Below are 144,179 nucleotides of genomic sequence, written 5' to 3'. Positions count from 1 at the left end.
TGTTACAGATGGCCCATCCTATGGGCCAACCATAAAAGCGGGATCGAAATCGGATTGGATCGCATCGCATCGTTCCATATCGTGTATGTGCATTTGTGGTATCCGATGCGATGCGATCCGATTTTGATACGGAGAATAGCATGGTGCGCAATTAACTTAGCGGGCGCCCAGATAGGAAACAAGTACCTAACCCACATTTATATATGAAACATGCACCATTGGTGTGATGTGAGGTTATGGGCACAGTTCTGCTCATGTGAAGTATGTGATGGGACAAGAGAAAGTGTGTTTTTGAAAAAGAGTTGTTGTAACATGTTCCATATGATGCTACTGAAACAAGAATGACCAAACTGTGCACATGTAGCTGGTGAGAAACTACACATCCCAGTATGCCTTCCCATAGTTAAATTACTCCATAATAACCACACTGTCAAGCTATGGTGGAATGTGTAGTTTCACAACAGGTGGAGGTGCATAATTTGGCCATGGATGATGTCATTTCTGCATAGTGATCTATGTATGTGCATTTAGTGGCCTAATGAATAAGATGAGACACTGAAATGCCTCATAATGGAGACATTAATGTGTGTGTGGGACACATATGGCTAAAAAACATAAGATCACCCACACTAGGAAATGTAACGTAGTCATGATGTTCACTAGCACAGTGGGGCACATATCTCATGGTGATATTTGTATTTTTAAACTTGTAGGTGGACAGACTTCAAAACGACACTGAAGAGGAAGATGACTGACCGGTACAACCACAGCATGTCCACCGGGAGGGGGCCTATGCCAGAGAGCTTGGAATATACCCCCCTGGAGCAGGAGGCCTTGGATGTAATTGATGTGGCCGAGGTCAGGGGGATATCCAATATGGATAGTGAGCTCCCGGTGGAGGTCTTTGCTGCTGCTTTTGATGGTAAGTCACAGTAATGCATTGTATTTTGAAAGATATTTTTTAGTGCGTATGTGATGGTGACATTGTTTTCAATTATTATCCTAGAAGAAGCAGAAACACAGGATGAACCGGCAGCATCTTCCTCTGTAGAGCCACAGGTGAAGCAAGTGGTCCAGCCTCCACCAACACGACACCCCCAGCCACAGGACACATGGGATGCCAGGTGGATGGTGATACTGGAGAGGATGGACCAGCGAGCGGAGGAGTCTGCGGTCTGTCAGCAGAAGGTGTTGGAATTTCTCGGAGATTGGAAGTCCACAAAGAGCCAGCAGTATGAGGCCTTAAACCGCATCAATGACACTCTGGCGGCTGGCATGCAAAGCATTGACCAGCAACTCAGCCGCCAGAATGTCATTCTTGCGGAGCTGCTGACCACCGCCAGGTCCATAAGGGACAATCCCCCATCTGCTTGCCCACCCCAAGCTGCTCCCCAACCTTCCACCTCTGCTGACCCTCCTGTGTCCACTAGGGAAAGACGCCGCAAGCCATCTGAGCCAAAGGCCCCTGTCCCCAAGGCCCCATCTAAAAAGGGGAAAAAAGGGCCCAAATAATGAGACCTGGTTCACTTCCTCTGTGGTTGGACCCCAAATGTTTAAATTGCACTGGACATCCACTTCCTGAGTTGGCCATCGATCCATTTTCGTGCCATGGGCATTAAAGTTCTTATTTTGACCTCTACAAATGCAGGATAAATTTTTGGTGGTGTGTATCTTGCTTAGTATTCACCCTGGTTGTTGCAGTACGTATTCTGGTGTCCCCATTTCTTTCACCATTGCATTTGCAGGGTAACACATGTTTGGAGATATGCAACCTCTTGTTCTGGCTGATTTTTTATTTTTGTGTATATTTTATTTGTTTATTTGATTTATGACATTAAAGTGTCAAATAAGCTGTGATGCTGAACAGCAAATAAATTTATTTTACCAATTAAAACACAATTGTTGTATGTGTAATTTCTTGTGTGAAACAAATACTACATTTATGTGTACTTACTGACCAGGGTATTTTTGAGCATTTCTTGAAGTGTGGTAGAAGTTTCCCATGTGTAACCCTCTCCATGGCCATTCACATGTTCCTATCCAACTTTTCCCTGCTAATTAGTTTGTGTCAGCACATGTGCAGAGCAACTTAATAGGTGAGAAAGCAGTTTGTGTGCAGGTGAGGTAGCTCCTACATTAGTAGGTAAAAGCAGGTCCAGAACAATGCTTTCCTCATGGAGTGGGTGAGGTAGACAAACAAGGGTCAAAAGGGACATTTGTGTAGGAATGCATATGTGTCCTCCCTAAAAAAAGATGTGTGAATCGGCCAAACATGATAAAATTGCTTGTGGACAAACATGTTTAACTTTGTACATATATATGATTTTACAGTGTCATAAGCAGATGTAGGAATCCTTTGTTAGAGAGATGTGAGTGCAATAATGTGATTGGTGGCATCTTACATCCAGAGTGTAGTAAAATCCAATTCATAGCAGATCAGATAGTGGTACAGGTCTGTATTTTGGGTACTATACAAAGATTGTGTGCAAAATAGTGGGCATGGGCTTAAAACATTGCTGAAACATCCTTTGTAGGTGTTAGATGTGGTTTATGTTATTGTATCATAAATACAAAACCTATGTTTGTATTAGAGTGAACACGTTGACACATGTCGACTTGTGTAGATTGAGTGTGCTACTGTGTAAAGTCTATGAAAGCACGTAGTGAATGTGTATAACTGTTTAACAAATACCTACCTTAGCATATGTAAGCAGGTCTTAAAAAGATTCTTACCTTAAATTAAACAAACCTTTAAATGTAGAGAAGTATAGAAAGATAAGCTTCCAATGTGTTTGAGTGCTGTGTGTAGGCTTGCAGGTAGTGAAATCATGGTTTGGACTTAATAGACTGCAGCATTGCTTATTACATTCAGGTGTATGTGTTTGAGTAGTAATCAGTGTAAATTAGCAAACCCAGGCGCTGTTTTGTGTCTGAAATGAACGGTGCTTTAGCCGATCGTGCGGTAGTAGCACCGTTCATTTTTGGTGCACACCCCCGTGTACGCCCATATTTACGCCCATTTTCCCTCATTATTTCGGTCGCTCCCCTCATCACGCCCCTATGCCGCCCCCAATGCCCGTACTCTCGCGTACAGGTTTTTTCGCACGGAGAGACCCGTCCGTAAGCGTTGTGGAGTGTTCGCGCCTGCGCATTGGAGATGGTACGCATGCGCAGATCATTAAAAACCCCGGAACGTACTCGTACGGGCCGCCCGCACCAACCAGAATAAGGCCCTAGGACACATAAGCCATAGCTGACAAATTCCTGGCTGTCCTCTCTTGGAGGGGTCGTGGCTATGATTATGCGATTCAGCACAAATGGCATCAATCAGCCTCCCTGGTCTGCCCACTTTACTTGCTAAGTGGGCAAATGGGTCGAAGGGTGCAGCTGATATTGGGAGCCTGGCTGGTTGGTATAAGAGCAGAAATGGAACAATTATTGGTGAAGCAGGTGAAGTGCATCGGGGCCCCTGCGGATATACGGACCCACTGCTGCCAATGTCACCCTCTTCCTTTCACCCACAGTTTTTCCCCTTTCACACTTTGTCTCCCCCAGCCTTTCCTTGTCACCCCCTGCTGTCTTGCATATTGTGACCCTGGGTTGGGGTTGGGGTGGAGGAGCCCATCCCAGCCCAAATTATAGTTTTGCACCTGGGCTCACTACCCCACTGCATAAGAGGTTATATATATTGACCAAGTTTATACTGCCTTTACCCTGTGTTTTAACAGTGTAATGTTCTCCTGTGCAGTTTGCGGCCAATAATGAAAAGTGCAAGGGGCCCCCCTAAAGTGACCAGGGCCCCCCTAAAGTGACCAGGGCCCCCCGAAGGCTTAACCCAGCACTGGCCATCTGTAGACTATTTGGCTCCCAGTGCGCCCCCCCACACACACACACAAATACATACACACACATACGCACATTTTTTTGCACATCACACACACTCAGGTTTTTTTGAGCAGGCCCCGATGATAGTAAAGCCCTACAGCAGGAGCTCAATGGCTCTGCGTCTTCTTCCTCTGGCAAGCCGTGCAGCGCCTATTCTATTCTCCCTCTATGGGGGTCATGGACCCCCACGAGGGAAATTAGCCTACAGCCATCGGGAGCCCAGCCGTCTGTGTTTTAACAGTCGGGATCCCGACGTCGGGTTAATGACTGTCGGAATCCCGACTGTCGGGACCCCATCCAGCACCCCCTTACCTGCGGTTAGATGATAAAGTGTTGGATTAGGGAAACCGCATCTTCAGCATAATTAAACCTTTTAGTAGTTACAATTGTCTTGTAACAGTATAATGACACAATGATATAATAAATATGAAAGTAAATATATTGTTCAGGAACTGTGTAGTCAGTAGGTATCATATAATAAAACATTAGTCACAGATACTCTTCAATAATAACCTACTCAATAGGTCTTAACAAAGAAATACCCTGACGTTCCCCCTCCTAGCGGCCGAGGAACGCGGAACACCCCCAAACCTCGGCAGGTTGTCAAGCACCCTGTGAGCAGCAAGAAAAGGCTAGCCTTCACTCGCTGCCTTCGGGCGGACGGCTCGGGCATGGGCACTGCGAACCATGCACATGTGTGGTCGTTCAATAATCACTCCGGCGAATGGGTCTGAATGACCTCCAATATCTCTCTAAAGGGTAATTTGATCTTATTTAACATATGCATAAATATTCCGTCCAAGATATTTCTGACTTCACCCTTTGTACAGCAGCTGTACATCTATACTGAATAACCATGTAAGTTAATGAAACCAGTACAGTTATTTTGACTTGATTTCTACCCCCATCCCGCTACTTAATCCCAAACCCACACAACCCTCTTCTGTATGAGCTTCACTTAACTTTTTGCAGCTGCAGATCCTGCTTCCAGGTGCGGACTTCTCTCGTTCTCCATCCTGCTGGCCTGGCTCCTGACTGCTGCTGCCTGCCTTGACTTGTCACTTACACAAAAGAACGCAGAGCACTGTGAGCAGGCAGGGCAGGCCGTCACAGAGCGCAGAATAGAGGACTCGCGCATGAGTATTAAAAATACAGAAGCCGGAGACTGAGGCCACAGCACCAGCGGTGGGTACGGCCGTGCGCCTATCCGCAGTACAGAATCTGGTCGCCGAGCGGATGTGGCCCTAGGCTGTGCACACACACAGAGTAGACTGCTCCGAGTGCCAACTGGACGCAGGTGACGGGGCGCACACACAGTAGACAGCCAGGCGTGGGGTCACTGTCAATACAGGCGGCGGCTGGGCTGGACACAGAAGCTCTGGGGCCCTTTACATTGCCAGGGCCCGACACACTTGTCCCCCTTGACCCCTCCCCTGTCGTCGGCCCTGATAGTAAGTAGATAGCCATTTTTATTGGTGGAAATATAATGTATGATCCAGTATACCTGAGTTTCTGAAATAGGTAATTAGGGAGTGGAATCCTTGTTCTTTGAGTTCTAGTCTGCACAACAGTGGTTGACAAAGTACTCCTAACTTTTACCGGTAATTATATGTTAGTTGGGCGCCCACTATAGTTAGTACGCTCATACCCCCACTATCCATGTCGGCATGAAGTTGATTTTATATAGTGTGGCGAGCGCAGCAAGCCACCGAGCCCGAAGCGTGGCAAGGGGACACAGAAAACTAAGCAAATAGATTAGTGGGTGCCCAACTAACATATAAGTACCCTTTTTCCTTTGGCAAGGTGTTTAATCCTGCTGGAAAAGGCAGTTGTTCATCAACAAACTGTTCTTGGATGGTTGGAAGAGGTTGCTCTTGGAGGATGTTTTGGTTAAATTTATTCATGGCTGTACTCTTAGGCCACTGCCTTGGCTTAGAAGCAACCCACATATATATATGGTTTCAGAATGCCTTACTGTTGACATGACACAGGACTCCTGGTAGTGCTTACATTTACTTCTCTGGACAAATACTTTTCCAGATCCCCAACAATCTGAAAGGGGATTCATCAGAGAAAATGACTTTACCCCAGTGGTCAGCAGTTAAATCCCTGTACCATTTGCAGACTATCAGGCTGTCTCTGATGTTTTACCTTGAGAGATGTGGCTTCTCTGCTGCCCTTCTTGACATCAAGCCAGCTTCCAGTCTGTTATTCTAACTCAATCAGCATGACAAAGTGATCTCCAGCTTTGTCCTTGTCAAAACTCTTACCTGTGTTAATGAGGGAATCACATGATGTCAGATGATCCTTTTGTGCAGGGCTGAAATATAGAAGAAATAGTGTTTTGGCCTTTAAGTTCATTGTCATGGCAAAGACGAACTTTGCAATTAATTGCAATGAATCTGATCTTTCTTCATGACATTCTGCAATATATGTAATAAGCCATTATAATAACCGAGGCAGCAGGCTTTTAATATATATTAAATAAATTAACCCTTTATGAGTCATGGATTGCTCCTCTTCTCTAGTTGAGGAGACATTATGACATTGCGATGCTATGATGCCTCACACCACCACCAGGGCTGGCCACATCCAGCATTCACAGTCACTGTGATAGTCAAAGTGAAAGCCTGGTTAAAGAGAAGGCAAATCAGTGCAGGGGAACCTGAGACAGAACAGTCGGGCACACTACTTGCCAATTATGCATTATGGCAGTGTATCTGTGGTGTAGAGCCAGAGAGCACCAGGGGCCGGGGGGCAGATTTAACAATTTACTCCAGAGATGGGTAGTGCTAGTGTAGCATCCCTTTCTGTAACATGCAGTGTGAAGGTGTATGTATATAGTACTGCAGGTACTTTCTCACCTCTGTAATATTCTATCCTGAATCATGGCTTGGATCTTATGAGTACTGTGCGTACTGTATCTTGGAAATGAACATCAACAGAAATTCAGGTAACCCCCTGCCCTTCATTAATACACTATGCCCAGTTCATCCCACTTCAGATACAAATGCAATACCAATGTTGATATAGAAGTGAATTTTATCTACTGAGCATGGGTGACTAAATTGCACCAACAAAAAGGTTTAAAAAAAGATTACTTTAGAGGCACGGTATCAGATGTCTTGGAAAAGTGTTGGGCGTTCGTGTGAGCTGACTGGGAAAGGGCTACACAGTAGGATATTGCAGCGCCATCTGCATAAGTCTTTGTCTTTTGGTGGAGGTTATCCCACTAGATATTTTATCCAAGGGTGTACTGAAAATGTATAAAATGGTACCTAGTGGGTATCGAACAAAAAATGCAGGCAATGGACATTTTTATGCCAACATCCACTGGTGGTTGCACTTAGGGAAGTAATTATCTATTAGGCAGTTTAGGCTAAGACTAGAGGCTTATCTTATTTCTTTTTTTCTGTTACCTGTGCTGTAGGGCACCAATGGTTAAGGGCACTTTGCACCAAAGTAAGGCACACTTAACTAAGGCTTGGACCAGTAGCGCACCAGCGCCATTTCAAAGGAGAAAAAAAAAAAAGGAAGAACAACTGCATTGTGGTAAATTGGGTCAGTAGACTTTATTTCAACTAGGTGCCTGTGTCCATGAATACAGTAAATGAGTGCAAATGATGGTATAAGCTTTGCTTCACAAATATCAGCAGTAGTGGTTTGAAAGATTGAAGTATCGGAGGGGGCACAAAAAATCTGAAAGCCTAAGAGACTGGCCATGGTTTAATATAGCTCTGGTTGCACCTCAACAAAAGGCTTCTCTGCATTTTGGATAAAATCAAGTATAGATACCCATGTAGGCTCGTGGGATTAAAGGTCCCCCCAGTAGACAATGGGTTATCACTTAAACTGCTGGACTACAGTCTGGCAGCTTGAAGCCGAAGTGCTATGTGACCTTGGTGTCTCCTGAGCCAGGAGTGGCTGAACATGCATTGGAAAGCAAACTTTGCACTAGTATGGCACTTTGCACTTGATTTCTCAGTCTCCACTATTTTCGTTTGCCCTGGCCTAACAGGAGCAAGGAATGTTTTTATTTTATTTCCCCTGGCCCATTTATTGATTTATTTATTTTGCACTTCTTTCACATTTGTCTTTCACATTATAATGGCATGCGATGCGACCGACCTGATTTTTACATTGGACCCAATGTAAAAATGGTCCCTGAGACCCGATTTTACATTGGACTCAATGTTAAATGCCCCCAGACCCGATTTTTAATTGTAAACCCACCCTGATGGTTAATTATGTGAAATGCCCCCCCATTGTTAACGCAACGTCACGATCAATGTGTACCCGAAGCGTGACGAGCACAGCGAGCCCGCGAGGGGCGGCGGTACGCATCCTTTGACCTTTTCATACCCCCACTATCCACGTCGGCGTGGAGTTGATTTTATATAGTGTGGCGAGAGCAGCGAGCCACTGAGCCCGAAGCGTGGCGAGCCCCGCGAGGGGACGCTTAATACGTCTGAAGTAATGCGCGTCCCCTCGTGGGGCTCGGTGGCTCGCTATGCTCGCCACACTATATGAAATCAACTCCACGCCGACGTGGATAGTGGGGGTATGAAAAGGTCGGAGGACGCGTACCGCCGCCCCTCGCAGGCTCGCTGCACTCGCCACGCTTCGGGTTGACGTTGATCGTGGCGTGGCGTTAACAATTGGGGGGGCATACAATTAAAGATGGGGTCTGTGGGGCATTTAACATTGGGGCCAATGTAAAATCGGGTCTCAGGGACCATTTAACACCTGATTTCATACAATTAAAATCGGTGGCGCCGTGCTAGGAAACAAGTACCATTTAATTTAACAGAACTTCATTGCAAACAAGATAGAGTGGTCTGACGGTGCTATGTAGTGGTCTGACGGTGCTATGTATTGGTCTGATTGTGCTATGTAGTGGTCTGACGGTGCTATGTAGTGGTCTGACGGTGCTATGTAGTGGTCTGACGGTGCTATGTAGTGGTCTGATGGTGCTATGTAGTGGTCTGACGGTGCTATGTAGTGGTCTGACGGTGCTATGTAGTGGTCTGATGGTGCTATGTAGTGGTCTGACGGTGCTATGTAGTGGTCTGATTGTGCTATTTAGTGGTCTGATAGTGCTATTTAGTGGTTTAACGGTGCTATGTAGTAGTCTAATGGTGCTATGTAGTGGTATGATGGTGCTATGCTATGTAGTGGTCTGATGGTGCTATGTAGTGGTCTGACGGTGCTATGTAGTAGTCTGACGGTGCGATGTAGTGGTCTGATGGTGCTATGTAGTGGTCTGACGGTGCTACATAGTGGTCTGACGGTGCTATGCAGTGGTCTGAGGGTGCTATGCGGTGGTCTGACGGTGCTATGTAGTGGTCTGATGGTGCTATGTAGTGGTCTGACGGTGCTATGTAGTGGTCTGACGGTGCTATGTAGTGGTCTGACGGTGCTATGTAGTGGTCTGACTGTGCTATGTAGTGGTCTGAATGTGCTATGTAGTGGTCTGATGGTGCTATGTAGTGGTCTTTTGGTGCTATGTAGTGGTCTGACGGTGCTATGTAGTGGTCTTTTGGTGCTATGTAGTGGTCTGACGGTGCTATGTAGTGGTCTGACGGTGCTATGTAGTGGTCTGACGGTGCTATGTAGTGGTCTGAATGTGCTATGTAGTGGTCTGACGGTGCTATGTAGTGGTCTGACGGTGCTATGTAGTGGTCTGACGGTGCTATGTAGTGGTCTGAATGTGCTATGTAGTGGTCTGATGGTGCTATGTAGAGGTATGATGGTGCTATGCTATGTAGTGGTCTGACGGTGCTATGTAGTGGTCTGACGGTGCTATGTAGTGGTCTGAATGTGCTATGTAGTGGTCTGACTGTGCTATGTAGTGGTCTGACGGTGCTATGTAGTGGTCTGACGGTGCTATGTAGTGGTCTGACGGTGCTATGTAGTGGTCTGAATGTGCTATGTAGTGGTCTGAATGTGCTATGTAGTGGTCTGACTGTGCTATGTAGTGGTCTGACTGTGCTATGTAGTGGTCTGACTGTGCTATGTAGTGGTCTGATGGTGCTATGTAGAGGTATGATGGTGCTATGCTATGTAGTGGTCTGACGGTGCAATGTAGTGGTCTGATGGTGCTATGTAGTGGTCTGACGGTGCTATGTAGTGGTCTGACGGTGCTATATAGTGGTCTGACGGTGCTATGTAGTGGTCTGACTGTGCTATGTAGTGGTCTGATGGTGCTATGTAGAGATCTGATTGTGCTATGTAGAGGTATGATGGTGCTATGCCATGAAGTGGTCTGACGGTGCTATGTAGAACTAATGAGTTTCCTGCAGCAGAACCATCCCCACAAAACATGGAATACATTTACAAATGATTCCTCACTTTAGTCAGGCAATTAATTGTTATGTGGGCTGAACACTAAAGAAAACAATGATTACCTTCTTGCACCAGGCTGTTTGGTGAATATTCCACAGAGTGAATGTTAGTAATGTATGAGTATTTATTGTATTTCTATAAAGACCTAATGAGCTCCATGGGAGAGAGTAAAGTCTTTTGCTTCTTCACACTGTGCCTAAGACCCCTAGTCTTCATTGGGTCAAATCTAAAGAAAGGGTAATGGACCATGAGGTCTCGCTTAATAGACCCGGCATTAACAAACTAGCTTGAATGTCACACAATGCTTTGTTTAGGCCAACAATGAATGCATCTTTTGTTATTCTTAAATAGTTTACAAAGACTCTAATAGTCTAGCAGTGCTCTGTCAATGTCACCATTGCAAAACACAGGAAATGTTATGAGTATGCAATACCTTTGTCATTTTATGTGAGCAATTTCAGTTGCCTATCTAGCTACTGACTTATAGTAATCTAAATAACTATGAAACTAACACTTTTCTTCTTCAGTCCATTGGCATGAATTGGCATATTGGCATTTATAGCCTGTTCTCCATTCCAGGAGATAACTGATCACTACACAAAGGGCCTTATTTTGGTTCATTCTTTCTGACAAAATCCTTCTTAGATGGACAAAACCATGTGCACTGCAGGGGGGGCAGATGTAACATGTGCAGAGAGAATTAGATTTGGGTGAGTAATTTTGTTTCTGTGCAGGGAAAATACTGACTGCTTTATTTTTACACTGCAATATAGATCTCACTTTGAAGTAAAACCCCACCCAAATCTAATTCTCTCTGCACATGTTACATCTGCCCCACCTGCAGTGCACATGGTTTTGCCCATCTAAGAAGGATTTTGTCAGAAAGAATGAACCAAAATAAGGCCCAAAGTGATTACTACACAAGAAATTAGCCAATCCCTGCACATGTACATTATATGAATGAGATTGCATGGAAAAGAAACTCATCCTTTGATCATCATTAGTTTTCTCTAAAGCACAGGTTCTCCTCAGGACCCCACGCAGTCCATGTTTTGCAGGTCTCCTCACAGAATCGCAAGTGAAATAATTAGTGCCACCTGTGGATCTTTTAAAATGTCAATGAGTAATGAATGCACCTGTGCAACCTCCGGGTGACCTGGAAAACATGAACTGTGAGGGGTCCTGAGGACCGAGTTTGAGAATCCCTGCTCTAAAGTAATTGCTGGCTATCATTGTTTGTTTCAGTACACTTATTGATCATTATATGGCTCAGTTAGCACTCTGCTAGATAGCTGAGCAGTTTACAGGCCTAATTCAGCCTTGACCGCTTATGGGCGGGATGTATTAACATAAATCGCCGCCCTTCGCACGGCGGCAGCCGCCGCGATGCTGCCGCATATGTACTAACATATGCGGCCAGCATCGGGTTGCGGTGACGGAGACCCCCGCGATACCTGTGATGTTGGCTGCGGGGGTCTCCGTCACCTCCCGGCGGCTGCCAGCGTCCCCCTGTGTCTCCTCCTCCCCCCTGAAGCCGGATGTCCTGCCGGCTGTCACACCAGGGGGAGGAGATGATCACAGGAGGACGGGAGGGGGTGGGCGCGCGTACGGCGGGTGGCGAAAGAAGCCCATAGGCTTCTATAGGGTATCGCCACCCAGAGGGTGGCGATACCCTGCCTAGCGGAAGCGCTGCAGACATTTATTGATACATAGGAAAATGCCGTAAAACGGGGGTTTTACGGCATTTTCCCTTTAGTAAATCTCGCCCATGTGAGAAATTACGGTGGACTGCGAGAAGAAAGATGCCGCCCAGGCTAAATTGCGAGAGTATTGCAAATGGATTGCTAATCAACATCCATTTGCAAATCCATACGCAATTTCCAAACCAGCGAAAAGTTTTTGGCGTCTGTGCAATTGTGAGTGAGCGGAAGTGGTCATCGCTGATGTCATACACCCGCCTCAAAAATAAATGGGCACGCCTGTGGTTTTTTTACACACCCCCAGAAAATGGCAAGTTTCCACCACTAAATGCCAGCTTCCTGTCAGTGAAACTGCGAGGGGATTATATTTGCAAACAAAACGCATTTTCTGTTGCTAATTCCCCTTGCACGTGCAAGATGCAAATGGTATGCATGCGCTGTCATTCAATAATTGCTTGATTGTAAATTCTCTAATTATCAGTCAAGTCTGAATTAGACCTTATGTACATAGCGAAGCTTAGTCAAGACTATACATTTGTGCACAATAACCTAAGATGACAGGAAAATACTAAAGAGTGTGCAATAAACATGTAAATGTGCACTAATATATCCACTTCAGCACTGGGTGGATTTTCCCTTCATGATTTAACCAATATTCTCCATTACTGGTTTCAGGTTAAGCACAGATCTGTAGAGCAAATAAAAGCTAAAAGACAGTGGGCCTATTTCAACATGTATTGCTGTAATAGAGAAAAAGCAATTGCCTGCTATAAGAATATTGGGGATACGGCCACTGGGTCACCAGCAAGTTGTTAGACAGTCATTAGGTCGACACCATTAGGTCGACATGAATTTAGGTCAACATGCAAGAAGGTCGACAGGGTCATTAGGTCAACATGGATTAGGTCGACAGTCAAAAGGTCGACATGGGGTTTTTCACTGTTTTTTGAGCCGACATGTGCCAACAGGTGGTATTTCATGCCCTACCATCCACAAGGGCTCGGTGGGAAAATAAAATAGTGTGCGAGGGGATGCGGTGCACTTGAAACTGTGTCCATATCGTCTGTGTTGACCTTCAGGTAAAAAAAAAACAGTGAAAAACCCAAGTCGACCTTTTGACTGTGCCAACAGGTGGTATTTCATGCCCTACCATCCACTAGGGCTCGGTGGGAGAATAAAATAATGTGCCGAGCTCAGCGAGGCACAGAGCCTGAAGCATGGTGAGCGCAGCGAGCCATGTGAGGGGATGTAGTGCACTTTAAACTGTGTCCATGTCGACATTCGGGTAAAAAAAAGAGTGAAAAAAACGATGTTTGACGAGCACTTTTCAAGTTTACAAAAATTGTTTCATAAGGTCAATATGTTCTTGTTTAGGGGGCGGGGGTGGGAGGGATGTTCGATGTGTGTAAGGGGGTGGGGGGATGTTTGATGCTTGTGGGGGGCGGGGGTGGTGGGTTGTTTGATTTGTGTAATAATGTGCCTTTATATTTAAGGTTGTATTTATCTTGTACTTTTGTGCATAGAACTAGGCAAAGTTTTATACTTTAATATGCCTTTTCATTTGTTTTCTTGAAGTAAACAAAAGGTTAAAACACTACAAATGTTTTGTGTCTAATTTTTAATAATCAATAATGTAATGTGGGCCTAAAAAAGGCCATTTCCAATGATAAATTGCAGGGTTAACCCGGGTTTGGTATGAAAGGTACCGACCCGGGTTGTCCCTGCTTCAAAAGCATGTGTGAATGGGTCCCAACCCGGGAATGTCCCTGCTTTTCCCGGGAATGTAATTCCCGGGTTTGACCCTGCATTTCTGGTGTGAATGGGGTATAAGTTACTGTGATACGCAGTGATTCCTACATTGCTAGGATTGCACTCCACAAATCTGTTTATTCATCATAATGTTCTGTAATGTTTACCTTATATAAGAAATATAAACTTTCTTTTTTACACAAAATTTTTTATTTGAATTTACCACAAATATGAGCGGCACTTTTTTAGCCGATTTTTTGCGCATTTCACAGAGATGTTGGCACTCAAAGGGTTAGAAATGACACAATTTAATCATTGAAAAACAAAGAAGTGCAACTTAAATCACATCTAATGAATCTGCCCCTTCTTCAACTCAGGATGCCGGCGCCCAATTAAAATGCAGCACCGGCTGGTGAGCCAATCAGAGCTCACATACCAGCAGCCGCTCTGATTGGCTGCCGGGACGCGAGCTCTGATTGGCTCAAAAGCCGTTGCAGTATTTTAGTTGGCTGCCGGCATCCTTGGTTGAATAAGCCTGCGCTCCGGATCTGCTTTGTTCAGCGCACTGAGCGCAGCAGAGTAGGCAGTCGGGAGGGTTGCAGTGGGCAAAATTAGCTGCCCACAGCACCCCCTATTGGTGGCCCTGATGAGGTGCTACTTCTTGTCAGGCATAAGTGCTGTGACTGTGAATTTGGGGAGAGTTCTAGCAATTCAGCAGGAGATAGGAGTCTGTTACTGGACAGTGTGCAGCCTCCTACCTTCTTTCTCCCTCCCCCGCTCCCCTTCCTCTGGCAAGGCAGTGGGAGATAGGAGTTGGTCACAGGAGAGGGCACCCAGCGGCACAACCAGCCTCCCACCTCCCCCGCTCACCTGCCTCTGGCTCCCTGGTTATCCTGATACCAGTTCCTGCCTATCCAGGGAACTATGGTTCACAACCTATTACCAGCAGTATCTCTTGTTATCAGCTTCTCCCTATCCTGTGAACTACTGGTCTCAGCCAGTTATACACAATATCTATGCAAAGCTTAGCAGGTCCCAGCTAGCCATATGTGCCTATTAGGCGGTCCCAGCCTAGAATCTGTGCCTATTAGCCGGTCCGAGCCCCGCATCAGTCTCAGCACTAAGTATGTTTTAAATAGCCATCTCAGTTTGCCATCTGAAGCTCAGCCAGTCTGAGACCAGCATATGTGCCTGTTAGTCAGTCCCAGCCCTGCTTCTAGTCTGGCCCCAGTCCAGTCATCTCCCAGTCTGGTTCCAGTCCAGTCATCTCCCAGTTCCAGTCTGGCTCTAGTATCTGATTCAGTCTGTTTCCAGTAGCTATTCTTTCCAGAAATTTTGTGATTCCATTTCAGCTTTCTGTAAGCACCACCACAATGTCTGCTTGTTCCATGTCACTGAATGCAGTGCAGAGATTCCAGTGCAGTTTTTTCCAGTGGGACTATTATATCGGAAGTATAGTGAGAATCAGGGACACCTCAATGCAGTTTAGCAATTATTTATTTACAAAATGATTAACAAACAAGAAATTATACTTATACCATGTTCATGAAAGGCAGTTACAAGAGCTAGCCAAAACAGTTACAAGAGCGAGTCCAAACATAGGGGGGCATTTCCAAGGAGCCTCCTCTCACTGTGTAGTCCTGGATTTGTGGTCAGTCACAAGCACCCTGTCCTCAATCTTAAGGGGCCCATACACGGTCCGTTAAACGGATCCGTTTGGGTCTTATTTAGCATGCATCGTATTGGATCGCATGCCTAGTGCATGCAATGCGATCCGATACGATGTTTAGCTAGTACAAAAAGTATGTGCAGCACATACTTTTTGTACCGTACTATGTGATGCGCGGGAGCGTGCATCGCATAGTACAAAACGGACGGTCCGGGAACGGACCGTCTATGGGTACCTTAAGGTCCAATGAAAGCTGAAATCAGTCTGCAGTGACCCTGTATTTAAACTAGAATTCTGAGCGGTGGTCAAGGGATCATGGGTTTATTCTGGTTCACTCGCAAAGGCAAATTCCTTCTCAAATGGACAAAACCATGTGCACTGCAGGTGGGGCAGATATAACTTGTGCAGAGAGAGTTAGATTTGGGTGAGTTATTTTTTTTTTTCTCTGAGGGAAAATACTGACTGCTTTACTTTTACACTGCAATATAGATCTCTCTTTAAAGTAAAACCCCAACCAAATCTAAAGGCCCTTACACACTGGGTGACTTTGAGCTGAAAGTCACTCAAAACACCCAGTTTGAGCAGCTTTCAGCTCAAAGCCGCACAGTGTGTATGCCCCGGCGATGAGCTGCTGCACGCTCCCGCATCATCGCTGGGAAAGCCATTCATCTGCTGGTTATATCCCATCATCTGCTGGTTATACCCCATGGCACAGTGGCGTTACTATGAATTGGGCGCCCCCCCCCCGCCGTTAATGGGGGGGCGCCCCCCCCCCGCCGCACCCCCCTCCCCCGTCCGCAGCCTTACCTGTCTTGCTGGTCCCGGCTCCCTTGCTGGCTTTATTATTCTGCTATGGAGACGGACCAACACAAAATGTCCGCCCCCATACAGCAGACAGTTTCAGAGAACAGTCTGTTATATGGGGCGGACATTTTATTGTGGTCCTTCTCACTAGCAGAAGAATGACCGTCCACCACTGAAGACAGGTAAGGCTGCGGGCAGTGGATGGGCGGGCGAAGGACGGGCAAGCGGCGGATGGGAGGGGGCTAACTATAGCACCGCAGCCCCCCAGCGCCCCCACATGCACCGCCCCCCCCCCGAAAGACCGCGGGGGCTGCGGTGATATAGTTACGTCACTGCCATGGCATCATCGCTGTCCATACACGCTGGGCATAGTCGCCCAGTGTGTATGGACCTTAACTTTCTCTACACAAGTTACATCTGCCCCCCCTGTAGTGCACATGGTTTTGCCCATTTGAGAAGGAATTTGCCTTTGCGAGTGAACCAGAATAAGAGTCACGATTCCTTGATCACCGCCCAGAGTTCTAGTTTAAATACAGGGTCACTGCAGACCGATTTCAGCTTCCATTGGACCTAAGATTGAGGACAGGGTGCTTGTGACTGACCACATATCCAGGACTACACAGTGAGAGGAGTGAACCAGAATAAGGGCCCATATCCACATATACATTAATTTGGAGACCTTGGTTACAGAATGCATATTGAGAAACCCATTGTTGCATAGAATTCTAATTTAGGTCAAATATTTGTACATCTCTTCTGTACTTTGAATTTTAGTAAAATGCTTTAGCATATTTGGATTTTGACAAGATTGTACAGTACTTGATCTCAGTAAACTTGCATTTGTATACAACAAATAGTTCTATTGTCTGGCTTCTACTGTAACACAATGGGAGTCTAAATTCTGATTAGCACACTATACAGCTATATGACACAAATATGCATAGAAGACAACCATTTTACCTAGGCTAAAAGTCAACCCTGGGGGTCAAGGGGAGGTTTGGAGGCTTGTCAAAAGAACCTTCCTGGCTGTTAGGTATCTGCATTCATATGGAACATCTAGGCAGCGTGATAGTCACCCCTTCCCTCTCCTTAGTCCTTTCCTCCTACCCATGGAGGCACAACCAAGTAATCACATAGAAAGTCCACCCCTCCAGACAGGAGCTGCATCCCTCTTCTTGGTGAGACTTGATGCACTCACAGGTGACTTTAAAATAAAACTTATCTTAAGGAAAATACATTTTGGCCCAGAACAGGTTTAGGAACTTGGTTCCTGATGATGTCATATTGAATTAAAGGTTAAGGAACTGAGTTCCTGCTCAAAAATAGCACTGCTGTAGGTGTGTGTGTATGAGTGTTTGTTTATGTGTATATGCCTGTGTCCATGTGTGAGTGAGTGTGTGTGTGTGTGTATGTGGAGATGTTTGTATCTGTCTCTGTATGTACATACCTCCGAACATTGTGACTTTTTAGATTGGCCAAAAAAGGGTGTGACCTCAGTAGAAGGGGGCATGGCCTCACGGGTATGCCGCGGCTGCAAGGCCACACTCCATTATTGTCACTATAGGGGCAAGGCCAGCAGCTCATACAGCGCTGCTGAGCAGAGCAGCATCAGGAATGGGGAACTTCCTACCGCCCCTCCCCCCCCCCCCTCCCCCACACACACACACACACACACAAGGTCTACTTTTACCATAAGCCTGTTACTGGTTTACTGCTCTTTGTTTCAGCGCAGTACATTTAGTGCCTTCATTTTTAGTCAAATTTCCTGGGAACCTTTCTCACTATTTACAGTCACTTTACCAAACTTCATTGTAGCTGCAATATATGTAAGCACCAGTCAATGTATTCAGATTATCTATACACTCATTTGGTTTAAATAAGTCCTTTAAGTTTGTAAGTCCTTGTCACAAGCATGCACACAATATTCAGTATTGTCTCCACACCTATTTTTATTAATTCAACCTCTGAAGATACGGCTCCAGCAATATTATGGCAAATCCTATACCTGTGTTACTTTGCTCAGCTCCATCAGTTTCTGTTTAAACCATTGATGATTATTGTTAACCTGTCAACAAGATTCTTTCATCTAAAATACAAGCAAATATAAAACTGCATATCCAATAATACCCACAAGGGGGCAGAAATACTCATTTTTACGTTAAAGCATAAGCTTTGTATTCGTTATATTAATGAGATATAAGTTGAAACAAAACATTTAATACATAATTTACTATTTTATCAAATTTCAAAAACAGATAAACCAAAATTAATATAAAATATTATATTATATATATCAGTATGTTTTATATCACTGAACCATTACAAATGAAGCCATATGCAAAACATGATAGCCTGCGTTTGCATGAATATTTGGCTTTGGTCCACTGTAAAGCTATTAAAGGAACATAGGCCCTTATTCTGATCGGTGCGGCCCGATCAGAATATGCGGCCGCAACCGTGCAGGCGAATCCCCGCCTTCCATACGGATCGCCACCTGCCGTCCGTACGCGGATATGTGGCGATCCGCATGAAATTGGACGGGGATACGCCTCCTCCATGGTGGGAGCAGCCCCTGCATTCGATGGTCGCCGAACATCGAATGCAGGGCCGCACGCTCCACCAGGTCCCGCAACACAAGACCACACGGACACTTGTCCGTGTGAAATCATGTATGGGGGCGGGCAGCTGACATCCGGCGATGTCAGATGCCCGCCCCGTACCCACGCGTCACGGCCTCATTACCATGCATACGCCCCGCGTTTGCATGGGAACGCCCATGAAACGGGGGGCGTATGCATAGGGTAATGAGGCTAAGTAGCCCCTCACGCCCCTCTACGCCCCCTGTGCGGCGTATAAAGAATCCATGCGGCGAAATCTCCTGCACATGCGCAGAGTGACCTCTGCACATGCGCAGACGATAAACATCGGCGGGCCGTACGCAAGCGGGAATATCCGCACCGATCAGAATAAGGGCCATAGTTATTATTAGCTACTGACTACAGTACTAAACCAGCAGCTCGGTTTTGGGCTTTAGTCTCATCTGTAACGTAGAAAAAAACATTAGACGTGAGATTTAATAGGATGAGAGATTCAGAAAGTGAGAGATTTGGTGAGAAATCGCCAGTTTTTTTAAAGCGGCAATCATTTACAAAGCAAAATCAAACTGATTTTGCCGTGCAAACGATTGCCGCTTTAAAAAACCTGGAGATTTCACACAAAATCTCTCACTTTCTGAATCTCTCATCCTATTAAATCTCACCCCAGGTTTTAGAACAAGTAAAACTTTATATAGTGGAGTTGGCATACAAAACCAGAGATGCAACTTCATTATACTGTACGCTTGCTTGGTTTCAATTAATTCATTAAACCCTAAGCCACAGCACAAAATGATTTGTCGCATGTAACTTTGCTTTAGGCCTTTAGTTATGTTTCTAAAACTTCATAATTAAATACATTTCACTTGTTTATGTGAAAAAAGAACATTACTTGTTCAATTGTATTAAAAACAATCGTATTAAAATAGATTTATAAATTACATTTCATATAGGGGTGCAGTTGGAATACAGTTTTTCTTGTACACTTATGGAGATAACTAAAGTGATGGGTTTTGTAGTTTTGTTAATATTATTAATAAAGGATCTTTTAGAGCAACAAAACAGAATACGGGAGCCTGACATTTGGGAAAAAGTGTGTTGCTGCAATGTAAAGCCTGCACACATGGGGCGAGTCAGCCTCTGTGCTTAGCGACGCAGTTAATCACTCAGCACAGATTGCGCAGCACACAGTGATGCACCAGCATTGAGAAACGTGTGACCACAAAGTTGGGAGGTATGAGCTGGTGTCTGTATGGCCTATTTTTATGTGGAAGACTAGAGCTGAAGCTTCAATCTGCCCCATTGTTAAGGTCCATACACACTGGGCGACTATGCCCAGCGTGTATGGACAGCGATGATGTCAATCATCGCTGCGGGGAAAGCCGCTCAGTGCATACACACTGGCAAGTATTCAATGCTGTTTGCGAGTGGTGACAGTGAGCAGGGCTTCCTGCTCACTGTCACCCCTCACCCTGACAGTATTGAATATTGGCGGGTGCGGCTCCAGAAGCAGCGAGACTCGCGGCTAAAAACTGCGAGTATTCTGCAGTAGCCGCGGGTCTCGCTGTTTTGGGAAATTCTCGCCGTCCTGTGACGGCGAGGATTTCCCCAGAACGTTGAATAGAGCGAGCGGCCAGCGCGGGGGTTAAACAGCGAGGATTGCTGGTTTTCTGCAATCCTCGCTGGTTAACCCCCTCGCCGGCCGCTCGCTGCAGCATTGAATACCCCTTACTGAGCGTCTTTCCCCCTGCCTGACGCAGACAGAGGGGGGAGGACGGCGTTGCATAGCGCAGCGCTATGCAAAGCAGTCCTGAAAGCCGCTCATCTGCTGGTATAACCAATGATGCGGGAGCGCGCAGCAGTGCTCACCGCCAGGGGATAGACACTGGGCGGCTTTGAGCTGAAAGCCGCTCAAACTGGGTGTTTTGCTCAAAGTCGCCCAGTGTGTATGGGCCTTTAATCTGGCCCTGACCACAGATGACCTGACCAAAGAAATTCATAATAACATCAACTCCATGATGGACTCAAATCAGAGCATGCTTTATCCAATTTGATGCCCTAGGCAAGATTTTTGTTGGTGCCCCTTAGCAGGTGATACCACCACCAAACAGTGTTCATTCATGAATAATGTCACTAGTGAACTGATGAACTAATGAACTGATAGGCTGCGTTGTCACAAACACTGGCTCAGTCCACATAAAGACTGCATTCTCCATAGGTAGGAGAGGGTAATGTTTTAAGACACCTATAGAGGGGTCAACAGCAAGGCCAATTTGTCACTCACCAGAGGCAGTGATCCTCGGGAGAAAGGACACTGCCTGGCTCGGAAGTGGGACCATTTGTCTACAGCAAAAATATAGACAACCATTAGGTCGACACCATTGGTTAGACAAGCAAAAAAGGTCGACATGGCAAAAGGTCGACATGGCAAAAGGTTGACATGCAAAAAGGTCGACATGCAAAAAGGTCGACATGGGTTTTTTCACTGTTTTTTACCCAAATGTCGACACATTAGACATGGACACAGTTTGAAGTGAACCGCAGCCATAAGTGCAGTGTATATATACATACATACAGCACTTACCTAGCCTGGGAACCAGGGTAAGACACAGGCCAACACTCAAGTAGTTTGAAAGGTGTATTGAGCAATTCAAAGCATTCCGGGACCAGCCACCAATGTGCTGTTTTCTTGGCTTCCCTTGCTCCTTCCTTCTTTCCCAAGGCTCCGCCCCTCTTCTCTGAGGCTTCACCTCTTTTTCTATGCTCTTGCATGCCTGCCACGGCCGTCCTGAAGCTGCATGGGCTGACAACACAGAACCTGTGGGTATTTCATGTGTAAGCTAGAAGGTGTATAATTATATCACCTGGTGCACATATATGCCTGTTATCTGGGGAAGTGGGTTGTGCAGTACTATTGTGTTGGGGGCAGTATTACCAATATAAATTTGTACAGTATATGGGGGTATGTTGCTTTTATTTGATGCTACTGCCCATCGGATGATTTTGCCCCAGCATGCAAGGCTGCGAATGGATGTTTATGCATGTGTGCTGGGAAAACGGCGGGGGAGGGGGGGCGCCAACAAAAATATTGCCATGGGCATCAAGTTGGATAAGGCTGGCTCTGCCTAACATTACCCTTATTTGGCCTAACCCTACAGACAAACCCTAGCCCTTCCCATAGTGCCTAATTCTAACCACAACCACAGTACAGTACTTCTCTGGGAGGCATCAATATTCTGACTGTCAGGATCCCACTGTAAATCTTGACTTTTGTCATCCTGACTCCCAGGATTTGGACAGCATCTCTTGCAAACTATGCTTTTGAGATTTTGCAGAGAACAATAAAAAGTGAAATCGATCCATTGGATCCATCAAAGTAATACAGTTTATTGAATGAATGGCAGCAGAGAACAAACTAAGTGGCAGCAAAGCTTCAGTAACTATTCTTTGCAAAAGCCACTCCCTGTAATTTGGGACTAAAAGGATAACCCCTATTTCAAGATTTCTATGCTAAATCATATCCCTGCCCTTCATAGAAATGCCATGCTTGTTCTATTAGTCACTCAATCATTTCATTTTTGCTTTAGGGAGTCCTTGGAAGTTATGTGTTACCCTCTGGATTTCCTAAAAATATTCTAGTACAATGAGAAACGTATTGAGAGCTGATCCTTGCTGTGTGAAATTGCACAGCCCTGCAATCAGATGGGATTGATATGGCATCCCGGCGGTCAAAAAAACGGTGCCGGAATTCGGACCGCCGAAATCCCGACAAGGGGGGACGTAGATGGCTCCCCCTTGCGGGCTTGCTGCGCTTGCCACGCAGTGGGCCCGGTGCCTCGCTATACTCTGCACACTAATTTATTCTCCCTCTAGGGGTGTCGTGGACACCCACAGAGGGACAAAGTGCAGGGATTTCGGCGGTTGGGATGGACTATCAGGAGCATTTTGGTCAACATTTTAATTTGTCAACATTTAATTTTTTCAACATGATGAATGTCAACATTGTCAATGCTGACATGACAAGCATATTGAAATTATGACCTTCACTATACTTATCCCTAATGATAAAGATTACCTCACTCACATGTGTTGTATGTCACGCTAGGCTTGGTTTGGGGAACTGGCAGGTGATGTGTAGCTGAGAAAGCAGTGGTTAGACTAGGATGGAACTAGGTGGACGTATATAATGTAGTGTTCATTCTAGCACCCGCCATCTTTGAAAACCCATGCAGACAGCGACACCCCAGGCAGGGAAGAGGAACTGCATGGGTTTTCAAAGATGGCAGGTGCTAGAGTGAACACTATAAAGCTTTCTCATGAAATGGTTGAATGAGTTAATCTGAAGGAAGTATCGCTATAAGATTAGATGATGAAGATATAAGAAGATGGAGGACACTGAAAAAACAGTTTAGCAGAACATTCAAGAAAGGCAATACAAGATGAAGCATATATACGGTACACAGGAATAAATAAAGGCACTTGGAAACTGTGAAGACTTGTAATTTATAAAAGAAGCCCAAACTGAAAAATATTCGAAATAGTTTGCTGACTCGTGATGAGAATGAACCTGAAGAATACTGGGAAGAGGTTGTAGGGTGTAATTGAAAATGAAGCTGAAGAATAATGGAGATGGAAGGTTATAACTGAAGACGAATACTGAAGAATACTGTGAAGAGATTGAAGACTGTGGCTGAAGACTGTAGCTTCAATACTGCATTACTGGGAGTTGACTAAGTCCCATGATGCTTTGCACAAGAGGTCAGAGGCTGAGAGGCTTGTGCTGAGCTCTGCTTGGTGGAGCTCATCATATTCTTCTTGGGCCCATGGAGGACAGCAGCAGCAGCCTTGTCATGGGAGGGTTTTTAATCAGAGGCAGAACTGAGCGCCTGTCAGGGCTCCTACAGAGTAAGGTACAGAGGGACAAACACAGGCTTTTCATGTAGTATATTATATATATATTTATTTATGTGTATATTAATTCCCCCCCTGCAGTTACTCATTGACCAAGTTTATACTGCCTTTACTTTGAGATTTGACAGTGTAATATTCTCCCGTGCAGTCTGCGGCCAGTAATGACAAGTGGGAGGGAGCCCCCCTGTCTAAAGTGCCCCGTTCCCCACGAATGCTTAATCCGGCCCTGAGTGGTGTTACTACTGTGGACATTGGAGGTTATTCTAATTCAATTGGTCCCCTGTGCGTATGCACAGGGGACCGATTGTCCTCGACTGAGCATGCTACTAGGTTTATATGCGCATCTGCAGCCACTCGCACACAGAAGTCTGGGTGTGGGGCTTGGAAGAGTGGGCCTGGGAATTTGCCTATGGGAACGCCTCGTTTCATGGGCGTTCCCATGGTAATTCCTCAATGATGTGGGTACGGGTGCGGGCAGCTGACGTCTTCTGCCCGTCTGCTTCCTCCCGCACAGGGTGCTCGCAGGTCTGAGACACCTTAGTGGTGTCTCACGACCGGCACGCGATGGACGGACGGTCGGCCTGATATTGCGGATCCTACCTGCAGCAAGTAGGACCCACGTCTCGACCAAACGAGCGGCGGGTACGTGCATCGGATCGGAGTCAGATCAACGAAATGACAAAAACCCGAACATACAATCGGTCGGTCGGTATTGTATCAGGATTGACGGCATTGAGGGAAAGTCATCCTGGTGTGTACCCGGTAGCTCTCGAGGACTGGAGTTGGCTACCCCAGGCATAGAGCATAAAGAACTCTGGGGCAGATGTATTAAGCCTTAACAAGAGATAAATCTAAGGGTGATAAGGAGAGATAAACGTCCAGCCAATCAGCTCCTTACTGACTTTTTTCAAACACAGGCTGTAACATGGCAGTTAGCAGGTGATTGGCTGGACGTTTATTTCTCCTTATCACCCTTAGATTTATCTCTTGTTAAAGCTTAATACATCTGCCCCTCTATGTGGAACAATGTGTACAAGTGGCACTGTGTGATGAACTGTAACATACCCTCCATGACACTCTCCTCCATTAGGTACAAAATGCTCTGTTCCTGGACTTCCCTCTTAATTTATGATTGCCATCACCTGTGTTGAACTAGTTCATTTATAAGAAAGGTGTGTCAACACAGATGACAGCAATCATATAAGAGGAAAGTCCTGGAACAGAGCATATTGTACCTAATGGAATGGATCATGTTGGAGGGTATGCTGTAACATGAATAACGGATACTACTGCATACCCTCCAACATGACCCATTGCATTCGGTACACAATGCTCTGCTCCTGGACTTCCCTGGTAATGTAGGATTGCCAGCACCTGTGTGGAACTAGGTAATTGATGAGAAGGGTGTTTAAATTCAGGTGATGACAATCATACATTACCAGGGACGTCCAGGAACAGAGCATTGTTTACCGAATGCAATGGGTCATGTTGGAGGATATGCTACTGTGGGGTGTAATTTGAGTTAGTACTTACATGTGGCGATAACCCTTCCCCATGAAGCCACGCCCCTAAATTGTTGGCACCTTCAAAGCGCACTGTCCTATTTTAAGTATGGGGGGCACCAATTCCCTTTCTGGCACAGGGCACCAAAATGTCTAGTTACGCCACTGCTATGGGCAGCTCTACTTCTTGTGGCACCCTGCAAGCCAAATGCAGGTAACATGGGACACTGACGTTGTGGCCCCCAGGAACCTGCTCCCATACCTCACAACATGACCCTCTCCAGGAGGGACAACATGTTTTGGTACTTCTGTAGTTTCACGGCGCCAGCATGGCGCCGTGCTACTTCCGGGTTCTACGCTCGCCACGAAATATGTCAAAAAAAGTAACTTAACTCCATGCCAACATGGATAGTTCATACCCCCACTATCCATGTTGGCATGGAGTTGATTTTAAATAGCGTGGCGAGCGTAGCGAGCCACCGAGCCCGCAGCGTGGGCGAGCGAAGCCGTGAAACTACAGAAGTACCCATGTTTTATTATCTCTAAATAAATGATTGCTATCACCTGTGGTGATATACCTTTCTTACCAATTAACCTGTGTAAAACAGGATATGGGTATACATATTAATTACACAGGTTCTGTGGCTTGCTTTCACCTGGTTTTAAACTGCCACACCTCAAGACTCCATTTCACCTGGTTTTAAACTGCCACAGAACCTGTGTAATTAATATGTGTCCCGGATTAAAGGGATGAGTTGGTCACCCTACCCATACCGCCCAACATGACCCTCTCCAGGAAGGACAGAATGCATTGCTCCTGGACTTTCGTCATACCTCCCAACATGACCCTCTCCAGGAAGGACAGAATGCTCTATTCCTGGACTTTCCTCCTAATTTAGGCTCACCATCACCTGTGTTGAAACGCCTTTCTTATCAATGAACCTATTAAAACAAGTGATGGCAATCCTAAATCAAGAGGGAATTCCAACAACAGAGTATTTTGTCCCTCCTGGAATGAGTCATGTTGGGAGGTATACTTTCATCTTAATGCAGTGGTCAGGGAACTCGGTCCTCGTTACCCCATGCAGTGCATGTTTTGCAGGTCTCCTCACAGAATCACAAGTGAAATAATTAACTCCACCTGCGGACCTTATAATATGTGTCTGTGAGTAATTAGTACACCTGCTGGGTTACCAGGAAAACATGCACTGTGTGGGGGTAATGAGGACCGAGTTCCCTGACCACTGTCTTAATGTATGATTACCTCCATCTGTGTTGAACAGGTTAATGGATGAGAAACGTGCTTCAACACAGGTGATGGCAATCATACATTCAGAGGAAAGTGCAGGAGCAGAGCATTGTGTCCCTCCTGGAGAGGATCATGTTGGGAGGTATGCGGACCGTACATCAAACTCTGCATTCCGGAGCTTCTAGTGTCTGGTCCGGGGGCTGTCCTATCTGGGAGTGTCTTGTGAGGGGAGCTGCCTGTGACAGCTGTCACCTGGGAGAGGAGGAGGGAGAGAATAAAGCCTGCCTGCCTGCATGGTCAGGGCATGTAGCAAAAACCAAAATGGTCCAGACCACACGGGGAGGCTGTAATCTCCCCTTCCTTATGTCCCTGGTGAAAGCTATCACAGACATCCCCCCGGACAAGACACCCCCAGGATTTTACTTTACCAACTTTCTAGTTTTGCCTGGGTATGGGTGAAAACCGGACCAGGACAAAACCCCTGGACCGCCGGACCGGACATCAAACTCTGCATTTTGGAGCTTGTAGCCTCCGTTCCGGGGGGTGTCCTGTCTGGGGAGGGGGAGAATAAAGCCTCCCTGTATGGTCCGGGCATGTAGCAAAAACCGGACGGTCCGGACCACACGGGGAGGCTGTAATCTCCCCTCCCCATGTCCCTGATGATAGCTATCACAGGGACCCGGGACCCCCCCCCCCGGACAAGACACCCCCCTGACAGGACCCTACAAGCTCCGGACTGCAGATTTTGATGTCCTGTCCAGCGGTCCGGAGTCTAGTCCGGGTCCGGTTTTTACATAGTCCCGTTTTGCCTCTCACACCACTAGTGACAGCCCTAGCTACAGATCTGTATAATTACCTGTAAATTATATATCACTTATTTATTTTAAATAAGTAAATTCAAATCGACTTGTTTGTGGGAGTCAGGTTAATGGACACTGTAGTGTAACAATATAAAGAGAGAGAGAGGAGGTTTCCTGACAGGTTTAGTTGAGTTATTAGGATATAAAGGCTAATTTGTTATTGGCTGTTGTGTGTTCACCACCCATCTTTGTATTAGTTATTAAATAACCATAATTGCGGCTTTCAAAATTATCCATTTCACGTTCAATTAAATACTAGGGACCTGTAATAATAATTATTATTGCACGGTAAAAGTTACTCTAGAAGAAGCACACCTGGAGAATACTAAAACAATTAGAAACAGCAGCGCCTACTCCCCTTCCATTCCTGTAACACTCCCGTCCCCGCTAGACCGGACATACAGGGCCACGTACTTGGATTTGCCTGTTTAACCTGGAGGAGACTTGTAATACCGATCATGTCTTCAGGAAGGGGGGAGCTGCAGCCTGAGGAATGCAGCAGCAAAGTTATTGTGTGCCTCTATGTGTGTGTAGTACAAGCTGTGTGTGTATCATCATCCTCTCCCACAGCACACACAGCCCCTCCCTCCTCCATACCACATCAGTCCCCCCTTGGCGCTGCACTGCTCTGCTACTTAGCCCATGACAATGCACTAGGGCTAGGCTCTGTACGGACCGACCGGGCTGCTGCTACTCTGCCTACTCAAGTGGATTACTAGGTCCGGGGAAAAGCTGCGCCTGCCATGCCCGGCGGCAACTAGAGGGACAACACCCTACAACTTGTCAGCCAGGTCCTGCTCCGCCGCTACACAGAGCCTGTAACTTACTGCCAACGCCATGGCCTTTGTCAGCGATGAAACAGCGCTGGAGCTGGATGAGATGTCAGAGGATGGGGAGATGATAGGTGTGTACCTTCCTTTCTCAGTTTTGTAGCTGATGTAGTGGTTGGGGGTCGTAGTACAGTAGTGATATTAGGGGGTAGTAGTAGTACCGTAGTGGTGGTGGTGGTAGATTACATCCTTCAAGTGTACAGTAACTACTGAAGTGTAGTAATGGAACTAAAACTGTTAGTAGTAGTTACTATATAGCAGTTTTGCTCCTTCTTTCTTTTTCTTTTTTACTTCTTCATATGCAATGATGCCAGCATAGTGAGGGTGATACAGGTCAGTGTTGTTGTTAGGAAAACATTTTTAGTAGCTGTTAAAACTTTTTTATTTGAGTCAGAAACTACTTCTCCATTATTAAGTTATGGGGTTCTTTTGGTATTCTGACTTTTTTTTACTTAGTAAACCCTCTGACGTGCAGCCTGTCACTGACTTCCAGAGACAGTCTCAGATTTGAAAGGGAATGGCCACATTTGTAACTCCGGTCAATTTCCCAGTAGAAAATGTAGTGGGCTATGTATCAAACCCATCCTTCCTCTAAGTCATTAAGTAAGGTATGTTCAATGCTATTTAGCAAGTATATGATATCCGCTAGCCATTATCTTCTGCCTTAATGGCAGAATCAAAGCACACCGGTGTGCCCGTACGGTATATTGGGACATTGTGGTTGTGTTCTGAAAACCCTGACAACTAATGGTGATTATTGGAAGAGCTATAGATTTAATAAAGAGGCACTTGATGTGCCCTAACACTTCTGGTAATAAGCCCAATATTGTATTTTCTATTTTGGTACTTGTTTCCTAGCACGGCGCCCGTCGTAGGTGATCGCATACCTTAACTTAAGGTATGCAATGGACGCGACCGACGCGATTTTAGGGCTATTTTTCGCCTTTTCCCCGACAATTAAAAAATCGCGTCCATCGCATGATGGACGCGATTTTACATAGGGAACAATGTTAAATGGGCCAATGGACCCGATTTTTCATTGTATACCTACCCTTATGGGTATTTTACATGACAAATCCACCCCCATTGTTAACGCCACCCCACAATGAACGGCAACCCAAAGTGTGGCGAGCACAGCGGTACGCGTCCTCCGACCTTTTCATACCCCCCCCTATCCACTTCGGCGTGGAGTTGATTTTATATAGTGTGGCGAGCCCGAAGCGTGGCGAACGCAGCGTAATACCTGTGAAGTAAAACACCTATGAAGTAAAACAGCGAAAACACCCCATGTCGACATTTTGACTGTCGACCTTATGCTTGTGTCAACCTAATGGCTTGTTGACCTAGACCCATTTCGACCTTTCTGCATGTTGACCCAATGCTTGTCGGCCTAATGACCGTATCCTGTTAAATTGGCAGGATTTTTTTTTGTTTAAAACATTGATGAACAGGCCCCTTAATATATTGATTATATTATAAAATGTTGACTTCTATACTTATTCTTTACTAGTAAGTATTGGACCTGCTGTACTGCTAGACTGCGTTTACTTATCCGGTGTAATCATATGCCATAGAGAGAGTAGGAGCTCCCACTGCATATAAAGTAAAGGTGCTCATACACTAGGCACTTGCAATTTGGACACTTTTCATGTAATTGTGACAATTTAAATCACATGAAAAACATCCAAATTGCATGTGATTGACATCAGGTCCGATGCGATAATCGGTTCCGTGTGCATGGTATCGGAGCCTAAAGATCGCATGCAGGTAAGAGAAGTCACATCGCCAGGCAGGCTTCGCTGGGATTGCATATGATATGTTGTATGCAAATTGACTGTACGTGGTGTAATCTATGTGACCCTGCCACCCATTAGGTTCCTGGGCGGGGGATTTAGGGTGACTTCTCCCATCGGGCTGCATGTGCACACTTCTACAGGAAGCATGGAGTTGCAAATTTGCTGGAAATAGATTTTAAAAAATGTCTTAAAATTTGGAATGGTGCAGGTGAACATTATTGCTTGCAATAGCCTTCACAATGATGGGGTATTGATTAATAGGCAAATGACCTAAAATCTGTAAATCATGTAATTTTCACTGTAGTTAAGAATGTACTGTATAATCTAGACTGAATCACAGGGCCTAGTGCAAAGTTGGTAAAAAAAAAAAAATAGAAAATGCTGTAATATGGCATATTACCCCCACAAACATAGCTATACCTGTCTTGGAATGTTGAATTATGCATTTGCAGGATTTTCATTTGCTTTATGCCAGATCCAGGACATGTATTTGTACCTGTGCTGTACAGCAGGTGCAAAATATACATTTCTTATTAACAGGTGTATGTGTTGTCTGTTCCATTCCCACAATGGCCATAACTGTGTGGAGTTTGTATATTCTCCTCAAGTTACTGAAGGTTTCCTCCCGCAATCCAAAAATATACTGGTAGGTAAATTGGCTCCCAACAAAAAATGACCCATGGTGTGTGCATGTATATGTATTAACCGCACACTATATGGGCCAAGTGGTTCTTATCTGCCATTCTATGTTTCTAAAGCTCGGTACACACCAGACAATATTTTAATTTGAATTTGCTAATAATTACCATTTGTTACAAAAAAATCTTATAATCCTAGTGTGTACTCACTACCTGGCTAGCGATGCACACTCCCTGTGTTCACTAGCCACATTCCTTGTCATCTGCAACACAGTCTGCGCTATCAATGTCATGCTGCATTTGGTCCCCCAACAGTGCTCCCTTGCTGCCAGCATCGGCAAGAGAGTATGCATTTACCGATGCCAGATCCCATTGCTAAAGTTCCTGCAGGGTACACACATCGAGCATAATGCAGGTTGGCTCGCTGAGCACAGTGGCGTAGCTACGTTTTGGGCGCCCCCCCCCTGCCATTAGGGGGGGCACCTGCACCCCCCCCGCCGCCCATGCAAACCCCCCCCAATCCCCCGCAGCCTTACCTATCTCGCTGGTCCCAGCGGCTCCGTTCTTCTGCTGAGGACCACCACAAAATACTAAAATCTACCCCTCATTTCCTGATCGCTCTCCTTCCATCCTAACTCATATCTCCAACTGTCTCTCTGCTATCTACTCTTGGATGACTTGGATTTTAGACTTAAAATATCAAACACTAAGCTGACCTCTTCCGACCCTCCTGCATAAAACCTGACCATCTCTCATCCTAACCTGTTTATGCTCACCTCTCCCCCTTCTGTGTTACCCCTGTCTGTCTAACCCTCCCCTTTAGAATGTAAGCTCTCATGGGCAGGGCCCTCTCTCCTCATGTGCCTTTCTTAGAATATATAAACCACTGCCACCCTGATAATTGCTTCAGTGTCCTGTCCCCTGATGCAACTATCCGTATTAACCATGTACTTGTCCTAAACTGTCTTGTAATGTAATGTAATTTGTTTTGTGTTTGCTCATAACTATGCTCTGTAAAGCGCTGCGGAATTTGTATGCGCTATATAAGAAACTGTTAATAAATAAATAAATAAAAAATAATAAAATGGCCGCCCCCATTCAGCAGACAGTTTCAGAGAACTGTGTGCTCTATGGGGGCGGCCATTTTGTGGTGGTCCTCAGCAGAAGAATGGAGCCGCCGGGACCGGCGAGATAGGTAAGTCTGTGGGGGATTGGGGGGGGGTGTAACTATAGCACCGCAGCCCCCGGCGCCCCCACATGCACAGCGCGCCCCCCCGCGGTGGCTGGGGCTGCGGTGCTATAGTTACGCCGCTGGCTGAGCAGCAGACATTTGCTGCTTAGCAAGCACATAAACCCCCCCCCCCCCCTGCCGAACGTAGTAACAAAATTAGCAGCCCGCACCCGAGCAGGCATTGGCCTGCCTGCATTTCCAGGGGAGCGCCCAGCATTTTGATGGGGGCGTCCATAAAGTTGTGGGCCCCCCTCCCCCCGCTCTGGTCCTGTGTCCGCCCCTCCCTCTACGCAGCGAATGGCCCGATGAGTATTGCTGTACGCTGCCAGATTTGCACATGCTCTGAAATGCACAACCCGACCATCAGGGCTGGGACCGAATTCAGATTGCAATTAGCGATCCTGAATCTGCCCAATCCTGTCCAATCATGTAGTGTGTACCCAGCATAATTCTTTGTACTTATCTTCATGTAGATGATATGCATGTTTGTTTATCAATAGGACATATTGCAAGATCTTTGCAACCCGAAAATAACCTTTTAATGCTTTTTATGACACTTATTATACGTCTGTGATTTTGTTGTAATACACTCTCTAAAGATCGCGTTTTTTGTTGAAAAATATTGGTACATTTTAATTTGGGGGTTTGTTTATAGTTAGAGTAATAAATGAATAGCTCATGGCAGCGGTAATCTGATTTAAATCCATGTTTGCCAGAAGCTATCTTTAACTGAATCTTATTCAACAGTGTGGAATGCCAGTAGGGCTCCGCCTTAATAAAAGCAGAGCTGGGATCTTTGTCATGGTTCCGTTATACTGCAACCTAGGACTGTGCTCTAGAAGTTATTTTTGTTAAGGGCTGAAGAACAATATATGTGATTCAGTGCGCCATTTGTTCAGGCATGTCTATGATTAGTGGTGTAGCGCTCAGATCATGGAGCTTCATGCACTTCCTGTAACAAGATCAAATCAGTACGGCGGAGCTTGCAAAATAGCATCATAAAGGTCAGACCCTGCCTTGCTGAGAGATGTTGGCTGAATGCTTTCAGTTCTACTTCCATCTAACATCTGGGTTTCATTATTATGTAAACAAGAGTCTTTCGTTTAATTGCACAGAAAATATAACAAAACAGGTGAATTTCAATCTCCGATTAAAGTTTGGGATTCATTCTTGAGAAAACACAATGTGATTTTATGTTGTAATATATTAACGGTCTATTTTAAAAGCATTTACTGCCCTCTATCGCATTAAACCTCCTGAGTATTAGTGCCTTGTCCTAATGAACTCTGTAGAGGAGAATAATCATTTGAGTGATTAAATTGTGCATGGTGCAACTGACTATCCTAAAAAGCTATTTAAAAAAAAAACAACTTGTGTGGCAGGCAGGAAAAATGAATTGTGAAATGAATGAGACAGTATGAGTGACCTCGCCCAGAATTTAACCCTTGGGAGACCTGTTGCTTTATGCTGTGTGTTACAGAACAAGATACTGCTATAACAATTATAGTGATGTGGGATAATACACTACATTACAGAGTTGCTTTCTATGTCTACTATAAGCATGGTTTATAAATGCATACTGTACATTACTGGAATAATTGTGCATTTTCATAAACTTCATGTGTAATCAAGGCAATTGTGTTTTGATTATTGTTGTGTGGAAAATCCACCTAATGGACTTTAATTTAAACAATTATTAAAAGCTTTAATTTCTTTTGAAATCACTTATTTGTTGATGTTTACAAAAGTTTGTTCTCTTTTTGATGCTACTACCAATTCATATATTATTAACCCCTTCCTGACAGAGCCAGTTTTTGCGTTCCTGACAGAGCCCTTTTTTTCAAATCTGACATGTCTCACTTAAGTGGGGATAACTTTTTTTTGCTTTTACTTATCCCAGTGATTTTGAGATTGTTTTCTCGTGACACATTGTACTTCAAGTTAGTGGTAAATTTTGGTCGATACAGTCTGTGTTTTTTTTGTGAAAAATACCAAAATGTCGTAAAAAAATGGAAAATTTTGTGATTTGCAAAATGTTAAATTTTCTGCTTGTGAGACAAATAATCTTACCACTCAAAATAGTTAATAACTAACATAGACCATATGTATACTTTATGTTGCCATCATTATTTCAACCTCATTTTCATTTTTTTGGACACTAGGAGGCTTACAATATGAATAGCAAATTCTCAAATTTTCAAGAAAATTTCAAACACTGATTTTTTTTAGGGACCAGTTCAGTTCTGATGTGACTTTGAGGGACTTGTATGTGAGACACCCCCATAAATGATGCCATTTCAAAAACTGCACCCCTCACAGTATTCAAAACAGCATTTTGGAAGTTTGTTAACCCTTTAGGTGTTTCACAGGAATTAAAACAAAGTGTAGGTGAAATTTCAAAATTTCTTTTTTTTTGCAGATTTTCAATTTTAATACATTTTTCTAAGGAACACAGCAGATTTTACTAGAGAAATGTGACTAAAAATTGATTCCCCCAATTCTTTGGTTTTCATAAATATCCTATATGTGGCCCTAGTGTGCACGGTGACCAAACCACAGGCTTCATAATAGAAGGAGCACCTACTTGATTTTGGAGCCTCCTTTTTATGAGATTATTTTTTAGGCACCATGTAGGTTTCTAGGCACCATAAGATGCTAAAAGTTAGGAACCCCCCCCACAAGTGACCCCATTTTGCAAACTACACCCCTCAGGGAATTCATCTAGGGGTATAGTGTACATTTCAAACCCCCAGGGGTTTCACCAATTGTGGTACAACTGGGCAGTGAAAATGGAAAAAAAAAAAAATTTTCATTTTCACAGCTCAGTTGTATCAAAATTGGTGAAACCCCTGGGGGTTTGAAATGTACACTATACCCCTTGATGTATTCCCTGAAGGGTGTAGTTTGCAAAATGGGGTCACTTGTGGGGGGGTTCCACTGTATGGGTGTTTCGGGGGTCATTCAACCAGAATCTGTGCTGCAAAATCCAAATATCACTCCTTCCCTTCTGAGTCCTGCCATGCACCCAACTGGTATTTTTTGGTCACATGTGAGGCATTGCCGTACTCGGGAGAAATTGGGGCACAGATTTTGGGGTGCTTTGTCTCCTTCATTCCTTGTGAAAATGAAACATTTTGAGCCAGAACTGCATTTTTGTGTAAAAAAATGTAATTTTTTACAGAAAAATGCAGTTCTGGCTCAAAATTTTTCATTTTCACAAGGAATGAAGGAGACAAAGCACCACAAAATCTGTGCCCCAATTTCTCCCGAGTACGGCAATGCCTCACATGTGACCAAAAAATACCATTTGGGTGCATGGCAGGACTCAGAAGGGAAGGAGTGATATTTGGTGGTGGAATGAATGGTGGGTGCTATGTCGCATTAGCAAGACCCCCCGAAGCACCAATACAGTGGAACCCCCCCCCCACAAGTGACCCCATTTTGGTCATCAGCTTTGGGAGGGGGGCTGGCGCTGCGGCTGGCGGGGGGTGGGAGGGGTGCTGGCGCTGCGGCAGCCGGGTGGGTGGGAGGGAGGGGGGCTGCCGGGTGGGAGGGGGGGGGGCTGGCGATCGGTGGTGATCGGTGCTGTACTTAACAGCACCGATCACCACCGATCACTGTGTTACCGAGCGGCTTAGCCGCCGGTAACACAGAAAACGCTGCAATTGACAGCCAATCGCAGCGATCGCCGCGAGGGGGGATGTCTGCTGTCAGGGACAGCAGACATCTCCAAACTGTCACCGCGTCTATAGACGCGGTGACAGTTTAAAACCATGACGTATATATACGTCTTCGGTCGGGAAGTACCTCCCAACCATGACGTGTATATATACGTCATATGTCGGGAATATCTTTCTATATATATATATATATGTGTGTGTGTGTGTGTGTGTGTGTGTGTGTGTGTATGTATGTATGTATGTATGTGTATATATATATATATATATATATATATATATATATATATATATATATATATATATATATATACATATATGTGTGTATATATATATATATATATATATATATATATATATATATATATATATATATATATACACACACATATATATATATATATATATATATATATATATATTTCAGTACTTTTTTTTTTTTTTTTAACCCATTTCATGCTGCTGCTGCTGCGGCTTGCGGGGGGGGTGGGAGGGGGGAAGCGCTGCGTGCGCTGAGGCTGCCTACTGCTGCTGCTGCCGGGGGAGCTGGGGGAGCTGCCGGGTGGGTGGGAGGGGGGTGCTGCTCATCGGTGGTGATCGGTGCTGTACTTAACAGCACCGATCACCACCGATCCCTGTGTTACCGAGCGGCTTAGCCGCCGGTAACACAGGAAACGCTGTGAATGGCTGTTCAGATTTGAACAGCCAATCACAGCGATCGCCGACCGGGGGGGGCACCCCCCCTGGGCGGCGAGGGGGGATGTCTGCTGTCAGGGACAGCAGACATCTCCTAACTGTCACCGCGTCTATAGACGCAGTGACAGTTAGAAGCCATGACGTACATGTACGTCAAATGTCGGGAAGTACTTCCCGACCATGACATACATGTACGTCAAATGTCGGGAAGGGGTTAATCATCCAAAAATAAGTGCTAAAGACACAACAAGGGAAATTTACTAAGGCGAATATGACTGAAATAGGCATATTCGTAGGCAGCTGTATGGAAATATGACTGCCTACAGGCTACACGTATTTTTGGCATTTACTATGCCCGAAATACACCCATTTGAATTCTTTTGACAGATGTATTCGTATTTCTAATCAGGAGTAGGAATCATGTATGGTGCTTCATAATTTGCTAACCAGCCTTATTTATTTATTTATAAACTGTTTCTTCTATAGCGCATACATATTCCGCAGCGCTTTACAGAGAATATTTAAACATTCACATCAGTCCCTGCCCCAGTGGCGCTATACAATCTATATTCCGTACCACATGTACACGCACACACAGACCTTCTAGGGTTAATGTGTTGGGAGCCAATTAGCCTACCAGTATATTTTTGGATTGTGGGAGGAAACCCACTCAAGTACGGGTAGAATATATAAACTCCGCACAGTTAGGGTCATGGTGGGAATCAAACCTGTGACCTCAGTGCTGTGAGGCAGTAATGCTAACCATTACAACATCCGTACTGCCCAGGCTCAAAAGCCGGTCCTGGTTCCAAAAATATGGGGGTCAACCAGCCAGCAGGGTAATGCCACAGCCGGGGAAAACTATTTATATTGCTTCCCCTGGCTAAAGCTTTTACCCCCCTGACTGGTCAGCGCAGGCAGTGAACCTGGGAGAGTGGGGACCCCCCCCCCTCCAGGATTGACCCTGCCTGGGGCTGTCCCCGGTGCCCCAGGCGGTAGGCACCAGGCTGATGGCAATTGTGTAAAAAAAAAAAAAAAAAAAAAACAGATGGAACTATGAGACTCAGCAAGCCATTCCCGCATACTGGGACTTGGAGAACCACAAAACCCAGCATGCGGGGCATTAATGGTCATGCTGGGACTCTGGGATTTCAGAGATCTGTATAGAAATTTGACCTTTTTAGTCCACTATTCCAGGAAAACTGGTCCCCCTCCCAGAAAGGGGGGCAACCCTCCCGGCGAGCTGTCTGACTCCCACGACCCGCCCCCTCAGTGGGGGCCTGTGGGTGAAATTATGCGAATCGTGTCATTTCAGTGCTGCCCACCACAGTGTAATGCCTGAAATACTGGCATTACATGGCGGGGGCCTGGCTAAATGATGCAGCCGCTTTGGACACGCCCACAAGGCACTCTCCCTTCTGTTGCTCTGCCCCCGCCACACCCCCTTTCTGCACCCAGCAGTGGCCCTGCCTCACTGAGCTGGCTGCCTTCTCCCGGAGAGGGTAGCCAGCAAGTATGCAGTATTCCAGTGTGTGACATGTTGTGCAGTGTGGTACGGTGGCTGTATAAGAGGACATTCTTACTGTCTGATTTAACTGCTAATTTCTCTACTAATACTTACTGCATAGCTTACAGTGCTTCAATCAACTATATTTGAACTCCACCTGCTTATTTGTTAGACATTTCATCACCAATACAAGGTTTGCATTAGTAATATCAAAGTAACTGTTAACACCTAGAAGTCAAATAAAGGGCTGATCTTCTTTGCTAAACCTGGTTACATTGAATAAATGTACTGTGTAATCTACAGTCTGGTCCAAACTGTTAACACTGGTGGTGCCATTAGTACACTGTCAGCCATGTATATCCCTCCAGGTACTCAGAGCCAAGGCATCAGTCACACAAGTTCACTCTCAGGCCTACTGCTGCTGGTGCTGAATATGGTGATCGGTTATTCTAAAGCCCCCTACACACTAGACCACTAGAGGAACTGCTGATATAGTTAACTGTGTCAGAGCTGCTGCTGGTCAACTAGATGGTGCGTACACAATGAACAATCTGTTACCAATATCTTTCAGTGACATCACTCACAGACGTTAAACATGCAGGTCATTGGCCACAGATAATGTTGACCTGCAATGACAATGACGGGGGTCGTTTACTATGCATGGGAATGCTCAACGATATTGAGTGATAGCTTTTAAATTCTCCTCTACATTGCATAGGTGCCCAGAAACTAGTGCGATTTTTTTGCCGATTCCGACAGATCGGGCTGAGAAATCAGGCCAAATCGGATGTTTGACATCCCCTCTGACTCGATGCACGGTCCCGTGCAATTGGATTGGAGTGGGGTGGTCAGACGGGCTGCTTATTCAATTTATCGGATCGGACCCATCACTGGCACATCGCGGTGCTTTTTAGCACCCGCAATGTATTGGATCCGATCCCAGGTGTGTGCAGCAGCGGGGTTCGTGGGGCGGGCAGTGGGTTGGTGCGGCTGGGAAGGCAGTGCTGGGCAGTCAGCGGGGTCCCTGCGGCTGATGGGCAGTCAGCGGTGGGGTCCCTGCAGTGGATGGGAACTAGTAGCGCTATAGGCGGGAAGCGGCTGCTGAACGTGCAACTATATTTTGAAAAGTCTGGCCGACTGTTTATTGGCTGAGAAAATTCTCTCAATCAATGGCCTCCCATCTGATTGGCTGAGAGAATTCTCTCAGCCAATAAACAGCGGGCCAGTCTTTTCAAAATATGGTTTTACATTCAGCAGCCACTTCCCACGCCACCAATACTGCCGCTGACTGCCCATCTGCTGCAGGGACCTCCTGCCCGCCCCGCACAGACCACGCTGCCTGCCCCTGCCAGCTCCCCGGGGATTTACATGCAATAAATCACATGCGATTTATTGCATGTAAGTTTGTCACATCAAGTGCTAAATCATAAGTGAACCTGCCGGGGGCTCTCAAGGGCAAATTGGTCCGACTTGTCCCTGAGACCCGATTTTTACATTGGGTCCAATGTTAAATGCCCCCCAGACCCCATTTTTCATTGTATAAGCACCCTGATAGTTAATTATGTGAAATGGCCCCCCCATTGTTAACGCCACGCCGCGATCAATGCCAACCCGAAGCATTATAAGCCCATACACTCTCTAGGCGATTTTGGTGTTTTAAGTTATACCCTTTCACACCAGAAAATTCAGGGACCCACCTGGGAATATGGCCCAGGGATCATGCCTGGGCCATCATTCCTGAGTTGACCCCTTTCACACCAGAAAGTCCCTGCTTCAGACTCTGGGCAGGATGTTCTAACATCCGCACCCCAGCTCCGTCCCCCTTTGCCGCCCATTGCATACATAATTATCACATATGCTCTAACATATGCGATAATTATGGCAAAGGACAGCTCTTCCATTAAGAGCTGTCCTTTGCGGTGAGTCGGCGGGTACCATGGGGTCCCAGCGGCTCCTTCCCTTACCCGGCGCTGCTGCTGCGCCAGGCTCTCCTCCTGCCTGCACCTGGAAGAGGATCATAGTGCAGGGAGGAGGAGGTCACAGGTCCAGGCAGCACAGCTCTGTGCTGCCAAAACACAGATGAGGGCGGCGGGTGATGCGGGGCGGTGGTGGGTCGCGGTAGAAGCCCATAGGCTTCTATGGGGCATCGCCAGATTTTTCTGGTAATGCCCCCCGTCGCGGTAACCCGGCGGGGGATGTTTAGAGCATCCCAAAATGCTGTAAAAACCCAGATAACAGGGTTTTATACCGCATTTTTAGTTTAGAGAATCTCCCCCTCTGAGAGAACAGGATATAGTTTATGAGGTTAATTTGAAAGGCCTTTTTTCATATATTTTTTTTTTTTACTCTCATTACCTCTATGAACTTTGCCTGCCCATATGGGAAAAGGGATTACATTTATTTGACATTTCCCTACAATATGGTTAAATACGGCATCTTACAATAAAGCTAACATCAAATCTGATACCCCGATGCAGTCCTTTAAAGGACAAAATGCGTTGGGTACCTCTTCTTGATCGTGAAAAACTGTTGAAGAATCTGTTGGCTTGTGCCAGTTAATATTTAAGACTTTTTTTTTTTTTTTTTTAAACACCAGATAAGACCTCTGCTTTGTACTCTGAATATTGGAAAAACTACATTATTCACATTGACAACCATTATGGACATTTATTACTAGCGTCAATACACTACTGCAGGGGTGGCCAACCGGTCAGAGGTAAAGAGTTGAAAAATATCTGTAGTGAAGCTAAAGAGCCAACAACATGCGCGTGCCAAAAAAGGGGCGTGGTCTATTTGGACCCCTTGGGTGGTATGCCTGGAAATTTGTATACTGTAGGTCCTATATTGTATATTTCTGAGCTTCCAAATCGCATCCCATTTGGGTGTAGTGTTCCATCACTATAATGCAAAGGTAACATTAAAGGAGTCATACAATTGACAGATGCAGAATGTATACTATACAATAAGGGCACACTAATTACTACTGTTTACAGGTACATAACCAAATAAAAAGCCAAAATATATGTTGATTCTCATCAGGGAATAGGTACAGGTAAGTGTACATTCGCAATCCCCAAACTTTATTGTGTTGAGCAGTAGTTTTGAAGCCATAGTTGCCTTCCCTCTAGAGCCCCCCCCCCCCCCTCCGTCACTCACACACACACACACACCCCTGGTCTCCCCCCCCCCCCCCCCCCCAATCACCTTTGCTCCCCTGACCCGGCCACCAGCTGCCACTCATTTTACAACAGCAGTGACGTCGGCGGCAGGCTCGAGTATGTTCGGGGGGACTTGGGAGCGCTCAGGCACCCGAGTCCTCCCAAGCCGCCGCGAACATCCCCCAGCCTGCCACCGACGTCACTGCTTAATGTGACAGGCGGATAAGGCAGAGGGGCAGCAGCAGCAGGGAAGCTAGCGGAGATATGGGGGGGGGGGCCTTCCAGGAGCTGCACTTTAACAGGGGGAGAGCCGGGGTTGGCAGGTAACAGGAACTGCATGGGTTTTAACATTTTCTAGCTAAAAACCTACTGGGGACAAACATTTTGCTTAATTTATGTATATTGTCATTTCATGAAATGGGCATGTTACAATGTAATACATCTTGTTAGTAACCCACAAAAATAAATTGTACAGGCAGAAAGTAATGTTTCCTAAATGCAGCTTTTAGATTTGTTTTTTTGCAACTTTCCCATGTATTTTCATGATATAATAATTATACGTAAACAATATGACTCTGGCTTGTGACATGCCATTTGGTCTGGGGACTATAACGCTACATACCTCGTGTGCTGCTTAGATGTCTAGTTTGCGCTTAGCATTTCCACTGGGACTATACAATTGAAATGTATTATTTATTTATTGACCGTTTCTTATAGAGCGCACACATATTCCGCAGCGCTTTACAGAATATAGTTGAACATCACATCAGTCCCTGCTCCATTGCAGCTTACATTCTATGTTCCCTACCACATGTACACGCACACACAGACATTCTAGGGTTAATTTTTGTTGGAAGCCAATTGACCTACCAGTATATTTTTGGATTGTGGGAGGAAACCGGAGTACCCAAAGTAAACCCACGCAAACATGGGGAGAATATACAATCTCCGCACAGTTAGGACCATGATGGGAATGGAACCCATGACCTCAGCGCTGTGAGGCAGTAATGCTAACCATTACACCATCCGTGCTGCCCGTATGCATCTGGAAAGAACTATTTAGTTTAGGTGCAAGAAACCAGAGTACTTGATATATGCTTCCCTTGCTATAACACAGAACGGGGAGCTGAAGCTGAAATAACCATTATGTATGTATCTTTCTATTTTTATTTCACTTTCATAATGCAAATTTATTGAGAGGCATCCCCCCCCCCCAAAAAAAAAAACAGCAATGTGTAAGAGACAGAAAGGCTTTAGTGGCTAATAGTCAACATGACAAGTTGCTTCAAGGCCCCACAGAATGTGTGTAGAGTTTGTAGTTCTACAACTTTCTTTTTTTTACAAAAGCTGAGGTACTTGTTTCCTAGCACGGCCACAATCGCGGGCATCGGGTGTCATTTTTAGTGGTATACGACGCGACCGACGCGATGCCCCCGATTTTCCCATTGAAATGCATTGAAAATAGTCAAAATCGCGTCGGTCGCGTCGTATGCGGCTAAAAAAGGCTTAAATGGTCCAGACGCGATGCCCACGATTTCCCCATAGGAAACAATGTTAAATGGCTCAATGTACCCACGATGCCCCCGATTTGTCATAGGGAACATTGTTAAATACCTCAATTTCACCAAATCATCATAGGGAACAATGGTAAATGGGCCATAAAGCCCCAAAAACACCCCAGAACAGTGAAATGTCCCCCCAAAAGTACTTTACGCCACCCCACGATCAACGCGAACCCGAAGCGTGGCGAGCGCAGCGGTACGCGTCCTCTGACCTTTTCATACCCCCACTATCCACGTCGGCGTGGAGTTGAGAATAGAATAGTGTGGCGAGCGCAGCGAGCCACCGAGCCCGAAGCGTGGCGAGCGGACGCGGATACCTTCACAGGTAAACGCGTCCCTTTGCGGCCTTCACAGGTATCCGCGTCCGTTTGCCACGCTTCGGGCTCGGTGGCTCGCTGCGCTCGACACACTATTCTATTCTCACTCCACGCCGACGTGGATAGTAGGGGTATGAAAAGGTCGGAGGACGCGTACCGCCGCCCCTCGCCGGCTCGCTGCGCTCGCCACGCTTCGGGTTCGCGTTGATCGTGGGGTGGCGTAAAATACTTTTGGGGGGAAATTTCACTGTTCAGTGGTGTTTTGGGGGGGTTTATGGGCCATTTAACATTGTTCCCTATGATGATTTGGGTAAATTGACCCATTTAACATTGTTTCCTATGGGAAATCGGGGGCATCGCGGCTAAATTGAGGCATTTAACATTGTTCCCTATGGAGAAATCGCGGCCATCGCGTCGCGGCCATCGCACCCGATTTTTTTAGTGCTTGCGATGGCCGCGATGCCCCCGATTTTTTCCTCACGATGCCCACGATCATGATCGTTGTGGCCGTGCTAGGAAACAAGTACCAAAGCTGATTTTAAAGGCTAAAAATTTAGTTTTGAGTGGAATTCGGTGATTTGAAATAATATAAGGCCTGATTCAGGTTGACTTGCTAAGTAATGTAAATTAGCTGCTTAGCGAGCCATCTAACACCGCCCGCTCACCAGATGAGCGAATTCCCACCCCACTAGCCCCTTGCGAACATTCCCACCACATTGTGAATGGATGTTTAGCATAAACATCCATTCCCACTGGATCGTATGAGACCTGTTGGAGCACAGACTACTGTTAGTGGTATATTAAGTATGATAAATGTAACCACTCTCCTCCCCCCCCCCCCCCCCCAAAAAAAAAGGAACACTTACAGTGTATCCAGATAATATACCCAGCGCTTCACTTTTTCCACATTTTGTTATGTTACAGCCTTATTCCAAAATGGAATAGATTGTGATTTCTTATTTTTTAATAAATTAGCAAAAATCTCCCAGAACATTGTTTTCATGTTGTCATTATGGAGTATTGTCTGTAGGGGGGGGGGGTTGGAATTACTCAATCTTTACTTTCAGGATGCACTGTATGGGCGGTATTCAATTCCGCCTGTGAGGGAGTTTATGGGGCGAGGATGGCTTGTTTTCAGGGTGGATCGACAAAAACAATCTATACTCCTGCAGAAACCCCTCACTCGCGTTAGTCAATGTTCCGGGAAAATCCTCGCCGTCAGAGGACGGTTTCCTTTAAACGGGGAGGTTCACCGCAAATGCAGCGAGGCCACTGAATTTTGTGGCGAGCCTCGCTGTTTTAACCAGCGAGGTGGAAACGGCGAGTGAAGGGGGATGGGGGGTGTAGTTGAATACTGCCGATGAGCTATCAGCACTGCTTTAAGTCAGGGCATTGAATATGCCATTTTATATGTGTACATATGCAAGTAAGCGCACTTTTTACTCAGCTCAGACTCTCATAAGGACTGCATACAAAATTGTGCCAATGTGGGGGGGTTTCATCAATCGTATACTTTTTCCTCTTCGATGTCGCCCTTCCAGGGCCAGCTCTACCACTAGGCAGCTTTATGCAGCTGCCTAGGGCGCCAGGTTCTAGGGGGCGCCACCAAGTCTGCCTATCAAAAAATCAATGATGTCTGTAACGATCCTTGTTGTAATTAATGCAGGTGACGGCTGTGGAACTTCTAAGACCTCACCTCCATACTTTCTCCTGAGGCATACTTCCTTACGTTGCTGCCCTCCCTTCCTGTACTATGTCATGAGTGGCAAAGGGGAGGGTTCTGGTGGCCTCCAGGGAAATCAGGGGGTCTTGCCCACCTTCCTGGGGGGCCGGGTGGACCACTCAGTTTTTGGGAGGCTCCCTGCCATTCTAGAATGTTAGGCAACATTGCATTAAAGGGTTGGAAAATGGTTATTGGTGGCAGTATTGGGGGGGGGGGGCGGGGGCGGCAGTGGGTTGAAGTTTTGCCTAGGGTGCTGAGAAGCCTTACACCGGCCCTGCGCCCCTCATACATTTACCGGTAGTATGGCTCATTATTCTCTAACTTGACAGAGGAGTGAAACTCTGCATCATAGGGGCCATTTCCCACAAGTAAAATTGTTTATCTTTAATTTGTAGAACATGTTGTATTAGTGTATGTATAACTTGCAGTGCCTCTCTTTCCAGTGTTATGAATATTAAGGGAGTAAATGTTCTTCATTCATACTACTTTCCTTTTCTAAAATAAGTGTAATGGAAACATTTTAGACTGATTTGAGTGGTAATTATATCATAGGAGGTATCCAGAACAGTGTTGGGTTCAATTTTTACGGCTTATAAATGTCAGCTAGAAGACTGCTGCAGAGCAACAGATGCTGCACATGTTTCTTACTAATCACTGCAGCATATTACACTTTTAAAATACAAATATTTGTCCTTGTAACTATACGATTCACTTTACTCAAAATCCCAGCACTTTGTCCCTCTATAGGTGTCCACGATCCATGTTCCCTACCCCCCCCCCCCCCTTGTCGGGATTTTGGCGGTCGGGATTTTGACCGCCGGGTTTTCATACCAATCCCTCCTTATGGTGTGTACACATGGTACAATGCAAGGCTTTTTACCTTGCGCTCCCGGAACAGCTCTAATCGAAACCCAGATAGACAGGCATGCTATCTGGTCTAAAGCTCATAACAGACTGTGCTTTTTAAGGTGAGCAGTTACCAACACACCTGTCACGAATCATCTAGGGAAGTGGTTAACATAAGCTATGAAATATATGTTAAAACAGGCTGCATGAGAGCATGTGACCACAATAAGACTAATTAAAAAAAATGTATCTAATAAACAATATACACTAAACATCGGCACTCACCTTTCCTAGTTTTGGGCTGCCCTATGGCTTGTGACCACATTGTTTAAACAGACATTCTAGGGGCTCTACACACACACTAAATTAACTGATATTAATGAATAGTGGAGATTTAGTTCATAATTTGATCAATGCATTTAAGCCTGCAGCCCCCTTCACGGGACCCCACTTTTCTGCAGGTCCTAACACTATCACTCAAAATGGCTACAATATACATAGCTATGACCTGAATGATAGATAGATAGATATATATATTATATTCTACTTTATATCATATACGTGTGTGTGTGTGTTTGTTATCCTGAAGAAAAGACATATATATGTCTTGAAATGTCGATATGACTAAATAAACCTCACCATCTGTTTCACTACAAGCCCACCGAGTGCTGCCTGCAGTCATTCTCAGTGAATGGAAAAAAAAAGAAAATGAAAATATAAATATATATATATATATATAATGTACCAGTCTCTCCCTCTCTCCCTCTCAATATCCCTATCTCCCCCCCCCCCCCCCCTGAAAAAGACATATCTTATGTATGATGTAAAAAAAATACCATTTATTAGCTGTTCGCTTCCTCAGAGGGAAAAAGCTGAATAAGTGCTGCATAATAATTAATAAAGTACTAAACACACAAGGCCCGCCCGCACGGGCAGTTTTAAAACACGCACTAATTCCACTTGTTTGTCAATTTATGTTTCTCTTATTAGTATATTTAAAGCAAGCAAAATATTAAAAAAGTTATATTTTATGTTTGATTATTTACTTGGTGCACCACACCACGAAAAATCTTTTTTTCTTCTTCGTTGTGTAATATGACTTGCAATTTGTCTGTGGTAGTACACCCCCGAATCTACTCTCGCCTGTTTGGTCTCGATAAAGAACTAATAGGGGGCCTCTACATTATTTGTAACTAATAATCCTACACAGGGGGAGATTCTCTAAGCAAAAAAATGTAGTAAAAACCCCGTCATCTGGGTTTTTTATCGCTTTTTGGGATGCTCTAAGCATCCCCCGCCGGGTTAACGCTATATGCCTTTCGGCTTCTACCCCCCCTCACCTGTGTTTTGGCAGAACAGAGCTGTGCTGCCCGTACCTGTGACCTCCTCCTTCCTGCACTATGATCCTCTTCCGGGTGCAGGGAGGAGGAGAGCCTAGCGCAGCAGCAGCGCCGGGTAAGGGAGGGAGCCGCTGGGACCCCATGGGACCCGCTGACTCACCGCAAAGGACAGCTCTTAACGCAAGAGCTGTCCTTTGCCATAATTATCGCATATGTTAGAAAATATGCGATAATTATGTATGCGATGGACGGCGAAGGGGGGACGGAGCTGAGCCGCGATTTTTAGAGAATCTCCCCCACAGTCTTGTGCGATTGTACCAAACACAATCTCTCATACTGCTGAGAGTCAGCTGCTGATATGGAGGTGTAGCAGCTTCTTACCCGGCAGAATGGGGGAGTCCTCCCCCATTCTGTCATATATCCAATGTCGGCACACCCTCTAGACAATATTATATTTGAAAGACATATAAAATATTGAGGGGCCTTGCTGTTGATTTAAAAAAAATTCCAGTGAGATTGGTCCTTGTCTCTTTTTGCAGCTTCTTACCTATTTAGCGATCTACTGCTAATATTCCATGTTTGCAATGGGGTGGAGGTGTAGTACTGGACAATGACACGGCCATGAGCCATTCTCCCAAATGAAGAGTATACTGGCTATACAAACCTCAATCTATCTTGAAAAGAAAGTCCTTAAATGATTCTTCTTTTACATTGTAGTTTCTGATGAAATGGAGCAAACCATATATCCAACATATGGAACTGTGCAAGAAAATGCACCAAGACTACACACTGCAGAAATGGTAAGTAAATCTACAGTATGCATTTTATTGAGAGCTGCAGACCTATCAGATGATACTAAATTAATAGTAAATCAAACTACCATAAGAGTGAGAGTAACTGGTGTTAAGGTGTGTACACACGCTTCGATTTGCTTTAGATTCGGTGTTCAATTCAATTTTTCCATTAGACATGGCATTAGATCTGTACTTTTGCATTCGATTCAATTTCGATTTCACAGTGTAGGCACAGTGTACACATTCTATTTACTACTAGATTGTATTTGATATAGTCTTGTCTGCACAGTCTATTTTTCTATTCGATATAGACAAAACAGGAGCACACATCATCGATTGTGGATCGAAAGCATCTAAAAACCTTTTGATTCGATTTTACTTCTAGAAGCAAAATCAAATTGGAAATGTCAAAATGGAAGCATGTGTACACCCCATTAGAGTTATATCCATGACCAAATCCTCCTCTCTCCAAGCATATGGTAAAATCAATATCTGCTTAGTATTGATGTAAATTTTAAACCCAATGCCAAGACCTCAAATTTAATTACAAAATAAGCAACTTTCTCCGTCTCTGTTAGTGTAGTCAGAGCTCTTCAGTTTGTTTTGCATCTTATGTGTTTTCGTGCGAAAACAGGTTATTTTTCTCATGGAAAAAAATATATTTCCATGTGTATTTGTTAAACAAATGGCTATCCGTGTTCAATAAGTCAGACTTTATCAATCATTTCAGAATTTCCAATGTTATATGTATTGCTTTACTATGGTTGACTTTTTACTGTACTGAAAACTTGCTTTTAGCCTGCAAATGTCAGGGAGTGATCACTTTGGCAGCCCTTCATACGTTTCCTGTTTTTGGTCACTTTTCTGGCTGTTTTATACAATCAGGATGTAACTCCTGTGGAAATTAGTGCGGATTTACAGCCCTACTTACTCAATGGAAACTTTTAGTTTAAATATGTTACTTGTGTACCCTTCATTCTATCACAATTAGTTTTTCTCTCTTTTAACTATCCCAGGTAGAATTTAATCAAAACTCTGAATCTTTATACTTTAATGATGATCAGAGGCGAATAGATTACATATTAGTCTATGAAGATGAGACCCTGAAGGAGCAAAGCAAGAATACAAAGAAATTCTTCTATCTTAAGCAACAGGTATGATAAGTATAGTTTATTTTTACTTTATAGCAACCTATGCAATCTGTTTGACAATTCAAAGAATAGTTTTTTTTTTTTTTTTAAACAGATTTAAGCCCTAAGTTTTAAAGGGAAGTTGGATCCTTTTAGACCTCTGCAGATAACTCCACTTTGTTGATGTGTGTGCTTTGTGGTATCAACACTTACAGAAAACCACAAAGTTTTGAAATAATGCTTGCTATAGATTAAGATGGTTTTTCCTAATAATATTTGGCATATTTCATATGCTGTGCAGTGTATACTGATCTTGGAGATTTAGTAGTAAAAACAAATATTATACATTAATCACTTCTCAGGATAATGTAAAATATTCGGTACTCTTTACCTAGAAGGGCGCCAGCGATTGGAATCACGGGGGTAAAATCGCGGGCATCGCGGGTAAATCGCGGGTACATAAAAATCTGCTGCCCGCGATGACCGCGATTTTCCCATAGGGAACAATGTTAAAAAGGCTGATTGACCGCGATTTTCATGTAAAATGCCTCAATGCCCGCGATTTGGCCATAGGAATCAATGTTAAATGGGCTACAGAGCCCAAATAGGCACAATTAACCCTTAAATGTCCCCCCAAATTTTTAACGCCACCCCACGATCCACGCCAACCCGAAGCGTGGCGAGCGCAGCGGTACGCGTCCTCCGACCTTTTCATGCCCTACTATCCACGTCGGCGTGGAGTTGAGAATAGAATAGTGTGGCGAGCGGACGCGGATACCTTCACAGGTAAACGCGTCCCTTCGCGGGCTTCACAGGTGTCCGCGTGGCCACGGACACCTGTGAAGCCCGCGAGGGGACGCGTTTACCTGTGAAGGTATCCGCATCCCCTCGCGGGGCTCGCTGCGCTCGCCACGCTTCGGGCTCGGTGGCTCGCTGCGCTCGCCACACTATTCTATTCTCAACTCCACGCCGACGTGGATAGTAGGGCATGAAAAGGTCGGAGGACGCGTACCGCCGCCCCTCGCGGGCTCGCTGCGCTCGCCACGCTTCGGGTTGGCGTGGATCGTGGGGTGGCGTTAAAAATTTGGGGGGACATTTAAGGGTTAATTGTGCCTATTTGGGCTCTGTAGCCCATTTAACATTGATTCCTATGGCCACATCCGGTCCATTGAGGCATTTAACAGTAAAATCGAGTCGGTCGGGCCATTTAACATTGATTCCTATGGGAAATCGGGTGCATCGCATCGCGGGTACATTTATGGCCGGCCGCGACGCGACCGACGCGATTTCCATGTTTAACATGGGTTTCAATGGGAAATCGCGGGCATCGCGTCGGTCGCGTCGCGGCCAGACATAAATGTACCCGCGATCACCACGACGGGCGCCCTTCTAGGTAAAGAGTACCAAATATTCATTCCATATTGGATTTGTTCTATTTAATGGGTATTTATTGTCCCTGTGGATCATTGCTGTTTCCAGAGTTTTTCTTTATTGTGTATCCTTTTGCACTGGCAAACGCAAAGTTTCTTGCCTCCTTCCCAGCTAGCAGCTCAAATCATAACCGCAATAATAGTAGTATATACTGCAATACATACTTGCCTACTTCTTTTTTTTTTTTCTTCTAATCTCTGGGAGAATCTTGGAGAGGAGACAAGATAGTACATGTAAGGGGGGGCGGGACAAGGCTGATGTCACTAAGCCCCACCCCCTCGGTAGTCAACACACAGCAATTTGCAGGTAGACAGATAAAATGACACGATTTGCATCATTTTAACCCAGCCTCCCTCGCCGCAGAACTGCAAAACCAGATGTTTGATGCAGTGGGAAGGGGGTGCGGGGGGCTCTGGAGCGATGTGGGAGGATTGCCCACCCCCCAGGGGGCCAGGAGGGGGACCCAATTTTCGAGAGCCTCCCAAGCATTCTGGGAGGGTCAGAAAGTATGACGCAGTGTGATCAGGTGCTTCACATAAAGGGAAAATTTATTTCAAAGGATTTAAAAAGTGTATTGTTATTTTCTATAAAGTTGATCTGTATAGACAGCAGCAGGTAGAGCAATGTGATTGAGATATGATTAATTGATGTGATTCCACAAAGAGAATGATTGATTACAAGACCATAGTCTAACTGCGCTTCATAATTGTTTGGCTGGTTGACATGGAAGAATTTGACACTACACCATGGTAAATGTAAAAAATATATATTTACATGAAGGGGAAAATTCACTACGAATACGATGCGGAGTAAGCTATGCCATGGTAGGGAATTACCAGTGAGCCTGTGAATTCGCCAGCTGAGGATCACGTTAATATCTCATGGACAGCTTAGCAGGCTCACCTCTGATCTTTTCACTGCTTCATACATACTTCCCACTAGACCTCTCCTGCCTCTCAACGACTCCCTGTCCACCTCCTCTATTTTGGCATACCCTGATTGACTTTCACAAGCTTCCCATGAGCTACTTCTGGTGTGCCCTGTGCATCTGCCGCTCTCCTTCCCCAGTGATTTATGGGACTTGCAGTCGTTGTCAAACATGACTCCCTGCCCCATCAGGTGTGGTCGTCCAGCACACACTGAAGCCACACCTCGCAGTTGTGGGGTGTCACACTGACCTATTATATTTTTGAGGGATACTGCAAGTTTACATATTACGCCTTTGCAATTAATATGCACAAGTTTTTAGTTTGATTGTACTGTGTTATAGTCAGACTGGGTTCTTCTCTGAGTATATTAAAGGCCATTTTTGTAGTTGTAATGACAGGGGTATTTTGTTTTCCACAAGAAGAAGTGCAGTCTACTGTACACAGACCATTGTAAAAATAATGAACTTGTTGAGATCTCTGATTTTGCATATAGGGACATATTTAACAATCATCCATTTCTGATACGATAAACTTAATGTGACCTATGGCACATACAGTAAGACAGGTTAAACCAGCTTCTCTAATATCGTAATTACTTCTAGTTAACTAATACAAGAGGATACAATAACCTCTAGGTATTACATTGCTAGATGCATACTGTATATCAGGCATTCCCAACCATGGTCCTCAAGGCACACCAACAGTGCAGGTATTGTAGATATCCAGGCTTCAGCACAGGTGACTTAATTAGTATCCGAGGGATTCTGATTAAACCATCTGTGCTGAAGCCTGGATATCCCTAAAACCTGCATTGTTGGTGTACCTTGAGGACCGTTGTTGGGAATGCCTGCTGTGTATATTATGGTGTGCTCTATAATATAACTCATGTGTGTAAAATATTCTCACTATACCTCTCCTGTGTCTAATATAGGGTTACCACCTAGGACCTTTTATTCCGGACACATGTTAATTACACAGGTTCTGTAGCAGTTTAAAATCAGGTGAAGTGGAGTCTTGAAGTCAGCCAGCCACAGAACCTGTGTAATTAATATGTGTCCGGAATTAAAGGGACTAGGTGGTAACCCTAGTCTAATATATATATATATATATATATATATATATATATGTGTGTGTGTGTGTTAGGGTTACCACCTAGTCCTTTTAATTCCGGACACATATTAATTACACAGGTTCTGTGGCTGGCTGACTTCAAGACTCCACTTCACCTGATTTTAAACTGCCACAGAACCTGTGTAATTAACATGTGTCCGGAATTAAAGGGACTAGGTGGTAACCCTAGTGTGCGTGTGTGTGTGTGTCTAGCGTCCATTTGTTTGTCTCCAAAACACTGCCATCTGTAAATAGCAAGTGGAACTACATCTCTTCCTCTCTCACACATGCACATACCGAAGGTGGCAGACTAGCTTTCAAAGCATTTGTTTCTAGCAGGATTACTAGTGATATCGTATCTAAGTGATTTGGCTCAAACGTAACTTTTTTTTATATAAATGCACATCTTGGATGAGACTGTTCTAAGTTAATTGCAAATATCTGTAACCTGCCAGAACTACAGATTTGCATTATTCATTGTAGTTCCTTAGCTTAGCATTATAAAGAGTTTAACAATGTTGTTTTTATACTCTGCACTAAAGCCTGCATTGAACAGACAAAGTGAACAAAGTTTAGCCGGGGAATTAAGGAATGGTAAAAGACAAAGCTATTTGTTTTCCTTCATTTTAAGCTTGAAACACTGTTTGTGTTGTGCAGTGTGTTCTACCAGGTTAAGGGGCCCATTTATCAAACTATATTTGCGGCTAAATCCCCGAAAACGCACGTTTTCGGGGTTTAGCCGCAAATATAAACTATTTCCTAAATGTATCAAAGGGGGAACGCATCTCCGATCCCTGCAGCACCGCCGGCCTCATCCCCCATAGGTTTCTATGGGGGATGCTAAGCTGCCCGATGTATTAACATCGGGCAGCCCGGCATTGTAGCCCTGGGCTATCGCCATTCTGATATGGCGATAGCCCATTGTAGCCTATGGCTACACTTCGCACTGCCCGAGCAGGGCACTGCGATCAGAGGGGTCGGCTGGGGTCAGCGCATAACCGCGCATGCGCTGAACTCCCGGCTTCCGGGTTAGGGCTTCGCAGGGACGGGCTCCTATCGGAGCCCTGTCCCTGCGCCATTAAAAATGATACATTCCCCCGATATGATCGCATTTTATAATGCGATCCTGGGCGGTAATCGCTTTCTAAAATGCGATCTTGATAAATGCGCCCCTAAGTGCACAGAGCTATTCCATTAGAGTCCAAAAATCAACCTATAGGCAGCCCGAGCACACAGAAATTACTGGTAAGTTGACAAATGTTGTTGATTTTGTTCCACCAACTGTAGGAAAACCACTGTCAGTCAGTGGCAGCAAGATGTGCATTTTAAAAATTTTAATTTTAAAGGTGTAGTGTGGAGCCATGGCACCCAGAGTAAGCTCATGTCCTCGTGCTCCGCAGAAGGAAAGGGTGTGGCCAAACAGTAGTACCCCTATTTCATATTAACCACACAGTAGCACACTTTTTCACATTACACAGCACATAGTGCCCCTTTTTCACATTCTTCTACACAGTGTTGCCCCGTACATGCAATGCCAACATTGGTAGCGCTGCTTATACATGTAATGCCCACAGAAGTAGCACTGCTTGCACACAATGCCCACAGTATTCGTGTCCCTTACACTCATAGACGGTGATTCTGTTTTTCTGCTTAGTGAGCCTTCTAATGCTGCACACCAGGCATGACCTGTATGCCCCCCGCCACGGTCTGCACATCTGTCGATTTTGCAAATGGCTGTTTTGCATAAACATCCATTCACAGGGTAGCAAATGGGGCAAAACCATCCAATGGTCGCCGATCATCAAATGATTTTTCCACTGCTGGCTAATCTACCTCAGTCTGGGCTAACTTAGACTTGCAGCGTCCGGGTCTGAGAGCTGGGCGACTAACTTCCTGTGATGTCAGCCACCCGGCAAGCAGCTGCCTGTGTTTGCATGGTGATGCCCAGCATTTTCCTGGGTAAACCCAGCATTTTTGTGTGCACGCTCAGGAAATACTGGGCATTCCCTTGCAAGTGCCCCCTGGAAGCCAACATGTGCCAAAAGGCAGTATTTCATGCTCTACCATCCACTAGGAGGGAGAATAGAATAGTGTGCGCAGTGAGTCATGTGAAGGGGGTGCGTTGCACCGATGAGGTGACATGTCGACATTCAGGGCAAGAAATGTGAAAAACCCAGGTTGACTTATTTCAGGTGTCAACCTAGGCCAGATCGACCTTGGTTTGGTCAACCCAATGACCCATACCCATAATGCCCATCATAGTAGCACCCCATATCCATAGTAGTAGTAGTAGTAGAGCTGCTTCTACACATAATACCGGCAGTAGTAGGAAACAAGTACCTGTTTTTTTTTTTTTTTCAAAAATATTTTTATTAATTTCTCATAGCAAAAAGAAATATATGAAATACAGACATATAGGGAAATCCCGACCGATATGTTAAGCAAAGAAGCATATATGAGAATATATTTAAATCCAAGAAAAGAGATTGCAAAATCGCTAACATGTAGAATAAAAGATATGGAGAAAATGTATACATTTTTCAAAACATCAATAACATATAGTCAAACTGTGTAACACCAAAAAAAAAAAAAGATGGAGGGTCAGCTGGACATTTCACAAAGGCTGATTTGAAAATGAATTGGCAATTGGCATCATTTCCAGCCATTACCCATAACCAAAATGTATGTGAAACAAAACTGGGAACGCGCACAATAGTCTTCCCCAACCTATACACAAAACAATAAATAGTAACAAATAAATAACATTTGTAATGCCTACCAAGAGCCATAGGTCTCTGATCCATGAAATCATCTATCCAACCATCTCAAGCGGGGAAAAAAAGAAGAAAATTGGAAATAAAAGGAAAATAGAGCAAAATATAGGGAGGGCAAGAATAAGAGAAGGTGGAGAATGAAGAGGTAGATAAATGGGTTAGGGCCAGATGTATCAAGCTTAAAAAAAAACACTTAAAAAATGCCCAAGAGACATTACATCTAAAAAGAATGCCCAGTATTCTCCCCGTACTTGCTTGGGTTTCCTCCTGGTACTCTGGTTTCCTCCCACAATCCAAAAATATACTGGTAGGTTAATTGGCTCCCAACAAAATTAACCGTGGCAAGCAGCTGCCTGACTGTGTTTGCATGGTGATGCCCAGCATTTTCCTGGGTAAACCCAGCATTTTTGTGTGCACGCTCAGGAAATACTGGGCATTCCCTTGCAAGTGCCCCCTGGAAGCCAACATGTGCCAAAAGGCAGTATTTCATGCTCTACCATCCACTAGGAGGGAGAATAGAATAGTGTGCGCAGTGAGTCATGCGAAGGGGGTGCGTTGCACCGATGAGGTGACATGTCGACATTCAGGGCAAGGAAAGTGAAAAACCCAGGTTGACCTATTTCAGGTGTCAACCTAGGCCATATCGACCTTGGTTTGGTCAACCCATTGACCCATACCCATAATGCCCATCATAGTAGCACCCCATATCCATAGTAGTAGTAGTAGTAGTAGTAGTAGAGCCGCTTCTACACATAATACCGGCAGTAGTAGCATCGCTTGCACACAGTGCCCTTAGCTACCCACAGCAAAAGTGCTGCTTAATGCCCACAGTTGCAATAGTAGTAGCATTGCTTGTACATCATGCCTATGGTTGCTGACAGTAGAAGCACTGTATTATGCTCCCACACTTACCAACAGCAGTAGCGCTGCTTACACGTAAAACCCACAGCTGCCGGCAGTAGTGCGCGCTCTCTCACTTTATTTACCTCCAATCTCCTTAATTTTATCAGCCCTGCTCCTTTGTAGCCCCACCCCCTCTTTCCTGTATAGCTCCACCCCTTCACAGGCCTTGCTGCTGATGTGCTCACAGGGGGTTGGGAGCTGGCTCCACAGCCTGTCATGCAGTGAGATAGGTGCTGCCGCAGAAGACAGCAGCGGGATGCACTGCATCCTCTGCTGAGCTGCTAGCGCTGACCCTGCCATTTCTGCAGTGCGCTCCTGGTTCTGTCACTCCAGTGGAGCCGCCATAATGCACATGAGTTGTGCATACAACTAACTAATGAACGACACTGAGTTGAGCATAAGCAAAGATCTTTCTGATGTCAGATAGATCTCTGGAACCAGGTAAGGTTGGGCTTGTATAAATGTGCACTTACAGTGATGACTACTATTTCAACAAGCCCAAGTATAAGGGAAGTGCAGCAGCTTAGAGGTATGCAACTCTGGAAGAAGGCGAGTTTTGAGTTCCGCACAGAGTTCTTTCCTCTCACAAGGAGTTACGCTCCAGAGTGAGCGGATACTTCCTGTGAGGGGTGTGGCCTGAGTAGCCTAAACCAACGATAAACTAATTTCTGCCCCTTTCTGGGGCAATGTTTAAGTTGGTGGTGCTCCCCAGAGTCCAGACATAGGTGGGATCGGAGAAAAGAAGACTCTCTTTTGCTGGTGCACTCTTTAGATTTGTAACGAGTTACAAATTCATTACAAATCTAACGAGTGCCCCAGCAAAAGAATCTTCTTTTCTCTGATCCCACCTAGGTATGCAACTCTGTCTATGGGTAAACATCCTCATTTCTTACAGCAATGTCACCTCACTATTTGCTTGTGTGCAAATCTGAATCCGCTCAAATCTGTTCTGACCCAGTGTGATTTAGGTCACTTGGACACCCGTTGTGAAATTGGGTGTTGTAACTATTTTTATTTTTTTAATCTGATATTTCTTTTGCACATGGGGGTTTGGGACATTTAACAAACATTGTAGTTTTCAACTGCACTGTATAAGACGCCTAATGTCATAAATTGACTAGTGATATTTTAAGCATATGTAGAAATCTTTGCCAGTAACACAGCTATTCCTGCTGCATTTGCAATTGCCTTTTTTTCCCAAGTGTACTGTGTGGTCTAAGCTAATAGATGTCATGGGAACATGGAGAATTGAGCATTCTTTTTGTTTTGGGAATGGGAAAAAAACACTAGGAGCTTTTTTTAGTTCTGACCATTTTTGAAATCACCGAAAACCTTTTTTTTTTTTTTTTTTTTAATTAATGCTATGTATTGAGATTACTTCATATTTTAAGACTGTACTCTTACAATTATTCCTGATTTAGATTAGAATATGTTTATATTTAGCAATAAAAGGCTGATTTGCATTTTTTGTTTATTTAAACTGCATTTCAGGTTGAAAGTAAATGTTTGTTGGTACTTGTTTCCTAGCACGGCACCACGGATTTTGATTGTATTGATCGGGTCGGAAAAATCGCGTCCATCGCATGCCAACCAAATCGCATGCGATGCGATCGACCCGATTTTTACATTGGAATCAATGTAAAATGGTCCCTGAGACCCGATTTTACATTGATTTCAATGTAAAAAGCCCCCAAACCCCCCATTTTAATATCAAACCCCCCCTGATGGTTGAAATGGCCCCCCCATTGTTAAAGCCACCCCACTATTGACGCCAACCCGAAGCGTGGCGAGCGCAGAGAGCCCGCAAGGGGCGGCGGTACGCGTCCTCAGACCTTTTCATACTCCCACTATCCACGTCGGCGTGGAGTTGATTTTATATAGTGTGGCGAGCGCCCAAAGCGTGACGAGCGCACGCGCATAACTTCACAGGTATACACGTCCCCTCACGGGGCTCGGTGGCTCGCTGCGCTCGCCACACTGTATAGGATCAACTCCACGCCGACGTGGATAGTGGGGGTATTGTAAAGGTAGGAGGACGCATACCGCCGCCACTCACCACGCTTCGGGCTGGCGTCAATAGTGGGGTGGCGTTAAAATTGGGGGGACATTAACCATACTTTCTAACCCTATACAATGAGAAATTGGCCATATTGGCCCATTTTCCATTGTTCCCTATGTAAAATCGGGTTCATCAACCCGATTTTTAACTTTAAAATTTAATTTAACATTATTCTCTATGGGAAAATCGAGTTGGTCGCGTCGCAGCCCATTATAATGGCCCGCGATGGACCCGATCAACGCGATTTTCTAATTTAACATTATTCTCTATGGTAAAATCGCGTTGGTCGAGTCGCAGCCCATTATAATGGCCCGCGATGGACCCGATCAACGCGATTTTGGCTTTCACCGGCAAATACACTGGTGATTGACATAAAATCGGGTTGATCGCATGCCTTAAGTACCTTAAACTTAACTGCGATCAACCCGACGGGCGCCGTGCTAGGAAACAAGTACCTGTTTGTTTTTTTCAAAAATATTTTTATTAATTTCTTATAGCAAAAAGAAAGATATAAAATACAGACATATAGGGAAATCCCGACCGATATGTTAAGCAAAGAAGCATATATGAGAATATATTTAAGTCCAAGAAAAGAGAATGCAAAATCGCTAACATGAAGAATAAAAGATATGGAGAAAATGTATCAATTTTTCAAAACATCAATAACATATAGTCAAACTGTGTAACACCAAAAAAAAAAAGATGGCGGGTCAGCTGAACATTTCACAAAGGCTGATTTGAAAATGAATTGGCAATTGGCATCATTTCCAGCCATTACCCATAACCAAAATGTATGTGAAACAAAACTGGGAACGCGCACAATAGTCCTCCCCAACCTATACACAAAACAATAAATAGTAACAAATAAATAACATTTGTAATGCCTACCAAGAGCCATAGGTCTCTGATCCATGAAATCATCTGTCCAACCATCTCAAGCGGGGAAAAAAGAAGAAAATTGGAAATAAAAGGAAAATAGAGCAAAATATAGGGAGAACAAGAGAAGGTGGAGAATGAAGAGGTAGATAAATGGGTTAGGGCCAGATGTATCAAGCTTAAAAAAACACTTAAAAAATGCCCAAGAGACATTACATCTAAAAAGAATGCCCAGTATTCTCCCCGTACTTGCGTGGGTTTCCTCCTGGTACTCTGGTTTCCTCCCACAATCCAAAAATATACTGGTAGGTTAATTGGCTCCCAACAAAATTAACCCTATAATGTCTGTGTGTGCATGTGGTAGGGAATATAGATTGTAAGCTCCACTGGGGCAGGGACTGATGTGAATGTTCAACTATACTCTGTAAAGAGCTGCGGAATGTGTATGCGCTATATAAGAAACTGTTAATAAATAAATAAAAAGACGTTTGCCCATACAGCCGTTTTGAGCAATTTTTCAGCAGAAAATCACCTAGTGTGTATGCCCCCCAGATTGCTGACTAGCGATGATGCGCGCTCCCGCATCATCGCTATCAAGGTGGTTCATCTGCTGGTTTTACCAGCAGATGTAGCGATGATGGGTGGTTTACCATCCATCATCGCTGTGTGTGTACACTGCCGGGCTGAAAGATTAATCACTTTCAGCCCCGCTGCCAAACACCACCCCGCCCCCACCTGTCATAATACTCACCCTGTCCGAGTGCTGCTGTGCCGGCTCCACACGTCCTGCTCCCGAGTCCCCAGCAACACTTCCTGCTTGCTTGCCCCGCCCCCTTGCCCTGCTCACCACTGAGCACTTCTCCCTCCAGCCACCCGGCAACACACTCTGCTGGCACCACTGGGCACCAATGTTACATTTTTAAAGCAGTAATGTATACATTGCTGGCATATGCCAGCAATGTATATATTTCTGGCACCACTGGCCACCAATATAATGTAACTTATAAGCCAGTAATATATACATTGCTGGCACAGGCCAGCAATGTTTATATTATTGGCACCTCTGGGAACCAATGATTATTAATTTGCTTGCTGCCCACAAATAATTATGAATTAGCCATTTATCACTGCCCACCAATGTTAATTATCACTGCCCACCAATGTTACTTACAAGTCAGTAATATATACATTGTTGACACATGCCAGCAATGTATATACTGTATTACTGGCGCCACTGGCCACCAATGTTACATTGAAGCCAGTATTCCTAGTTGTGCACATGGGCGGGATTTTGACCAGTCGGAGAAGAGTGAGGTGTTGTTTACCTGTTCGCTGGGCTCCAAATATACACAGCCCAGTGATCAGTTCTGAATCAGGCCCCTAGAACAGAAATGCACTGAATAAAATGGCCACTGCTTCCACCCTTGGAATTCAAACTCAGCCCATTATGTAAATAGCCTTTTATATGAAAGATTTGAAGTCTTTCACCTCCTGACAATCTCTCGCTCTTTGGGGAAAATAGCTCAGTGTGTACGCACTACTTTGGTGACAGATAAATCTATCAGAGATTTTGGCAAAGACTTTTGAAATGAAAATCTTCTAGTGTGTATGGGCCATTAGAAGCTTGAACAGAGATGAGTTTGCAATGTTTGTTTACCATTTTCCAGGGAACTATGGGGGTTATTCTAGTTCATTATTTCTGACAAAATCCTTCTTAGATGGACAAAACCATGTGCACTGCGGGTGGGGCAGATGTAACTTGTGCAGAGAGAATTAGATTTGGTGGGGTTTTTCTTCAAAGTGAGATCTATATTGCAGTGTAAAATAAAGCAGTCAGTATTTTCCCTGCACAGAAACAAAATTACTCACCCAAATCTAATTCTATCTGCACATGTTACATCTGCCCCCCTGCAGTGCACATGGTTTTGTCCATCTAAGAAGGATTTTGTCAGAAAGAATGAACTAGAATAAACCCCTATGTGAGGAAGTTCATTGGACTGCTAGATTTACGTTCAACTTTCCGTGAGATATTTTGTAGGTGTCTTGTTGTTTTGGAGTGACACGGTTGGTGGCATCTAGGCCTACGTGGTGTGATGGGTAGGGTAGTTGAAACCACTTAATGAAAGGCTGTTTTGATAGTCTGGTTCAGGTGCGATACAGCCGTCATGTTTATAAAGCTGGCTGCGGCCAGCGGGGTCCCTGTACTGAATAGAAAATAACTAGCGCTATGCGCGTGGCGGCGCGGGAAGCGCTAGTTATTTTCTATTCACTACAGGGACCCCGCCGGCCGCAGCCAGCTTTATACACATGACGGTGCCGCAGGTACCCCTGCGGCACGGACACCCCTGACCACTCCAGCAGCACTGCAGGGACGCCGGGGCCGCAAGTTTTTTCAACAGGTACCACCCCCCTCCCCCCGGCACCGGGGCGCCCCCACCCCGACTCGCCTGGGGCGCTCCGGTGCCTTGCACCGGCCCTGCTTGGATATTGCTCCCTTGGTCAGGGGATTTATTTATGAAGTATTGCTTTTCAAAGCCACTGTATCTTACTTGGTATAATTCACTTGATTTGAAAGGATAATTATAATAAACCAGGTGTGTTTTATATTTAGTATTACCTCCTTTTAAATCCAGTGACCAAAACAACCAAAGATGTGATGGATTTGGAAATTGGCATTTGGTACATTAAGTTCTGTCTCCTATGAAATAGTTTGATTTCCAAAGTAATTTTGTATGAAACTTAACAATCGCCTTAGTAAGGTAAACTCTATTACCTAAAATAACAATCCTTAACATGAATGTCTGTCTGTCAATAAATTCGAAACTCCCTTTGTTAATGAAGGTGATTCTCTGTGTGATGCACAGGACATTTACAAGTATGTGAACGGTTTCTATCCCACAAATATTCACTATAGTTATTTTAAAGCCGCAATCATTTACTCTGGGGGAAAAAAAACAGGTAGATTTTGCCATGTAAATGATTGCCGTTTAAAATAAATAAAAAAAAGTGAAAACTCTCAAAAAATTTCTCACTTTCTGATTCTCATACCCTATTATATTTGGCCCAAAGTACTAGCCAACCAGCTCCTAACAGTAATTTTTAAACACAGCCTGTGGCATGGTAATTGTTAGTTGGTATTTTATCTCTGTCCACTTTATTTCTGTCCAAAGTTTAGTATATCTGCCGTAAAGGTTTTAAAATGCAATTCTGAGTCTGTGCATTACTCAGAAGCCAGTATTCAATGCTCCCGATTCACTGGGTTTTTGTCGGTGAATCGGGCTGTTTTCACTCCTTGCGGTGAATCTTTTTCACTGATAATCTGATTCACCCTTTTCAATATTCACTGTTTCATGCTCGCTGCAATTTGCTGGTGTATTTCAATGGGGTTTTCACTGGGATTTTTGGCATTAAACTGTAGTTGCCATTCTCTTGACCATTTCTCTAATCTGCCTAGATCCTCAATCATTTGTTTTACCCCTCCTGGTGTGTCTACCCTGTTGCATACCTTTGTGTCATCTGCAAAAAGGCACATTTTACCCTCAATTCCATTTGCAATATCACCAATAAAGATATTAAAAAGCACCGGTCCAAGTACAGATCCCTGGGGTACTCCACTTGTAACCTTTCCCTCCTTTGCCTGTACTCCGTTTACTACAACTCATAGTTGCCTATGACTGTGTCAATTGTGATATTTGCAATATGTGTCTGATACTCCCGCTAATTATTTTGGGAGTTTTTTTTTTTTTTTTGCTTTGCTTTTCCAAATTCTCAATAAAAATGACTTAATTAAAAAAATATATATTTTCACTGCACACTGGTCCCACTCATTACATTACATACATTACATACCCATGTCCCCTGCCAGCTCTCCCAGGGGGCAGATTCTGCTGCCAGTGTCCCCAGGAGCCCTCCTTCTCCCTCACACATTCTGGGCAGGCACGGAGGCTTCCTTCTCCCTGCTATTCGCTGCGGGGGTTAGAAATCGCCGTCAGGGGCAGTGAGCCCTGAAGGCGTTGAATAGGGTGAGAGGGAGGGCTGGCAGCGAATGCTCCAGCCCTGCGAATGTGCAGCGCATCCTAAACAGGATTCGCTGCACATAGCGATATTTCACATTGAATACCTGCCAGAGTTTTTATTAATTCTAGAAGGAATGGTATACACAAGAGAAAAAGTACTTGAGCTCCAGAAAACAAAATATATTTATAATATAGAAATAGTTCAGGGACTGAAATGTATGTAAATGGTCCATGCCTCATACAGTCGATGGCCCATGAGAAAAATGGTGAATATTACAATTTCGTATACTTAGCCGCCCCCTCATAACACTCTCTTCTAGCAGCCTAACCCTAACTCTCTGGCATACTTGCATTCGTCATTCTGACCGCATTCCCTTGAACATTTCTGTTGAGCATTTGTAGTTTACTGGTCTATCAGCTTTTACAGTTGTAAAGGTTACATATTTCTCTACCATGATAAATGGAGGCTTCAGATCACCCACATTTCTTTTTTTCCTTATGATCGATATGCTACTACTATTCAATATGCTACTCCACAATTCCTGTTAAGATTTATTGCGTTTAAATTCAAATGACAGTTTGTAACTTGTGTAATGCAAGCTATGGCTGGTTGTATACTGCTTAATCAAATATTCATCACTGGTGAATTTTCTGTATATTTTTGTAATGTAAAGTGTATGATGCATTTTTATGCAGGCTCAGAAGTATCCTGCTTTCTCACAACTTCAGTAAATGTTCTCATTGAATGATGTGGTTTCTAAACATGAATATATTTAGCTCTAATTATATCATTGCCTTGTATTGCGGTGTATAGTGAAATGCCTCTGGGGGTTTTGCTGAGTTGTATTTTTTATTTTTTTTGTCTCTGTAGTATAATTAGATAAAGGGTTGTGTCTTTACCACCAAGTAAAGCAAAATGTATCCTGTTGCCACCTGTTACCATCTCAAGGGTATTGCTTGTATATATATGATGTTATTTTGTTGTTTGTACATATTTAAATATACCTTTTCAACAGGCTTGATATAAAAACAAATGTATTTTAGTATATTCTTCGGCTTTGATACAAACTAGCGCATGAGGAAGTTCGGTTTACTAGACAAAGTATATTTTGCTTAACAGTAGACAGCATTCACACTTCAGAGTTCTGATCTATGTGATAAACCGAGAGATTACTCATAACGAAGAACAATATCATATTGAACACTACACTTTTTTGTTTTTAGTGAAACTATGATTATCTGTAATTCTGACCACTTTTATAATATGATGTATAGAAATTGTTTAAATTGGCACAAAATAGTTTTAACTGCTTTATCCTCAATTGTTAAGCGAACAAGAGCAGTTAACAAGTTTAGTTCCTTTTGGCAGCCTGATTAACCCCTTCATGACAGAGCCAGTTTGTGCCTTCATGACAGAGCCCTTTTTTTCAAATCTGACATGTCTCACTTAAGTGGGGATAACTTTTTTTTGCTTTTACTTATCCCAGTGATTTTGAGATTGTTTTCTCGTGACACATTGTACTTCAAGTTAGTGGTAAATTTTGGTCGATACAGTCTGTGTTTTTTTGTGAAAAATACCAAAATATCGTGAAAAAATGGAAAATTTAGCAATATGCAAAATGTCACATTTTCTGCTTGTGAGACAAATAATCATACCACTCAAAATAGTTAATAACTAACAAAGACCATATGTCTACTTTATGTTGCAATCATTATTTCAACTTCCTTTTAATTTTTTTGGACACTAGGAGGCTTCAGATATGACTAGCAAATTCTCAAATTTTCAAGAAAATTTCAAACACTGATTTTTTTAGGGACCAGTTCAGTTCTGATGTGACTTTGAGGGACTTGTATGTGAGACACCCCCATAAATGATGCCATTTCAAAAACTGCACCCCTCACAGTATTCAAAACAGCATTTTGGAAGTTTGTTAACCCTTTAGGTGTTTCACAGGAATTAAAACAAAGTGTAGGTGAAATTTCAAAATTTCTTTTTTTTTGCAGAGTTTCAATTTTAATACATTTTTCTAACGAATACAGTAGATTTTACTAGAGAAATGTGACTAAAAATTGATTCCCCCAATTCTTTTGTTTTCAAAAATATCCTATATGTGGCCCTAGTGTGCACGTTGACCAAACCACAGGCTTCATAATAGAAGGAGCACCTACTTGATTTTGGAGCCTCCTTTTTATGAGATTTTTTTTTAGGCACCATGTAGGTTTCTAGGCACCATAAGTGCTAAAAGTTAGGAACCTCCCCCACAAGTCACCCCATTTTGCAATCTACACCCCTCAGGGAATTCATCTAGGGGTATAGTGTACATTTCAAACCCCCAGGGGTTTCACCAATTTTGGTACAACTGGGATGTGAAAATGGAAAATTACATTTTTTTACACAAACATGCAGTTCTGGCTCAAAATTTTTCATTTTCACAAGGAATGAAGGAGACAAAGCACCCCAAAATCTGTGCCCCAATTTCTCCCGAGTACGGCAATGCCTCACATGTAACCAAAAAATACCAGTTGGGCGCATGGCAGGACTCAGAAGGGAAGGAGTGATTTTTGGATTTGGCAGCACAGATTTTGGTGGAATGAATGGTGGGTGCCATGTTGCATTAGCAAGACTCCCAAAGCACCAATACAGTGGAACCCCCCCACAAGTCACCCCATTTTGCAAAGTACACCCCTCAGGGAATTCATCTAGGGGTATAGTGTACATTTCAAACCCCCAGGGGTTTCACCAATTTTGGTACAACTGGGCAGTGAAAATGAAAAATTACATTTTTTTACACAAAAATGCAGTTCTGGCTCAAAATTTTTCATTTTCACAAGGAATGAAGGAGACAAAGCACCCCAAAATCTGTGCCCCAATTTCTCCCGAGTACGGCAATGCCTCACATGTGACCAAAAAATACCAGTTGGGCGCATGGCAGGACTCAGAAGGGAAGGAGTGATTTTTGGATTTGGCAGCACAGATTTTGGTGGAATGAATGGTGGGTGCCATGTTGCATTAGCAAGACTCCCAAAGCACCAATACAGTGGAACCCCCCCACAAGTCACCCCATTTTGCAAAGTACACCCCTCAGGGAATTCATCTAGGGGTATAGTGTACATTTCAAACCCCCAGGGGTTTCACCAATTTTAGTACAACTGGGCAGTGAAAATGAAAAATTACATTTTTTTACACAAAAATGCAGTTCTGGCTCAAAATTTTTCATTTTCACAAGGAATGAAGGAGACAAAGCACCCCAAAATCTGTGCCCCAATTTCTCCCGAGTACGGCAATGCCTCACATGTGACCAAAAAATACCAGTTGGGCGCATGGCAGGACTCAGAAGGGAAGGAGTGATTTTTGGATTTGGCAGCACAGATTTTGGTGGAATGAATGGTGGGTGCCATGTTGCATTAGCAAGACTCCCAAAGCACCAATACAGTGGAACCCCCCCACAAGTCACCCCATTTTGCAAAGTACACCCCTCAGGGAATTCATCTAGGGGTATAGTGTACATTTCAAACCCCCAGGGGTTTCACCAATTTTGGTACAACTGGGCAGTGAAAATGAAAAATTACATTTTTTTACACAAAAATGCAGTTCTGGCTCAAAATTTTTCATTTTCACAAGGAATGAAGGAGACAAAGCACCCCAAAATCTGTGCCCCAATTTCTCCCGAGTACGGCAATGCCTCACATGTGACCAAAAAATACCAGTTGGGCGCATGGCAGGACTCAGAAGGGAAGGAGTGATTTTTGGATTTGGCAGCACAGATTTTGGTGGAATGAATGGTGGGTGCCATGTTGCATTAGCAAGACTCCCAAAGCACCAATACAGTGGAACCCCCCCACAAGTCACCCCATTTTGCAAAGTACACCCCTCAGGGAATTCATCTAGGGGTATAGTGTACATTTCAAACCCCCAGGGGTTTCACCAATTTTGGTACAACTGGGCAGTGAAAATGAAAAATTACATTTTTTTACACAAAAATGCAGTTCTGGCTCAAAATTTTTCATTTTCACAAGGAATGAAGGAGACAAAGCACCCCAAAATCTGTGCCCCAATTTCTCCCGAGTACGGCAATGCCTCACATGTGACCAAAAAATACCAGTTGGGCGCATGGCAGGACTCAGAAGGGAAGGAGTGATTTTTGGATTTTGCAGCACAGATTTTGGTGGAATAAATGGTGGGTGCTATGTTGCACCAATACAGTGGAACCCCCCCACAAGTCACCCCATTTTGCAAAGTACACCCCTCAGGGAATTCATCTAGGGGTATAGTGTACATTTCAAACCCCCAGGGGTTTCACCAATTTTGGTACAACTGGGCAGTGAAAATGAAAAATTACATTTTTTTACACAAAAATGCAGTTCTGGCTCAAAATTTTTCATTTTCACAAGGAATGAAGGAGACAAAGCACCCCAAAATCTGTGCCCCAATTTCTCCCGAGTACGGAAATGCCTCACATGTGACCAAAAAATACCAGTTGGGCGCATGGCAGGACTCAGAAGGGAAGGAGTGATTTTTGGATTTGGCAGCACAGATTTTGGTGGAATGAATGGTGGGTGCCATGTTGCATTAGCAAGACTCCCAAAGCACCAATACAGTGGAACCCCCCCACAAGTCACCCCATTTTGCAAAGTACACCCCTCAGGGAATTCATCTAGGGGTATAGTGTACATTTCAAACCCCCAGGGGTTTCACCAATTTTGATACAACTGGGCAGTGAAAATGAAAAATTACATTTTTTTACACAAAAATGCAGTTCTGGCTCAAAATTTTTCATTTTCACAAGGAATGAAGGAGACAAAGCACCCCAAAATCTGTGCCCCAATTTCTCCCGAGTACGGCAATGCCTCACATGTGACCAAAAAATACCAGTTGGGTGCATGGCAGGACTCAGAAGGGAAGGAGTGATTTTTGGATTTTGGAGCACAGATTTTGGTGGAATGAATGGTGGGTGCTATGTTGCATTACCAATACAGTGGAACCCCCCCACAAGTGACCCCATTTTGCAAACTACACTCCTCAGGGAATTCATCTAGGGGTATAGTGTACATTTCAAACCCCCAGGGGTTTCACCAATTTTGGTACAACTGGGCTGTGAAAATGAAAAAATACATTTTTTTTACACAAAAATGTACTTCTGGCTCAAAATTTTTCATTTTCACAAGGAATGAAGGAGACAAAGCACCCCAAAATCTGTGCCCCCATTTCTCCAGAGTACGGCAATGCCTCACATGTGACCAAAAAATACCAGTTGGGTGCATGGCAGGACTCAGAAGGGAAGGAGTGATTTTTGGATTTTGGAGCACAGATTTTGGTGGAATGAATGGTGGGTGCTATGTTGCATTACCAATACAGTGGAACCCCCCCACAAGTGACCCCATTTTGCAAACTACACCCCTCAGGGAATTCATCTAGGGGTATAGTGTACATTTCAAACCCCCAGGGGTTTCACCAATTTTGATACAACTGGGTAGTGAAAATGAAAAATTACATTTTTTACACAAAAATGCAGTTCTGGCTCAAAATTTTTCATTTTCACAAGGAATGAAGGAGACAAAGCACCCCAAAATCTGTGCCCCCATTTCTCCAGAGTACGGCAATGCCTCACATGTGACCAAAAAATACCAGTTGGGTGCATGATAGGACTCAGAAGGGAAGGAGTGATTTTTGGATTTTGCAGCTCAGATTCTGGTGGAATGAATGGTGGGTGCTATGTGGCATTAGCAAGACCCCCGAAGCACGGTGAAATGATGAACCTAATAATCCATAGATGTGTGGTATATTTTGAAACACTCCTTTATACATAGGCCGGGTTTGTCGGGGCAAGTTTCACAGTGGAAAATAGTTTCCTTTCTTATTCCCTTTTTATAGCAAACTTTGCACCTTTTTTGTGTCCTGCCCTTTCTTGCAGTGGAGGGGATTTCGTTGGGAAAATGCTGCCCTGGTACAATACGGGGGCCAGTACTAGAAGTACTGGGGCCCTCTGCCTGCTGGTTCCCAAATATTAGGCCTTTTATGACTTCCTCTTGAAAGTGCATAAATGTCCCCCTCTGGCCGGTAGAACGGAATAGCACGTAAGCGTTATACAGTGCCATCTGGATGATATACACGGCCAGCTTCTTGTACCAGATATTTGTTTTCCGCAGGGCACTGTACGGCTTCAGTACCTGATCTGAAAGATCCACTCCGCCCATGTACTTATTGTAATCTAGGATACAATTTGGTTTTGAGGTGTGGGTACTGGTACCTCGTACAGGGATGGAGGTGGTACTGTCTCCATGAATTGTTGTCAGTATAAGGACATCCCTCTTGTCCTTATATTTGACCAACAACATATTTTCGGTGCATATTCCCCTGCTTTCACCCCTTCTCATTACTTGGGCAATGTGCGTTTTTGGGAGGCCTCTTTGGTTCTTACGCACAGTACCGCAAGCTGCTGTACCTCTTGAACCAAGGGCCTTAAACAGGGGGATGCTGGTGTAAAAGTTATCCACATAGAGGTGATAACCCTTATCCAGGAAGGGGTGCATTAAATCCCAGACAATTTTTCCACTAACACCTACGAGGGAGGGGGGGCATTCTGGCGGTTCAATTCTTGAATCCTTCCCTTCATATACCCTAAACTTGTGGGTGTACCCTGTGGTGCTTTCACACAGCTTATACATTTTTATGCCATACCTTGCCCTCTTACTGGGAAGGTACTGGCGGAATTTAACCCTTCCTTTAAAATGTATAAGGGACTCGTCGATGCTAATACATTTATCAGGGATGTATAGCTCTGCAAATTTGGCACTGAAATGATCAATGACCGGCCTGACTTTGAATAGCCTGTCAAAGGTGGGATCATCTCTGGGTGGGCACTGTGCATTATCGGTGTAATGTATAAATTTATGGATTGCCTCAAAACGAGTCCGAGTCATGGCCATACGGTAAAATGGGGTGCTGTACAGAACATCTGTACTCCAATATTGCCTAATTTGTGGCTTTTTTACTATGCCCATATGAAACACCAGACCCCAAAACGTCATCATCTCTACTGCATCTACAGGGGTCCACCTAGCAAATGATGACGTGGGGTTTTGAGCAATAAACTGCTGGGCATATAAATTAGTTTGGTCCACCATTAAATTTATAAAATCATCAGAGAAAAATAATTTGAAAAAGTCAATTTCTCTGAGACCTGTGGAATCAAATTGGATTCCTGGCATGGCCAAAAACTCAGGAACCTGGGGCTCAAAATTGTCTGGTGGTGGGGTCCATACAAGATCAATTATTGGGGGGGGGGTCTCAGCTGCTCTACGGGGGCGTCTTTGAGGGGGTCCCTCATCACCAGAGGAGGAAGAGGAGCTTAAGACGAATCCTTCAAATTCCCCGCTTGCCTCACTGGCTGTGTCAGAATCAGAAGCAAGCATGGCATATGCCTCCTCCACTGAATACATTCTTCTGGATGACTGGGATGACATTTGGGATGACATTTGGGATGACATTTTTATTTTTGTGTTACTGGTAGTGAAATGTTTCAACACGTGTATAGTGTAGGGGGGGGTACAAACTTTATTTCAACCCGGGGGGTATGTAGTGTGTTGTGTGTATGTAGTGCAGAACAAAAAAAATACTTTATACAAAAAAAAAAAAATTGAAGGGGTTAAAAAAAAAAAAATTGAAGGGGTTAAAAAAAAAAAAAAAAAAAGGTCCTGCGCCAAAAATTGAGCACAGATGTTGGTCAGTAACGTCTGTCACTGAACAGCGCTCAAAGGCAACAGGAATTTGATCAAAAAAAAAATAGATCAACCCTGTGCCGAAAAAGCTGATCAGTGATGTACGTCACTGATCAGCGCACAGTGGCCACAGGACACCCACAAAATCACAGTGTGTGTAAAAAAAAAATTAAAAAAAGACCACACAGCACCCACAAAAAAAAAAAAAGGTGATCAGTGATGCGACACTGATTACCAGTGAGGGGCAGCAGGTGCACAACCTTTGGTGCAACTGGCAGCAACTGACAGGTATATATAAAAAAAAAAAACCTCTGCGCCCCCAAAAAGTTGCTGATCACCTCAGATATAGTGATCAGCACAAAAGGCGGGGGTAGCAGACACAAAATATACACTCTCTATCACTCTCTGTCACTATCTCTCTCTATCTCTCACTATCTATCACTATCTATCACTATCTATCACTATGACACTGCAGCAGCAGCACTGACAGTTATATATATAAAAAAAAACCCTGCACCCCCAAAAAGGGGGGGTAGCAGACACAAAATATACACTCTCTATCACTCTCTGTCACTATCTCTCTCTATCTCTCACTATCTATTACTATGACACTGCAGCAGCAGCACTGACAGTTATATATTAAAAAAAAAAACCTGCACCCCCAAAAAGGGGGGGTAGCAGACACAAATCTCTCTATCTCTCACTATCTCTCACTATCTATCACTATCTATCACTATGACACTGCAGCAGCAGCGACAGTTATTTATATATAAAAAAAACCTGCACCCCCAAAAAGGGGGGGTAGCAGACACAAAATATAGCTCTCTCTGTCACTATCTCTCTATCTCTCTCTATCTCTCTCTCTCTATCTCTCTATCTCTCTATCACACTGCAGCAGCAGCAGCAGGAAGTCTCAGGAAGTCAGATCCAGGAAGCGTCCAGCACGCTACAAGCAGTGATCAAGTGATCAGGTAAGGTATTTGCAAGGATCAGGTAAGTATTAGCAAGGATCAGGTCAGTATCACGACAGATAGGCACGGTGACCACTCTGCACGCTACTCCAGACCGGAATGGCGTCTGCAGCGCAGTCACCGTTAGTTTAAATGTCGCGCCTTGGCTGTGATTGGTCCGTGGGTCCCACGGACCAATCACAGCCTTGGGGGCAGGTGGGGTGAGGGTGGGGTGAGGTGTCATCGTCACCGATGACCCCCTCATGCCCCCTGACGCCCGGCGGTGATTGACACCTGTGTTACCAAGCGTCTGATTCGCTGGTAACACAGGAAACCGCTATGAATGGCTGTTCACACTGAACAGCCAATCACAGCGATCGCCGACGGGGGGGCGACATCGCAGCCCCCCCTGGGCATGCAGGGACATGTCTGCTGTCAGGGACAGCAGACATCGTCCCTCTGTCACTGCGTCTCGAGACGCAGTGACAGTTTAAAGTCATGACGTATATATACGTCATGTGTCGGGAAGTACTTCCCGGCCATGACGTATATATACGTCAAATGTCGTGAAGGGGTTAATGGTAGCATGATTTGTGTGAAAGCTGTTGGTTGAAAATACTAGATGTATAGTGTGCTCACCATTTAAAGTATGTAGTCGCACCATGGGTAATCTTGCACTGTTACCTGTCAGTGGTCATGATATGCTACATTGGGGGAGATGTAAGCCTTACAAAGTGATAAAATGGAGAGTAATAAATCACCAACCAATCAGCTTGTAACTGTCATTTTTCAAACACATAAAAGAAAACAATCATGCGCGATAATCAAATGTTCGCTCCACTATTCAATATATATAATATACTAACGTGTTCATTTAAAGGGATGTATACAGGCTGCTCCCAGAGGCAATTCTGGAGATTGCTAATAAAAATGGCAAGTAATTATATAATTGAGACCAATCAATCTTATACACATATATGTGTGTGTGTGTGTGTGTGTATGTGTATGTGTGTGTGTATATATATATATATAATATATATATCAGAGGCGGAACTACCATTGGTGCAGCAGGTGCATTGCACCGGGGCCCCTGAAGACTTAGGGGCCCACTTCTGCCACCCACTGCTTTGTGGCATATTGTGAGTTGGGTTGGAGTGGAAGAGGAGGGCCCGCACCTGGGCCCACCACTCATATGTTCCGGCACTGATATATATATATATATATATATATATATATATATATATATATATATATATATATATATATATATATATATATATATATATAATCTCACACACACACAAACACACACACACACACACACACACAGATGTGGTAAAACCCAAAACGGTGGTATAATCTAACAAGTGGCAACGTTTCGGGGCTGCGCCCCTTTATCAAGCCAAGTCAAACACACACACACACACACCCCATACATTGGGCACTTGATCTGCCTAGTTTTGCATGTGATAAATCATGCAACTTCCGGGGAGCTGCAGGCAGAGGGAGCCCGGCATGGAGGTTCGCAGAGAGCTGGACAGGGGGGAACCGAGCTACAAAAAAACAAAGTGAAGTCACTGATTTTGGTGGCTGCAGATTATCTGAGATCAGTGTCTGCGCATTTATTTGTATGGTTCCCAGTGTCCCCCCAGCCTGTCCGACCTCAGACTCATTGTCCCGTGCGCATCGGGTCGGATGGGATGTCAAACACAAATCGCAATAGTGTATTGGATGCATTAGTAAAATGAACTAGCATATAGTATAACCCATATACTCTTGACTGCCTCTATATATAATTTATGTATGTAAAGTTACAGTATAATAGATCTGAAATAGGCAGCCACACTGCTTTTGAAGTGTGCTTGGTGTGATGTGTGTTGTATAAAGCAATGTGATAGCTTGCTTCTGCTGTTTGCAACACAAAGCACATGTATAGAAATCAGGGAGAACTGGTTTGCCTACCTTCCTAATGTTTCCATGTGTGGCTTGAGCTGGCACTTTAGAAGCTTTGTTACTCTGTTTTTCTTTATGCACAAAATGTTGTAAGGTTAATTTGCACTAAATGCAGGCAATACCTGGGTTGCATTATAGTTTACCCATGGAGGTATTCTGTATTTTTTTCTGGCTTTGTGTTTTTGTCCTATAGTTCAGTGGTTCCCAACCCTGGTCCTCAAGTACACCCAACAGTACACGTTTTCCAGGTCACCCAGCAGATGAACAGATTATTCAGGCACATTTTAAAAGATCCACAGGTGGAGCTAATTATTTCACTGATTCTGTGTGGAGGCCTGCAAACGTGCACTGTTGGGGGTACTTGAGGACCAGGGTTGAGAACCACTGCGTATAGTTCTATAACATTTTATTCAAAAAATAAGCCGTTGTATTGATCCCTTGTTCATGAGCAATATAGTCCATACACCAATGTGGTGGAACAAAGAACAGAACAATAAAAGTCCAGAATAAAATGCATTGTTCATCATTGCCAACTACTTTAGAAGAACTAGCTCTCCTTCTGTACTGTAGGAACTGAATATGAAGCTGGAAAGGGGTGGGGTGGGGACATCTTAAAATAGGTGCTGGTCACAGTCTGATAGATGCTAAGATTGTGAGAAGGGCACTCTTACCTTATTGCAGTCTTGTATTATTGCTGATCCATTACTGTTTTTTATCCCCAATTGGAAGTAAAACAGAAATCCAGTATTTTCTAATTACTCTCTCAATAATCTTTAGTGTGATCCAATTAATTAAGGAATTGGGAGTTCTGTGGCACTTAAAATTCTAAACACCAAGGCTGACATATGAATGTAGCCGATGCAGCTCATAGAAGCCAGGCTTTTGCACAAGCATAGGACTGCCGCTGGGACTGCGCATGACCTGGGCCTTGCATCTGACAACTGTATTGTACAAGCGCTGGAACCTGGCAGCAGGGAACAGCAGAAGCTGAATTACACTGTAGATCTTTTACAACATTCTTAATATTCCTGTTACATATCATACAGCAGTATTCAATGAGAAAAATTCTCCGTGTTTTATGGAGAATTTTTGCTTTTTCGCCTTGGACGGAGCATTTTGCTCTCCAAAAGTGAACCACCCTATTCAATGTGGAATATTCGCCGTCTTTCTAAGTGATTTTCGCCGTCTCTCTCCGTGTAAAAATTCTCCATCTTTTGATGGAGAGCTGGAATGTGAACTTTAAACTAAAAGGGTTTTTTTTTAATTTTGGTGTCAAAAAATCAGGTTTTTTTTTCTGTGAAGGGGCATGTTATTTTTATTCATGTGCTTATAGCACATGAATATATATTTAATTTTAAAAAAAAAAAATAATTTTTTTTTTTTACACAGTGCAGCCAGCAGGGGGCCGGAGCGCTCGAGCCGCTCATTAGATATTCATATATTCACTGCACCCGATCGTTAATATGCACGATCGGGTGCAGTGAATACTGGGCCCCCCGCTGGCTATAGTGGGGGCAGCCTGTGCTGCCTGGGTCCCGGGGAGCCCTCCTCCCCTCCACATTCCTCTGGAGCAGCCAGGGAGACTTTAATCTCTCTGGCTGCTTCCGTCCCCCGGCTCCCTAAAAAGCTCCCTGCCGCGGACGCTCGTCCGCTGCAGGGGTTAAGACTCGCGGCGAGTCTTAAATACATTGAATAGTGGGAGCAGGAGGCTCCGGAACAGGGAGAGTGCATGGCGAGAGAAAAAATCTCTTGCCATGCACAGAGAATTTTTTTCATTGAATACTGCCCATAGACTGAACTGAAAGCGATTCATAGTCCAATTGTCTAGCCATATGGAGATTGTATGTGGATACTTATGGTGGTCAATTGTTAACATATGAGGTATCAAATTGTGCAGTGGCGTAGCTATAGCACCGCAGCCCTCGCGGTCGCGGGGGGGCGCTGTGCATATGGGGGCGCCGGGGGGGGCTGCGGTGCTATAGTAATCCCCCCCCCCGCCCCCCATCCCCCGCAGGCTTACCTGTCCAGTGTCCGCGCGTCCCGGCTCCCCTCCTGGCTTCAATCAATGCTATGGCCGCCCCATAAAGCAGACTGTTCTCTGAAACTGTCTGCGGTATGGGGGCGGCCATTTTATCGTGGTCCGTCTGCATAGAATTAATTGAAGCCAGGAGGGGAGCCGGGACGTGCGACGGACAGGTAAGCCTGCGGCAATGGGGGGAGGGGGCATGGGGGGCACGGGCAGCCGGGGGGGGGAGAGGGGGGACGCCCCCCCATTAACGGCGGGGGGGCGCCCCAAACAAAGCTACGCCACTGAAATTGTGGATAACATTACCATGGTAGTTGCCATATTTTTTCCAGGCTCAGTTAGTGAATACTTGACTATGTTAAATGGTACACAATTGCATTGACTTAAATGTAGATAATTGTTGAAGAGGATCTGTATATTGGCCCTTATTCTTGTTCACTTGCAAAGGCAAATTCCTTCTCAAATAGATAAAACCATGTGCACTGCCGGGGGGGGGGCAGATGTAACATGTGCAGAGAGAATTAGATTTGCGTGGGGCATTACTTCAGTGAGATCTATATTGCAGTGTAAAAATAAAGCAGTCAGTATTTTCCTGCACAGAAACAAAATAACTTGCTCAAATCTAATTCTCTGCACATGTTACATCTGCCGCACCTGCAGCGCACATGGTTTTTTCCATTTGAGAAGGAATTTGCCTTTGCGAGTGAACCAGAATAAGGGCCATTGTCCCAACAATAAAGCAATCTTTTTGTTGTGAACAGTCGAAGTGTAGGTGGTTGGTTATATTGCACAAAATCCCTTGTATGCATCACCAAGGGATTTGTTGCAGTCACGTGTACTGAGTTGGGGCTTTCCAAAGTAGGTCCCTGTATTGTGGTTACTTATTTTACTATACTTGGGTGGAGGCACATTAGTCATTTTGTAGTCCACATATCCCAGAAATTTAGAGGTGTGTTACACAAATAACATTTATGTAACCTCAAAAGTTATTTCAAACTACGATGTGAGGCTGCCCTGTGTAGACCGCATACAGTATATAAAGGCGACTGAGCCTTGCTGATGGCACAAATACTGTATAACACTCATTTAGCCATATTGGTGTTATCCCTAAGGGTAGTTTTTTTTATAAAGGTTCATTTAATCCTGCAGCTTTTTGTACTTCAGAAATGCTAATAATAATAATAGTTTTAGTTTTAGTTTAGTTTAGTTTTAGATTTTACTTTGGGAAGATGTATTATTCTTTAGTGTAATGATGGTTTGATAATCTTGGTATCCGTGGCATAGGCGTGCGCACATTAGGCCTTATTCAGATCTGATCACAGTACAAATTTGTTCCCAAAATGGGCAAAACCATGTGCACTGCAGGTGGGGCAGATGTAACATGTGCAGAGAGTGTTAAATTTGGGTGGGGTGTGTTGAAACTGAAATCTAAATTGCAGTGTAAAAATAATGCAGATAGTATTTATCGTGCACAGAAACAAAATAACTCTCAGAAATCTAACCTCTCTCTATACATGTTACATCTGCCCCACCAGCAGTGCACATGGTTTTGCCCATTTTGAGAACAAATTTGTACTGTGATCAGATCTGAATAAAGGCCATTGAGTGTTAAGGGTGCACAGGCACCCCCTAATGCTGTGCCCCCACCTCACACTTATTACTGCTAGTAATACCAGCAATACCTTTTACCAAAGACTTTTGCTTTTTAGACCTGTATTCCATTAAAATAAGCGCATCAATCAATTGTGTGTTTTGCATTATTAATTGTATTACACCATTGTCATATCACTACATATCTGTGTCATCCAGATATGATTTTGACTTTATTTGTATGTACTGTTACACAGAGTAATTAGAAGATTTAAACTGAAATAGGCCAGATATAATGGTGTGGCTGAGAGACGTTTTATATTGTAGTGAGTGCACGCCTGATTGGTGGTGTTAAACAGACTCAATGGCGGTGTTAGACATGCCCAATAGGTGGTGCTAGGCACACCGCTTTGACAGTGCACCCCCTAATAAAATGTGCTGTGCACGCCTATGATCAGTGGCAATTAATTACTCAGGGTTGCCGACCCTCCCGGAATTTCCGGGAGTCTCCCGCAATCCTCGGGTCTCAGAGGAGGGGGCGGAGCTAAAATGTCACAATCGCGTCATTTTAGCCCCGCCCCCTCCACGGAGATCCGTGAATTAGCTGGTTTACCATCGTGGGGGCAGGGCTTAGTGATGTCACGCTTAAGCCCCGCCCCCTGAGCGGCTGCTGAAACCTCTCCGGGCTTCTCCCGGAGAGGAGAATAATAAAGTCGGCAACCCTGTAATTACTATTAAATACAGCTTCCATTTTACTAAAATTAGATTCAAAAATATATATATATATATATATATATATATATATATATATATATATTTATTTTAAAGTTGTTGTTCTAACTTGTATCATACCTGCACATACCTAAAACTGCTGTTGTACAGAAAATTATGTTCTGTAAGCCATTTATATTGACAGTTAAGAAAAAAGAAAATTAGCTCTTGGCACTGGAGGCCTATTTAACTGAGAGATAATTCAAAATGTAATTTATCAGCCAGAGTTCTGCTGCAGCTTAAATTCAATTGTTGCAAATTGAATAAGGATGATCAGGGAAAGAGAAAGAAAAACAGCGTAGAAAGTGGGCGATGGATAAATAATTCCATAATGGTTAAACTGATGGTTAAGGTAGAAATAGCATTTATTAATACAAAGGATTCATATTATGGTAAAGTGAATACTGGGTTTAAAAGACAATATAAACAAAAAAAATCACAATATTAAATTTAATAATAAAAATGGATCAACCCTTATATCAAGGTGTTGGGGAATTTTGAATAACTCAAAGATTCAGTCCTATATGTAGGAAAGCTTCCTGGTAGAAATTGCCAGGTGAAGGAGTGTCCGAGCTTCCTAGAATCTCCAAAGTAACAATAATGTTATCTGGTAAGTGGGAATCCTCTGTGGCAAGTATGAGGTGGTCAAAGCCCATTCAATTTCACTGCTCCTGAGTATAGATGGTATGAGTGGCTTTGGTGTGGATGATCTGCAGCCAGATACCCTGCAGCGGACCAAATGGCCATTTGCCATTAGCAGGATGGAGGCTGATCTGCTCCGAGGGGGAACAGTTGGCCGGCAGCCACGTAATGAGATGACAAGTGGCGTACTTCATTAGAAGGCACATGTTTACACCAGTACAGGTGGCCAGAGTTGGAGAGCCAGAGACCAGCAATGCGGCGCTGGATGAATTGGCAGCAGGTGAGAGGCTATGTTCTCTATTGTGCTGGGCTCATGGAAAGGTTTAACGGGAGCAGGCAGCTTGTATTGCTGGGAGTCAAGTTTGGTTGTTCCCGATGGTGCTAGCCGCACAGGGAAATGGGGATGGTGGGTCAGTGCGCTTGGATTTGTGCTGTAGAGGAAGAAGGGAATCATCTGGAGTCCCGGTAGGTGTAACGTGGTAGGACCAATGGCAGGAGTTCATAACGCGTTTCATCATGGACAACGTGACTACTTCAAAAGGAACGACTCCTGTCTGTTGTGGCTGTAATTTATGCTGGAAAAAAGGGGAATGACTTAACAGGTGTAGTAGAGCCCATTAATTGCATGAGAAGTCTGTGCAGGTTAAACAAATGTCATAACGAAAGTGCAGTTCAGTATAGTTATGTCTTGATATAATTATATAAAAAAGACATATTTTACAGGTTTCTCCAAGCTGCAAGTTTTTAACAAATCCTAAAATGTAACAATAACTCAATGATTATGAGTCTTGCAGGATAAATCTAAATAACTAGACACTATTATTGGTCACTGCACAGCAATAATCTGATCAAAAATTTGGAGAGAGGAAAATGATATATATAGATAGATATATAATAAAAATAAAAAATATACCGAAATATGTATATAAGCAGAAATATAAATGACCACAAAGAAAAAAGATTTAGGCATTGGTCATCAGGTGGAATATTAGCACACTTTTACTATATGGTATTAACCCCTTACCGCCGCAGCCTGTTTTTGCCTTCCTGACAGAGCCCTTTTTTTCAAATCTGACATGTATCACTTAAGTGGGGATAACTTTTTTTTGCTTTTACTTATCCCAGTGATTTTGAGATTGTTTTCTCGTGACACATTGTACTTCAAGTTAGTGGTAAATTTTGGTCGATACAGTCTGTGTTTTTTTGTGAAAAATACCAAAATGTCGTAAAAAAATTGAACATTTTGCAAAATGTTAAATTTTCTGCTTGTGAGACAAATAATCATACCACTCAAAATAGTTAATAATAAACAAAGACCATATGTCTACTTTATGTTGCCATCATTATTTCAACCTCCTTTTTAATTTTTTTGGACACTAGGAGGCTTAAAATATGAATAGCAAATTCTCAAATTTTCAAGAAAATTTCAAACACTGATTTTTTTAGGGACCAGTTCAGTTCTGATGTGACTTTGAGGGACTTGTATGTGAGACACCCCCATAAATGATGCCATTTCAAAAACTGCACCCCTCACAGTATTCAAAACAGCATTTTGGAAGTTTGTTAACCCTTTAGGTGTTTCACAGGAATTAAACAAAGTGTAGGTGAAATTTTAAAAATTTCATTTTTTTTGCAGATTTTCAATTTTAATACATTTTTCTAAGGAACACAGTAGATTTTACTAGAGAAATGTGACTAAAAATTGATTCCCCCAATTCTTTTGTTTTCATAAATATCCTATATGTGGCCCTAGTGTGCACGTTGACCAAACCACAGGCTTCATAATAGAAGGAGCACCTACTTGATTTTGGAGCCTCCTTTTTATGAGATTATTTTTTAGGCACCATGTAGGTTTCTAGGCACCATACGATGCTAAAAGTTAGGAACCCCCCCACAAGTGACCCCATTTTGCAAACTACACCCCTCAGGGAATTCATCTAGGGGTATAGTGTACATTTCAAACCCCCAGGGGTTTCACCAATTTTGGTACAACTGGGCTGTGAAAATGAAAAATTACATTTTTTTACACAAAAATGCAGTTCTGGCTCAAAAATTTTCATTTTCACAAGGAATGAAGGAGACAAAGCACCCCAAAATCTGTGCCGCAATTTCTCCCGAGTACGGCAATGCCTCATATGTGACCAAAAAATACCATTTGGGTGCATGGCAGGACTCAGAAGGGAAGGAGTGATATTTGAATTTTGCAGCACAGATTCTGGTGGAATGAATGGTGGGTGCTATGTCGCATTAGCAAGACCCCCGAAGCACGGTGAAATGATGAACCTAATAATCCATAGATGTGTGGTATATTTTAAAACACTCCTTCATACATAGGCCGGGTTTGTCGGGGCAAGTTTCACAGTGGAAAATAGTTTGCTTTCTTATTCCCTTTTTATAGCAAACTTTGCACCTTTTTTGTGTCCTGCCCTTTTTTCCAGTGGAGGGGATTTTGTTAGGAAAAAGCTGCCCTGATACAATACGGGGGCCAGTACTAGAAGTACTGGGGCCAGTACTAGAAGTACTGGGGCCCTCTGCCTGCTGGTTCCCAAATATTAGGCCCTTTATGACTTCCTCTTGAAAGTGCATAAATGTCCCCGTCTGGCTGGGGTTGGGATCATTTGGTCTATTGCATTATGGTCGAAAGTCATTAGGTCGAATCCATTAGGTCGACATGCTAAAAGGTCGACATGACTCTAGGTCGACATGGGAAAAGGTCGACATGATTCTAGGTCGAAAGGTCATTAGTTCGACAAGGTCATTAGTTCGACATTGTCTATGTCGACATTCACAAGGTCGACATGGGGTTTTTCACTGTTTTTTTACCTGAATGTCAACACAGTCGACATGGACACAGTTTAAAGTGCACTGCATCCCCTCGCATCGCTCGCTGCGCTCGCTATGCGTCGGGCACGGTGCCTCGCTACGCTCGGCACACTATTTTATTCTCCCACCACGCCCTAGTGGATGGTAGGGCATGAAATACCGCCTGTCGGCACATGTTGGCTCAAAAAACAGTGAAAAACTCCATGTCGACCTTGTGAATGTCGACATAGACAATGTCGAACTAATGACCTTGTCGAACTAATGACCTGTCGAACTAATGACCTTTCGAACTAGAATCATGTCGACCTTTTCCCATGTCGACCTAGAGTCATGTCGACCTTTTAGCATGTCGACCTAATGGATTCGACCTAATGACTGTCGACCATAATGCAGTAGACCAAATGACCGCATCCCGTCTGGCTGGTAGAACGGAATAGTACGTAAGCGTTATACAGTGCCATCTGGATGATATACACGGCCAGCTTCTTATACCATATTTTTGTTTTCCGCAGGGCACTGTACGGCTTCAGTACATGATCTGAAAGATCCACTCCGCCCATGTACTTATTGTAATCTAGGATACAAATAGGTTTTGAGGTGTGGGTACTGGTACCTCGTACAGGGACGGAGGTGGTACTGTCTCCGTGAATTGTTGTCAGTAAAAGGACATCCCTCTTGTCCTTATATTTGACCAACAACATATTTTCGGTGGATTGTGCCCTGCTTTCACCCTTTCTCAGTAATTGGGCAACGTGCGTTTTTGGGAGGCCTCTTTGGTTCTTGCGCACAGTACCGCAAGCTGCTGTACCTCTTGAACCAAGGGCCTTAAACAGGGGGATGCTGGTGTAAAAGTTATCCACATAGAGGTGATAACCCTTATCCAGGAAGGGGTGCACTAAATCCCAGACAATCTTTCCACTAACACCTACGAGGGAGGGGGGGGGCATTCTGGCGGTTCAATTCTTGTGTCCTTCCCATAATATACCCTAAACCTGTGGGTGTACCCTGAGGTACTTTCGCACCGCTTATACATTTTTATGCCATACCTTGCCCTCTTATTGGGAAGGTACTGGCGGAATTTAACCCTTCCTTTAAAATGTATAAGTGACTCGTCTACACAAATGAATTTTTCGGGGATGTACATCTCAGCAAATTTGGCGCTGAAATGATCAATGACCGGCCTGACTTTGAATAGCCGGTCAAAGGTGGGATCATCTCTGGGTGGGCACTGTGCATTATCGTTGTAATGCAAAAATTTAAGGATCGTCTCAAAACGAGTCCGGGTCATGGCCATACGATGAAGTGGGGTGCTGTACAGAACATCTGTACTCCAATATTGTCTAATTTCTGGCTTTTTAACTATGCCCATATGTAACACCAGACCCCAAAACGTCATCATCTCTACTGCATCTACAGGGGTCCACCTAGCAAATGATGACGTGGGGTTTTGGGCAATAAACTGCTGGGCATATAAATTACTTTGGTCCACCATTAAATTTATAAAATCATCAGAGAAAAAGACTTTGAAAAAGTCAATTTCTTTGAGGCCTGTAGTATCAAATTGGATTCCTGGGTTGGCCAAAAACTCAGGAACCTGGGGCTCAAAATTGTCTGGTGGTGGGGTCCATACGAGATCAATCATTGGGGGGGGGTCTCAGCTGCTCTACGGGGGCGTCTTTGAGGGGGTCCCTCATTACTAGAGGAGGAAGAGGAGCTTAAGACGAATGCAAATTCATCGCTTACTTCACTGGCTGTGTCAGTGTCAGAGGCAATAAGGGCATATGCCTCCTCCGCTGAAAACAGTCTTTGCGATGATTGGGACATTTTTATTATTTTTGTGTTTGTGTAAGTGTAGTGTTTCAACACGTGTATAGTGTAGGGGGGGGTACAAACTTTATTTCAACACGGGGGGTATGTAGTGTGTATGTAGTGCTTTAACACGTGTAAGTTCAAAGAAAAAAAAAAAAGCTCCTGCGCCAAAAATTGAGCACAGATGTTGGTCAGTAACGTCCGTCACTGATCAGCGCTCAGCGGCCACAGGACACCCACAAAATCACCGTGGGTGTAAAAAATTTTTTAAAAAAAGACCGCACAGCACCCTCCCAAAAAAATAAATAAAAAAAACCTGCTGATGAGTCAAAGGCAACAGGAATTTAATCCAAAAAAAAAAAATTAGATCAACCCTGTGCCAAAAATGCTGATCAGTGATGTACGTCACTGATCAGCGCTCAGCGGCCACAGGACACCCACAAAATCACCGTGGGTGTAAATTTTTTTTAAAAAAACCCCCACAACACCCTCAAAAAAAAAAAAAAGCTGCTGATCAGTGATGCAACACTGATTAGCAGTGAGGGGCAGCAGGCACACAACTTTTGGTGCAACCTGACGGGTTATATATAAAAAAAAAAAACCTGCACCCCAAAAAAGTTGCTGATCAGTTAATTTATACTGATCAGCACAAAAGGGGGGCAGCAGAGACAAAATTATATTATAGAATATTATGTTCTATGACACAATGACGCTGCAGCAGCACAAGCACAAGGAAGCAACAGCAACCAGGAAGCACCAGCAGCTGGCAGCACGGATGCCACCAACGCTGATCAGGTCAGTATAAGGGGACAGATGGGCATGGAGACCGCTCTGCACGCTGTTCCTGACCGGAATGGCGGCTGCAGGGCTGTCTCCGTTATTTTCTGTGAGGTGTAATGGCTGTGATTGGTCCGTCGGTCCGACGGACCAATCACAGCCTTGGGGGCAGGTGGGGTGAGGTGGGGTGACCACCAGTGACCCCTTTACACCCGGTGGTGATTGGTGCTGTACTTAACAGCACCAATCACCACCGATCCCTGTGTTACCGAGCGACGTTATTCGCCGGTACACAGAAAACGCTGTAATTGGCTGTTCACATTTGAACAGCCAATCACAGCGATCGCCGATGGGGGGGGGCATCGCTGCCCCCCCTGGGCCACGAGGGAAGATGGCTGCTGTCAGGGACAGCAGCCATCGTCCCTCTGTCACCGCGTCTATAGACGCGGTGACAGTTTACAGTCATGACGTACATTTATGCCATGTGACGGGAAGTACATCCCGACCATGACGTAAATGTACGTCAAATGTCGGGAAGGGGTTAATAATCCTATATATAATACATCATAGAAAAAGTACACAAGATCCATGTGGTACCCATACACTAAACAATCATCTATAATTTATTAAGTACATAGCCACATTGGTATTATTATTATTTTTTTATAGATATGCAGAGGATAATATTATATATATATTTTTTTAACAGTTCCGCAGCGCTTTACAGAGAATATTTGAACATTTTCATCAGTCCCTGTCCCAGTGGAGCTTACAATCTATATTTCCTACCACATGTACACGCACACACATTCTCTTGAGGTTAATTTTTGTTGGGAGACAATTAATGTACCAGTATATTTTTGGATTGTGGGTGGAAACTGGAGTACCCGGAGTAAACCTACACAAGCACGGGGAGAAAAAACAAACTCCGCACAGTTAGGGCCATCATAGAATGGTGGAATCAAACCCATGACCTCAGCGGTGTGAGGCAGTAATGCTAACCATTACACTGTCCATGCTGCCCCATAGAATAATACCAGGAAGTCGTTCAAAATTCCACGGCACCTTGAAATAAGGGCTAATCCATTTTTATTATTCAATCAAATATTGTGCTTTTTTTATATATATATTTTCTTTTAAACCCAGTATTCACTGTACCTTAATATGAATCCTTTGTGTGGGGCAGATGTAACATAAGAGAGTTGGATCAGTCCATGTTAGTGGAACCAGGGGCGTTGTAAATATGCTTGGAAATTCTAATCTTAAAATGTATTTTTGTCTGTCGGATGTTTTGCTTTCCACAGACAAAAATGAAAAATCAAGATTAGAATTTCAAAGCATATTTTCAACATTTAATGAGCCTAACAACCCATAGCCTATCAAATCACTTTGCCAAAGCCCATGGGAAAAAAACAGCAGGTCTGGAATTTCTAGGCATAAAAAGTGTCACCCCACATTGGAGGGGTGGTTTGTTATACAACTAAAATAGACAGAATCTAAAGGGATTTTTGAATTACAAACTCTTCATCCAAAGGCATGAATGTAGATTTCAAACTGAAAGCCTTCCTGTGGCGCAATGTCCACTAATCACTTTAACACTTACATAAAATCATTATTATACCCTTTTTAAGGTACTTGTGTAGTTTCACGGCGCCCGATATATCGGCCGATATATCAGATGCAATCCGAAGCTATTTTTGACCTGTTCATAACCCCACTATCCACTACACATGGAGTTGATTTTTATGTAGTGTGGCAAGCGCAGTAATCCGCGCCCCCCTCGTGGTGCTTGCCACGCTTCGGGCTCGGTGGCTCGCTGAGCTTGCCACACTATATAAAATCAAAACCCCCCCTGCATGCTCAAGTAACCGGCAGCGTGGTCTGTATTTCTCACCTCTTCACACCTCCCAATGTGGCAGTCTCTCTCATTCTCGGCACAGGCACCCATCCATCTGCCCGTCCCCATTAAGACACCCGCTAGGGAGTATCTCACGTTCCGACCCCCGGCGGCTGACGAGCAATTTCTGTAGATCTTTAGCAGAGGTTACCGCTATATGTATATGAGGAGCCTGATAAGTAGAGTGACTGGTGGACTTCTGACCTAAGTGCTAATAATAGAGTTTCTTGAAGATATTTACGCATGGATATTTATATACCACTTCAAGGATCTTCTTGAAGTGGTATATTTTTCGATACATAATTCGATACAGGACCAGTTTAAGAAAAAATCTGAAATAAATCAAACTGTGATGAAGCTGAGAATAAGCTTAGACACTCCCACAGACACCATGATGTAGGCTTTGTGACAGCGTCTATGTCGGGGTCCGGCTGTCAGTGTCTGTTTGTGCATCTGTGTTGTCATGTGTCTCAGAGTCAATCTGTCCCTATATCAATATCCATGTCAATGTCGCCAGTGTGTCAACCTCCTTGTATCTGTGTGTCAGCATCTGTCCATGTGGCATTGTCATAGGGTTGGCATCTGTCCATGTCTCAGCATTCGTTGGTCAGTGTGTCAACGTCCATGTGTCGGCATCTGTCTGTGTGTTAGTGTCCGTGTCACCATTTGTGTGTCAGCTTCCATGTGATAGTGCCTTTGTTTAATTGTCAGTGGCTGTCTGTGTCAGCATCATCAGCCCAGTCTGCTTCACTGCCCCTGAAATCTTAAGGCTATGCCCCCTTTAGATTGACCACACACCCCTATTCAGAGCGTGCTACATTGTATTCTAAAATGTACACTAAATTCATTTCATATATCCATACCCTCAGTAATAGTAAAAAGTAGAAGTAGATTATTGTCATATATAAAATATATTGTTTATATGGTTGTTAAACTAAATACAAATATTTATGAAAAAGATGTAAACCGGTATAACTTTCTTGTTTAATCTATCAAATATGACATGTTAACAATCGCACAAAACTAGGAACATAATGGAGTCATTTTTTTATGTGAAATAACTAACCCCATTTACAGTATCACTAAGACCCTTAAATACAGAATGAGTATGGTCTAAAAAAATTATTACTTTCAAATGTTTATATCCACACACCCTAAACAGAATGTCTAGCACACTGTTAGCCGCAGTAAATAACCAGGTCTAATTACCACCGAAGGTCTCCTATTAGCCCTAATCCTGGTGCATATTGGGGATTTTGTGTCGCCTGCCTCATGGAAGGCAAAACCAAATTCCTGATAAGAGACCATTTTTCCTCCTTCAGCTTGCACGAGAACACCTGGGTCCGTGGCTTTTCGCAGACCCTATGTTTTTTCCTGTGAATACAGGTCATTTGCTGCACAAAACAAATGGGCTATACTTGGATAGCCCAATTTGAACATCAGGCTTTTATTGCAATAAAATCCTATTTTATTTGTGTGTGTGTGTGTGTGTGTGTGTGTGTGTGTGTGTGTGTGTCAATTTTTAATTGATCACAGAACACTGTAATATTTTGGAGATTTGTAATTGCAGTGTAATACATATTTGCAAACGTGTTATATTTTTGTTGGCTTTATATTCAGATATGAGGATTTTTTTTTTAACCAAAGATAAGCTATGTATAAAAGATAGCTTAGTATAGAAATGTTCTTGTCCCCATGTACTGATCTGTTCTCTCTCTGATTACAGAAAAAGCGACAAGCCTATGAGTCCAATCTTATGAGGAATGGCTTACAGCTAGAGGCGACACGTTCTGTGAGTGTCCACATTATTTGTTGACCTTCCCTAAAGCACTGAAGTGCATTACCCCAGAAGTTTTCTTATTGACTGTATGTATTGTATATATTCTTCTGTAGGTGGGTGATGAAAGACTGGTGTTTGTAAAGGTGCATGCGCCATGGGAGGTGCTGTGTACATATGCAGAGGTGATGCACATAAAGCTGCCGCTACAACCCAATGATCTACGGCAGAGGAAATCTGCTTTTAATTGGTTCATGAAAATCTTTAGCGTAAGCGAAAGTGTAATAAAACCAGAACAAGAATTCTTCACTGCACCATTTGAAGAGGATCGTGTGGAGGACTTTTATATTCAGGACAGAGAAGTATTTTTCACTCCAGCAACAAGAAGCCGCATTGTAAGTAGCCAGAAGCTTTCAACTTTGTCTTCCCTTCAACCAGTATCATTTCTCCCATGACATATGTTGAAAGATTAGATTTATGAAAAAAATAGTATCTCTAAATATTATTTTCTGATTTGATACGGGTACACCACCGATTATCTGATCTTTTAATCCAGACACACTAGGTGTCAGGGGGAAGTTAGGCTGCCTGAGGGCTCAGGAGGAGGTGGTTGGCGCTCACTTAGTGGTATAAAGTTACAGCAGCTAGGCTCCAAAAAGTGGGAGGCCACCCTCTTAGAGGTAGAATAATTAATAAATGTAATAATGGAGACCTGCGCTTAATGGACGTATATATATGTGTGTGTGACAGTATGACATCGGGACGGAAGCGCCGAGGGACGGTCGTGGAGGAAGCTCAGCGGGAACTCAGATACACGCAGGTGCACCATCAGAGGTTAGGGACACCAGCCTCTTGTGCCACCGTGCACCACCACCCGTTATTGACTTTTACTTTACATCTTCCCCCCACATTACCATCTGCTCACCTTTCAACCCATTCACCCTTGCAACCATTTGCAGTACACTGAGTGCCCATTATACCACCAGCATCCTGTTTAATACTGCTTATCACGTGCATGCACGGATGGGGGAATTGTGAGGAGACACAGACTCCTTTGCAAGTGCTGGAAATGTACCCACAACATACGGTACCCACTCAGCACACCATACAAATAAGACCGCAGACACCCTTTTGGTGCAGCGGTAATTGTAAGACTTCTATCGTTACCTTTTTTTTTTTTTTTTTTTTTTTTGCATTTTTACTTGTACTTTACTGGCATTGTGACCAATAAAGGTTTTTTTTTCTACTAAGACATTATTGTCCTTCATCCATTGTAGCCTATAGATTCTGTCACACACACATCAAGCGCAGGTCTCCATTATTCCATTTATTATTCTGCCTTAGGGCTCAGATCATCCATGATGTAGAGTTGGGCTGCAGGGTATAGTCAGACTGAGGGAGGTTTATGTGCTTTGGAGGGGAAATTAGGTTGCACAAGGCTTTAGTTAGGCTGTGCGAGATTAGATAACGGGGGATTATAGGGAAAGCTGGCACAGTGCTGTAACCAAGGTTGCCAGATTATTGGTGGTCTAACTGCAGTACAATTATTCCTGTTGAATTTTGTGTTGAATAGAGGCAAAATAAATATGGGGCATACACACAGGGAGACTTGAACAATTTAATGTGGGAGATTTCCCACAATCTAGATCTCCCATTCAAATTAATTGGGCATACACACAGGGCGATTTCAGCACCATTTCTAAGCAATCTGACTAGCTATCATTTGCCTGCTTGAATGATCTTCCCAGCAATAGTGATGTACGGGGCTACCCATCCCTATGGGGCACACACTGAGAAATTTGTGCTTAATTTCTAACCGATTTGACCAAATCACTTAGAAATTAAGTAGGAATCTCCTGTGTGTATGGCCCAATTTTTTATATTATAAGGGCACGGTTAAGGCTGAATCAAACAAATGGAATACTCCCATAGGGAACCTTTTGTGATGGGGGTCATGGTGTTTGAGGGGCTACACCTCAAAAGTGATTTAACGTACTGAGCTGAAATTTGGCATGGATGCATAGGATCTTCACCCGGTGCTGCATTTCTGGGCAAACTAGTAAAAAAATTAGGAATTGGGAGTAAGGAATTGAGAGTAAGCTAAAGTTTAGGAATTGGGAGTAAGCTAAAGTGTCAACTGTCAGTTTTTTTTTTTTTTTTTATGCTATTGTATGGTTTTTAGGACCGTTTTCCCATGTAGTCTATGAGGACATTTTTGGGAAGACCTATCTCAGGGTAAAGGAAGAATTAAGACTTTGGGGTTTGTTATATTATGTGGCATGTGCAAGTGTAGTGCCTTTTGGGGTAAAGGTTTTTCCGAAAGTTACAGGTTTTTTTATTTTATTTCATTTTAATTTTGTAAAATATGCCCTATTTTAAAGATAGGGCATATCAACTTGTTTTGCAATGGCAGTTGGGCATGAGGAGAGAGTAGGAAGCAGTCTTGTGTAGAAGGCTACACACTGTGCAGTGGAATATAATGGGTGTGACACATGATGTAGGGGGGTGACACAGGGTAAAGCATACCTGCATACTTTTTATAACTCCTCTCCGGGCCTCTCCTGGAGAGGAGTGAAAGGGGGTGGGGCGAGGCTGATGTCACCAAGCCCCGCCCCCTGAAAACCAGCCACGTTAACTCTCGTGCCATGGATTGAGCAAGGGGCTAAAATGATGCAAATTATAAGCCCCACCCCCTCATGCAGACCCGCAAAATTTGGGATTTTATATCACGGGAGAGCGGGGGCTGCAGTGGTGATGCGGGAGACTTACCTACATTTCTGGGGGGGGGGGGCAGGAGGGGGACTTAATTTGCGGAACATAGGCATGTATGAGGTGAAGCAGACTATAGGGGGTGACACACAGGGGACCTTAAGGGGATGACACACAGGATGTAGTGACTGTAGGTGGGCGACATGTAGAGTTCAGAGAACTGTGAGGAAGCAGCACACAGGACACAATAGACTCAGGCGAGTGTGACACACAGGGTGCAGGGGACTGTATAGGTGATGACATTCAGGGTGCAGGCGATTGTACAGGTGATGACATACAGGGTCTGTTGGGGGGTGGCATGCAGGGTCTAGTGACTAGGGGGGGTGACAAACTGGGCAAGGGACTGTAGGAGGGGTGAAACACGTGCAGGGGACTGTAGGGGGTGACACACAGGGTGCAGGGGACTGTATAGGTGGTGACACGCAGGGTGTAGTGACTGTAGGGGGTGACACACCGGGTACAGGGGACTGTATAGATGGTGACACGCAGGGTCTGTGGGGGGTATAACACATGGTGCAGGAGACTGTATAGGTGGTGACACACATGGTGCAGGGGACTATATAGGTGGTGACACACAGGATGCAGGGGACTATAGGTGGTGACACACAGGGTTCAGGAGACTGTATATGTGGTAACGTGCAGGGTCTGTGGGGGGGGGGTGGTGACACACAGGGTGCAGGGGACTAAATCGGTGGTGACACACAGGGTGCAGGGGACTGAATCGGTGGTGACACACAGGGTGCAGGGGACTGAATATTTGGTGACACACAGGGTGCAGAGGACTGTAGGGGGGTGACACAAATTATGCAGTGGACTGTATAGGTGGTGACACGCAGGTTGCAGGGGACTCTGTAGGTGGTGACACACAGGGTGCAGGGGACTGTATAGGTGGTGACAGGCAGGGTCTGTGGGGGGTGGTGACACACGGTGCAGGGGACTGTATAGGTCAGGGGTGGCCAAACCTGTCCTCAAGATCTACCAACGGTGCATGTTTTCCAAGAAACCTGTGGCTCTATAGTAGGAATGAATGCAGCAGGTTTGAAAATGTGACCGTTAGCATTGACTACAGCTGTGCACCAGCTCGATCTTGAGGACCGGTTTGGCCACCCCTGGTATAGGTGGTGACACACAAGGTGCAGGGGACTGTAGGGGGGGGTGACACACAGGGTGCAGAGGACTGAACAGGGGGTGACACATGGTGCAGGGGACTGTATGGGGGGGTGACACGCAGGGTGCAGGGGACTGAATGAGTGGTGACATACAGGGTGCAGAGAACTGTATAGGTGGTGACACACAGGGTGCACGGGAGTCTAGGGGGGTGAAACACAGGGTGCAGGGGACTGTAGGGGATGACACGGGTCTGTGGGGTGGGTGTGACACAGGGTACAGGAGAGTGTATAGGTGGTGACACACCAGGTGCAGGGGACTGTAGGTAGGTAACACACAGGGTGCAGGGGACTGAATAAGTGGAGGACACAAAGGGTGCAGGGGACTGTAGGAGGGGGGACACACAGGGTGCAAGGGACTGTAGGAGGGGGGACACACAGACTGCAGGGGACTGTAGGAGGGGGACACACAAGGTGCAAGGGACAGTAGGAGGGGGACACACAGGGTGCAGGGGAATGTAGGGGCTGAAACACAGGGTGCAGTGGACTGTAGGGGGTTTGACATGCAGGGTCGGAGAGGGTGTGAGACACGCAGGGAACTGTGACTCTTTTAGTCTAATTCCATGTTTATCTCCTGCACCCTGCATTACCTGCAGTCCTTTGCTGCACACTGTGTTGCTGCCCCCCACTACAGTCACAGCACTCTGTGTGTCACCCCCGTAAGGTCCCCTTTTCCCTGTGTTTTGCCCCAATACAGTCCTCTATTTAATTAGAATCCTAACTGAATCCCAATCCCAGTAAAATATGAAGACAAAAAAAAACATGAAAAAATATCAAAATATAAATTCAAAATTTTTATGCTTTTAAGGCAACAAAGTAGTTTTGTCCTAAGTTAAAAGTATAAACAATTCTGTTTGGTAAATACAAATATTTTTAGCATTTTGCCCAAAACAGTGATGTTATACGAACATTTTTCAGTAAACATTTAAAAAAATCCAATGTTTATTCTCACAGTGTAAGTTTACATTTCTGAGTAAAAAAAAATTAATTGGAAGAAAAAAAAGCGATGAAATTCCATAAACAAAAAACCGGACGGTTTCACGTGTCCCATTAAAGGTGCCCACAGACGCTACAATTGTACTGTTTTTGTCTGTACAATGGTTCTATACAATTTTTCTTCCAGCTTGCTATGAGATGTGCACTTGGATGCATGCGATGCGATGTGATGAACCCATGTTTGTAATGTTAAATTTCAGATGTAGTCTAAAAAGTACGTGCAGCACGTACTTTTTTAGACATACAATATCGGGCTCCCGGGAACGCGCATCGCACAAGCCCATAAACACCATCCAATAATTGTACATAAGATGCAATTTGTGCTTAAAAAGTACAAAACGCATTTGATAATTGATGCGTCTGTGGGCACCTTAAGGCTTCTTACACATGATCTGACATTTCAGAAACCTGTTTTAACTCTTCCACTCACACTCCAAAAAGCAGTGAAATTCTGATCATTAAGGCTGGCGCCTTAATGGGGCATTACAGATATGGTATGCTATCACAGCCTGTGGGTAGATGGGGTATTAGCAATTAACCAAAATGTTTGATTGAGCTGAATGTGCATATTAAATGAGATGAGAGTGAGAAGGATGTTGGAACAAGGTGGGAATGTTGCGGTGCCCGAATGGGAAGGGTATGGGCACTGAGTGGGATGGCAGCACCACATAACTGCTCAGACCTTCAGTTACATAGATGTCAGATGTGTATTCCAAATCTGTGAATTAGCAGCTCCACCATTGTGTGAGTGACAGCAATCTCACTCTGTGAGTGCTGAATCTTTAGTTACCCACAGGGTGTGTGTGTGTGTGTGTATATATGTATGTGTGTGTATATGTATGTATGTATGTATGTATGTGTGTGTGTGTGTGTGTGTGTGTGTGTGTGTGTATATGTGTGTGTGTGTGTGTATATATATATATATATATATATATATATATATATATATATATATATATATACATATATATACATACTAGGTGATTCATCGCGCCCTCCGGGCGCTCTTCACACCGTCGTGAGGGGCTTCGCCCCATTTGAAGTGGAAATATATGTGAGTGTGAGATGTAGTGTAATTTGGTGAATAATGTTCTGAAAGTGAATTTGAGTGACAGCATAAATGTTTAGAAATGAAAGTGCATATAATTGCAAAGGTGGTGTAGTCTGTGATAGTGTGGGGAGGGGGGTTGGGAGGCAGCGTTTGTGTCTTACCTAGGAGCGGACTGAGTTCGGTGTGAGCGTCAGGCAGCGGGTCCCCTGGGCGGCAGGTAGCGTTGTTTGGCTGGGAGTCAGCTGGGAGTGTCAGGCAGCGGGTCCCCTGGGAGGCAGGTAACGGTGTCCGGGTGGGATCCTTCTGGGAGCGTTAGGCAGCGGGTCCCTTGGGCGGCAGGTAGCGGTGTCTGGGTGGTAGGCAGGTGGGAGAGTCAGGCAGCGGGTCCCATGGAGTGTCAGGTAGTGAAGTCTGGCTGGGAGCCAACTCTCATCATTAGGCAGTGGGTCCCTGGGTGGCAGGTAGGGGTGTCTGGCTAGAAGGATGAGTGTGCTTCTCAGCTGGGCGACAGGCAGCTTTTGTTAGGCAGGCAGCGTGGCTGTAGATCCGTGCAGGTGTGTGACCAGAGTGGGATAATGGTGGGAAGGGGAGGTGACGTTGGGGGATGCGGGTGGGGCACTGGGCGCATCCCCCTTGGTGGCGGGGAGGCGGTAGGCTGTTGTGTTTGCCGGGGGGGGGGCTGCCGGACTATCTTCCTGTCCTCCCCCCTCGTTACAGCCACACCCGACAGCGGTCCCCTGCTCCTGCAGTAACATTAACCCGCCCCCCTTCTAACTGTATGCCGACACGCAGATCCATGTTTGTTGAGGGGCGGTCCCCGGCTCCGGCTGCAGGGCTAATATAATAACAGACACTGGGAAAATGGTTGCCCCCATAATGCTGTATGGGGGCAGCCATTTTCCGCGTGTGTGTTATTATTGCTGGCGGAGGCGGGGACCGTCTGTCGGGCGACACAGATCTGCGTGTCGGGGGGGCGGGGTTATTTTTGCTGCCGTAGCCTGTGGCAGAAGGGGGCCTGATGCTGGAGCCTGTTGTAATGACTGCCGCAGCCGGTGTCCGGCCGTCGCCCGACACAGTTCTGCGTGTCGGGGGGCGGGGTAGCCGGGGACCGCTGTGGCAGAAGGGGGGCGTGCAGGCGGTGTACGTCCGTCGCCCGACACCGTTCTGCGTGTCGGGGGGCGGAGTAGCAGGGGACCGCTGTGTCAGAAGGGTTGGTGCAGCCGGGGTCTGTCCGTCGCCCAACACAGCGCTGCGTGTCGGGGGGCGGGGTTAGCGTAGCCTGGGACCGCTGTGGCTGAAGTGGGGGGGTGTTGTTGTGAATGGGTTAGAGGCAGAAGGGGGGCGGCCGTTGTGTTATTATTGGTGGCCGTAGTCAGGTGTGAGTCAGAAGGGGGTGTCCGGTGTGCTAAATGTCCGGTGGGGGGGTCTATGAGGGGGGAGGCTGTGCGCGCGGTGTGTAGATGCCCTATGGGCGGTCCGGGGATGAGTGTGTTGGGGGAGGGGTTGTGGGTGGTGAGCAGCCGTGGATGGAGTTAGTGGGCAGGCATGGGGAGTGTTGGGTGAGGAGGGGTGTGTGCTTGTGGAGAGCATGTACGACGGAAGTGCGGAAGTGCCTTGCTTCTGCAGTGTGGCTGACGGTGGATGGGCCTGTCAATCACCCCTGAAACCCCGCCCACCGTTTGCCACACTGCGTTGACTGACAGATCTGGCCATATATATATATATATATATTCTCTGATTTAATAAAAAAAGGAATTACAAAGACCACCTACTGTATTCTGGATATTTTCACCATTGAAGATTTTTGCTTGTGTAGGTGCAGTTCATCCTGTCCCGGGTGGAGTATGCAGTAAAGGATAATGTGAAGAAATTTGGCATTAACAAACTCCTGGACTCTGGTATCTACAAGGCGGCATTTCCTCTACATGATGTAAGGAAATATTTAGCATTTATTTAAAATATGTGCACAATAGAATGGATATACAACTTGTTTTCTCCTGACTGTTTGGGACCTTTTGGCTTTTTCTATGTATAATCTAGAGGTGCATATTGTTGTTCCTTAATGTCTGATTGATTGATTTTTATTTTGTAGTGTAGGTTTAATGTTCCATCGGAGGACCCCAGATGTCCCAATGAGAGAAATTTGTTGTACAGAGAGTGGGTGCACCCCTGTAGTTTTTATAAGTTACAGCCTTTGGATCTTGTAAGGTAAGAACAATAGGTTATTGCATTGTAATTATACAAAAGTTGGATTCGGTATGAAATGCCGACGGTCGAAATACAGACGCCGGAATCCTTCCCGTCAAAATGCCGACAAGTAATGGCGTGGATTGCCCACGCCCATCCCCCCCCCTTGCGGGCTCTCTGCGCTCGCCATGCAGCAGGACCAGTGCCTCGCTACGCTTGGCACACTTTTATTCTCCCTCTATGGATGTTGTGCACACCCATAGAGGGACAAAGTGCCGGCATTGCGGCGGTTGGGATTCCGGTGTCTGTATTTCGTCCACCGGGATTCCGTCCGCCGGCATATTGACAGAATCCCCAAAAGTTAGTTCAATCATTTTTTCAACATGTTGGAAAGTATAAATGAGACATATCCTAAAAGACCAACTCACTTTGGGGTATGTCTTCTATTGTACAACTAATACATTCATTTCACAACTAGTACTAATATGTAATGTTATAAATAATGGTACTTGTGTATTTTGGCGGCGCCCCCGATGTCCGTCGTACGACGAACAGATCGCATCGCATGCCATGCACCCGATGGCATGCGATGCGATGCGACGCGATTTTGACCCCCTATACGACCAAAAATCGTATAAGCACCCTAAAGGGTACTTTTGAGCACCCAAATGGGTGCTTACAATGTTAAATGCACCCCCACGCCACCCCCCACTATAAACGTGAACCCGAAGCGTGGCGAGCGGCGGCGGTACGCGTCCTACGACCTTTTCATACCCCCACTATCCACGTCGGCGTGGAGTTGAGAATAGAATAGTGTGGCGAGGGGACGCGGATACCTTCACAGTTATACGCGTCCCCTCGCGGGCTTCACAGGTGTCCGTGGCGACGCGGACACCTGTGAAGCCCGCGAGGGGACGCGTTTACCTGTGAAGGTATCCGCGTCCCCTCGCTGCGCTCGCCACGCTTCGGGCTTGGTGGCTCGCTGCGCTCGCCACACTATTCTATTCTCAACTCCACGCCGACGTGGATAGTGGGGGTATGAAAAGGTCGTACGACGAACAGATCGCATCGCATGCCATGCACCCGATGGCATGCGATGCGATGCGACGCGATTTTGACCCCCTATACGACCAAAAATCGTATAAGCACCCTAAAGGGTACTTTTGAGCACCCAAATGGGTGCTTACAATGTTAAATGCACCCCTACGCCACCCCCCACTATAAACGTGAACCCGAAGCGTGGCGAGCGCAGCGAGCCCGCGAGGGGCGGCGGTACGCCTCCTACGACCTTTTCATACCCCCACTATCCACGTCGGCGTGGAGTTGAGAATAGAATAGTGTGGCGAGCGCAGCGAGCCACCGAGCCCGAAGCGTGGCGAGCGCAGCGAGCCCCGCGAGGGGACGCGGATACCTTCACAGTTATACGCGTCCCCTCGCGGGCTTCACAGGTGTCCGTGGCGACGCGGACACCTGTGAAGCCCGCGAGGGGACGCGTTTACCTGTGAAGGTATCCGCGGCCCCTCGCGGGGCTCGCTTCGCTCGCCACGCTTCGGGCTCGGTGGCTCGCTGCGCTCGCCACACTATTCTATTCTCAACTCCACGCCGACGTGGATAGTGGGGGTATGAAAAGGTCGTAGGACGCGTACCGCTGCCCCTCGCGGGCTCGCTGCGCTCGCCACGCTTCAGGTTCACGTTTATAGTGGGGGGTGGCGTGGGGGTGCATTTAACATTGTAAGCACCCATTTGGGTGCTTAACATTGTATAAGCACCCATTAGGGTGCTTATACAATGTTTAATCGCATCGCATCGTATGGCATCGTATGCCATGTACAATGGCATACAATTTCAAAATTGTATGCCATCGTGCACTATCGTACGATATCGCGTCGCATCGCATACCATCGTATGTGTTATGGTATGCGATGCGATGGGCGCCGCCAAAATACACAAGTACCTAAATAATTATTTTTGGAAAAACTGCTAGCTGTATGAATTTCCACATTTCATATTATGGTACATTAATATTTAGTTAACAGGACTATGTAAGCCCCGATAGGGTGCTGTAATACATAATAATCAATCATTATAACATTTGCTTTGATCAGGCAAGTGAACATTCTAAACATAACTGCATTGTCTATCTGCCATATGTACACTTTTCAGTTATATGTGGCTAACATTGAAATGGCTTCACCTTATGGGTCTCTCGAGCATTTCTGTTGGCAGCCCCTGGAGGGCCAAGCAGATATAAGTTACAGTAATGATGCAATATGTGAAGCGCGCATGGCATGCAAAACTCTGCAAATGTAATTTAATCTACCCCGTGTTGTTAACTCTTCTGACTTTCATTAATATTATACAGAAGAGGAGCAGTACTTGACTACTGTCCCTCAATGTACATAATGGTTGCTGGTCTAAAGGGACAGGTAGAATGCTGTGGGAAATGTATGAAAGTGTGATTTAATGTGTGGTTTGGAAAACCTATTCATATCGCTTCCTTTTTTTTTTTTCTGGGAGGTTGACAGAAATATAAATCATGTGGGCTTTGAATGTCTAGTTTGCAAAACCTCTCCAAGCTATCAGAAAAATTGCAGGATTTTTTTGATAGGCAGATTGCTCAGACATCTAGATGCTGTTTGAGTCATCTTGACTGTCCATTCTTCACTAGATCAATATGGAAGTAAAAATCATCCCATTTCCTAGTGGGTATTGTAAAAAGCAAGTGGGTCTGTATGTAAAAAAGCCTACTTGCACCCACCACACACACACTTCTAGTGATGGGAAAGCAGCACTAGAGCCTGGCATGACTTTTTTAAATCGTGTACCGGTTATCTGAAGATCATGCCCAGGTGTAGGAGATACAGTAGAATGTTGCAATATGGAACTGAGGAAAGGGGCCAAAAGCCACAATCTTTCTCCTCATGCAGGTGATGGCTGCAGAGAGGGTGCCGGCTTGGGCCATGTGTATTCTGCACACTGCACCCATTGTTAATGTTGCCCTAGCATCTTTCACTGCTGAGCAATAGGCCTGGCTTTCTTAAGGGGTCCTCAACAAGCCATTTGAATTGCCCAGGCTAATTTCCTTGGCCTCTCCAGGAACTTCTGGTTGGTAAAATGATCTTAAGTGCCAACATTCTCTGACAGCCCAGAGCTGTTACTACATTATGGAACTTGTAGTTGCCACCCATGACAGCATGCACCGTCATGGGTTGCAGTACATGTTGGCACTATTAGTTTCACAACTGCAGCATTAATAAAATCAATAATGAATGCATTTCTAAGTAAAATAAATAAAGACTGTGCCCCGATTAGTACTTTAATATTATAAATAAATGTGTGCCATTAGTATATTATTTCATTTAATAAATAATGGTGTAATTATTTTAACACTAAATGAAGACAATTGGTTTATTATACTGAGATGAATAATACTAGCCGTTCACACTTGTGGCAGTACAAGTACCAGTATGCAATAATCATCAAGTATGGTGGTCGGTGAAACTTCTAGCTCCACAGGAGCGGGTACTACCTGCAAGATGGGCCCAGTGCTATGTAGCATTCGGCTGGGAATTTGTACATGTGGATACACAAATGTTTAATAGTGTCATCTCCCCTAGAGGACTAAGCACAATACTACATAGTATCAGTGGTGTAGCTAGGTGCCACGGCGCCCGGAGCAAGGGCATGTTTCGCGCCCCCCCTCCCCCCCAATTTGTAGTAGGTGAGGCTCCTGCATAGTGAAAAGCGGGCACGGCCAACATTATACCACACACACCGTAATGCCCATTGCACATTTTAGTGAACTTTGTAATTCCAATTACACATACGCCTACACATGATGCCCATTGCATACTATATAACACTCCGCAATGCCCATGACATACTATATAACACTCCGCAATGCCCATGACATACTATATAACACTCCGCAATGCCCATGACATACTATATAACACTCCGCAATGCCCATGACATACTATACAAACACTCCGCAATGCCCATGACATACTATATAAACACTCCGCAATGCCCATGACATACTATATAAACACTCCGCAATGCCCATGACATACTATATAACACTCCGCAATGCCCATGACATACTATATAAACACTCCGCAATGCCCATGACATACTATATAAACACTCCGCAATGCCCATGACATACTATATAAACACTCCGTAATGCCCATGACATACTAGATAACACTCCGCAATGCCCATGACATACTATATAAACACTCCGCAATGCCCATGACATACTATATAAACACTCTGCAATGCCCATTACATACTATATAACACTCCGCAATGCCCATTACAAATTTGACACATAAGTGCCACTTACCTACATGCTCAATGCCAGGGGCTTCATGCTCGATGCCAAGGGGGACAGAACTGTGCAGCAGCCTGCTACTGGCTGCTATTTTCAATTCAATGCACCGCCAGTAGTAGTGTGCAGCAGGGAAGGAGGGAGCAGTAGTGTACAGGAGGGTGGGAGCAGTAGTATGCAAGAGGGAGGGAGGGTGGGAGCAGTAGTATGCAGGAAGGAGGGAGCAGTAGTGTGTAGGAGGGTGGGAGCAGTAGTGTGCAGGAGGGAGGGAGGGTGGGAGCAGTAGTGTGTAGGAGGGTGGGAGCAGTAGTGTGCAGGAGGGAGGGTGGGAGCAGTAGTGTGTAGGAGGGTGGGATCAGTAGTGTGCAGGAGGGAGGGTGGGAGCAGTAGTGTGTAGGAGGGAGGGATCAGTAGTGTGCAGGAGGGAGGGTGGGAGCAGTAGTGTGTAGGAGGGTGGGATCAGTAGTGCGTAGGAGGGTGGGATCAGTAGTCTGTAGGAGGGAGGGTGGGTGGGAGCAGTAGTGTGTAGGAGGGAGGGAGTACACCTTACTCAGCCCCCCCCCCCCAATGCTCGAGCCGTCAGGGGGCCTGCCCGCTCCCAGCTCCCTGCTGTGTGTGTCCGGGAGAAGTGTTGCTAGCTATGTAAAATTCATATCTCTCGCTGGACCGCGCTAGACAATAGGCGCTCGCGGTCCAGCAGCCACCAGTTGATTGGCTGCTTGACCGCAAGTGCCTATTGTCTTGCGCTGTCCAGCGGGAGATATGACTTTTACATAGCAACACTTCTCCTGGGCCGGACAGTGTACACAGCGGGTGAGGGAGCGGGTGGGTGAGGGAGCGGGCGGGCGGGGAAGCGAGCAGGGGAGCTGGCAGTGCCGGCACGGCTCCGCGCCTTGCTATATTCCGGCGCCTGGAGCTTGTGCTCCGCCGGCACCGCCCTTGCTTTGCCTCTGCATAGTATTAGCTGTTACATAAAATTATATAGGTTTTTTTGTTAATTGACTTCATTCTTTATACAACAAAATTTATAGGCCAAACCATTTCTGTTTTTCCCTTCCTGTACAGTAGGAATAAAAGGTGTACCCCTCCATTGTTAGATTTGTTTCCTTTAAATCATGAGCGGGATGGTAAGACAACTGGATATACCGGTATGCTGACGTGAGCAACAAAAAACAATCCCTTACCTGAAACCGGGGGTCAGTGTGCACATAAAGATTTCTTTCAACGCTTGATAGAAACAGTAGCATATACTCCTGTAATTGGTCACATGGTAGACTGGGGCGGATTGGCCATAGATCTTGCAGCAACACATCTGTGAGGCCACCTTTCAGCCTGTAATTTTCTTTTTAAGGTGTGGCCTGCCCAGAGAAATGGCCACATCATCCTCCTGTCTCTCGCATACAATCTTTGCAATTACTCATCTAAGACGGGGCACCAATCTATATCCATGTGAAATCTGTTAAAGGGACTGAAGTGGGTGCTATCTGAACATGTAACAATGTCTGGGCTCCAGTGGGAGAGCGGTGGAGATATTTGGGGAATTATGGTAAGGAGCTGTTTGCTTAATGGAGATTTTGGAGTCTGTTTTCAGTCTCAGTGAGGGAAGGAATTTAAAATGTGGAGGTTCGTGGTTTGTCACAGCAGCTTAAAGGTTTGGATGCCACTAGACTGCCAAGCATATTCAAACCAACAGCTTCCACACATTTGTAGTGATGTATTAGTGCCGCCTATTTTGGTGTTGGCTTTGCCTAAATTTAATTTGATGCCACCCATGTGAGGCCACTTGCAGGAGTTTTTTCAAGGCCACTTTTAAATTCCATTCTAGGATTCCCAGTATTACCAGAGGGGAATTGTTATACCAAATGAATATTAAAAAACAGGTATTAGGTGCTTAAACAGTAGCGCACGCAGGGGGGGTTTCTGAGTACCCAGAAACCCCCCAGGAGTCTAAGGGACCTTGCCTGAAAGCTGAGGGTCCCCTCTTTCCATGGGTACAAGAATTTTTTAAATCGGCTCTTGGGAACCGGAGATATCTGACTTCAAAGCAGTGGTCCCCATCCAAGCCTGTTAATTGCTCTTCCCAGTCAGATATTTCAGGTTCTCTCTGACTTAGAGTTTTTCTGAGGGTATATTCCAAAAGCTGGGACTCTTCCCCTTTGAGGGACACTAGTAGATTGTCTCTACTGTTCTCAGAACCGGAGATATCAGCCTTCCAGCAGCTGGTTACTGCTCCAGCTCCACACACCTGGTATGTAGTTTTATATACTCGTTGGCAGATTGCTCTGCCTCCTGAACTGTGATAGCCTAGTCCCCAGTACCATTTGGTAGGTGGGATCCTCTAGTGTTTAATTCAATTAAAATCGAAGAAATCTATTTCTGGCAACTGGAGATATCTGCAGTCAAGCAAGCTGTCCTCCCACAAGAAAATTATGAATAATAAGCCCACTCCACTATACACCCATCCTCTGCATATTAAACATCATCTACCACACCCTGGAAGTTATGTATCAGGGCCCCTTCATTCAACCCAATGCCCCCTTCTCCCACCCCATCTCCCACCATCTGTGCAGTAAAGGGGTAATTAGTGGAAATTACTGATCCAGGCCCTACATGCTGAGCGGTTGATATAATACCCCCTACCACCCGGGGCAAAGCTTCCCCCACCCCTACCGCTGGAGGATCGGTAGGTGCCCCAATACATTGCTATGCCCAGGGGTCTACACTGCTGTTGATGCCCCTGTATGTATGTATATGTATGTATATATATATATATATATATATATATATATATATATATATATATATGTTGGTGGTGTGTCCTCCACAGAGTAATGCACCGCACGGCACTCCAGTAAGTGAAAAAAGGCAAATTTATTGTGCAACAGTTTCGGAGCCTAACGCATCAGGCTTACAGCAGAATCCTGATGAAGGAGCGTTAGGCTCCGAAACTGTTGCACAATAAATTTGCCTTTTTTCACTTACTGGAGTGCCGTGCGGTGCATTACTCTGTGGAGGACACACCACCAACTTTATTCAAATCGAGCAAAGGCACCCAGTCCACCTGCACCAGGAAGCAGGAGTGCCGGATCTACAAACATATGTATATGTGTATATATATATATATATATATATATATATATATATATATATATATATATATATATATATATGTGTGTGTTTGTGTATATATATTTATTAATATTATTATTATTATTATTTATATACATTTGGTTTATCTATAATACTGCTTTAACTGACCCGGCATATACTGGGTCATCTAAGTGTCCATCTCCGTGCTTTGCTCCGCCCCTCTGGAAACCCCCTTCTGAAAATCCTGCGTTTGCCACTGCTTAAACATTACAATACATCAAATAGAACATCCGTAGGTAAAATCCATAGCATCATTAAAGGTTTCCCATCTTCTGGAACCAACAATCATACCGGGAATGTAAACAAAGGGTGTATGGCCTGAAATCCTCCTTTAAAGCTTGGGTGAAAGAAGTTGATAACTTAATCAGTTATACAACACGATGTTATAAAGTATCTCGCGTAGTATCAGGAGGTACACAGTAAGCTGTAACGGCACATGGGGCCTTATTCTAGTTCACTCTTAGAGGCAAATTCCTTCTTAGCTGGACAAAACCATGTGCACTGCAGGGGGCAGATGTAATATGTGCAGAGAGATTTAGCTTTGGGTGAGTTATTTTGTTTCTATGCAGGGAAAATACTGACTGCTTTATTTTTACACTGCAATATAGATCTCACTTTGAAGAAACCCCCCACCCAAATCTAATTCTCTCTGCACATGTTACATCTACCCCACCTGCAGTGCACATGGTTTTGTCGAGCTAAGAAGGAATTTGTCTCTAAGAGTGAACTAGAATAAGGTCCATGGTGCGTACTAACTTCTTATATCAACTTAATCCAGTTGTCTCACCATCATGCCCCATTTTTTATTTTATTTGCATAAACAACTGAGTTCTAGGAAAAAGGGAGAAATCTCTGAACTATTGGGGAGTACAGCTTTATATAGGAGGGGGAACAAAACCAGGGCTTTATCGGCCTATTCATTGTGTTGTGTATGGTATTATGGGCCTGATTTATGTTTGTTTTTTAACTTCTGAAGTACTAAAACTTTGTGTCTGGAACAAACCATGTTTCCATGCAAGGGGTGCAAATACATTTTATATTTTTTCTGTGCTGGTTTAATACTGGCTGCTTTTGCATGTAGTCCACACATATTAAACAGCTTTATTTTTACACAATTTGATTTCAGTTTGGACACCCAAATCTAAATCTCTCTTCACATAACCTCTGCCGCACCTGCAGTGCACTATGGTTGCTGGCTTTTTTTGCTTTACTAAAAAACATGAATCGGGCCCAATATGATTATTGGTGTGACTCAGAGGACTAAGCAGCTGTTTGTGGAGGCACAGGTTATAAATACGTATGGTAAAACATTACTTAAAATACATTTTACATAATCCAATTTTACCAAGTAGTTTGTTCTTCATGGTGTCTGGGTGGCTGACAGACCATATCTACGGTGACACCATATGCTCGACATGGTCTAAAAGTCAACACAAGCAATAGTTCAATATGGAAATGGTCAACATGAGTTTTTTTTTTTTTTTTTTTTGGCCTTTTTAATACTTTAGAATCTACGTAGACTCCGATTGGGAATGGTAAAGTGTGCTGGGGTCATCTGGCCTGAAGCATGGCGAATGATTTGGGACACGAAGTGGGGTCCGCATGCTCATGTGTCGACATTGACATCAAAAAGACGTGAAAACTCCTGCTGACCATTTCATCTGTCAACCTTTATCCAGTGTTAACCTTGTGCATGTTGACCTTTTGGGGTTGACAGATTGACTATCGACTTAGACATTGTCTGTGATCTATACCACACCCCCTCTGTACTGCATGTGATCATTTAGGGGGTTGCATATCAATACACATAGCCAGTGGTTGGATTTTCCGGGTGCCGGATGAGTGGCCAACAGTCTGGATACCGACTTTGAATTTCTGAGTGTTCAGCTGCCCGACAGTCAAGATCCCGACCAAAAGGTCCTATTCTTGTGGGCGACCCCATTGAGGAGAATAGATCCTGTGGAGAGCTCAGCGAGCAACGGAGCCTGGAGTGTGGCGTGCCTGCAAGGTGCCCTTTTGTGTCGCCCTCAAACCCCCCCTGTGTACTGACTCGGGATTCCGACCGTGACAGGCAGCAAGTCATGACACACCCGATTTACTAAACTGCAGTTTGGGGCTGAAAACAGATAGCAACATGCAGCGAACTAGAAAGTGCCAATTTAGCTCATTTTAGTCATTTCCCCATTGTCTTACTATGCTGTCATTTGGCTTTGCTTCTTTTACTAAAGATTGTCAGGTTGCCAACTAGGACACTATTAAACTGGCTTTCTAAAATAGTCTGTTCTTTGGTAACTGGATGGGCTGCTAGAAAGTAAGGTATTTGTAGTGTGTGGGAAAATATACAGCACAGATAGCTAGCACACTCATCTGCTCTCCCAGAAAATACATTTGTTTTCCCTTTTAAAATTGTAATGCCGGAGAGTGTTGTACAGCGGGTTCTGGTAAATCTTACAGTCACTGTATATGAACTGTGAACTGAGCAGTTGGAGAGACAATATGCTTATTGTGTTTCATCCACAGAAAATACTACGGTGAGAAAATTGGAATCTATTTTGCTTGGCTTGGTTTCTACACTCGCATGTTGCTGCTGGCAGCTGTAGTGGGACTTGGATGTTTCTTGTATGGATACAAGTCTCAGGAATCCTGCACCTGGAGGTAATCACACAGGATCCATGTGGGTAAAATAAAAAGCTGGAAATGCAAAACTCTCCTGAAGGCGTTCCAGTTGGCTCATAGTGTTTTGCCTTCTATGTCATAACTAACACATTCTTTCTCAGCTACTCACAAAATACAACTCATGCCAAAAATAATAAATACATCAAAAGGGATTTCACCATTTTCAAACATTAACAAGATATCTTTTGGTATAGAGATGCGAGCCCTCTGTGCTGCCATGTAATACATTATATCATCTCTGATTTTGTATTTTCACATTTTTCCAGCAGGATAGACAGAATAGATAGACAGAATTTTTCAATATTTTCTTAAGGGAGCACTGGTATACAAGGTAAAAAACATTTGAAGTAAAATATAAGTAATGGAGAGAGTTGGAATATTTAAAAATGCATTTGCATTTCTAAATCTTTCATTACAGAAAATAAAATAAAACAGAATTAGAGAATGCTAAACTCAAGATGACCATCTGTGCATTAAGTTTTTACACATTGCTGTAAAGAGAATATTTCGCCATTTCTAGATTTTTGGAGACTTTCTTTAGAGAATTGCTATTGTTCTTTGCCCAAAAGCAATATCTAGAACTATTTATACACATACTGTAATTAGGCTAATAGTGTGTACAGACGGTTAGATTTGGCTTCCGATGTTCCCGATATAGGAAACATCGGAAGCCATATCGCATGCTTTTTTAGGGCTTGAGACTCGCATCTCACAGCATATCCTGCCGTGTGTACACACCTTTAGGATGACCTAGAACACTGCTCACAATCGAGCATTAGGAGAAGCTACTCTTTCTGTTTCATAAGGATATAAGGCAGGCATTCCCAACCACGGACCTCGAGGCACACCAACAGTGCAGGTTTTGTAGATATCCAGGCTTGAGTACAGGTGACTTAATTAGTATCTAAGGGATTCTGATTAAACCATCTATGCTGAAGCCTGGATATCCCTAAAACCTGCACTGTTGGTGTGCCTTGAGGACAGTGGTTGGGAATGCCTGATATAAGGGTACTGCATGCTGCAGTATAACCAGCAGCACGGGATGCAGTCAAAATACAGACAACCGTTGGCAGACATTCATTATGCCAACATGGTCAAAATGCTGACAATTAAAATGTCATGATTAAAAAAGACACAAGGATACCGGTTTAAAAAAAAAAACCACAGTTGTTTGTTTATTTGTACACATTATGTAAATATTTCACTTGTTTGACAGTTTTTCTTTTACTTGAATATATACAATAAAATATGAAATTTAAATTTCTCTATCTACTTCTGTGCGCCAACAAGAAGCCATTCTTCTCTGTCCTTTTCATTTGCATCATATATTGTCTTTGGCGGCACCCTCATCGAGAATTATTGTCCTATATCAACATACTATCTCAATTGAGACCTGCATAGGTGCTGTAGCACCTGCCTGTGCAGATTTCCAACCCTCCCCTTTCCTTTATTAAGCAATTAAAATGTTGACATGTCAAAAGGTCTGTGTGGGTTTTTCATGATTTTTTTTTTTCTTTCAAGACTTGTTCTTACTTCACAATCCAAGTGGGCAAAGAGTTAAGGCCCATACACACTGGGTGACTTTGAGCTGAAATCCGTTCAATACCAGTTTGAGTGGCTTTCAGCTCAAAGCCACCCAGTGTGTACAGCCCAGCGGTGAGCAGTGATGCGCACTCCTGCATCATCGCTGGGAAAGCCGCACATCTGCTGGTATTACGGCTTTCCATAGTATGAAAAGCCGTCAACCCCCCCAGCTGACTGCACTGGGCAGGGGGAAAGCCGCTCAGTGAGTATGCACTGAGCGGCTTTTCCCCCAGCGATGACAGCGGTCATCGCTGTCCATACACACTGGGCATAATCGCCCCATGTGTATGGACCTTTAGATTACAATAGTGTGCCGAGCGCAGCAAGGCACTGTGCCTGATGCGTGGCGAGCGCAATTGTATACTTACAGTATGTCCATGTCGACATAGACACAAAAACTCCATGTCGACATTTTAAATGGTGGTATTTTGACCATGTCAGCATAATGAATGGTGGTATTTTGACAGTCTGCCAATGGTTATCTGTTTTTTAATCGTCAGTATTTTGAATGTCGGGAAATCATACTGTTGTACCCAGCAGCACATATGCCATCATTGCGTCTTGAGAACCTAGAACTCAGACCAACTGTTAATTAAATACATCAATATGTAACTACTATAATATTTTTGTTTCAGTAAAGAAGTTTGTGACCCTAGTATTGGAGGGAACATCATAATGTGTCCACAGTGTGACAAGGAGTGTACATATTGGCCCCTTAGTATCACATGTGAATCATCAAAGGTAACGTTCCCAAAATGTACTGGGGATGCATTCTATTTATCTAGGAATCTGCTTTATATGGGAGTTTCATCTTATTACATGTATATAAGGTTGCTATTTTGTCAGGCTTTTAGAGGGAATGATGATCTTTATTTTTCTATTCTAATAATCAAGTGCTGTCTTTTTTTTTTTTTTTTTTTACTTTTTTTTTTCTACTCTGTACAGAAACTTTGCATTTTTGACAGTTTTGGAACACTTGTGTTTGCAGCCTTTATGGGAATATGGGGTAAGTTTATTTGTTAATTTTCTCTTTTATGCATATGCTGCCACAATGTGTCAATGCAGGAAAAATGTCAATAAAACATACAGTACAAGGGGAGAAATAGCACCATAAGATACTTACTTAGCAAAGTGGAAGTTATCAACAGTAGATCTCTGAGCCATTATCTTTGATGTTACAGACAGAAAGGATCTGAGTCGCTGAATAGGCGTGGGGGCACACTGGTGACAAGGATAGCACAGTCAGAGCCCAAAAAGAGAGGGCCCTATGTATGACCTCTTACAGTCTACATAGAAGATGATTGCAGAAGCTCTCATACTTATGTTGTGTACACACATGAGATTTTTTGTTTGAATTGAATATATAGTCAAAATCTAATTCAAATGGACATCGAACAGTTTTCAGCCTCATTTGATGCACATTTGATCCTGATGCACGGTCCAGTTTCTAGTGTAAATCAAGCAGTAAACTAGACTGTGCAGCCAAGACTATATAGTACATTAGTGAAATATTCTTGAGTGTCACTTTTTATTAGCAGCAGGAGCCGGGACCCCCAGACAGAAGCGCCGGCAGCAGGGGCAGGCGGCAGTGGTTAACCATAACCCCACAGGACCCCCCGGCGCCCACACCTACTCAGCGCCTCCCCGCCACCGTGGGGACTGCAGGGCTATCGTTACGCCACTGCTGTGATATAATGCCAGCAAAATCATAAAAACTGCCATACAATTCAGTGCTAGCACCGTTTCTCTTCTACACCAACACATTCACACGCATTCCCACTTCTACCCTTCTCCATCACCGCAGCAGGATCCCGCCTGAATCTCTGCCTGTACCTATTTGGAGGCTACAGTTGTTTGTCTCATAAAAGTTTTTTTTCTGGCTGGATGTTTTGAAGACTGAAATGAATGGGATTTGCATAGTGTCACATGATGCATATTTTGCGGTACATAAATGAGAAGCAATCGGCCTAAAGCAAAACTCCTCCTACAGCTAAGTTCTATAGAACCTGTTTCACAGGTGGTTAAACAGCTGCTGGAAACTAGGAAAATAAATTCACACTGCAAAGGACAAGCAATGAGATTTGCATGCCACATTTACATGATAATAGATGTACCGACATCTCCTATACATATAATTGCAAAAATATTTTCAAACTACAGGCCATGTGAAGGTGTTTTTGTTTTATCTGTCCACAATGCTACCCTTAATGTACCCACTTTGGATTGCAAATTGTTATGCTTCATGAATATTTGGAGGCACCACAAGATCCTTCAAATATCACAACAAGGACCAGCATACCCTCCAAATGCCTATTGCATCCATGGCTCTCTGTAATATAAAACAGTGGTTGTTCAAACCAATTTATTGGTCCTTTACAGGTACTTAAAATGGAGAGTTTAATCTAGAAGAGAAAAAAGGAAAAACATGTATTATCCTTGTGTAACAATGACAATTTCCCTATAGATTATAAGCTTACATGCAGGGCCCTCTTGCCTCTTTGTCTGTCTTTTTTATTACTTGTGTTATAACTATGTTGTTCCCAATTGTAAAACGCAATGGAAATTTCCAAGCGTTATATAAATGTTTAAAAAATTTGTAAACAAAAAACGGCAAAATGAGATAATACAAAGTGTACATTATATTTAATTAATTGATGGAACCTGCCAAAACTAGGATTATGGAGCCCTTCACTATGCGGGATGCAGTGTAAATCCCGGCGTTCGGGATCCCGGCATTCAGAATCCCGACGCTGGAATCCCGATCGCCAAAATCCCAACACTTTCTCGGGATAAATTAGTGTGCCGAGCAACAATATTGGTACACACTACAGTTCGCAAAAAAGCTGCTGGGATAGTACTATCTCAAGGGTATTTCTTCTTTACCCGGAAAGAACAATAACATGTAAAAAGAATAGAAATAGACCCTCAACCAGCGCTAATGTATGATAAATGCAAACACTTCCCTTATAGGGTTTTTTTTCCTTTATGCAATTTCTCTCCCTTGAGTTTCACAAGAACGCCTCCACATCAACAAGCCTCAGATGAAGATATATGTGAAAATACAAACATGGGAATATCATCGCATCATCATCTGCCTGGCCCGTGTCCACCTGGCCAGGCAGACGCCCAGGAGAGGAGATTACCTACTGACCGTGAGAGCACCTGCGTGACCCGGGATCCGTATGTGACTTTTCATATGTCTGTTTGAACTGTTTTTGCCAACAGTTCCAATCCATCTGGTAATTACCTTTCCAGGCCTAAGCTTACAGCCCAGTGTACTTTGTATGCTTACCCGGATGTTGTGGAAACTTTTTTAACATTGTACCCCCATGTTTTAATTGTTGTGAAAATTAAATACAGTTTTATGCGATGATATTCCCATGTTTGTATTTTCACATATATCTTCATCTGAGGCTTGTTGATGTGGAGGCGTTCTTGTGAAACTCAAGGGAGAGAAATTGCATAAAGGAAAAAAAACCCTATAAGGGAAGTGTTTGCATTTATCATACATTAGCGCTGGTTGAGGGTCTATTTCTATTCTTTTTACATGTTAGTGTGCCGAGCGTAGCGAAGCACCGGGCCCGCTGCGTGGCGAGCGCAGCGAGCCCGCAAGTGGGGGCGATCCACGTCCCCCCCTTGTCGGGATTTCGGCGATCGGGATCCCGACCGCCGGGATTTAATACTGAATCCCACTATGCCACCCCTTCTAACATTAGTATGTTCCATGTGTTGACAGTTACTTTGTTCCTTGAGTTTTGGAAGCGCAGACAGGCTGAACTTGAATACGAATGGGACACTGTTGAGTTTTTAGAGCAAGAAGAACAGCCTCTTCCAGAATATGAAGCAAAATGTACCCATGTAGTTGTGAATCCCATTACTCAGGTATATTAGTCTGTATGTGCTATGGTTGAGATCGGCATGCTGAATTAAAATGTGCTTCATTATCCCTACTTCCTGTGTTTGCAGCAAGAAGAACACGTGCCATACACCGCATGGGGAAAGTGCCTGAGGATGGCTTTCTGTACAAGTGCAGTGCTGTTCTGGGTAATAATGTTACATCTATTTTTACTGGAATTAAAAAATATATATTCAGTTGTGTATATATAATAGGGGGTTTATGCCATTGGTGTATCTTTCTTAAATTGCTTGTTGCTTATATTTGTAAGCCTAATTCATTTTACATTTATATTTTCAGCACGCCTTTATTAATTTACAATTGTATACAAATAAAATTATATGGCACTTAATGCCAGATGCGCTAAGCTTCAAAAGTGATAAAATGGAGCATGATAAACAACCAGCCAATCAGCTCCTGTCTGACATTTTTCAAACACAGTGTGTGACATGGCAGGTAGGAGCTGATTGGCTGGCTGTTTATCACTCTCCATTTTATCACTTTTGAAGCTTAGTGCATCTGACCCAGAGGGTGGTATAACTATATAGCTGATTCTTCTAAATAATGTGTGTGTCAATAACCATAAATTGCAATTAGAATATTTATCAGGCTGTATGATTGCCACATTTCTGACACTGATTTCTGACACTGTGCATAAAAGCTAACTTGGTTATGATATGCCACAAATGAGTACTGAAAAATGATGCCACAAACTTGGGGTCAATATAACCAATGCATAGGACAAAATCTGAGCATAACGGGTGATTCGGGTAAGAAAAGGAGCCCAAAGCTTCTAGAAAATTGCCGGTAATTGGGAAAGAGTTGAATTATTATCCATTGTAGTAGATGGCATCTGTGCACAATTGAGGCACTATTCTCAATGGATATTTTATGGCATTAGAGGCAACAGAACTTGTTGCACTAAATATATATATATATATATCTCACCACAATAGTGTTATTAGGTGCCCTAGAGCTGGTTCAATGGTGATTCCAGTCTTTCCTTATTTATACAAGAACCATACATTTAGTTACATACATAAAATGTTTATTAAAAAGTAAATTCTTCTTAAAAAGGCATACAGGTTCTTCACGTCTTGTCATGGAAGTACATTTCTTTAGTTTACAGATGAAATCAAATAATCTTATAACAAGACTTCATCAGGGGTAAATTTACAATAATCTTCAATTAAGGGATATTCTCAATAAATTCTTAAGGTTTAATTCCTTGAAATTTCTTGATGGTTCTTAGTTTATAAATCAATATATGATTTTTAGCAAGACTTATAGTTGTCCTTGATTCACTCACACACGATTGATTCTTATGGTGTACCCTTCTCAATTACACTTGTGGTATGTTCCATGAAGTTTTTCCAATGCAAAATATATTTTTCTGTTAGTGGTAAGGAACCTACTCACCCTTAAAAGGACATAGCAACAAGTATGTGGGTCTGAGCAGAAATATTAATTGCTCCTGATGGTGATGTGCATGTGCTCTCTTCCAGGTTCAGACTGCAATTGTAGTAGATGGCATCTGTGCACAATTGAGGCACTATTCTTTAATGGATATTTTATGGCAATAGAGGCAACAGAACTTGTTGCACTAAATAAATATATATATATATATATTTGGACGTAGGTGCGGCACTCGGTCACATATAAGTCAGGAGTCAAGCTGCTGCTGTGCAACGTTTCAGTTTATTAACTGTTTTCAAGCCAAGTGCAAAAGAGACAAAACAAACATTTAAATACCTGCATGCCTGCGGCTCTCACCGGGGGGGAACGCCAGCGTCAGCACAGGAACGCCCCTCAGGCGCGCAATCACGCTGCTGGTGACGTCTTGTCGTCAGCGGGTCCGTTTCCTCGGGAGAAGCGTCATTGTTGCTAAGCAACGCAGACGCCGTCAGGAAGTACTGCAATACAGAATTAAAAAACATGGGTACCGTGCTTATACAAAGAACAAAGGATATGCATGTTTAGATACAGGCTATAACAATGAGCTGCTGATGTAACATCAAAGGGGAATATTAATTACATTATGAGCAATAACAATGCATCATATGCTTTACTGAAAGCAATTATATGAGATGTACTCATTTAATCCCCTGGGTTGGATGACATCTAGTCTAGCTATCCAGCGGTTTTCGCACTGGATTAGTTTAAGTCCCCTATTACCGCCTCTGATAGAAGGCGGAATAGTGTCTATCATGCGGTAGCGCAGACTATTGAGCGGATGACGAGCTTCCATAAAGTGGCGAGCTACTGGCTGCTCGCTTTGGCCAGACGAAATTGCATTACGTATAGCTGACCGATGTGCTGTCATGCGTGTTTTAAACTTATTCTCAGTTTTACCTATGTATACCAGGCCACAAGGACAGATGACCTGGTATACTGTAAAGGTGGAATCGCAATTAAGTTTGTGGCGAATTTTGTATGTGTGTCCTGTGTGTGGGTGTTGGAAGGTGTCGCCTGCCAATAAGAATTGGCAAGTTACACACCCACATCTACTACAACCTAATTTAGTAGTTGGAAGAAAAGTTCTGGAGATTGGTTCAGATTTGAGTTTGGCTATGTCAGTTTTGACTAGCCATGAACGGAGGTTTTTACCACGGGAATAGCATGGCATAAGCCTGGTGTTGGCTAGGCCTGTGGATGGATCAGAGGAAATAATGGGCCAATGCTTCTTGGCAATTTGCTGTATATCAGGAGATGCTGTATTATAGCGATTAACCCAAGGTAAAATACCTTCCTGTGTTTTTTTAGGGTGAGTGACAAGAAGGGACATGCGATCTAATTTTAAGGCACGGGTTTTGGCTGAGACCAATGTGGAAAGTGGGTATCCTCGAGACCGTAATTTGTCAATAAGTACATCTATTTGGTTGATGGCCACAGATCTGTCATTATTAATGCGCATGATGCGAACCATTTGGGAGTATGGCCACAGATCTGTCATTATTAATGCGCATGATGCGAACCATTTGGGAGTATGGTAATCCTCTAATTAGGGACCTAGGGTGACAGCTGGATGCCTGTAATAAAAGGTTCCTGTCGGTGGGCTTAGTAAAGTAAGCCCACCGACAGGAACCTTTTATTACAGGCATCCAGCTGTCACCCTAGGTCCCTAATTAGAGGATTACCATACTCCCAAATGGTTCGCATCATGCGCATTAATAATGACAGATCTGTGGCCATCAACCAAATAGATGTACTTATTGACAAATTACGGTCTCGAGGATACCCACTTTCCACATTGGTCTCAGCCAAAACCCGTGCCTTAAAATTAGATCGCATGTCCCTTCTTGTCACTCACCCTAAAAAAACACAGGAAGGTATTTTACCTTGGGTTAATCGCTATAATACAGCATCTCCTGATATACAGCAAATTGCCAAGAAGCATTGGCCCATTATTTCCTCTGATCCATCCACAGGCCTAGCCAACACCAGGCTTATGCCATGCTATTCCCGTGGTAAAAACCTCCGTTCATGGCTAGTCAAAACTGACATAGCCAAACTCAAATCTGAACCAATCTCCAGAACTTTTCAACTTCCAACTACTAAATTAGGTTGTAGTAGATGTGGGTGGGTAACTTGCCAATTCTTATTGGCAGGCGACACCTTCCAACACCCACACACAGGACACACATACAAAATTCGCCACAAACTTAATTGCGATTCCACCTTTACAGTATACCAGGTCATCTGTCCTTGTGGCCTGGTATACATAGGTAAAACTGAGAATAAGTTTAAAACACGCATGACAGCACATCGGTCAGCTATACGTAATGCAATTTCGTCTGGCCAAAGCGAGCAGCCAGTAGCTCGCCACTTTATGGAAGCTCGTCATCCGCTCAATAGTCTGCGCTACCGCATGATAGACACTATTCCGCCTTCTATCAGAGGCGGTAATAGGGGACTTAAACTAATCCAGTGCGAAAACCGCTGGATAGCTAGACTAGATGTCATCCAACCCAGGGGATTAAATGAGTACATCTCATATAATTGCTTTCAGTAAAGCATATGATGCATTGTTATTGCTCATAATGTAATTAATATTCCCCTTTGATGTTACATCAGCAGCTCATTGTTATAGCCTGTATCTAAACATGCATATCCTTTGTTCTTTGTATAAGCACGGTACCCATGTTTTTTAATTCTGTATTGCAGTACTTCCTGACGGCGTCTGCGTTGCTTAGCAACAATGACGCTTCTCCCGAGGAAACGGACCCGCTGACGACAAGACGTCACCAGCAGCGTGATTGCGCGCCTGAGGGGCGTTCCTGTGCTGACGCTGGCGTTCCCCCCCCGGTGAGAGCCGCAGGCATGCAGGTATTTAAATGTTTGTTTTGTCTCTTTTGCACTTGGCTTGAAAACAGTTAATAAACTGAAACGTTGCACAGCAGCAGCTTGACTCCTGACTTATATGTGACCGAGTGCCGCACCTACGTCCAAATACTTATTTCTCCCTGTGAGGGCACCGGACAGAGCTATCACCGTCATGTGGAGTGCCGGACCACAGATACTATATATATATATATATATATATATATATATATATATATATATATATATATATATATATATATATATATATATATATATATATATATATATATATATATATATATATATATATATAATTCTAGTGCTGCCATATGCATGCCTTCTATGTTTTTTATTCATCTTGTCTTTATATCACTCATGTTTATTAATTTTATTTTAATCTTCTTTTCTACACTAAGAAACCCAACCATTGTATTATGAAAGTAACACATTTTGTCTCTACATTTTCTTTTTTTTTTTTTAATCATCTTTATTAGTAGTCATTTTTATAAAAAATTATACAATACTTATACATACAACAACATCATATAACATACCTGACAAACATACATAAATACATTTAAGCAGCAGCCAATATACTATTATGGACTTATACCAATTATCATCATGTTAACCCACTATTTATCCATTCCCTCCATTATATATACTTACAATGGGGAGGATGGTCTAGTCATCCTATTAATTAAGTGCAAGTTATATATTACATTATTATTATTATTATTGTGTTTACGTGACTCCAAATATACGTATGAAATGTGTGAATATCTCTTCTTACTCATTATCATTCAGTGATTATGCTTAATTTTAGAAAGTGTAAGCAATTAGAGTTTTCCTACTCTGTGAGGTTCATATTAAATAACACATACTTACAAAAAAATAGAAAAAAAAAAAGACACAAGTAAATTTAAGAGTTAGAGTGGACATCTCCTCATTCTATAGTGCCTATTTATATCCTACAAGACAAATACAAGCCATATACAGTTTTGATCTATTATAGTGCATTATTATATTTTGAGTAGTACCATTTCCCCCATATCCCATAGAATTAGGAAATTGCTTTCCTTGATAGGAACATATTCTTCTCGTGGTCCATGGCGCTGTTTACTAGGCTGGACCAGACTTGGGTTCTCGGGCCGGTTTGGGCCATCCATGAGCGTGCAATCACCACTTTAGCGATTGCACATAAGTTGATTGCAAGCTTTCTAAGCTCTGAAGTCATTGCATTGCTAGGCCACACCCCCATAATAAGCGCTAGGGGTTGTATACTGTGGCTTGGGATCCCCAGATTAATCAATATTTTACCTATTTCTTGCCAGAATACTTGCAGCTTTGGGCACTCCCATACGAGGTGCCAGAAGTTACACCCCCTATTTTTGCATTTATGTTTTTTATTCATCTTGTCTTTATATCACTCATGTTTATTATTTTTTTTTGTAATCTTCTTTTCTACACTAAGAAACCCAACCATTGTATTATGAATGTAACATTTTGTCTCTACATTTTCACAGATCATGTTAATAGTTGCATCGGTAGTTGGGATCATTGTATATCGACTTTCTGTTTTCCTGGTATTTTCTGCAACATTACCAAGGAAGATTAATGGAACAGAAGCCATTCAGAAGTACTTGACTCCGCAGACTGCCACCACAGTCACTGCATCCATAATAAGCTTCATCATTATCATGCTGCTAAACATGCTGTATGAAAGAGTAGCCATAATGATCACAGACTTTGGTAAGAATAGCAGGAGAAATAAAAGCCTCTTTCGCTGCATTGCTTTCTAAGCCTCCTGAAGATACATTGAGACTTTTTAGGGGTGGATTCGGATAGCAGCAATGGTCAGTGGAGCTCCTGTGTCCCTATTCTCTTAGGCTCTGCATTGCTTATTGGCCTGCGCACCTCTTTGGTGTGTGAGGTAAAACTAGCGATGTTGCTGGTCAATGTGTCATTCAGTAATAACACACTGTGACTGAGTCGCTAATTGAGATGTGCTAAATTATGATGAAGGTATTATGAATTCTGATTCCACTGTCATACTTAACCTTCTTTTCTGAAATGTTATCCCCTAATGTAATTCTAAACCTGTCTGAATACACTGAGAAGTTCAGTGACCAGATAGTCAAAGCTGAGAGCTTTTATATCGGCCATGAATGCCTGAGGTGGCATCTGTTATTTACAATGACTTACTGTAGCAGATTTAATAAATCTGGAGAACCTTTATAATGCACACTGATAAGATGACATTTCAGTGTTTATTCAAATACTATTTTCAGTAATACATTGTATGTATATTGTAGTTATATAATGTACAGAATATAATGTTTTAATGGTTTATTATTGTGATCACAAAATTCGGATGACCATTTTACCTGAATACTTACCAAATAATCACCACCTCTATACAGGGGCATAGGTGCGCCCAGAGTCAAAATATAAGCTCCCCCCCCCCCCCCCCAATTGGCTCTGGCATGAACATTTGCTGACATTTTGGCGACTTGCCAGTGGCACATCTGGGAGAATAAAGATTCCTTATTGCAGCTACCTGTGGTGATTTAGGAATTTTTTTAGGGGCTGGATTCAAGTAATAGAGGGGAGGTGTATCAAAGCTCAGAGAGCGATACAATTGTGAGAGACAAACTAGCCAATCAGCTTCTGCCTTACATTTTACAGTGTGTGTTCGCAAAATGTAAGTCTGCATTGTGCATTTACCAGGCATTTTTATTTTTTTAATCTGTAGTGAATGAATATGGGCTAACACAGACATCTAGAGATGCATATTTGATAGTTAATTGGTGGTAGTTATTGCATTTACAAAATCAATGCAAGTCCTGTATGGATGTAAAATACTAATCGGTAGCAAATACAGACACTAGAACCACTGTGATTCAGCAAAGTCAGGCATGTAAAGATCCATCCTATTATTCTGCATATAATGTGCAATAAGCTACCATTATTTCTGTATGTTTCCCTGAAGCAATGTGGATGAGATTTAACAAATTCATGATAACTATATAGAAGATTCCTATTTTTCTGGCGGATTATAAGTGAATATATAATTTATGATACCTTGTTCTTATGGTGATGTTTTCATTCATGCTAATGCCAAACCAAGTTATATTATGATTTACTTATGGTCTTATTACAGAGCTGCCAAGAACAAAGACAGAATATGAAAACAGCCTTACCACAAAGATGTTCCTCTTCCAGTTTGTCAATTATTACTCTTCTTGTTTCTACATCGCCTTCTTCAAGGGGAAATTTGTAGGGTACCCTGGAGATCCAGTGTACTGGTTTGGAAGATTCCGCAATGAGGAGGTAAGTTATTTCAGTTTAGCAATTCGATAGCGTTTAGTATCACATTCTTCTTGGTTTGATTGGCGCATTCTCAGGCAATTAATGGTTCGTTCCCATGACAACATTCCTGCAAATCTGTTTTTTACCACTAGGAAATAAACACAAAATGTTAACATATTTTAGTATTTTGAATGTAATTTCCAAGTAGTTACATTTCAACACCATTTGTTTAGTTACAAGGTAAGACAGGATTAATATAAAATCATTTTTCTCTCAACACTACATCATGGATCATGATGATTTCTCAAAGACTTTCTCGATTTGTAACTCCTACACATTTTTTTTAAGGTTCATTGTATGTTTTTTATAATTCAGTTTTCAATTATTGACAATTTTGGAAAATTGATACTCACAAGTATGACTTAGGCATTATAGGCGTGAAGTGATATCAGCACATGTGATACCTCTTCTCCCTGATGCAGAGCCATACTCGCCCCTCTTGTGTCCACTTTGTCTTCTTCTAATTAGATTGTAAACGGTCTCATGGGCAGGGCCCTCCTTACCTTTTTGTTTTCATGTCTGCATTTATTTTGCATACCTTTTTATGTCTGTTTTTATATATGTCCTGTTTCTTTTTAGTCCACTAGGGGGCACAGGAATTCACGCTGGGTATGAGAGGTGAGGTAGCAGAGCGTGCACCAAAGGGTTACAAAAATGTACCCAGCATGCTCCCTGCCTCCCTTCTCCCTCATAACCCGCCCACTGACCCTGGGTCACCAGTTTTTTCTTTGGTGCCAAGGAGAGAGCAGCACCATTATCGCGGCTGTTAGAACAGCCATGGGTTAGAGCTGCTGCGGCGGGTGCTCTTTTAGTGAATCACCGGCAGCGCAGCTCCATCACTCGTCGGCGGCGCCGGCAGCGCCGGCAACTGGGCTGGGGACTTCCGTCGCGGGACCCTCTTTTGGAGGCTCCCGCATGCTGCACTCCGTCCCCGGGCAGGTAAGCGGCGGTTCCCTGCCATTTGTATGGGAGTCAGGGGGGGGGGGCAGGCAGTGGGGGTCTGGACTGCTCCACCTTTCCACTAGATCACCAGGGACAATTAGTCAGGCTATGTCCCGGGGGTTGATGCCTGAGGGGGAGGTTAGACAGCCTGGGAACCTACAGCCATACACATTGGAAATGTTGTATATTGGGCCTGGTTAGTACTTGAGTGGGTGACCACATAGGAACACCAGGTGATGTAGGATTGCCCCAGGTGTCCCAGCTCCTCATTAAGGTCCTAATCAGCAGCCATTCTGGCACTTGCTGGGTTTAGAGACGGAGGCTGCTGGGATTCTCCCCCACACCCTGCTCCTGGAGCCTGGTGTGTGTGGGGTATTTCTCCTCTCCTGCTGCTGGCTGGATTGTTGAGCTCTGCTGATGTCTTCTTTCCAATATCATTGGAAGCTTGAAGACAGCCTGGGATCTACAGCTAATGCTGTATATTGGGCCTGGTTAGTACTTGAGTGGGTGACCACATAGGAACACCAGGTGCTGTAGGAGTACGAATGGTGTAATGGTTAGCATTACTGCCTCACAGCAATGAGGTCCTGGGTTCGATTCCCACCATGGCCCTAACTGTGCGGAGTTTGTATATTCTCCCCGTACTTGAGTGGGTTTCCTCCGGGTACTCCGGTTTCCTCCCACAATCCCAAAAAAAAAAAATTTGCCCCAGGTGTCCCAGCTCCTCATTAAGGTCCTAATCAGCAGCCATTCTGGCACTTGCTGGGTTTAGAGATGGAGGCTGCTGGGATTCTCCCCCACACCCTGCTTCTGGAGCCTGGTGTTTGTGGTATTTATCCTCTCCTGCGGCTGGCTGGATTGTTGGGCTCTGCTGCTGTCTTCCTTCCAATATCATTGGAAGAGATGAAAGTTTGAAACACTGTCACCATTCATAGTATTGGCTTTGCATATACGGTGTCTCCTTTTCAGCTTGCTGAATTGTTGAGTTTATCTGCCCATACCAAATGGCTTTGCTAAAGCTTTGTGGGTAAGGCTGCAAGTGTGTTGCTTGGGTGTCAGTGTTGTAACTGCTGGTGTTTTTTGTCTTTTTTCATGGACAGTATGCCTAAGGCGAAACCTGGCAAGGAGACTCCATCTCCGATGCAGCGTACCTGTAGGGTATGTGTGGACATACTCTCTCGGCAGGAGGAGGATATCTGTTCAAGGTGTTTGGCCCTTGAAGCAGATCTTCTGCCGCCTTCACAGCAGGAACCGGCCTGGGCTTCGACCTTGACTCAGGTATTGACATATTGACCGCTTGTCAACTCCTGTACCTCCTGCGCCCCTGCCCCCTGTGGCAGTGGTCAGCACCAGTGTTGGGGCAGCTCCTGCTTATGTAGAGCCCCCTTGGTGGCAATCCTTTGCACAATCTGTGCAGGGGTTGACGGCTACTCTGGCGGGCAGGGATTCCTGGAGGCAGTGTAGGCAGCAGAGTCCCAATGCGGGTTCTCCGCGTTCCGATTCGGATTCCAGCTCAGAGGGGAGTTCTTACTCTTCAGTGGCGGAATCCGCAGGGGCCGATGACACTTTGTCCTCAGCGGAGGTAGAGTCTCTGATGCAGGAGGTTAAGGCAGTCCTCCAGATGGAGGATGAGGCTCCTGCCCCTAAAAGTAAAGACCTGCTTTTTAAGCGTCTTAAGAAGGTATCGGCCCAGCTCCCGCCTTTGGCCCTCATGGAGGATTTATTGGAGACTGCGTGGTCTCATCCGTTAAGAAGGTTCCAGCTTTCCAAGCGACTTACTACTTTTTAACCTGTTCCTCCCACAGAGAGGGCTAAGTGGGAAAATCCTCCCCTGGCGGATGATCATGTTGCGCGATTAGCTCGCGCTTCAGTACTGCCCATTTCGGATTCTTCATATTTGAAGGACCCCTCTGAGAATTTCCTCAGGACTGCTTTTTCACAGGCAGGGGCAATTAGGTGTACCACGCTTGCCGCGTCATGGGTGGCCAAGGCAGTGCCAAGCAGCCCTGGGCTACCAGACGTCCAGTGGCTAAACAGAGGGACAAGCCTGCAGCCTGAGGGGGCGAGTCCCCACCCGGGGGATCCCGGGGTGGGAGGCCGTTTTCTGTCCTTTGCGCCAGAGTGGTGGGGCACCTCGACGGATGCTTGGGTCAGGGAAGTGGTCTCCAGGGGCTATGCCCTGACATTCCGGTTCCCCCCTCCTCAGTGTTATTTTTGCCCGGGTCTTCCAAAGGACCCAGCGAAATGACAAGTGCTACAGCTTTCCATCTGCTCTCTTTTGGACTCGAACGTCATTGTTCCAGTTCCTCAGGAGCAGAGGGGTCAGGGGTTCTTCTCCACCCTGTTCTTGATTGACAAACTGGATGGTTCTCACCGTCCTATCCTGAATCTGAAGTCACTCAATATTTTTCTGCGAGTGCCGAAGTTGCGCATGGAGTCCCTGCGTTCTATCATTCTCTCACTGGAGCTAGGGGACTTCATGGCCTCGCTAGATATACTTCACATCCCCATCCGACCGGAACATCAGCACTTTGAGGTTCGCCCTTCGGGTTGAACACTTCCAGTTCAGGGCGCTACCTTTTGGCCTATCTACGGCTCCCAGGGTGTTCACCAAGGTGATGACGGTCAGGGCTGCACACCTGCACCGGCTGGGGGTTCGGATGATTCCATACCTGGACGGCCCACTGATTTTGGCAAAGTCCCCAGACCTACTACGGAGTAATTTGCAGGTCGTGATTACACTTCTGTTCTCTCACGGTTGGAGGATAAGCTGGAAGAAATCGTTTCTTACTCCTTCCCAAAGGACACTTGACTTGGGAGCTCGGCTGGGCACGCGGTTGTAGAGAGTATATCTTCCAGAGGATAAGATCCACTCCCTTCAGAGGAAGATTCATTCCCTTATAGGTCACAGAAGGGTCTCAGTACACAAGTGTATGGTGGTGTCTTCGACATGGTAGAGTATACACAGTTTCACTCGCGCCCACTTCGGCTTTACACTCTCAGCCAGTGGACAGGAGATCATACTCGTCTAAGGAGTCAATTGATCACACTGTCCCCGAAGGTTCGCCTGTCTCTCACATGGTGGTTAAAGACAGACCACTTGTCTCAGGGCCGCCCGTTTTGGATTCCAACCTGAGTCTTGCTTACCACGGATGCCAGCCTACGGGGCTGGGGAGCGGTTTGCAATTCTCAATCTTTTCAGGGTCGCTGGACGGCTCAGGAGAGTCGCCTTCCGATCAATCTCCTGGAATTGAGAGCAATCCTTCTGGCTCTTCAGAGGTTGGGGTCCCTCATCCGAGGGTGCCCTGTAAAGATCCGGTCCGACAGCACCACGCCCGTGGCCTTTATCAACAGGCAGGGCGGGACACGCAGCAAAGGAGCGATGAAAGAAGTCTCCAAGATATTCAGGTGGGCGGAGAAGCAGATTTCTGCAATCTCTGCAGTCTTCATCCCAGGGGTTCTCAATTTTGAGGCAGACTTTTTAAGTCGGCAAGATAGTGTACGCATTCCCCCTGTTTCAACTCCTACTTCGCCTTCTGTGGAAGTTCAGGAAGGATGGAGGAATGATGATCCTAGTGGCCCTAGATTGGCCCCGTCGAGGTTGGTATGCGGATCTATGGAACCTGTTGGTAGCCTCTCCTCTGAGTCTACCTCTGCGTCCAGACCTAATTTCACAGGGGCCATTCCGACACCCGGTCTTGAGTCGCCTGGCTTTGACGGGCTGGCTGTTGAGGTGTCCCTCTTTAGAGGTTTTCCGGGCACTTCAATCGTCTCCTTTCGAGCCTCTGGAGGAGGTGGATCTGAAATGGCTATCCTGGAAGGGGGCTTCTTGTTGGCTATTTCCTCAGCACGAAGGGGGTCTGACATGAGTGCATTATCATGGAAACCGTCTTTTCTGGTATTTCACCCGGACAGGGCGGTTCTTTGTACCAAACTGGATTTTCTTCCAAAGGTGGTGTCTGAGTTTCACCTTAACCAGGAAATAGTGGTGCCTTCTTTTCCAGGTTCTTCTGAAGCTGAAGCTTCTCTTGATGTAGTCCGTGCGTTGCAGATTTATCTTCGCAGGACTAAGTCAACTTGTAAGTCGGGTTTACTGTTTGTGCTTTATGGGGCCAATAAGAGGGGCTGGCCCGCTTCCAAACAGTCCTTGGCGAGATGGCTCAGATCAGTGGTTCGCCAAGCGTATCTTTCCGCACTGATTACTCCCCCGGAGGGGATTACTGCACATTCTACCAGGTCTGTGGGTGCATCCTGGGCCGCTAATCGAGGCGCCTCGGCTGAACAGCTCTGTAAGGCGGCTACTTGGTCCTCTTCCCAGACCTTTATCAAGTTTTATGCATTTGATACCTTTGCATCGGCTAATGCACAGTTTGGTAGACATGTGCTTTCCGCAGTCCAGGAGCGTCCCCCACCCGTGAGGGGACAGCTTTAGGACGTCCCAGCGTGAACTCCTGTGCCCCCTAGTGGACTAAAAAGAAAATAGGATTTATGGTCTTACCTTGATAAATCCCCTTCTTTGAGTCCATAGGGGGCACAGGACGCCCTCCCAGACGCACCTGGTAGCGGGGCTTCCTATGTAGGAAAGTTCCATGGCTTTAGGGCCTGTATGCTATGTGGGTGTGCGTTTGCTCTTCCTTCTTCTCTGGCTCTGCTCCTACCTTGGGCTTGCTAACGAAACTGGTGACCCAGGGTCAGTGGGCAGGTTATGAGGGAGAAGGGAGGCAGGGAGCATGCTGGGTACATTTTTGTAACCCTTTGGTGCACGCTCTGCTACCTCACCTCTCATACCCAGCGTGAACTCCTGTGCCCCCTATGGACTCAAAGAAAGGGATTTATCAAGGTAAGACCATAAATCCTATTTTTTTACTATTTGTTTTTCCATGCAAATATATAATATTAATAATAGAGAACATAATTATTTAGGGGCCCATTTATTAAAATTGTGAAATTATTGGTGTTTAGGCAGTGTAAATATCGATTGAACTCTCATTGCGATAAAACGGTTTAACTTACAAATGTGTTAACATTCGGGAGCCGAGACAGATCTTTCGTTAATGCCCTGTCCCTGCGAATCATGTTTGTGGCTGTATCGGCAGGTCTATTCACATCTGAGATACTGTAGACTGTTTAGCACAGCCACACGCATGCGCAGCTGCAGGAATGGGAGGGGGCGGGGTCTCCGGAAGAAACAAGCTGAACTAAAATAAAAACATGGCGGCAAGTGTAAAACTTAAAAATGGGTCCGTGCATGAAACTCTATTAAAATACCACACCGATGTTTTAAGTAGAACGGTGCCGCACACCGACAGGACTCTTGTTCTGAGAGCAGGAGCGGATGACTGACGGAGCTACAATGACGATCTCTCCCTTGCTGCCTGTCAGTGATGTATGATCCACGGCAGCATGGGGAGAGAGGGGGACAGCGCTTAAATGAACTCATGCTCAGCCAGAAAGTGATCTCACACAGGGCACTCCTGAGATCCTGTGCGGTACTCTGATCCACAGCAGGAGGGGGAGAGTGTTTGTGGGACAGAGCTGCATACATTTGGAGCAGGTCAGCTCTGTCTCTTCCCCCATCCCCTCTCCTTCCCCGCGCTGCTGCCATAGATGTCCATATACAGCAGGACTCGGAGCACAGACCGTATAGAAGCACTCTGCTTGTGCTCCGAGTCCCGGTATACATTCCAGTCCCCAGCAACAGTGATATGAGGGAGGGGGGGGGACGGGTGAGAGACGGAGCTTGCGGGGGATCTCTCCCCTATACTGTGCATGGAGGCCAAGGGCGTAACTACCATAGGTGCAAGGGGTACAGCTGCTATGGGGCCCAGAGCTAAAGGGGGCCCATCTTTACCATCTAAGTAATATGTTTTACATACATTTATTACCATCAGCTGCTAAATAGGGGGCCCATATAAACTTTTGCTATGGGGCCTATAAATATCTAGTTACGCCCTTGATGGAGGCTGGCTATTTACACTAAACTAATAAAAAGTCTATTTTTCCCTCAGTATTGTAAACACAACAGGGGGTGAGGACGGGAGGGAGTTTCTATGAAAGGCTGTTAAGACCTGGATTACGCCTCTAAGAAGTGGCGATATTAACACTAGGCACAATTCCGAATTTATTTTACAGTTGAAGTTTAAGAAATATGAGTAGCTCACATTTCCCATTATAATAGGACCCGGCCCCAGGGGTCGGACCGGCGGAACATACGGATCAGTCGGGGCGGTGAGGAGCAGTGGGGGCGGGCGGCTGGGGAGGAAGCAGTGGGGCATCAGCGCGTTACCAGATCAGTGCTGGGGCGGGCGGCGGTGACCATCAGTCTCACTCTCCACTGTCCGTGTCCAGCGCTGTAGCGGGCGGGCAGCCGCGGCTATTACATCTTTAAAATAACACGTCAAATGACTGCCCGGCTAATGATTTGGCTGAGATAGAGCACTCTCAGCCAATCAGTGGCCTCCCTCCGCGGCCGCTGATTAGTTGAGAGTGCTCTATCTCAGCCAATCAAAAGCCGGAGAGTCTTTTGACATGTAATTTTAAAGATGTAATAGCCGCAGCTGCCCGCCCGCTACAGTGCTGGGCACAGGCAGTGGAGAGTGAGACTGATGGTCACCGCCGCCCGCCCCAGCACTGATCTGGTAACGTGCTGCTGCCCCACTGCTTCCTCCCCAGCCGCCCGCCCCGACTGATCCGTATGTCCCGCCGGTCCGACCCCTGGGGCCGGGTCCGATACGGACGGGACCGCGCATCGGACCCGACCCCATGTCACGAAGAACCGATTTGGTCCGATTTTATCGGCCCGATTGATCCCAATCGTCCGAAATCGGTCCAAATCAGCTTGATGTATGCCCACCTTTAGACTTGCGGTGTCTGGGTCTGAGAACTCAGATGTGCCCAGCAGTTTTCTGGGCGCACCCAGCATTTTCATGGGTACCCCAGGAAGAAATAACACTTTATAAATAAAAGGAGTATGGTGGAGGTGGCAGTAAATTTAACAGAATATTGAGCAGTTTTCCGTTTTCCATTTGTTGTATGCATTATCTTTGTAACAATCACAAAACTTGGAGTACATTGTAATATTTTTAGCATTAATGTGGCTTTTTAAAACTTTCCAGTGTGATCCTGGTGGGTGTCTTCTTGAGCTTACTACGCAACTGACCATTATAATAGGAGGCAAAGCTGTCTGGAATAATATCCAGGAAATTCTTGTACCGTAAGTTATTTCGTGTCACAGTACTTGATAGAAATGTAATAATCTTAAGGTGCGTACACACATACAGATTTTTCTGTCTGATCTATCTGGCACGAACAAAAACCTGGAAATGTATGGGAGCATATGACAATCAAACATTTCCACCCAAATGCAGGAAAACAAAAAAAGGTACTGTTTACCTAGCACGGCGCCCATCGCATTGATCGCATGTACATCGCATGCCATTATAGTGGCATGCGATGCCTGCGATGCGATGGGTGCGATTGTAGCGATTTTACATAGGGAACAATGTTAAATTACCTTCCAATAAACCAGATCAACCCAATGGACCAGATTTTACATAGGGAACCATGTTAAATTCCCTTCCAATAAACCAGATCAACCCAATGGCCCCGATTTTACATAGGGAACATTGTTAAATTCCCTTCCAATCAACCAGATCAACCCAATGGACACGATTTTACATAGGGAACAATGTTAAATAGCCCCCAGACCACAAATTGAATTGAATAACCACCCTGAAGTGTGAAATTCCCCCCCCCCCCCCCATTGTTAACGTCCTCCGACCTTTTCATACCCCCACTATCCACGTCGGCGTGGAGTTAAGAATAGAAACTGTGGTGAGCGCAGCGAGGGGATGCGGATACCTTCACAGGTATCCGCGTCCCCTCGCGGGCTTCACAGGTATCCGAGTCCCCTCGCGGGGCTCGCCACGCTTCGGGCTCGGTGGCTCGCTGCGCTCGCCACACTTTCTATTCTCAACTCCACGCCGACATGGATAGTGGGGGTATGAAAAGGTCGGAGGACGCGTACCGCCGCCCCTCGCGGCCTCGCTGCGCTCACCACGCTTCGGGATGACGTTGACCGCGGGGTGACGTTAACAATGGGGGGGGGGGCATTTCACACTTCAGGGTGGTTATTCAATTCAATTTGTGGTCTGGGGGCTATTTAACATTGTTCCCTATGTAAAATCATGTCCATTGGGTTGATCTGGTTGATTGGAAGGGAATTTAACATTGTTCCCTATGTAAAATCGGGTCCATTGGGTTGATCTGGTTGATTGGAAGGGAATTTAACATTGTTCCCTATGTAAAATCGGGTCCATTGGGTTGATCTGGTTGATTGGAAGGTAATTTAACATTACAAACACATAAGATGCATGCTCTGCCTGCGATTTGCGGCAAGATACCCAAGATATAGATCGTGGGCGCCGTTCTAGGTAAACAGTACCCCAAAAAAAAAATATGCTTTGATAAATTTGTTCTATCAGAATGATTTAATCAAAGCATATATATTTTTTCTGTTTTCCTGCATTTGGGTGGAAATTTTTGATTGTCATATGCTCCCATACATTTCGAGGTTTTTGTTCCCACCAGATAGATCAGACCGAAAAATCTGTACGTGTGTATGCACCTTAAATGAACATTTTCCTTTTGATTTTCCTATTTTATATTTCTATAAAAGCCGTAATCTGCAGCTTACCAATTATACTTTAAATTCCACTTACCTTCCTAAACTCTCCACTTACCTCATAATTGTTCAGTACAGATGGAGCGCCTCCCTACCGGTGCTCGCCAGAATGTCCCCACTGGTGAGTGCTGGTGGAGATGTACTCCATTAGACTGGGACGCGTGAGTGCCGCACGCACGTCCCAGTCAGTTGGCGGCTGAGCGGCGGGCCCTGTCGGGCTCCACTTCAGGGAGATGGGCAGGGTTGGGGGTGGGGGAATGCGGGGAGGCGTCAGGGACCAGGGATGCGGCGGACGGTGGTGGGGAGCTCCATTGGAACAGGGTGCTTGAGCCCCCTTCCGATGGCGATTCTATCGCCAGCCCCTGCAAGCATGAGAGGGGCTCCATCTGTATATCTATAACAGTGGTTTACAGGCCTGTGGTTTATACACCGTATGCAGAATGTTCTATTCGTAATTACTGTGCATCTCCATAGCTAGAATGATCATACATTACTAATTCTAATAATTCTGTGCTAAGTGTAGTATACTCAGTACCACTTTTTTTTTACTGAGATAGTTCCTTCTGTAACAACTGTCACTCAATGTACCATCTATGTTTTTTGGGGTTCGTTTTAAAGTGCACCCTTAGGCGTTTCATTGTGAAGTACAATCTTTGCGTTAATTTAAACACATATTATAACAGCCCGGAAACCCTCTGAGATACTTTTTGCACCACATGGTGAGAAGCTGGATATAGAGCGCTACTTTCCAAGGTGGTGTCCATAGTCCACTGTTAACAAACCCAGTTTGCATCCACTGCTGGTTATATAATAATTTGCCAGTGCCAAAAATCCTTTGACATTTAATATAGTCATTGTGATTCAAGAACCAAGAGTTTATGTTAATATTTTACAGAAAACTGATGAATTTTGCAGTCACGGGTAGGGGCAAACATATACAGGTTGAGTATCCCTTATCCAAATATCCGTTATCCGAATAATTCCGAAAACCATACATTCCAGAAAGCAAAAAAAACAACTTACTGGAGACATTTGTAACAGCACTACTGAGCACATGATATATAACTGGCACTATATATGTGAAAGAAAATTGTTTGGCATTCAAATTCAGTGCCTGAGATAGTCCACAGACTTTGTTTCATGTTTTGAAACCTTGTTTTTTGAACAAATAAAATATATTTGTGTGTTTTTCATGTTGTTGATGTGTTTATACAGCATAAATGCAAGATACTTCAAAATAAATAATTGAAATATTAAAATATTCCAAAATACGGAATAATCCATTATCCAAAATTCTCCTGAGCATTTTGGATAAGGGATACTCAACCTGTATTGTACACCGAAAAAGACACTTTAAATTTAAACAAACCCGACATGGTTTTATGTTTCCAAGAAACATGCTCCTCCCCAGCATAATTGTCAGGTGGTTCTCAATCTCTTCTTCATTTAAAATGAAAACAAACTTTCTACTCCTTTTCCCTCTCCGTTTATTTAAGTAAAGTATAAACGTGTAATTTTTATTTTGTTTACTGTCCTAGATAGGAAATTCAAATGTTCATACAGTATTAAGTAATACAGATCTTTTATTTATCCCCTAATAGATGGATAAAAAACATTATTGTACGATGTCGTTCTTCAGGGATAGAAACAATTAAGCCACGGTGGGAGCAGGATTACCATTTACAACCCTTTGGAAAATTGGGATTGTTCTATGAATATCTAGAGATGGGTATGTTTTGTTTTTTTTACACACATTTTGTTTTTCTCGAAAAAATAACTTTTTTGTTAATTTACTCAATGTAATGTGTCAGTCTGTGCATGGGTTTCATAAATGATTCTGAGCTAGTCCATGCTCTATCTCATTTGCTGTTTATTTGATCAGTGGTTGAGCATACTCCTGGGGACATGTTGCTGTTATGGTATAAAACATCTAGATAATCTTATACCATTACTGCCTCTTGGAAGGAAAATGTAACCAGACTTTACATTATATGATTTCTGGTCCAAATGTTGCTGTTAATTTAGCAGAAGTTAATCAAGATATGCCATTCCCTATAAGTGTATTGGAAGTCAGTCCCATCCTCATTTAGTGTATACATTTTAATATATCACACAAATATCTGCTGATCCTTATAATCTACAGTACAGGACATATACTACTTATATTCATCTGCTGGATAGTTTAAATGTCAATGCAGCAGGTCAGAAGTTTGCAGCACATTTCTAAATGCATTGATTGGCTCGAGTTTCTGTTCATTGTTATTGGCTTGTTAGATTGTATGTACCGTGGCTGCCAATGTCCAGCTGTTTGCTGGTGTGCCACAACAATAACCTCTATTTTCACCCTTCAATTAAAGTTTTTAAACAAAGTAACGGTAGAAATGTCATCCTTCTGGTATTCGATGCACTGAACAAGCAGTGCAAGGATGGACAAAGGGCGCTGAATGCAAGTGGTGATCTGTGATGGTGGTGCTCAGAGGCGCTTTAAGAGAGGAGGGGTCATGTGTGCTGGCTCCAATTGGGCCCCCTCCTCTCTAGTAGTGCAAAAGACTCTGGCATTGTGCGGAGGGATGGGCTGAATGCATGTGTCTGGTGGCTTATGGGAGGAGGCTGGTTGGGGCCCCATGGTACTGTAGAGCCTGGGGCTCAGGAGGGGGTGAGGGTGCAATATAAACAGTCTGATACCTGCACTAAGCTATGGAAGAGGGCGACCCTCACAACCATTCCTCCAGGAGGTCTTTCGCCGACACTGGCTCCCCAGTTTACCAGGTATATGGTCTCCAGCTCTGGAAAGACCCCAAAGTAATGCAGGTGGGCGCAGAGCATGCTGGAAGAGATCCACACAGATCCCTCACAGTGGTGTACAGAGAAGCCCATAGGCGTCTATGGGGTAACGCTAGCTAGGCATTACACTCCAGAACGGAGGGGCTTTGGTGCATTCGGTAATGGGGTTTTTACGGCATTTTTTCTTAAGTACATCCCACCCTCTGGGGGAAATTTAATAGGATGAGAGATTCAGAAAGTGAGAGATTTGGTAAGAAATGGACAGGTTTTTTCTTTTAAAGCGGCAATCATTTACACTGCAAAACCACTGGAAGTGTAAATGATTGCTGCTTTAAAAAAAACTGGCGATTTCTTACCAAATCTCTCACTTTCTGAATCTCTCATCCTATTAAATTTCTCTGTCTTTTGGGCATTCGATAAGCTTATCCTTTTACTTTGCTTTGTAGCACCTTAGGGTAGTATTATGTTGTATAGACTGAGGGCAAAATAAGCCACTTTATAATGACTATAGCTTGCTCTGAAAATATATATAAATCATTAGCTCCATTTACCCTTTACTGTATGAAAGTTTTTTATTTGTATTCACATCTGGGATGATGTCTGAATGTTTATATTTGCACAATGTACTGTAATATACTGCTCAGCTTAGTCATCTTTATTTGTCTCCACATGACAGTTATTCAGTTTGGATTTGTTACCCTGTTTGTGGCGTCGTTTCCTCTTGCCCCTCTTTTGGCCCTTGTGAATAACTTATTGGAAATTCGTGTGGATGCATGGAAACTCACAACTCAGTTCCGCCGTATGGTACCCGAAAAGGCCCAGCACATTGGAGCCTGGCAGCCAATCATGCAAGGAATAGCAATACTTGCTGTGGTGACAAATGTAAGTTAATAGTCATTAACTTTTGCTTTATAAAACATCATTTGAATGCACAGTGACCTACACTGATTTGGCTTTGTCCAGCTTAGACTTTCCTGATTTGCCTACCATTTAATAGGATGCTGTTGCTAGGAGATGAACCGTGATGCAGGAAGTATTCATTTGAATCATTCTTGTCATTATTACCTATTTACTGTTTTCCAGTTTGTAATTAAAATAAACATATATTTGAAATGCTTCAAAACCCTTTTTCCTATTTGCAAACTGAACATTTGTTTGTTATAGATGTTATGGTACTTGTGTAGTTGCGTCTGAGTCCCTTTGCGGGGCTCGCTTCACTCGCCCACGCTGCGGGCTCGGTGGCTCGCTACGCTCGCCACGCTATTTAAAATCAACTCCATGCCAACATGGATAGTGGAGGCATGAACTATCCATGTTGACATGGAGTTAAGTTAGTTTATTTGACATAATTAGTGGCGAGCGTACACCCGGAAGTAGCACGGCGCCATGCTGGGGCCGTGAAACTACACAAGTACCGATGTTATCTTTTCCTGTGCACCTTTCATAAAATGTGTATGCATATGTAAATAAAATAGTGTATACATACAGTATCTATGGTATTGGCAATGGGAACACAAAATACGCAAATTTAGAGTGCCAAATTGAACTCCCGTTGCTTTTTTCACAGACTAAGATATCTCTGTGGACTCAAAAACATATGCATAATGTTTAGGGCTATATGATGTGTATTATCATGTAAACATACTTTGACAGGTCCTGATTGCAAAACCTTAAACCACTACCCCCCTCCTAACCCCACACTCAACAAACCCCACTTTCCAGACCCTCAAGTGAAAGTTTGGAGGTGGTATTTTAGAAGTTCCACAGCCACCACCTGCATTAGGTACAAAAGGATGTCTTCCTCATAGACATCCACAATTTTGTAATAGGCCGATTTGTTGCACCTATCCAGATCCTAGCGCCCTAGGCAGCTACCTAAAGGTAGAGCTGGTCCTGTATATATATTCATGCAGGGTAAATACTGGCTGCTTTTGTATGTAGCCAACTTTTTGAATCCCGTACTGGTTAGTTTCTTGTGGGTGGCTTTTTGATGGATTTTAGTTTTAAGGGATTGGTGTACTTATCTTCCCTTATAGAATACTACCAGGGTAAATGCCCAGTCGTTGCTCGAGGGGGAAAAAATGCAATTTAACCTCTTGAATCACTGGGACTCCTATCTTTTGAGGGCAACTTAACTGTATATTTTTATTTCAAAAGGAACTTATGCATGCAGGCAGTATGCGTTGTTGTTCTTGCAGGGTGAAATCACACTGCAAGCCGAGTCTGAAATTAATCCATTTTGCACTCATTTTATGATACTCAACAGGATTAACTGTGTAATGATCTGTCTCATCATTCCGAAATATTCCGACTTCAAGTGCCTTCCATATTTACTGAACCATTATCCCTTTCATCACCCAAAACATCACTAGTGTCAATTGCCAGTTTGTTTCACCGTAACAAGAATCCTATGCAAATGTATTTTATTTTTCATTTGTTTATGATATTTTATACTACATTTTTACTTTTATGTTTTAATATTGTAGGCTATGATTATTGCCTTCACATCTGATATGATCCCTCGATTGGTATATTACTGGTCTTTCTCTGTACCACCCTATGGTACACATTCTTCCTATACGATGCAAGGATACATTAATAATACACTTTCAGTGTTCAACATATCAGATTTCAGAGCTGAAAGCAAACCGGATCCACCACCTTGGTTTGGCACTCAGACTACATGCAGGCAAGTACTGACAAGGACTACCGTAAGCTAACATTACCCTTTGCCAACATTGTAGTAGAAGCAGTCTGCGAGAACTATTGGCAGTAAAACATTTTTGGTTTTACAAATGTAGTTTATCCAGTTTTATATTTAATAAAGTAATGCATTCAAGTCTCTTGATTTTCACATACAAAGTTGGGGTTTGTTTACCTTACCGGCATACAGATATTTTATTATATAAGATTTGCATAAAGTGTTTAGTAATGTTAGTAAATTAGTAATTCGGAAGCATGAAGAGAGGAAAGAAGAAAGAGTGTCCTATTATGGGTGCACCACAAAAGATAAAATATAACCTTTTATTAGTATTTTCTAAAAGGCTGCGAAAGTATTAAAAAACATGAAACATACAAAGGTGGGGTAACACTATTTAAAACAAAGGTGGCAGGCAGGTGTTGCTGAAATTGATTTGTTATAACGTGTGATGATTGTACAGTGTGTGGCTTCCCAATTCTGTGCGGTGGATCTACAATCAGTAGAATCTCTACCTGCTAACAGAGCTGAATACTGGGTGCCAAGAGGAACTGGGTCAGCAGACCTCTAGTTGCTCGACATATTCTCAGACCTCACAATAATTGTACTGCCACTAACACACGTATATGAGGTGCTGTGTATAGTAGATCACAGTCACCTCCTAGCTGTATCAGGGCTAAATATTGAGGGGTGTCTTCTCTGTAAAATTTCAGAGAGACCTCAACCCCGGGAGACCGTAAGACAGTAGCCAAATATAAACAGCTATTCATGCAATCATTGGGGTAGAGTGTATCCCTGTCAAAAGATCAAGGGGACTATATTCACCAGTGATTGTTCCCAGATGTGGGGTGTCAGTGAATGGGTGAGCCCCAAACGTGGGGTGTTCTCACTGCAGCACAAGTGTGAGTTAGAGCCCTTACAAGGGCTTCCAAGCCATCACACTCAGGTACATATAATCAAAATACAACGTAAAGAAAATAACAAAACAGCAGCACTACTGCCTGCGCACCGCTAGCCGGCATGCGCTTCGCAGTAAAGCTTCTTCAGGGCCTTTAACTGCGAAGCGCATGCTGTTTTGTTATTTTCTTTACGTTGTATTTTGATTATATGTACCTGAGTGTGATGTCTTGGAAGCCCTTGCAAGGGCTCTAACTCACACTTGTGCTGCAGTGAGAACACCCCACGTTTGGGGCTCTCCCATTCACTGACACCCCACATCTGGGAACAATTGCTGGTGGATATAGTCCCCCTGATCTTTTGACAGGGATACACTCTACCCCAGTGATTGCACGAATAGCTGTTTATATTTGGCTACTGCCTTACGGTCTCCCAGGGTTGAGGTCTCTCTGAAATTTTACAGAGAAGACACCCCTCAAGATTTAGACCTGATACAGCTAGGAGGTGACTGTGATCTACTATACACAGCACCTCATATTCGTGTGTTAGTGGCAGTACAATTATTGTGAGGTCTGAGAATATGTCGAGCAACTAGAGGTCTGCTGACCCAGTTCCTCTTGGCCACCAGTATTCAGCTCTGTTAGCAGGTAGAGATTCTACTGATTGTAGATCCACCACACAGAATTGGGAAGCCACACACTGTACAATCATCACATCTTATAACAAATCAATTTCAGCAACACCTGCCTGCCACCTTTGTTTTAAAATGTGTTACCCCACCTTTGTATGTTTCATGTTTTTTAATACTTTCGCAGCCTTTTAGAAAATACTAATAAAGGTTATATTTTATTTTATCTTTTTGTGGTGCACCCATAATAGGACACTCTTTCTTCTTTCCTCTCTTAATGCTCTCAAATACAGTGTCCAGTGGTAGCACACCCCTGCCTATATAGTTCATAAACCTATTACCACCTCAGGAGTCCACCCATATGTAAGTCTTGTGCGACTGACCAAAACCCTTCCGTTTCTCTTCACTTAGTAATTCGGAAGGGCTGTCTTTGACCTTTTTAAAGTATAAGCAACGAACGGAAAACATGTATGCTCTAACTTAGGGATGGGGAACCTTTGGCCCTCCAGCTGTTGCTGAACTACACATTCCAGCATGCACTGCTACAGTTTTCTATTTGGATATGCTAAAACTGTAGCAAAGCATTCTGGGATGTGTAGTTCAACAACAGCTGGAGGGCCGAAGGTTTCCCATCCCTGCTCTAACTAATCCATTATTGTTCTTTGTTTGGACTGTCCAGTCTCTTCTAATGTTGCCTAGAAATCTGCTTTATATATTAGAAATAAGAAATAAATGTTGCTCTATTTAACATAAAATACTTTGGTAAAGTAAGCCTTACAGTGGACACTGTTTCTGGACTTCTTCACCTCTGTTCTATTGTTTTCAGGATGACCGCCAAACAGTAACAGAGAAGTATGTTCACTGTTCTGTTGCTCAGAGACCTACTCCCTAGTCACTGACCACTATCTAGCATCAGTCATATGGACAAATGGCCTGCAAGGGGCTTTAATTACCCTATATTCCTTCTTCCCCTTCCAGATTCATAAGCCATCCACACCTCTGGATTGACTTTTAAAAGAAAGGCTTTCATGGATATTCAGATTTGGTTAATCAGGCTGCCAAATTTCAGGGAGAGACGCAGTAAAAACAGATAAACACATTTTATCCTCCAAGCGCATGGCTTTCCCTGCGCTTACTAACTAAACACTCCTGGTTCCTTTGTAGAGCACTGACAATTTTGCCACATATCCCCCCCCCCCCCCCCCTACTGTCAACAAGTTCAGCATTGTGGACTCGCAAGTTCCAGTGAAAGGGTATCTAAAATGAAAAGGGTTGTAATGTCAGGAACCACCTGGTAACCTTGGCATTCACTTCTCTGTTTCTCTGCATCCATTATAATGGAGTGTGGTCTGTGATTAAGAGAACTCTCCCCAGAAAATAGTACTGAAGTTTCTGTATAGATACTTTATAGCCAGGCACTCATTCTATACTATACTTTTGTTCCCTCACCAGCAACTTTCGTTTAAGTACTATAAAGGATTGTGTTCATTCTAGCACTTGCCATCTTTAAAAACCCATGCAGTTCCTCTTCCCTGCCTGTGTGCCTTCCTGTTTGCTGTAGTGCTTCTAGCACAGTGTGGTCTGTAAATCAGCACTGATATGCAAACCAGACCTGTGCTAGAAACACCACAGCAGATGGTGACACCCTAGACAGGGAACAGGAACTGCATGGGTTTTCAAAGATGGCGGGTGCTAGAATGAACACTACAGGATGTTCTACCCCCTCAATTTCTTTGAACAAGACTGCACCTATGCCAAAATCAGAAGAGGCTGTGGGTAAAATTGGGTGCCTGCAGCACCATAGAGGTACAGAAGGCCAGCTGAAGATCTGCCCATGCTGTCTCAGCAAGGCTTGTCCACTCAAGCCAATTGGGGCAGCATTTCTTAAGCAAATCTGTCACTATTGTAACCCACTAAGCCCAGGAAGGTTATCCTGGGACTTGTTCTTCGGGTTTGACCAATGTTTATAACCCTCAACTTTTTTATTTGAGGTGTTACCTGACCCTGTCCTATTATTTAACTTAAATACTGGGATACAGTATTTGCTGCCGGACAAACTTTCAACCAAAAAAAGTAAATGCAGAACTGTGATCTCCTTTTGGGTTTTGTAACCAGCAATTGGGCTACTCCATTCGGGTGGTATAGGGTTCCGACAGTCGGGATCCCGACTGGCCGGACTCAGACAGCATGGCGAGGGCAACAAAGCCCCTTGCGGGCTCGCTGCGCTCGCCTTGCTGCGGGCACGGTGTTTCTATTCTCTATTCACTATTCTATTCTCCCTCTATGGGGGTCGTGGACCCCCACGAGGAAGAATAGCCGGTGGCCATCTGGACCCTGAGTGTCGGGGTTTTGACTGTCAGGACCCCGACATCGGGTAAATGACTGTCCAGGCCCCGTCCGGCACCCACTCCACTCAGTGGTAGAAGACTCAATTACCCTTATTTGGACCATGCTCTCTTTTCTAAGTGCACTCCATCTGGCCTCAGAGATCTAATAGGGCTTTTCCCCAGGAGACCTAAAAATATCATGTTCTATCAAGGCTAGGGATGAAAACACGTCCTTGTTCCATTTTACCATTTTCTTTGCCTGCCACTTTCGCTCTGTGGACAAGATAGGCTCTATGGTAACAAAGGACTTTTCCACTACTATAATTATCACTGGCACCAAATTCTCATCATACCACGGTCTCAATAAATATACCTGTTTCAATGTACTTTCTATTCAATTCCAGTTTTATCATATCGGGATCGAATCACACGGTGTTGTGTACACATTTAAATTTGTACTTTATAGTACAGATATAGTATATAGTACTATATAGTCTTGCCTGCACAGTCTATTTTTCTATTAGATTTCGATACCGCGGGGCCGTACATCCATTTGATGCATTCCAATGCGACCCATTTCTGTTTGACGATTTTGAAAATAAAAATAGATTAAATCCAATATGTGTAAGCCCTATAAATGTATCACAATTCATTTTAGTTTAATGCTTTTTACTATTATTGTGAACATCTTTTTATTCATGGTAAATGTTTTGCTCTAAATGAAATACTATGATATGCACTGTTCAAGCAAATGCTGTCGATAGTTTTTTAAAAGACAAGGCCCATATAAAGGGATGCGGTCATTTGGTCTACAGCACAATGGTCGACAGTCATTAGGTCGACATGGTTCTAGATCGAAAGGTCATTAGTTCGACAGTGTCTAGGTCGACTGTCAAAAGGTCGACATGGGATTTTTTTCACTGTTTTTTGAGCCGACATGTGACGACAGGTGGTATTTCATGCCCTACCATTCACTAGGGTGTGGTGGGAGAATAAAATAGTGTAGCGAGGCACCGCGCCCGACTCATAGCAAGCGATGTGAGGGGGTGTTGTGCACTTTAAACTGTGTCCATGTAGACTGTGTTGACATTCAGGTAAAAAAACTGAAAAACCCCATGTTGACCTTTTGACTGTTGACCTAGACATTGTCGAACTAATGACCTGTCGAACTAATGACCTTTCGGCCTATAACCACGTCGACCTTTTCCCATGTCAACCTAATGGTGTCGACCTAATGACTGTCGACCATCATGCTGTAGACCAAATTATTCCAACCCTATATAAATTACCTTGAAAATTAATTGCACATGTTATTGTCCTTTTACCAATGCTTTAAATGATTCCAGCTGCAATGAAATAGTAAGCGTTGTGCCAGTAACTTATTTGCTCCATCTTGTGGTGACTATGAGACATTGCATAAGATACTCATTTTTGTTAATGAAATGTTTTCCAGATACCGTGATTTCCGTTATCCCCCTGGCCATGAGCACCAGTATGAGCACAGTATATTTTACTGGCATGTTATTGCTGCCAAGCTCTCTTTTCTTATTGTTATGGAGGTAAGTTTACGATATTACATCATTTACACATTTAGGTTTTTAGTTTTTATACCAGTCCGTCAAAATAAAGGAACATAATAGTGATATCAGCACCGGTGGCTGTGTACGCCCAAATGGAGCAATGCTTGAATTGCTCCGTCAGACACCATCCAGTGCCATCCTGCATGCAAATCACTTTAATTCCCCCATAGAGGTAAGGAGCAGTGTAAAGGGCCCTACATATGCAGAGATGTGTGCCAGAGATACAGAACGGGAGATTCAGCACAAGAGATTTCACTCTTTCAGACAATGAGCCACATACTGAGAGATTTGTGGACCCCCCCCCCCCCCCAAAAAAAAAACTTAAATCATGGTGGCTTTTAAATGTTGGTGGTACAGTGAGAACTGACAAAAAATACTTACCAACTCCGGAGTCCAGCGTCTCATCCTCTGTCATACAGACAATAATTTTGTAAAATAAAAAAATGGCATGGGGTCCTCCCCCCCCCCCCCCCCCCCCTTGACCAGCCCCGGGCTTTTTGAGTGGTCCTGGTTCCCAAAATCCGGAGGACAAAGTGCGTGGGGTCCCCCGTATTTTGGAGACCAGCACCAGGCTCCAATAGCATGGGGTGTAATGCCATAGCCAGGGGACACGCTTGATGGGGTCCCGTGGCCAAAGCATTACCCACCCTAACTAGTCAGTTTTTGGGGAGGTGGAGACCCCCCAAATAAGGGGTCCCCCCTCTCCAGGGCATCCCAGGCCTGGGCTGAAGCCCGAGGCTATCCCCTGCACCCCTGGGCGGTGGGTGCAGGGTTGATAGCTTGTTGAACAGTAATATTGTCTTTTACAGTAGGACTACAGGTCCCAGCAAGCCTGTCCCACATGCTGGCACTTGGGAGAAGTACCAGCATGTGGGGCATCAAAGGCCCGCCGGTACCTATAGCACCCCTGTAAAGGAAATGTTAAAATAAAAACACAAACACTGGTTTTAAATGTTTTATTTAATAAAAACACAAACACAGATTTTTTAGTATTTTATTAAACTGCATTTGGTCTTCACCCAGGGGGGCTCCTGCCCCCCCAGGGCTTCTGTGGTGTCTTCACCTAGGGGCGGCGGCCCCGTAAGCTCTTTTGCATGGCCGCTGCCTCCCAGGGCTTCTGCCTCTTCATCTGTGTTCTTCACCTGGGGGCGGCGGCCTTTTAAGCTCTTTTACATTGGCCACGCCTCCTAGGACTTCAGGAGCTCTTCGCCGCCGCCGTATGACTGACTGCCCCTACCCTGTCTCGAGCCGCGGCCATTTTGAAATTTTTGGGTTTTTTTACATCTCCGTCACGATGCCGCTGAGAGGTGAGGTGGGGGTGGCGGTGGGTGCTCCTGCTGGTGGGGGAGGGGGGTCAGGGGTGGCGGCGGCGGGTTCATCAGCGTGGTCTGTGGCGTCTGCAGTCACTCGGCTCTGCTCATCTGTCTGCAGCCACACATGTGGGAGATGAGCAGGAGCTTTCTGAGCGACTGCTCTGAATTGTATAACCCGTCCGTTCTGAATCTTGGACAGATTCAGAACGGCGGGCGCGCGCATGTAAATCGCTGTGTGGGCTATATACACAGCGATTTACATGCATTTTCTGAGCGATTTGTTCGCTCAGAAAATGTCTGATTATCGTGCTGTGCCCATTAGCTTTGTATTACGTAGGATTACCAGTTAACATTCCAAATAATTGTGAATGTGCATTTGCCATCAAAATATTGTCCATTCTATTGAGTTGGACTTGGACTAGTCAGAACTGAAAATTGGAATACACAGTTTAACCAAAATCATTCTTGCACAGGCTGTATAAACATTCCTTCTGAGCTGGAGAAGAATACATGTAAAGGAAGGTTTGTTTGAGTTTCTGCCTCCATAATCTTATAAAAGTGATTACAGAGAATGAACACACTTATAACATATCTGTACACGTATGTTCGTTATATAAGCATTAAAGAAAGGTTTCTTTTTTGACACACACGAATACACTAGCTTTCTTGTGGGGCCCATACATGTACAATTGCCCAAATTTCCTGTTCTGCCAGGGTTGGGAAATCACTGATTTCCCCAGAAGATCCGATTGGCGTTGAGTAATTGCAGCACTTATTTTTTGCCCCCCATCAGTGCTTCCTAATGATCAAATGATATACTGTAGATATTTCTCCTGGCTATTGGTTCTCTCTGTGCTCTTTTGCTTAAAACAGTAAGAAGGTTGTTGTATGTTTGATCATAGTGTTTTTATGTGATTTTATTTAATGCTAAAGATGTAAAATAGAATAATGACCATTTACTTAACTAGCTACATTATCCATACATACCCACAACATGAATAACAATGATATCTTAGGCTTGGTTTAAGTGTGTGTGTGTTTATTATAGAATTTGTGTGCAGATAGCAAGTCTTAAACGTGTGTGTGTTTCCTTATTCCACTGAGGACAATTCCTGTATGACCTTTACTTTGTGATCTGTGTGTCTCCTTCCATTCTCCAACATAATTATGCGGTTCTCCTGCCTTCCACAGCATATTGTCTACTTTGTCAAGTTCATTATATCATACGTGATCCCAGATATTTCTGATGAAACCAAAGACAAAATCAAGAGAGAGAAGTACCTCATTCAGAAGCTTTTACACGAGCGGCATCTGAAGATTGCGAAAAAGCATATGGGACGTTTGGCAGATAAAATCCTGAAAGGCATGGACAACATTGTTGTGAACAAATTCGACTAGCCTTCTCTGGGTCTAAATTGCACAGGCCAAGTGCATTACAGATTAAAATCATTTCTTTAATGCCTTACACAGTGCAAGTGTATGGAATGGTACCCAAGAGGAACATGTCTATGCACTACTTCTCAAAATATTTCTTTACAGATTTATTTCTTTATAATGTACTTTTTCATTTAAAAAAATGTTTTCACACATGCAAAAAAATACTTAAATATTTTATACTTGTATTGCATTGTGTTTCCAGGTGCTGCACAATAGCCAGTGTACCTAAATACATGATCCGTTTTGTTGGCTGTTTCTGTATGGCCAGAAGGCTTATATGTCATATTTTTGTTAGGAAGTGCCACTATGTTGAGGTCAAGTATTGGGTTCCCTAGTGACCACCAAAGTATTTGGGACTGTCCAGGCCACTTGGGTTCCTCCCAACCTCACTGAACACTGCCACTACCTGTAAGCGGCCTCCGCCTGATTATATAGGCAACCTATAGTGAAAAATGTTGATATTCACTGTTTATAATCAAGAATTTATGTTTGCGTAACATAAGGATACCTGCAGGACCATGGTGCCTTAAGCAGTAGACTGGTTGCAATGAAAAGGGAAGATCATTATAATATATAAAGGAAAACCACTTTATAACTATGAATATTGCCTTACACAAGCTTTTATCAATAAAAGCTACTTTTTTCTGTGCCACTATTTCAATGTCCCAGCTGGATCTGTGGCATGACTCTGTACCTCTGAACTAGTTTACACATTTCTAAGCAGTGCCAAATATGACGTAAATGTAATAATGAACATAAACATTATGGTAATTTTTTTTATTTTTAAGCATGTTGACTCATACTCAAAGAATTGTTTATCTCCAAGATGCCCTTAAAGAACAAATCTGATTATAAAAAATACTGGGTATAAATGGTATCTTGAAATTGTAGTCTAAGGGCTCATACATTCACTGTAGCTGGAACACCTGTGCAGATGGACTTTTATTCCTATAGTGAACGGCATATTGGTAATGATCTAGACTTTAACCATCTTGGGACCCCCTGGTGGGGTGGATAGAGTGGAGGATTCTTCTAATATCTGTATGACTGTGTGATGTTCTGGATTTTACGTACCATTTCTGAGACTTACAGATGTATTGAGAAACACTAAAACTATTCTGTTTATATTGTAGTTTTGTGTATTATATTTACAACTATTGAGAGCCAATGTCAACTAAAATGAATACTAATCCAAAATTAAAAATCATACTATAATATTCATAGACATAAACAGTTTTAGGCCCTGTGTGTCTTCATCCGGCATCGTTCAGTAGACAGGTGTGCATAAAAATAAAGGGTGAAATGTAATAGGATGAGAAATTCAGAAAGTGAGAGATTTTGGTAAGAAATCTCCAGTTTTTTTAAAGCGGCAATCACTTACACTGCAAAACCAGTTTGATTGCTGCTTTAAAAAACCTGGAGATTTCTTACCAAATCTCTCACTTTCTGAATCTCTCATCCTATTACATTTCACCCAAAATGTCTCCAGAAGTGCAAATTTTATATCCATAATTGTTAGATCAAGTAATATCTCAGAAATAGGTTGGAACGCAGTCTTTAACCCTTTGAGTGTCAAGGATATTTGTCTAAATAGGTGTGAAAGTTGCCAAGCAAACCTTTTAATTAACACTTTGAGTGCCAACGTAGCTGTGAGATCCTCAAATTATCCGTTAAAAATGCCAGCATTGCTCAGAGAGTCTGTTCTTTTTGTGGGTGCAATATTTAACTAAGCTTCAATTCATTGACTTGTCTGTATTTGTATTTATTTATACTGAAAGATATTTTGAGGATCGCTCACTGCAAGGGTTAATTTGCTATAAGCAGGTTTTTCATATAAACGTGGCTACGGGTCCTGTTGTAAGATTCTGGGCATTGAATACATGAAGTCTTCAGGTTTGCCCTGTATAAAATTGCATTTTGTTTGAGAAGAGAAATATTTACACAAAGTTGTTACATTGAAGCCAGTGAAAACAGTTGCTGCAGTTATTTTTGTGTGTCAGTGGGGCTCTGAATAGATCTTTCTAGCAAGATAACACATTTGGG

At 44.1% G+C, this 144,179-nt stretch overlaps 1 protein-coding gene across 1 annotated transcript; it reads left to right on the top strand.

Moving 5' to 3' along the window:
• Window positions 1-27,858: 27,858 nt before the first annotated feature.
• ANO6 (anoctamin 6) lies at window positions 27,859-143,261 on the top strand. Its single transcript, XM_083182656.1, has 20 exons — window positions 27,859-28,172; window positions 47,307-47,389; window positions 48,400-48,537; window positions 87,295-87,360; window positions 87,462-87,740; window positions 95,144-95,257; window positions 95,420-95,535; window positions 105,518-105,652; window positions 107,893-107,998; window positions 108,203-108,263; window positions 110,994-111,139; window positions 111,224-111,301; window positions 117,002-117,227; window positions 118,639-118,808; window positions 126,905-127,002; window positions 130,074-130,201; window positions 131,933-132,138; window positions 133,743-133,945; window positions 139,260-139,365; window positions 141,891-143,261. Exons 1-20 carry the CDS (start codon window positions 28,106-28,108, stop codon window positions 142,095-142,097), a joined length of 2,733 nt encoding a protein of 910 aa, XP_083038782.1. The 5' UTR covers window positions 27,859-28,105; the 3' UTR covers window positions 142,098-143,261.
• The last annotated feature ends 918 nt before the right edge of the window (window positions 143,262-144,179 follow it).

The sequence above is a fragment of the Crinia signifera genome, chromosome 4, assembly GCF_055691185.1.
Source record: "Crinia signifera chromosome 4, ASM5569118v1, whole genome shotgun sequence".
In the NCBI taxonomy this organism is placed as follows: domain Eukaryota; kingdom Metazoa; phylum Chordata; class Amphibia; order Anura; family Myobatrachidae; genus Crinia; species Crinia signifera.
Note: the sequence above shows the minus strand (reverse complement) of the source record. Positions and strands in the feature narration are given on the sequence as shown.

Bases quoted from the DNA above. Each gene is read 5' to 3' on its own strand.
- ANO6 (XM_083182656.1), top strand. From the start codon at position 28,106: ATGGCCTTTGTCAGCGATGAAACAGCGCTGGAGCTGGATGAGATGTCA. The intron at 28,173-47,306 runs GTGTGTACCTTC...TTTACATTGTAG, and splicing joins AGAGGATGGGGAGATGATAG to TTTCTGATGAAATGGAGCAA. The intron at 127,003-130,073 runs GTAAGTTATTTC...ATCCCCTAATAG, and splicing joins ATCCAGGAAATTCTTGTACC to ATGGATAAAAAACATTATTG.